The sequence below is a fragment of the Telmatherina bonti genome (genome assembly GCF_933228915.1).
Source record: "Telmatherina bonti genome assembly, chromosome: 7".
Lineage (NCBI taxonomy): Eukaryota > Metazoa > Chordata > Actinopteri > Atheriniformes > Telmatherinidae > Telmatherina > Telmatherina bonti.
In genome coordinates, this window is record NC_136625.1 from 35031258 (window position 1) to 35173698 (window position 142441).

Sequence of the window (142441 nt, forward strand, 5' to 3'; positions counted from 1 at the left end):
TACATGTTTAAAAAAAAAACTATGTAATTATGATTGTAGTTATTTTTTTAGTTAATTTATTTAGAAAATATTGAAACTCTTACATTCTCCACCTTTAAACCATAATTGGAACAAATGGTGAGCAGCTCTGGAAACCCCATTTGAGCTTTCATTAAATCCAGGTTTTTGAAGCCGTTGAGTAACTTCTGTTTTTACCCCCGGCTACATGTCATCTGTGGACCATCTCACTGCAAATAATGAATAATAAAAACTTTTTGGCTTGAGGGCAAACTGAGTTTATATGTGGATAAATAAGTCTGTCTACGAGGTTGACTAATTAAAAATGATGCTGTGCAAAAACCTTTTTTCTTCTGAGTAACTTACCAACACCAATGTGGTTTTTGCTTGTTCTTCATGAGCTTTGTTTTGGTTTAGTCTTTGTTAATGTACCAGAATTACACATCAGATCAGATCATATAAAACAGCTACATGAAAACAAGAAACTGGGTTAAAAGTCAGACTGGAATAAAACATGCAGATTGGAAGATTGTGATCTGATCCTGCTCATTTGGATCAAATTTCAGTCCAATCGAGATGAATGAGGTATCCTGGTTGTTGTTCCAATCTGTGGAGATTGGAAAATTAAATTAAATAAAAAATAAAATACAGTTTTTAAAGTTTCTACATATTCATATATCATTCAGGAAAAAATAGATCTTCATTCTTGGCCATTTTCCTTGAGTTCTTCTTTTTCCATCAAGCAGAAGCTTTGGCTTAACATGATGAAATGGTGTTGTTGTCTTTCACCAGTTTGACAACTTTCTTGGTGGCTTTATGAAGAGTTGATTCAGCAGAGTGCAGACTTGTCAGAGTTTTTACCAACAATAGGAACCAAGCATGCCCTCACTGCCCCAAACCACATCACTTTCTGCTTTTTACTCACTGACAAATCCCAGTTAATCTCAGGATGTCCGCTCCTGCAGCATCAGCATAAAGGCAACACACAAGTGCTAAAGTTTTTATTTCCAACAAACAAGTGAAGAAATTACCTGTGTTTATTTTTAAAAATGTTTATTGGTACTTTATTCAAAACAAGGATGACCAATACTAATTCACAGGCCATGTAGTTGTCTTATTGTGGCTATTTTTGGAACAGATGCTCCATCAGTTGTTTACTTTTACCGAACAAAACTCAGTTTTTATTATTTCCAACAAACAAGTGAAGAAATCACTAGTGTTTCCATTTAAAAATGTTTATTGGTACTTGATTAAAAACAAGGTTAAAGAATACTAATTCACAGGCCATGTAGTAGTCTTATTGTGTCTATTTTAGGAACAGCTGCTCCATCAGTTGTTTACTTTTACCGAACAGAACTCTAATTTCCTGAAACCTCAAACTCACCACCGTAATGTAACGGCATTCAAATCGTTACATGCTCGTTATCTACTCAGAGAAATTAAAACTAGAATAAATAAAAAGGGGTAAATTAAAGCATATCGTTATATAATGTAAATATAAACATCGCATCCACCGCGTGCTCAGATTGGTGCGCGCGGCGCGATGTCCCGGATGATGCTCGCACCGGAAGAGAAGGGCCAGCTCTCACCGCCATCTTGTGGCAGCATCCAGCGAGCTGGTCGCATCAAGCCTCGTAGAATCGGAGGTGAATCCCGTTGAAGGGGCGCCATCATGCCCGGACACCTGCAAGAAGGCTTCGGCTGCGTCGTAACCAACAGATTCGACCAGCTATTTGATGACGAGACCGACCCGTTTGAGATCCTGAAAGCTGCTGAAAACAAGAAGAAGGAGGGAGCCGCCGCTGGCTCCACCAAGACCGCGGCACAAGCCGCCAAGCAGCAAAAGAAGGAGTCACAGAAGGACAGAAAAAACCCGCTGCTGGACAAAAAGGAGGAGACCCAGGCGCCTGTTCCATTGAAGAAAGAAGGTAAAACATGTCGCCTTGTTTTGTGATGTATTTATTCCCTGCTTTCTGTCATGTGCAGCTTCTGTTAGCCGTTGCTTGGAGCCAGGAACAGCGTGAGGTCAACATGGACCCTGTCCTGCTCTTATTAGAGGACACACTGCTAGTGAGAGCTGGAAAAAAGGGGGTGTTTAATGCGGGAAGGGTTGGTTAAATGCGCAGGTGAGGCTCCCAGCAGTCCAGAGGAGGTGAAACTGGTGAGTGTGTCGCAGATGTGGTTTCCAGTAGCATCCCATGGAGGGTGCAGTGTTGGGTTACTGTCTGATGATGGTGATGCTGGTTCACTGGCTGCAGCTCTGCCAGCAGATGCAGGCTTTGCAAAGCAAATAGGAGAGATAGCCACGTGTGCAGGGCCGTATTAAAAGTGCACAGGGCCCTGGGCCCAGAGTGTTGCAGGGGCCCCCCCCTTCCCCACAAGTGAAAATTGTGAATGATACACTGGGAAACATTTCTGACATGTCTCAGCCAATGGTACCAGTAGCAATACACTGGAGACTGTGGTGTAACTATCTGGCTTTTATGTACATTTTGTTTCAATGTCCAAGCTGCTGGTGTTTACCCTACCTGGGCACCAAGTGGGCGTGGGCCCATAATGTCCATTGGATAATCCGGCCTTGGCCACGTGTGCAGGGAAATCTAAACAACTCCTCCAAGTAGATAAGTCTCATCTGAAAATTAGTTGGAAAAAAAACCCAGAAATGAATTGATAGAAAAAAAAGAGGAGTTTAGTCTGGTTTGATTGCAGTGACTAGGGCTGTGACGATACACTTTTGTCCCGATTTGATTCTATTTTTTTTTAATTTTTTTTGGGTGCCGATTCAATTTAAATTGCGATTCTCACCATTTTTTGATATTGGTGATTTTTGTAGAATAAAAACAAAATAAATGTATAAAACTTATTTATTTGCTCTTCATTTTTCTTGATTTCAATTAGGAAAAAAAACAACACAGTAGCCAGTCCATCATTCTGCTGCTATGATGCCCAAGAAGACACGTAAAAAGATTTTTTTTTTTTTTTTTAAAAACATGACAAAATTATTATTCTGGAATATTTTTATTTGTTTGAAATTTTTTTAAATTTTTTTTTAACAAAAAATCTATTTTAAAATTGTGAAGCCAAAAAAAATCCTGATTTTTCCACCCCTATCAGTGACTACAGGTGTGCTCATATGTATTCATCCCCTTTCAATAAAGAAAAGGCTGAATTTACAACAGTCACTTAAACAACTGAAGACTTAAAAAATGAACAATAACTAAAATTTGCTAAAATATAATTAGGTAAAATAAGACACTGTTTTTTCATTTAATTGAGTTGAAAGAAAAAAAAACAAACAAATGGACAAATTAGAGACTTTTCTGTTGAACAGTGGGACAAAATACCTGTCAACAGGTGCAGAAGTCTGACTGAGAGGAACAGAAAACACCTGACTGGAGCGGAAACATTAAAGGATTGTTCAACTAAATATTACTTTATGAGTGATGTAATATGGAATAAATTATCTTATTTGTTTGCTTTTTTAAAAAAAAAAAAAATATTTCTATTGAACCAGAATTTAAAAAAATGTGATTTTCATAAAATTTTTATTTATTATTACTTTAGTCAATTTCAGCTTATTTTACAAGCAGCTGTTTTTTTCCTTCTTTAATGAAAGGGAATGAATAAATATGAGCACAGCTATATATGCTGAATGTTATGTTAGCTTCTCTACATGGGTTTCTGCATGCATGTGGTTGCAACAGAAGTGTTGACATTTAAAAGGGCAGAGGGATTGACTTTTGCTTCCCTTGGCTTTCAGGCATCAGACGGGTGGGCAGAAGACCAGACCAGCAGGGCCAGTCTGGATCCCAACACCAGGGCGGGCAGGGGGAAGGTCGACCTGGAGACAAGAGGCCGGACCGGAGACCACCTCGCGAGCGCCGTTTTGAGAAACCTGCTGAGGATAAGCCTGAGGGAGGCGGAGAGTTCCCTGTAGAGAAGTGAGTTTCTGTGTTTTTCTAAAGAAGATCCGAGCTCAGAACCATCCAGTGGATCAATAAGTTTGTTCTGAGCAGCTTAAGAGAAGTCGAGTCATTGAAAAGCGTTAAAAACGCTGACTACTACAACATTTCCAGGTTATATTCTGGTAATTCACATAAATTAAGTCTAAATCGGATGTTATTGATTGAAGTTTTCTGTTGTTTTTCCCCGTCAGGCCTTCTGGAGACAGGCCCTCAAGAGGGCGTGGTGGCGGGCGGGGCGGGCGTGGTGGAAGAGGACGGGGCATGGGTCGAGACGGCTTCGACTCACGTGGGAAACGAGAATTTGACAGACACAGCGGCAACGACAAATCGTGAGTCAGACATTAAAGGACATGTCCGCCACTTTTAATAGCAGGGTTAATTATTTATTTATTAGGAACTATGGAGCTCCAGATAATAATAATCGTATTGCAGTAAGGGAATTGCATTTGCTGACAGAAAAACAGCATGTTTTTTTTTTTTTAATCTAAATTTGAACAAGATTGTTTGCTCCATTTTTATCAAGGAGTGATAATTATTATTATTGTTTAATTTATTTTCATATTCATTTTCCGAACCGCTTTGTCTGATTAAGGGTTGGGGGGAAGCTGGAGTCTATCCCAGTAATCACCGGGCGAGATGCAGGGTACATACTGGACGGGTTGTCACAGAGCCAACAGAGATTTAATCTGTGTACATGTGATAAATTATACTGGACTTTATTAAATGGACAGGCTGAACAGTGTGTGTTTAAAAAGGTCTGAGTTTACTAAATAGTGACATTTCACGTACTTATATTCCTGCTGTGTGTGAAACGGGATCATTTTCCTAAGGATGAATTATCAGGTTTAGTTTTTTAAAAAAAATGGAGGGTTGTTTGTTTTGTTTTTTTATCTTTCGGATTCACAGAAACGTCTTTTTTTTCTTTTTTTTTTTTTTTTTTCTTTTTTAAGAAAGGGGAACTTAGCTTTTTTATTTAGTAAAAAAAAAATCAACTTTTCTAAACATCAAAGTACGTCACAATTTCTTCTCTTCCTCGGGATGGAAAAGATCGTCCTGAAATATTAACATCAACTAAATGTGCTGCACAATTCCAGTGAAATAAACTAAATAATTGGAGGTAAAATTAATGTTTTTTTTTAAATATCCCTGAGGACCCTGAACTCTTTAATAAAAACTTGATGAATGAATATTTCTGAACCTCCACCAGCTGATGTAGGCAGGCTGTTTGTTTCCACGAGATGTTTCTGAAACAGCGGCTGTTTTCTTGTCCTCTGTAGGAAGGCAGAACAAATGATGTTGTGGGAAAAACTTTTTTATTTTTTTACACACTTGTTTGTTTTGGAGTCTCTAAATTTGCATGTTTTTTTGTTTTTTCATTGCAGCAACAATCCAAAAAGCGAGGAGAAGCGCAGCGGCAGTGGTTCACACAACTGGGGCAACTTGAAGGAGGAAGTGAGGTGAGTTTCAACACACACACACACACACATGTTGGTGTTGGACAATAAAAACACGTTTCTAGTGTATTTATTGACTTGTGCCGTCTCTGTTCTGCCTAGTCTTGGTTTTAAACATGTTTACTACTGTTTTAGCTTTCAGATAAGCAGCACAAATGTTATTGATAACGTTCAGAGCCGTTATGAGTCAGTGTTTGGAGATGCGCCGTATTATCTGCATGATATCGGCCGATATCAGCTGCATGTCGTTTTGGTTATCAGTCAAATGAGTTGAACGGTATCAGAATCACTTTATTCGCCATGTTTGTACAAACAAACAACGAATTTGACTGGTGGCGTTGGCCAAAAACCAGTATCCTGCATCTCTGTGAATGGCTGTGTCTTTGTTCCCAGTGAAGCCGAACCGACCCCTGCTCCTGAGACGACCCCGGAGGGAGAGGAAAACGCGCCCGCTGGCTCCGAGAACAAGTGAGGATCTGGTTGTTTCTGTCAGCATGTTTGTAATTCAGGTTGAATTGGATGCACAGCTGAGAAAACTCCTTGAATTTCCAGCACATGTAGCGAATCTGTGTCATGTTCTGCATGCATGTCTGCAGGCTTTGCTGCAAATAGGATAAACATTGTAAGTGATCCTTTGCTCTGAGGATTAGGGCGCATGCGTAGAGGTGAGAGGATTGGCGCTTTGAGGCGGAGGTTCCTATGTTGCTGTGTTGTGTTGCAGAGAGAATGAGGTGGAAGAAGTGAAAACTGAAGGTCCCAGAGAGATGACCCTGGACGAGTGGAAGGCCATGCAGGACAAGGAGCGCACCAAGGTGGAGTTCAACATCCGCAAGCCCAACGAGGGCACTGACAGCCAATGGAAGAAAGGATACGTGCTGCACAAGTCCAAGAGTGAAGATGTGAGTGGGGGGGGTTTGCCTTTAGGCTCAGGTCCTTGTTTGCCACTGGGAGACATGGTTAATGCAACATTTAGACATCTAAATGTAGGGAAGATAAGAGGTGTTAAGGTTTTCTAACCAGATGATGTTGGTGTGTCCAAGTTCCTGCTGTGTTGTTAATCAAACAAACTTGCGGTTTTTAGACTCTAGAGGCTTCTGACGGTAGCTTGGAAGGGAAAGGGTCAAAAAGAGCAGGAAGAAAGTTGGGATTTAAACCAGTTGCCACTCCCATCCGCAGGGGTGCAGCTTGGACAGTCAGCCTACATGTGTGCCACTTTAAGATTCTGTCTTTTTGTTGGTTTGTTTGGTTTCTAAAGACACACTACAGAACTTCTCCCATTTTCCCGTCACTCGCCTCCCATTGACGGCTAATTCTGCATCCATCTTTCATCCTACCAGACCCGTTAGCTCTCTCAAGACAGCAGAAGACGATCTTACGATGACTTTTGTCTCTTTCTTTTAATCTTCTTGCATTTCTTTGCTGAATCAGCGACGTTGTGTGTTTTCTATCACACCGTGAAGCGTCTCAGATGTAAACGTTGTATAGTGTCGGTTTCTCAGCCTCAGGACGTTGCTGGGAAGCAGCAGCTCTAGAAATGATAGATGTCACTGTGTCACTGAACACGTTGAGGACGTGGAGTTTTAAGGTAAAAAAAAGTTACGTAGAGCGTCTTTAAATCCTGAGGTCACCAGCTGGGGAGCATTGAAAACATGGTGAACTGTCTAAACAACCATTTGAACCTTCTCTACTAAAATCTCCTCTTTTTTTTTTTCTGCTTAGCTTTACCAGAGTTTCTGTTCAGACATAACGTTCACCGCCATCTGATGGGGGTGTACAGCCACAGCTGCATCGTCTCAAATTAATACTCATATTCATCTTTAACGTTTTTTTTTCTTTAAGCTCGTTTTTCTGGCTGATAGTTTTATCTTCATCCTTCACTACGACTCCAAAAATATTCAAACTGTCCTTGAGGTTGCAGAGATGCTCATTTAGCTATGGATGTACACCTCTAAAAATAAGCACAATGGTTGGAGCAGTAAAAGAGGAAGTGAAGGGAAATTTCTGTTTAGGTTTTTGTTTTAGACAGAAATGCTGCTGCTTTACATGACCTGGTTAAAGATTTGACACAGTTTGCTCAACTATGTCAAATTAAAACCCTGAACAGTAAGAAGTAATCAGGCTAAAACTTAAATCTTTTAACCAGCTTGTTTTGTTTTGTTTTGGCCGTTACAGTTTGAAGCTATTGATCACCTGAGGAAGTTTGATTGTACTGATGTGTACGCTGAGGAAGTTGTTGCTGTGGTAATGCCGACATGCTGCATGCAGATCATAATCATCTTTATATTTTAAGCCTGTAAATAGAAAAATAGTTTAAAGGCTTGGTTGTAAAAAGCTCACATCTGCAGGCGGTTTGTTTTTCTCAGCTGCTGGTTTGACACTAGAGCTAAAAATAACTGCAAATGTTTGTTTTATTTATTTATTATTGACTTGTGTCTGTTTCAGAGGCCTGTTGGAGCTTTGATCGACGCCGCAGAGACGGAAGCAGACTCTCACGCTCTGTACCACAAGGTGCTTTCATCTTCTAAAGTCCATGAGAACTTCCAGTGGGAGCATTGTTCTGTTAAACCATCTTTTATTAATCTGGAAGTCATCCAAAGCTGCTTCGCTTGATGAAAACGGTCTCGGGAAGATTAAGCTAGACTCGGATGCTTTCAGAGAATTTATTTATTGAATCGTTGGTCTCAACGTGTTTGGCAGGGCACCGCCGACGAATCCGCTGACCACCATTTCCGCAAACCAGCCAATGACATCACATCTCAGCTGGAGATCAACTTTGGAGACCTGGGCCGTCCTGGCCGCGGGCGTGGGGGCGCTCGCGGAGGCAGAGGGGGCCGCGGCGGGGGAGGCAACAGGACAGCACGCGGGGGAGGACGGTCTGAAAAGGTAAGAACAAAAAGCTTTTGTCGCTGCCAACAAAAGCTTGTGTGTTTCCTCACAAAAGATTTGACTCGCTGGCTGAACAGGCTGGAAAAGCTGCTGCTGAGATCACAGCTCACCGGCCAGAGGCTGCGGCACTCGCCTCATGACTCTCACGTCTCCACTCCCGTCTCGGACTGTTAAGTTGGCTTTAATCTACATGACCAGTTAGGAGATTAAAAGTACGGTTGCCGCTGAGGGTAAAACGTGTCCAACTTGGAGAAAGTTTTTACAAGCTGCTACTGATGTGCAGCGTTGGTGTTTTTATCGCTATTTGTAAACAGCGTGTGAGCAAGCAGACGCAAACCTCAGCTCATATTACAGATCCTGTCTCACCTCGCCACATCAATACTAAATTCAGCCTCTGTTACCTGGCAACCAGGCCAATTTACTCATCACGCCAAGCTAAATGGCTTGAGTGGATGAAATGAAAGATACTTTATTGAGCTTCTGGGAAGATGGTATTAGCACTGGCATGGAAACGTCTGGCTCCCCAGTCAAATTTGTTGCTATAAACTTAAGCAAGTAAAAGATTAAACCTTGAAAAGACGTGATGCAACTAATAACATGATCATTTTATCCTGTTTAAACTTATTAAAGACGACGCGTATTAACTTGTAAATATTGTAATAAAATGTTTCATTTGTTTATTAATTGGCCCAGATTTTTAAAAAATCCTTTGTAAACGTTGTGATTTGGGGAAAAGGAGGAAATGCACATATTTTCCATCCCAGTTTAACATGGAGACCCTGGTTGTATCTGCAGGACCAGGAAGCCAACAACCTGTGAAGCTTCTTTAGTTCTTAAAAAGAAAAGTTACATTGGTTTAACTAGTTGAATAAAACTTGTGGTGGAGAGTAAAGAAAGTTTAGGAGTTCTCCTGAAGTCAGGAGACCTCATTTTATTCCATGTTTTCCATAAAGAGTTGGAAACGAGTGCATGGACATCTGCTGAACACGTTTTGCTCAGCTTGGCGTTAGTGTCGACGTTTTAGCAAACGTTAGATTTTAGGAACACTTTGTGATGCGCCTCCTGGTTTTATTGTAGCTGGCGGCAGAGATGTGCATTTTAGTCACAAGCTTTCGCGTTGTCGTCGCTACCTTCAGCCCTCACATCATTCAGTCCACGTGCAGCTACTGGCGTCCACACGGAGCAAGCCCAAAATAAATGTTTGACACTGTACGAGCCTTTGTTTTGGTGGTTCCCAAACCTTTCATCTCCGACAGCAATGTCACGCCGCCCTCCCTTCCCCTACATGAAAGCAAAGAAACAAATATACGCATCACTAGTTAGTGGCTGGATGGTGTTACCATCCATTCTTCTGCTTTCATCCAAAACGTTTTAAACCAGGAATCTCTGCAAACTTGAACATAATAATGTTCACATAAAATATTATACAGTTATAACAGCAATAATAACCATAATAATGTTCACATAAAATATTATACGGTTATAACAGCAATAATAACCATAATAATGTTCACATAAAATATTATACAGTTATAACAGCAATAATAACATAATAATGTTCACATAAAATATTATACAGTTGTAACAGCAATAATAACATAATAATGTTCACATAAAATATTATACAGTTATAACAGCAATAATAACATAATAATGTTGACATAAAATATTATACAGTTATAACAGCAATAATAACATAATAATGTTCACATAAAATATTATACAGTTATAACAGCAATAATAACATAATAATGTTGACATAAAATATTATACAGTTGTAACAGCAATAATAACCATAATAATGTTCACATAAAATATTATACAGTTATAACAGCAATAATAACCATAATAATGTTCACATAAACAGGTTTGGTATCGGCAGAAATTCACATTTCAGATATCTGTATCGGATTGAAACTCCCAAAAGGTGGATCAGTGCTTCCCTGGTTATTCCTAGTAACCAACAGACTTTTCTTTGTGTTCAGGAAGAAAAGTCTCCAGGTGGTTTTGTTTGGCTTCATACTTCATCATATCCATAAAACACACTGTGGTCATTGATTATTACTGTTACTTGACTGTTACCTGGTCAAGCAGGAACACATGCGCTCCATCATATTCAAATTTTTTTTTTTTTTTTAATACTTAAGTCTCTCTTGTTGATTCATGGTCGTTTCACACCGCACTGGAATATGTCGAGCTTGATGGACAGGAAAACCCTGAGAGTTGATCAGATAATGGAAGAATTGCGTCTGCTAAACTGCTTTGGCTTCTCGTTTCTCATCGGGAGAAATTTGTTCTGAACCACCACAGAACTTTTTGTCCCGACAAGAAGCTTCGTCTGCAGCGGTGATGGATCACTGCAGGCGGCGACTTCTGCTTTTATGCACAATGAATCCTGTTATTTCATATTTAACGAGAATCTTTGTACGCGGCTGCCTCCGTGTGTTTTAATGCTACATGTTGTCAAATGTTTCACGTACATATCACCTCCTCAATCAGCTGTTCTACCAAAACAATCCGTTTTACCTGCAACAAGCTGCAACTTTCTGCTTCATGCATTTCCATGTTAACCCCGCCCACCTCAAATGACCGACCAATCACACGCGACTTCTCAGAGCCAAGCATTAAAAACATTCTGCCAGTCTGATGTGTCTTCACACACGTCCGTAAGAACAAAATGACGTCGTTTTCTTCTCTGGGGCTCCAGAAGATAAAAGTTCTTGCATCTCCTGGAGGATGCAGCAGGTTTTAGTTGTACTTTCTGTGGTTTAGTCTCGTACAGATACTTGAGTCATTCCTGACCCTCTTCCTGCTTGTCATGTGTTTCCTCCCCACAGGCGAGCGGAGCATCCGTCCCCAACGTGGATGACCCCGAAGCCTTCCCAGCCCTGGCCTAAAGGCTCCGTCTTTCACCACCGGCCCACCCATCTGCCCTTCCGGGCCCCTCCTCTACGAGGCTTGCATGCTTACCACATCTTAAAGTATATAAGAAAACAAAGAGAGAAAAAAAATAATGACAAAAAAAAGAGACTGTCATCCCGTACCACTCACAACACCCGAGGACTAAAATTTTATCTGTTTTAAAGAACAAAAGATGACAAAAAAGATGGAAAAAGGACCTCTTGTTACACTGAAGTTTTGTATTTAGGAACATAAAAGCAGGGATGTTATTTTCTCTTGTTTTTCAGAGATAATGCATACATCATGTTTTTGGGGTTTTATTTGTTTTGGGTTTTTTTTTCCTTTTTGTTTTTTGCTGCTTAAACTTCTACATTTCTGCAGTTTAGGTCGAAGTGTGTGCATCTCTTCCCCTTCAGGAGCTTCTGTGCTCCCCCATCCTCCCTCATGACTTCAGGTCTGTACCATGAGGTCATGAGGGAGGATGACGTTGTACTGGAGGCGGCTACTCCTCCTCCTTCCTCAGTAATACACTGATGGGGTAGCGCAACACTACATTAGACACTTGTACCAGATGTCAGACGTACAGCTTAAATTGCATTTAAAGTGTTGTTTTTTTTATGGTCCTAACCACCCATCCCCTTTTGTTGAGGCATAAATCAAGGATGGGTAACCAGCAAAGTGTTTTTTTTTCTGCTCGTTTTGCTGTGAAAGTTGATGCCTCTTATACAGTTTTTAATTTTTGGTGGACCAGTGGTTTAGTAACGCTTTGTATCCCCTGATCCAGATGTGCTACCTGTGTTTTCAGGGTATCCCAGGGCCCAGTGTATCTTTAGGCTGGTCCTCTTAGGTCACACAGACTGTGCTTTCTTGTACATTCAGGACCACTAAGCAGATTTTTTTTTCCATTTTGTTAATGATATATGCGTGTGCTTGTGTGTGCGATTGTAGCAAAAGCGTGAGACTGAATGTGTGGATTTGAGTTAGTTACTTAGATTTGAAGTATTCCTCTGCTTTGAACTTGCCGCTCTCGTGCCGCAGGTTCTTGCCTGAAGTAGTTCATACTGTCTTTTGAGAAGTGATTGTTTAAATGTAGTTGAGAACGATAGATGGACCATGGACATATCTCGCTTCGACAGGATCTGTCCTGTCTTTCAGATCTCTGAGCACTTGGTTTTATCTGCACCAGTCCTATGAAAATTGTTTCCCTTCCCCTGTAAAACCCATAATTTTTGCTGTTCTTTTTATTCTCAGTGCAGAAACATCGATGCATAATTTGTGTGAAAGAAACGTCAGCTGTCATTGTGGAACAATCACGAGCCACAGAATGTAATGTAAGCTAGTGGTGCTTTCAGCCACCTGTGTCAGCTTTTCCAGTGAGCTTTTTTTTTCTTTTATTAAAGGGTATGTTTGACATTTGGGTTAGAAGGGGTTTGGGGGGGGGTATGTTGAGGATATGGAGTGAATTATAAAGCTTTACATGTTATTTACCGAGGCTCGCTGGTGACACGCCAATACAGTCAGTTGGAGCAGCTATCTTGTAGGACTGTTTGAGCCACATGACAAAATTTTCTCTGCAAACGTCCCTGTTCTAATAAACTGCTCTAGAGGTGTTGGTTGTGTCCAATGACTGTTGAATTGCCTTTAATCCACGCATTTTTTATTTTTAAAGTGGCATGCCAATGTCTTGCTGGGTTTAGAGCATTTTACAGCTCATACATGGTGGACTTGATTTACAGTTACTGATGGGTTGACAGGCTAGAAGTTTGTGGGCTTAATTTAGTTCTAATGTATTTCAGGAGTATTTTTCTCACCCATGTAATACTAACCATCAGATGTAATCTAGAGGAACAGTTAAAAAACCCCTGAATGTGTCAACAAACCTTTTTTCAGTCACAAATGACTGTAATTGGTTTCCCTTTAGCTCGCTAGAAGCTTCACACTGTGGATATGTTTGGAAGATTTTAGGTTTTTTCTTTAAAGTAAACTTAACAGTGCTTTCATTATTTAAAAAAAAAAAAAAAAAACTTAATACAGTGTTTTTACAACTTGCGTTGAAAATCCATCTAATGATATCAGATGGTGTGCTAAAACTAGTTCAAATATGAAAAAAAAAAAAGATTAACCTTAAAGTAATTACAAAGGTCACCAATTCATGTAGTAAATGAGTTTGATGGGATTTACATGTTGCAAACCTCTTGTAAGGAGCAGAAATGTTAATTTGGGTGGAAAAATTAGAATCAATACGGTGGTTTTAAAACAAACGTGTTGAAATGACAAAGAAAAACCTTCCAAATTATATGGTAATCTCAGCTTCTTGTTGAATGAGCAATGCCTGAATAAGGTGGGTTACTGTTTCAGAACGAATGAAAAGTATACCTTTTTTAAATCTGAAAACATATTTCATTTTAAATGTGGCTAAATCGAAATGATAAATCACTAACATCAGTGGTAACATTGTGTAATGCGCTGTCTCAAATGGGGGGTTCTTCAAGGTATTCCAAGGGGTACGTGAAATATTTCTTAAAACAGATCTTTTTGTTTTCTTATAAAATATAAATGTAAAATTTTATTTATATAAATATAAATATATATATATATATTTATATATATATATATATAATATACAGACATACATATATATATTCCAATAAATGTAAGTGTACATTCATAAACTGAATTTAAGTTTAGACCATTTCATTCTGACATGACTTGAACCCCACTGTCACCTTGACAACGCAAACAATAGAGTTCTGATTGAAGCATACGGTAGAGATGTGTAAAACACAAATTTTAAAAGGCCACACACACACACAACGCTGTATTTTACAGAACCAAAAGTACTTTGCACTGGTGAGGGGGTAGTTGGCTGAAAAAATATTTTGCAAGGGGTACTGTCGAGGCCAGATTATCTTATGGGTGCGGGCCCAGGGGCCCTAACCCATGTGGGGCCCACTTAGGGCAAACACCAGCAGTTTGGACATGAAACAAAATGTACATAAAAGCCGCATAGTGTACGGTTACATGATGTGTTTTAATACGGAATTAATCATTCGGAATCAAATCATTTGGAATTTAATTTCATACGAGTTTACATGGAGATAATTCTGAATGAAGGTTTACATGAAACACGTCCTCAATTAATTCCTCTTTAGAGCGGCGGGTTCTGATTGGACAGTGTGCATGTGATGCATGACGTCTACCGGAAATAACGTTGGCTCCCTGCTTCATGTCTTTTAGTCGTAACTTGTAAAAACTACATAAGTACCAGTTTCACCGCTTTTTTTTTTTTATTTTTTTTTTATAATTGTGAAGTAGCAACTCAACACGAGCATACTACTTCACTTTTTGCAGCAACTAAGAAGAAGGAAGATAGACCAATGAACACGGGAGGCAAAACAACACGTGTCATCGGGACAGGACAAAGTAACGAGCATGCGCAGAACGACCAGGATTAACTTAGAGCGGAATTAAGTTTTACATGACAGAGGAATTAAATAGATCGGAATTAAAATGCGAATAAACCAGACACTTGCATCGGAATTAAGTTTAATTCCGAATAAAAGTTACCATTAGGAATTAAGTGTTCACATGGTCATTTTTCATCAGTTCAAAGCGGAATTAACTTTTATTTTTAATTAAACAGGAATTAAAACTCCCATGTAAACGCATGGATAGTTACACAACAGTGTCTAGTGTATTGCTATTGGTACCACTGGCTGAGAAATGTTATAAATGTATTTTTACAGTGTATCATTCACATTTTTCATAATGTTGCAGTGGGAAAGGGGGCCCCTGGAACACTCTGGGCCTTGGGCCCTGTGCCCTTTTAATCCGGCCCTGGGTACTGTGATGCAAAAAGCCTGAGAACTACTGGTGTAATGAAATGCTAGTTATTTTAGCTGGCTGTATGCCCCGCCTCCTATTCAGCGAGGCCCCGCCCCCAGCAACCAATCATTTCGTCGTGCGCATGCGCATGGAACACACATCTTCCTGTTAAAGCTGATGAGCGCTCCGTGAACGATGGCGGAGCTCCGTAAACATCGCGGTACGTCGGGTCGCAGCAGCCGGTCCGTTGCGGGATCACCCCCACCATCTGGAGACTCCTCCACCGTCTGGGTGAAGCTGTTAGCGGCGGCGTTTTACGGTGTCAGCTCGTTTCTCATCGTGGTCGTCAACAAAAGCGTCCTCACCAACTACAGGTAGAGTTCGTACAAAGTTCAAGCTCGTGCCAGATCATTGATACACCTGTTATTACTGATAAGGGGTTAATAATGAAGGACTTACAATCCATTCAGCAGGGATGTTTCACAGTTTGGAGGGGAAAAAAAACATCTCTTTGTTAATCTTTCCAGAAATTAAGTGAGATTTTCTTTTTAACATCACTTGCAAAAGATTCTTATTTGATTATATTTATTGAACTATTTTAAACTGCGTTTTATCCATCTAATCGTAATTTACATTTCATCACTTTTTTTTTTTTTTTTTTTGCTTAGTTTAAACATTTTTTTATTTGTAAAATAATATAATTAGGTGTTTATTATACATTGACTGACCGCTTTATTAGGGACACCAGGCAGGGCCGGATTAAAAGTGCTCAGGCCCCTGGGCCCAGAGTGTTCCAGGGGCCCCCTTCCCCACCACAACATTTTGAAAACGGTAAATGATACACTGGGAAAAGGACATTTCTAACATCTCTCAGCCAATGGTACCAATAGTAATACAGTAGACACTGTGATGTAACTATCTGGCTTTTATGTACATTTTGTTTCATGTCCAAACAGCTGGTGTACGCCCCACATGGGCCCCAAGTGGGCGTGGGCCCCTGAGCCTTTGCCCATAATGCCCATTGGATAATCTGACACCAGGTAGTACCTCGTTGGATCATCATGGTTGTTGGTGTCATTATTACACTGTCATAGATGCAACAAAGTGTTGAAAACATTACTGAGAGATTTAGCTCCATGTTGACATGAAGCATCACACAGTTTCTGCACATCATGATGAGAATCTCCCGTTCCACCACATCCCAAAGCTGCTCTGCTGGACTGAGATCTGGTGACTGTGGAGGCCGTTGGAGGACAGTGAACTCATCATCATGATGAAGAAGCAGCTGGAGATGATGTGAGCTTTGTGGCATGGTGCATTATTCAGCTACATAGGCACTAAGGGGTCCAGAGTGTGCCAGGAAAACATCCCCAGTCTCCGTTAGGCCCCCCAGCAGCCTCAACAACTGATATAATGCAACAAAATGACATGTTATAAAGTTAGTAAAGCTGTGATTATCTGACTTGTTTCCCACAGATTCCCATCGTCGACATGTGTCGGCATCGGCCAGGTAAGTGTCTGATTGAGCAGAAGATCCTTCCTGTTTTGCGTCTTCGCGGCGCCAGACTTTACCGCGCTTCTGTCGCTGCAGATGCTGGCCACCATTGTGGTTCTGAGGACGGGGAAAATGTTGGGCATTATCTCATTTCCAGGCCTGGATTCGACTATACCCGGCAAGGTAAGGAGACGATTATTTAGGATGAAGCTGCTCGCATGACAAAGCTGTTATTACATTGTAATAACTGGCCTGCTTTTCCAGATGTTTCCGCTGCCTCTGTTGTATGTCGGGAATCAAATATCGGGGCTGTTTGGGACGCAGCGTCTCAAGTGAGGGCTTGTTTCCTCTTATTATTACAGCGCATCATGCAAACCAGCGTGCATCTCCAAACACTTACCTCTCCTGTTTTCTCTCCATCCCAGCTTACCCATGTTCACTGTCCTGCGGAGGTTCAGTATTCTTCTCACCATGCTGTTTGAGGGCTTCCTGCTGAAGTAAGCGACATCCCGATTTGTTTACGTTTACCCCGCGTGCCGACGCTCACCGCAGCACATCTCCCCTCAGAAAGACGTTCTCTGCTTCCATCAAGATGACGGTGTTCACCATGATCTTTGGTGCTTTCATCGCTGCTAGGTGAGACACACACACACACCTCAGGCTTCATGTACGAGCATGGGTGTCATTATTTGACGTTGTGTGTTGTTTCTGTTTCCATAGCGCCGACTTGGCGTTTGATCTGGAAGGATATGTGTTCATAATGCTGAATAACGTCCTGACTGCAGCCAGTGGGGCTTACGTGAAGAAGAAGCTTGACTCCAAGGTGAGCGGAGCAGCAGATGAGGCACCGTGGCGGCTCTTTGACCAAACACACCTTGAGAATCGTGTGTGATGGCGTTTTTTCTTTTTTACAGGAGCTGGGAAAATATGGGCTTCTGTATTACAACGCTTTGATCATGATTTTCCCAACTCTGGTGTACGCTTACTACTCAGGAGACCTGCAGATGGTGAGTTTCCTGACACAGAGCCGGATGGATTATCTGGTGTCCAACAACTGTGGTTGGGACTGATGTGTGTGTATGTGTGTGTGTGTTTGGGGACAGGGTTGGGAGTACAACGGCTGGTCCGATCACCTGTTTGTTGTCCAGTTTGTCCTCTCCTGTGTCATGGGGTAAAGTAGATGCCGAACGTCGCATATGTTTAACGGAGAACTCGGTGCTGACGTCTGCTCCTGTGTGTCGTGCAGCTTTGTTCTAATGTACTCCATCATGCTGTGCACGCTGTGCAACTCAGCGCTCACCACCTCCATCATCGGCTGCATTAAGGTAAGACATGTCACGCTGGAGACTCTCTCTGGACTGGTGCACTTTGTGAAGACTGACGTACACAGTTTCTCTGCAACCCCTCCCCTACAGAATATCCTGGTCACTTACATCGGGATGGTGTTTGGTGGAGACTACATCTTCACCTGGACAAACTTTATAGGTCTGAACATCAGGTAGGATTGACTATCATGTGATGTGGTTGTATCTGGTTCTTAAAGGTGGAGTATGTAAGATTTTCAATATTTTCAAAATATAATAACTGATAAAATAACTACAATCATAATTAGATAGTTTTTTTAAACATGTAGGTTCCAGTCTGTCCATATTTGATGCGTTGTTAAATTACAAGTTTAATTAATGACAAATGACAAAAAGCACTTTTTTTTTTTTTTTACTGGTAGGCAAACATTGAAGAAGGGTCTTTGTCATTAATTAAACTTGTAATTTAATAACATATCAAATATGGACAGACTGGAACCTACATGTTTAAAAAAAACTAATTATGATTGTAGTTTGTTTTTTTTTAGTTATTTTACTTTGAAAATATTGAAAATCTTACATGCTCCACCTTTAATGCAGCTTCGCCTCAGATACCCCAGATGTTGCATCATCAGATAAATGCCGGCAGGTTCCCAGGTTGTGGAGAGATTTATGAACCTGGGAGTGGATTCTCACATGTCTATGTTTTACAGCATCGCTGGGAGCCTGGTGTACTCCTATATCACCTTCACACAGGAACATAAAAGTAAGCACAGTTCAAGTTACTTCAGTCCAAACACGACATCTGCATCTAGTTTGTGTGTTTCTGATAGTACCTTGAAATAATCCAGATGCAGCAAAGTGAGAAAAATCCTTTTTCACTTCTGGGTTTTAGTTGTTTGGCATAAAATCAGCTTCTTTCCAGGTTGTAAAATAAGGTAAAAACAAGCAAAGATAAACAACATGTGATGCGTCTTTACCTACTGAACAAAAAAAAAAAAAAAATAGCATCATAAGTGTAGAAAACACTACCGTAAGGATCCCCTTAAGAAGGGGAGGGAGGTAGGACAATAATTCTACCTGCTGGTACTCCTTTTCTCTCTCATTCCTTTGTGTTTTGTTTTGTAAACATTTATCATTTGTAAGAAAGAAAGCAGGAATTTAGATGTTTATCATTTTAACTTGATGAATTAATTCTAATCAGTGGGATCACCTGCAGCATTCAGGTGTTTTAACACAAATCCAAAGAGGAAAGACATCAGAAATCATCAAGTCAGCCTGGTTGGTCATTTCTGAACTATGCAGAGTTTATTGTTATACAGACAGAAAGATTGTTTACATATGGAAAATATTCTGGATAGATGCCGATATTCCCAGGAGTGGACATCCCAGAAACTGTTAAAAAAACAAACAAAAAAAAAATAAAAATAGCTACATGTCAGGTCTCTGGAGGCTTCAGTCAGCATGTTAAAGGCTAAAGATGGTGACAGAACAGAGAAAGTTGAGGTTTGTAAAGTTACAAGCTGAAGCTTCATCCTGGAAAACCAAACACAGTTATCTCATCCCAACTGTGAAGCACGGTGGTGGAGGGCTGATGGTGTGGGATGTCGATCATGAATAACTCCGTGTACTAAGAGTGTTGCAGAGTCACACGTGAGGCCACTGATGGGTAAAGCGTGGCTGACATGTGGTCCCAAACAGCCGCTAATCTGCCACACAAAGCGTTCAGCGTTCACACAAAGGCAAAAAGCAACACAATCATGTTTCTGGGAATTTTTATTTTTCTTTGGACGATTTTTTTCTTAACAAATGGCTGAAATGACAGAAAATAATAAATAGTGAAATGGGAAAACCAACGTTTACTTTTGTCAGTAAACACCCAAAACAAGTAGTAAACATTGCTCAGACAGGTTTATTTATTAATTTATCACTTAGTTAATTTTCTATCTGTTTTATTAATTATACCTGCGTTCAGTTAAAGAGACCGTATTCAGGGAATGATGTTAGAGCAGTTAAAGGGTTAAAAACCCTTTTAAAAGCTCCTCCTTTATAATGACAGAAATAAAAATGTCATACAGAAAATTATAACTTTGTTATTGCAGCTACCAGCTGCTGAATGAGGATTTCCACACTTTTGCATTTTGTCTTTATTTTAGGTAAATGTGACAACTGGGAACAACAACTTTATGAATGTTGTTGTTCATCTAAGGTCGGATTTATTGAGTTTTGAGACCCAATTTTTTAAAATGATGTTCTGATACATAAGTTTTTTTTCACTCTAAAATGTTTTTCATCACACTGAACAGAAAAGGAGTAACTGACGGAGCCTCATCCCGACTTTGGCGACAACCCTTCAGGAGACGAAGTCATTATGTACCGTGTACTTTCTGTGGTTTGTTTTACTCATTTTTATAATTATTTCTGTCTGTAATTATATTTTTCTAATCTATTAACTGATTTTAAAGGTTTATACAAGATGAATTGAAATGCTTTTTATTAAAGCACTGATTTTTTGTATCATAAATTTTCATTAGATTTAATACAAATAAAAATCCAAATGTTACTTTACTGTATCCAGTTTGTTCATTAAATACAACCAGTGTGACTCTATTCATGGTCAGTGTTGGAATATAATTCATTTTTATTTATGCCGTCATTTATACAGGAAAAGGGACATTTTCAAATGATAAAAATAAATAAAAACTATGGATCAACCTTATTTGAGACGAACACGACTCCTGGCGTACAAAGTGAACCATCAAAGCTTCAAGCTGAAAGTTTGCCGTACCACAACTCTTCTGTCAAACCGGAGTGTTTTAATGCTGGAAATCTCTTTAATGAGGAACATTTTGTTGTTATGAAGCACTCTAAACAAGTACAGATTTTTATTTTAAAGCAGAAGGCAGGCAGTACAAGCAGCAAACTGGTGGCTTTTCTGCAACAAACTTTCATATAGAGCAGGGTCACAGAGGTACTGCTAAGCTGCGAGAGGGAGTAATGGCTAATTTATTTATTCATTTCCTACATCCATTTCAGAAAGCAAACAGCTTCCCCCTCAGAAAAGAAAACGGGAATTTAAAGTAAAGCACATCCTACAAGGAAGACCAGAAAATACAGACATGAATCAACAGTTCTGACAAAAATGTACCAACTTCTCAGAGTAAGAAATCTATACAAACTTTACAAAAATCACAAACTTTCTGTCCAGTAAAAACAAAACTTTCAGCAATGCACCGACTATGAAAATTGAAAAATACATGACGAGTTATAATACAGGACATCACTGATGTCAGCTGCTTTCCTCAAACAACCCCCCCACCGTGGGTTTATTCATCATAATCCAACAAACAGCTGAGACAAAGACGTGGGGGGAGTGAAAAAAGGGGTTTTGCTGGGGAAGGGAGTGGAGGGGGGGGGGGGGGGGGGGTCACTCATCAATAACGATGAAAAACATACAATCAAAGTGCAGCTATGTGGAGCCAGTGACATCACCAGCCTTCTTCGCATCCGTACGACAACTCGCACACATACCCGTTAAATCCTCATGGCCTGAACAGCAACAGGCCATCATCAGATTCTTCTGGGTTTTTTTTGGTTAAAAAATATAAATATCTCTTGTGTAAAAAAATAACAAGTGATTTCTTTAAGTACAAATAGAAAAAAAAAAAAAAAGGAAATTCTTGGCAAAATTCTCAGTCTCAAAGTAAAGGAGGAGATGGTTGGAGGGCGTTTAGTAGGATATGTTGGAGATTTGGGTGAGCTTTGCAGACGAGGATGAGATGGAGGGGGGGGGGTCATCTGCGGTTTGGTTGCCGGTGGTCTTCAGGGGGTGAGTTTTGTTTTTTTTTTAAATTTTTTTTTTTTTTTAGCTCTCAAGTCAACAGATTCATCTTCCTCATCCTAAGTTCCACTTCCCCCTTAAGTCAGATGTTTCCACCTCAACTCAGTGTCTTGTAGTCGACATGACCGAACTGTGGAGCCTCAGTTGTCGTGTGTTCTGGATGGTTTCACCTCACTTTGGCCCAGCGGCTCTGCCTCTGTCCTGCACCTCTTGGCCGGTCTGTCGTGTGAGACTGCTGCTGCATTTTTGTGGTCTAGCAACGGCTCCAGAGAGCCGTTCAGGTCGTGGGGGGGTGCGCTGAGCTGGCCGCAGCCGTTGGAGCTGTCGGGACCCGAAGGAGAGGCGCCCATCGCTGGATGAGAGGGACCGTTGGACTGAACCCCCTCTGGTTTGACTGGATTTCCTGAAGGCAACTGAGAGCCGTCCGCAGGGTGGCTCGTGACGCCTGCCAAAGAAAAACAGAACATTTTAAAGAGGTGACAAACAGTGAACAAACTACAGAAATCTGGTGGCAGGTCAATACAACGTACACCTGCTTCTTAACGCAGCTAAACAGCCAATCACATGGCAGCATTTCAATGCATTTAGTCAGGGTTGCATTTCTGGCAGCAGTCACAACCATCTCCAGGGTTTCCAGAGAAGGTCAGAAAAAGAGAAAATCTTTGGCGATGTTCTGGTCCAGTTGCCTGGAGAGTGGACAGACTGGTTGGAGATGATAGAAAGGCAACAGGAAGTTGCCTTTCTATCTAAGTCTATCTAAGTCTGCAGAATACCAAGGTATTCTGCAGACCATCTCTTAACACACAAGACGTTTGTAGATGGGTTACAGCAGCAGAAGACCACACCCTGTACCACTCTGTCAGCTAAGAATAGGAAACTGAAACAAATAAGATTTGTGATGTTCATACTGTCATAAAAAGATCAGAATGCGTCACAAATCCTCCAAAAAAAGCTTTGAGTCGTGTTTGCCCAGTCTGGATGGAGCCTTAGCACCAACATGGTCTGGTTTAAACACCTCAGAGTCCTGCTGCTGACCATGTCCATCCCTTTCTGAGCACAGTGTAGCATCTTCTGATGGAAACTTCCGGCAGGATGATGCACCATGACACAAAGCTCACATCATCTCCACCATGACGATGAGTTCACTGTCCTCCAACAGCCTCCACAGTCACCAGATCTACATCCAGCAGAGCAGCTTTGGGACGTGGTGGAACGGGAGATTCTCATCATGATGTGCAGCAACTGTGTGATGCTTCATGTCAATGCTGAATCTATGCCACCAAGGATTAAGGCAGCTCTAAAGGGAACAGATTATTGACCGTATGTATAAAAAGATGGGCGGAGCCTCCGTGACGTCACCCATAGGTTTCTGAAGAGCTGAATTGAAGCTCGGTGGGCGGTTCCTACCATCACCATCTTGGCAGGGGCATGCGTGTTGTCTCACTCGGAGAATACAAATATGGGCAAAGAGGGGGGCTGTGAGCGTCATGGTGGATGATTGACATCAAGCGAACTCCGAGCTTTCTGTAGCTGATAGCTAACCAAGCTAACGGAGGTAAGTGGGCTAAAGCTAAGTCAAGTTAACCGGCTAAAAACCGCGGTTGTTCTACGTTCTTCTTACTTGAAGCAGGAGATTGGGTACCTGTCAATCAAAAGGACACGCCCCTAATGATGCCAAACTTCGAGATTAAATTACTTTTAAATGGGCGAGTTACACCCCCCCCCACAGTTGTCATGAAGGTAAACCTGACCTATTAAACCTCAAATGGATTTGTGTACCAGGCTGTAAACATGTTTATTTCTGATGTGAAGTTGGTCTTTTAACATGGGAGTCTATGGGGATTCGCTCTGTTTTGGAGCCCCTTGTGGATGAAGGGGGAACTGCAGTTTTATGCACTAAAAGGCTTCACTTTTAATCCACGGAGGCTGCAGCTTGAACCTGACTCCAGCGAGATGGACGTGCGAGTGGTCTGTAAGTGCATGCATCCATTTTGATGCTTTTGATCTCACCAGACTTAAATCTGATGTCGGCAGAAATATTTCACTATATAGTGGAAAAATATGATAATCAACATATTGTAGTGTTATGCTAAAAATACATTGTTCTTCTTGTATTTTTTTCCAACTTACTCCCCAGACTAAAAACCAATACAAGACATGACAAAGTATGTAGGTGTTACTGTATTTAGGGATCCATCTTTGTGTGTTTATGCAATGATTTGTAGTAACGGAGTAACTAGGTTTTCCAAGTCAGCAGCAGACAGCTTGTCTAAGTCTGAGCCAGGTGTGTTGCAGCAGGGACACTTGGAAAACCCTGGTGTAGATGCACAATCATGAGTCTTTCATATTACAATCTCACCGTTCTGACTGCTGCTATCCTCCTTCTCAGAGTGGCTGCCGCTGCTGCTGGAGGTGGTGGGAGGAGGTGATGCTGCTCGACTGGATGTCGCACTCTCAGTCTCATCCAGTAATCTATCCATGTAGTCCCTGATGGAAAAACAACACCACAAACACTCTTTACACACCTGTATGTCAGCAAGTCGGTTATTTCATCTAACAGTGACAGCAGATGAGTTTAATATCACATGATGTATGTTTTATACCAACATGTTGTGTATCAATACTAGGGGTGGGAAAATCCAATAGAAAATTCACAATTTTAAAATAAATTTTTTTGGTTTAAAAAAAAAAAAAAAAAAAGAAATCCAAAATTTTTTTTCCCAAATAAATAAAAATAATGCAATATAAAATTTTGGTCATTTTTATTGTTTTTATTGATCTTTTTACTTGCCTTCTTGGCCATTGTAGCAGCAGCATGATGATCTGGCTACTAAGTTGTTTTTTTCCTCATTGAAATCAAGAAAAATGATGAGGAAAAAAAAGTTTTTTACATTTTTTTTTTTTTTGTTTTTAATCTACAAAAATGAGCAATATCGAAGAATTGTGAGAATCGCAATTTAAAATCAAATCGGCACCCAAAAAAAAATGGGAATCGAATCGGGATGTAGGCATATCGTCTCCGCCCAAATATATACTGCATGTTCTTGTAAAGTAAACCTCATTTATTGGCAGTTTATCTTATAGGAGAAACTTCCATTATGAAGCCCAGTAGTGGAAGCTCCATGAACTGGTGTGCAGCTTTGGCCTGAAATGGGAACAGGTACTCGAGCTCCATAGCAACAAGCCTAAAACGGGCCAACTTAGCTTCTGTTTTTACCACTTCTTCTCCAAGCATGCACTTTCGGACACTAGATATCACTTTACCGGCACGAGGTGAAGATCTGCCTTCCAAATCTCAGCCAAACCTTACAAACCAAGTTGAAAGAGCGTTAGATCTGCCTGATGACCCCGCCTCCCTGGTGGAAACTCTCTACTGAACTTCTTCAGGAGACACTTGAGCCTCATGTAACACCGGGGCCACAGTGGTCGTCTAGATTTATCTCGTTCATCAGGCTCAGGAACGGTGGAAAACTCTGGCAGTGATAACAGATTCCATCTACACACAAGCAAATTCCACCGCGTTTCATCCATGTTTTCCATATTGCAGAAATCATCAGACCTCGCTGATGTCTGGATGGCTGCTGCAGAGTCATCCCAGCTGTCAGGAATCAGGAACCCGCTGACACGACTAAGCTGCTTTTTTCCTGATAAAAAAAACAAACCTTTTTTAACCCCATTTCTCCTGGTCTTGACATCATATCCGACTCTTCTGTGTCGTTCTTTGCCATGGTGGGTTTCTAATGAGCAAATTCAAACAAACAACACAGTGTACAACGACAGAGCCAGTCGCAGGGTCACTGTTACCAAGGATACGCAAGTCCGACCACAACCCTGCTAGTTTTATGTTTCCCTGCTTCAACGCGCCTTTTTAAACCTGAATAAGGAACTTAATAACATGTTGCATCTATTTAATTTCAATCAGGTGTGAACGGTTCATCCAGGTGGAAGGAGATACTGCTGCCGTTGCCAAGCACATCTGACACATAACTGATGACTGACACAACATTACACAAACTATTTTAGATCGTTATGGGGATATAAAATGAGCGATATCCTGATATGAGATTTTGGTCATATCGCCCAGCCCTAGTTCATCCTAGAAAAGAGAGGAGAACTTGGGAAGTTTCATTGTTTAATCCAGGATCTGAAGCTGGACTACGGCCGGTTCTGGACGGACTTTCGGACGTCCGTCGGACAGTTGGAGGATCTGCTTTAGCAGCTAGCTGCCCGCTTTAAGAAGCAGAGAAGACGCTTGGCCATGACGATACAAAGTTTCAATGAAATAGCAGCAAACGTGACGCCTGCACAGCTCACAACCGCTGATCTTTCTATCAACACACCTTCTCTGATTGGTCCATCATATTTCTGTCGGGTGCAAATATTAAGAAAAATCAACCTCAGTTTGAAAAAACAAAACTCTCACAAACGCTGGGCAGAATTTTGTCACTGATGTGACCGTTCCCATTGACTGATCCATTCCCACTGATCCGATAAAAAATAAGCCATGCAAATTATTCAGACGAAATATGAAGGCCTTTAGAAACACCGAAAGATTCATAAATACAATTACCCTCCAAATACACACAAGTTATTGCTGAGTCATTGACTTCCTCATGGTTGCTGGGTGTAAATTCATCCCTCACCATGAAATTCATTGTAACCCAATAAAACTTTGTGTGTTCTCAAGAGGGAAACAAGTTTTGCAGAAGTCTGAAAGAAAAATCTCCACTCATTTTCACATAGAGCCATTTTTCTTTCAAAGATTTGTATTTTTGGTTTCAAATAAGAAGACTTACGTGACACCAGGGTGGAGGTTGTATTTCCTTTTTCCGAGTCTGGTTTGCTGTGCAAAGAAATCATAACGCTCAGACTTCTTCCACATGTAATAAAAGGCCACACATTCCCCTACAGACCTAGTTCTCACCTGAAAGATTTAATTCAGCAGACATGAAATCAGCATTATTACCACTGGTCTGGAGAAGCAGTTTCAGCACAAAACCAGAAAATCACACTGAAATGATGACAAATCTTAAAATGATCTACAGACATTTAAACAAACGAAACAAAACGTGGAAACGCAGTTTTTCCCGTTTGAACTCTTTGAAACAAACATCAACTGACAGCTGTGGATGTAGAAATGTATTTCCTTCATTAAATGCTTTATTATAATAATAAAAGACGGACACTTCTCTCACCTTGTTGGCCTGTATTAAATGAAAATCTTTCCCGTAAGCTTTCAGTCCTTGTTCAAAATTTCTACATTCCTCTTCAGTCCACACAGAAATCTCCTCTGTTGAAGAGACGGGATGCGTTAATATTGCAAAATAAGCAATTCTACTGAGACATTCAACAACCGCTGTGGGCCATGTTTCACTCGGAGTGTGTGTGGAGTGGACTTGTCACTGTGCTACCACATCATCAAACAGAGAATACAGTCAATGTATCGTGTGTACTCTGACGTGTGAGCTAGAAAATGGCGACATTACAAACAGATTTGAGTGCAAACATTCCCAGCAGCGTTTTAAGCATCAACATGTGATTTTCTCACAGCAGACAGGCGGCACACTGCCCACCCATCCAGGAAACTCCTACACACATACGTGTTGTTGTTTCAGGAGCGCGGGAAGAAGCATGACGTGCTTGTTTCCAAACATTAACATGAACATTGTTTCCTCATAAATGACTCCAGTGAGGAGGAGGAGGAGGAGGAGGAGGAGGTTGTGATTGTTTAGAGCAGCGTCCTGCAGGTTTCCCAACTGCAACACCGCATTCAAGATAAAAATCATCTCCAACAGCTTGATGTTGAAATCTGCACATATCTGTAAATGACTCAGAACCAGGCGTGTTGCTGCAGGGTCACATCTATACCTGCAGGACACCGGCTGTTGGCTGCAGTCGGAGATCGCTGCCTTTTGGACCGAAGCAGGAGGAACTTCTCCAGCTTCACAGGAAAACAAGTGTTTCCACTAAGGGCTGCTCCATTATGGTAAAAATTATAATCACCATTATTTTTGACTGAAACTGAGATATTGATTATTCAATACGATTATCCATTATCTTTAACGACATGAATTTATTTAACATTAAACTGTGGCTTTTAAACAATGTCTTCAGGATTCCACAAATTTTAGAAAACAAACAAATAACATGAAGCTTTGTCTTAAATCATCAACGTACCAAAAATACAGTGAGAACGCGTGGGCGCCGTAACACGTATACAGACACGTTACCAGCAGCCAGATCATCCCTGGCCTGAAGATCTATAATATCACACAGTTTAATCTTTTTAAAGGTAACTCGTGCCTGAACTTTCATCTAACCTGCACTGCATCAGCAAGCTTACTTCGGACATTCAACAGAAATTGTGGGAAACAACTATTTCCACATCATTTCCAGTTTTGATTGAAAGTACTTGCCTGATAAACTGATCAATGTATTTCTGAATCAACATAAAAAGCACCAGCAGCTGATCAGTATCAGTAACATGATGAGTTTGAAAATAATTTAATGAAATCAGCTCTAATTCAGAGCTTTCAAAGACAGATTTAGACCATGAGGCTGATTCTAATTTACAATATTACATTATTACTTTATTGTAACTATTTAATTGACAAGGTACTGAGGTAATATGGATAAAATCATCCATGTAGGCGAGCCCTTTTTATGAACAAACAAGTACTTTCTAAAATCCAAACTACTCCTTCAATCTGGATGCAAACTTAACTCCAGTAAAACTAACATTTTCACCTTTACAAAAATTTCCACCTGTCATTTGTCAGCCTTCACCTTCACCCAACACACCAAACTTGTCACAAAAACCCCTTTCAGCCATCTAAAACCAGAACCCACCTCTGCTCCTCTTTCTCCACACCTTAAACTCTCATTCACGCCTTCATCAAACCCTCCTTTAATCTGCTATAGTGGCATCTTCTTGGCACCACCCTCAACTTCCTCCATACTCTTCAGTACATCCAGATTTCTGCTGCCTGCCATCCCACCTGCAGCCCTTCCTGAGACCACATCGGGTCTGTCCTGCAGAACCATGACCGCCTCCCGTTCCCACAATGCATCATGTGTAAAACCCTCTTACTCCTCTACAAAGCACTCAAAACCCCCCCTCCCAAACAGACATGCTCCTCCCTACAGCCCATCCTGTACCCTCTGCTGATGTCAACCTCTTGATGTCCAAACCTGGAGGGTACAGGATCTTCTCTGTTTCCAGCCCGATACATCTGAGACGCCACGGATCCATTCGGCTTCAAATCCCAACTCAAAACTCGCCTGTTTCGCTCTGCTCACGTTACAAAATCTACTTTTTATTTCAGCTTTGTGTTGTTATTAACTCATCTCATTATAGTCTAAATTTGCTTCTAAGTGTAAAGTTAGCAGGGGCGGGAAAATCATATTAAGAAAAAAAATCGGATATCGGAGTTTTTTTGCTTCACAATTTTAAAATAAATTTTTTGGTTAAATTAAATAAAAAAATTTTCTCTCTAAAAAATCCATTATATTTTTTTTGTCATTTTGATTGTTTTTATTGATTTTTTTTTTACTTGTCGTCTTCGGCATTTTAGCAGCAGAATGATGGTCTGGTTACTGTGTTGTTTTTATTAATTGAAATTTTTAAAAAAATGATGAGCAAAAGTAAGTTTTGTACATTTTTTTTGTTTTAATCTACAAAAATCAGCACTGAATTGGCACCCAAAACAATCAGCATTGAATCGGAACAAAAGCATATCGTCACAGCCCTAATATGTAACATTAAAAATGAGACGTGTGTCAATTACGAACCAGGTTACTTGAATAAATACCCTGCAACCTCTTTTTGTACCTCATTACATCATTGTAGGAGCAGCAAAACCTTAAAACCACAATTATTATGTATTAAACAAAAGCTTAACGAACATCTGAATTATAGAAACATACATATTAATATTTTTTGACTTGTTTGTTTGGTTGTACTGAAGACAACTTAAATGAATTACGCTGGAAAGTCAGCATGAAGGAACGATCCATCATCGTACACTAGAGCAAAAATGTGGGGAAAAAAAAGGTTTGTTTACCTCTGGCAGCTTTTACATTAAACCTCAGCCTTCTCAGAGCTTCCTCTGTGTCAAAGTCACATTTTACTAGTTCATACAACGCCTGCAGGGAGACACAAAGTCATTTTGATTATTCACATTAACAGAATTCATCATGCTGCGTGTGATTTTTATCAAGCTGCAGGAGCACTGACTTACCTGCTCATTGTCTTTGATATGGGATCCCTCTGGGATCGCATCCACTCCCTTTTCATCTCCCGTCCGCCTCGACGCCTCCGTCAAGAACTCCACAACTTTGCCCTCAGGAAGACATTCAGGGTTCCACAACAACTGGTCGTCATTTTCATAAACTACAGGACAGATAAAGGAAACGGAACAATAAGACAGAGAACTTTTATTCACTGGATCAGAGCTGGAGACGCGCTCTTGCCTTTCTCATTGTCTTTATATTTACACAGGCCCACAGGGGTCTCTGCCTGATACATGGAGCCCACCATAATCTCCTGTTGGGGGAAAGACAGCGTTAGTTCTGTGAAAGTCAACTTTTTATTTAAGGAGACCTTACAGACGGAACATGAACGGGTTCAGACAGCTGTGAATTTCTATTAAATCTGAGGAATTTGCCATAAATTGAGGTAAATTTGTGTTTGTCGCGTGAATGCACACACCTTTTTCCAGTCCTCTGACGGAACATAGTCCTCATCTTCATCTGACTCCTCCTCCACATCATTATTACCTAAAACAATGTGACCATTGGTAAAAGCATGGTTTAGAGAGTTAAACTAAAACAGTCATAAGAAGAGTAAATATTCAGAAAGCACATACTTTCAAAGTACTTGAGCTTTTGAGGGCGAATGAGCTCGGCTGTACCAAGTGACCTAACTGAGCGTGTGCGAACTTCAGACGTGGCCTGAGCTTCTCTCTCCTGTCCACATGACGTCTTAAAGTCTTCGCCCTGGAAACACACATGCAGAGGATACATGAAAAAAAAGGGGCCTGTGGGGGGCTTTGAGTTACAGTGGATCATGTAACGACTGAGACAACACCATGAATGTCTATTTTCCAGTTATAAGCATTAGTTTATGTTATGAAGTCAACGAAAACATTTACAGCAAGTCATTTATTCCTACTTCCATCAGACATTTAGATCATTCCCTTCATGTCTTATTTATATACTGCACTTGCTACTTTTACCCAGTTTTAACTAAAGATTGTCTAAAGTGAATGTTTTGTGCTGCTTTCATTCAAATCACACCAAAGCCAAGTTTTCAATGACAATTAACTTCATCTGATTCAATATATTTATATGGATTTTTTTTAAATTACTAAGAGCCTTTAATGTTTAAGACACTCAAAGTGAGAAAATGTGTTGCATCAGCCTTGTACAACCTCCCCCCACCACCACCACCACCGCACACACACACACACACACACACACACACACACACACACACACACACACACACACACACACACACACACACACACACACACACACTTTGCCAGAGTTTTGCATCAAAGCGGAGATAAGCTGTTTGTGCAGAGTGTAACGTGAGATTGGGGAAACAAAACCAACGGAAAACGTCAATTAAACGCTTTTTTCCCCCATGAAACATTCCTGCAGAATGTCTGAAATGTGCAAAGAGTTTAAATAAATCATCATGATGGAAACTCTGTAAACGCTGAAAGATTCACAGTAGGTGTTTTTTTCTATTCTTCTTTTGTGCTTGTTGTTTGAACAATAAGTTGCACCTTCAGAGGCGCCCTGTTGAACGATGAAATACCCTCCAAATGTGTTTACTACAGTAGTGAGTACCAGAATCATTTTAATTAATAATTTTATACATATTTTCAAAGTTTTAGGAACATTTCAGGTGCTTTTTTAAAAAAGTTTCACAAAAAGCTGCAGTAAAATCTGACATTTTATGTGACCCGCAATCACAAAAATAAATAAGTAAATGTGAAACCCTGGAGGGACGAGTTCTGGAGCCATCTGCATTTGTTTTTAGGAAGAAGGAAAAATGCATTCAAAGTCACTTTTTGAACATTTTTCAGCTTCAGATTGAGGTGATTCATTAGGATGAGAATGACCAAGCGGACGTTGCATTTACTCTGCTTCATCCGTGTTTAAAAGATTTAAAGATCACAGCGATATCAATGTCCCTGCACTTGTTTTGTGTTTTTACTTACTAGATTTCAGTCAATACTCCGGGGCTCCATAGGTATCAATATAGCAGTGCAAAACACACATACCTCACTTCTTTTCAGTTCACCAGTACTTCTGCTGCTTTCATCATTATCAAGGTCATCTTCCTCATCTTCTTCCTCATCATCCTCTTCCTCAGGTTCCTCCTCTTCTTCCTCCTCTTCTTCCTCCTCCTCAGTTGGCGATCTACCCCCATATCCATAAAGACTCAGCAGTTCATGTATGGGCATCTCACCCTCCTACCAAGAAAAAAAATTATTACGGTTTTAAAAAGATAATAGTTTGTCAGTAAATGAGTCCGAAAAACAAACATCTTTTCAATTAAACATTATTAAAATAGTTATTTATTATTATTATTATTATTATTATTATTATTATTATGAACCGATGGATAAAGCTAGTTGTTCTTGACAAAATAGAAAATACACAAGATCATAATTCTCGTCCAAATATTGTTTTATAATTTTCCTTCTTTTCTATTCAAAATTTAAGACTAAACTCATAACTAAGCTAAACAGTCTGCTGAGACATTGAAAATACACAAACACGTGTATACATTTAATATGAACAAAATGCCCGACACAAACCCGTGCAAGATCTTCAATCTCATTGGCATTCGTCTCATCAGCTGCTTCCAACATCTCCTCTTCTTCAAGGGTACGTTCATCATCAAAGTCATGAACAAGCATGTCAGCTGATGGATCGAAGTCATGGTCATCGGAACCTGCCGAACCTCCTAAAGACGCAACGCAAATAAACAGAGCTTTAGATTAGAAATGGTAAAAAATATTCAGCTACAGTTGTGCTCATATTTATTCATACCCTTTCATTAAAGAAGGAAAAAAAACAGCTGCCTGTAAATAAGCTGAAATTGACTAAAGTGAAAATTGATTAAAAAAAATTTTTTTTTATGAAAATCATTACATTATTTTCTAATTCTGGTTCAATACAAATATTTGTTTTAAAAAAAAAAAGAAACAAATAAGATCACTTATTACATCTTACATCACTCATAAATTAATATTTAGTTGAAGAATCCTTTAATGTTTCCGCTCCAGTCAGGTGTTTTCTGTTCCTCTCAGTCAGACTTCTGCACCTGTTGACAGGTATTTTGTCCCACTGTTCAACAGAAAAGTCTCTAATTTGTCCAGGATAAATTTGTTCGTTTGTTTTTTTTTTTCTTTCTTCAATTCAATTAAATGAAATACAGTGTTTTATACTACTAAATTATATTTTTGGCAAATTTTTATTTATTGTTCCTTTTTTAAGTCTCCAGTTATTTGAGTGACTGTTGTAAATTCAGCCTTTTCTTTAATTAAAGGGGATGGACACATATGAGCACAACTGTATATTTCTGAATATTACTCAGTTGTCACTTTTATTGTTTACTATCATTTTTACTAGTATTATGGTAGCCAAAGAACGACTAGTATATTTTATTCTGTTTTGTTTCAATAGTCTGGCTTAAAAAAAAAAAAAACAGCCCAAATTAATTCTTTATGATTATTTAATTGTAATTTGACATTTAACTTTAACCAAAAATATAAATAAGACAATTAAGGCTAGTTCAAATAATGAACTACTCAACTTTGGTGTCCTTTACAATGACATTACAGTCCTTCTGAACGTCAATTTAATTAACATACTTCAAACTTGTACCATTAACAATACAAAAGGGGGGAATTATAGTGTTACCTGGGCTCGAATTCCCGAGGGAGGGCTGCAAAATAGAAAAAAAAACAAACAAAAAAGTTTAGGTACGAGTTCAGATGCTAATATGTTCTCATAAATGAGCTCAGAGCCTGTCCATCGTTACGCAGTCCCTTTGTGTTCAGATTGTACCGCAGGGGGACGCAGCAGGTCGGGGGGGAAAAGCGCGCACGTCGCGCTGCGTTATCCGAGCAGAAACAAAGAATAGTGTTATCACTGGCAGACAGAAACTACAGTCTACCTATCACATATTAACAGTGTCAATATTTAGATGCTCACAACCTAAAATGTAGCCACAGTTCGACCAAAGAGCCGAGCCTTTGTTGAGAATTGTTTCTAAACTCGCTAACTTAAATGACAAGTTCTAGGCTAGTTAATCCCCCCCCCTTTAATTATTTCGCTAAAGCGGTCAAGTTTTACTTCATATAACAACCTGCAAATTATAACCATACAAACAGAACAGTCAGTCTCCAGCCTAGGAAAGTTTTTTTTTACACTGCTGAGTAAAATAATTAATAAGCGAAGCTAAGAAGTCTTAGTATTATTGCTTTAGCCGAGGGAGCTAACGCTGCTAACGCTAGCTAAATCCGAAGTTTACTAAAACATGCTTGAGTCAATAAATAGTGACTGTCTAGCAATTCAAACATGTGACATTTAATTTTGTGTGTGGGAGTTATAACACACAAACGATGTGCAGATCCGGCTAAACCAAGTATGCGATAGTATAAATCAAAATTTTCCGAATATTTATTTCACTTTCTTACCTCCGCCATGTTTGAAGCCTGCAGGGTGACGTCAGGGGTTAGCATCAGTACCCGTATGTAAAGCCCCGCCCACCTGCGGTATAAGTACTGCCACCGCTGAAAGGCTCAAGGGTGAAATAATGTTATGTGATATTATACTAAAGCAAATATTAGAGTTTAAATGTACTAATGAATTTAATTATTTCTAATTTATTTTAATCACATCTCTTATTATTGATCCAATCACAGTTTACTGTCAATCAATCAATCAAAACTTTATTTGTAGAGCACTTTCACACACCTCAAAGTAACCAAAGTGCTGTACAGGTGAAATAAAATAAGTCATCATTAAAAGCACTAAAATAAAGACAACAAAATAGTTAAAAAGACTAAATAAGACAGAAAAGACCTAGTGCTCCTGCTCTCCGGAGTTAAAAGTCAACATAAAAAGATGAGTTTTTAAAAGAGATTTAAAACCACTTAAAATCCCAGCAGACCTCACCAAAAGAGGGAGACCGTTCCAGAGTTTGGGGGCTACTGCAGAAAAGGCTCTGTCTCCACGAGTCAAGTCCTCGGGACTACTAGAAGCATCTGGTCTTCTGATCTAAGAGCTCTAATGGGACAATGATGTTGCAGTAGCTCAGAAAGGTACAGAGGAGCCAGACCATTTTGGACTAGCACAGTGTTTTTCAACCACTGTGCCATTAGAGATCATTAGGTGTGCCCTGGGAAATATCCAATTTCACCTGATTAGTCTAAAAAGCAGCTCTGTGTTAATCTAGGGCACAGGTGAAAGCTAATAAAATTCCTTTTTCTTGTGTTTATCTTATTTCTATTCAAGGCCACTTTGACAAGATGGACTTTATATTAATATATAGGCTTTTTTGAAGAAAAAAAATTGGTTTGTGGTGTTCCTTGTGAGTCTTCAGTGAAAAAATTTCAGTCGGATATGATTTTAAGCTCTTTGAAGAAAGCTTTATTATAGCACATGTAGCTTTCTCATGCTACAGTACATGGATTAAGATACTAACATTTTTTAAAATATCAATGTCTTGAACTGCAAACATGAGCATAAACAATATAGTAATATATACTAATATTCATTACAGCACAAAAGGGTAAAAGAAAAATATCTATTTTTACAGATAATGGAAGGTTAGTATTCAGTCCATTTGGCATTTGTTTAATAATTTATAAAGTGGACAAGAAGATTAATCCAGTTGCTAATTGAAACAAATAAAAATGACCATTGCTTGTCTCGTCAAAAAGCTTTGTTTTTCTTTATAGTTAGTAATATACAGCACATATAAAGAAGTTAACAGTGGAAAAAAATCAGATTTGTCCTTTATCCATGCATTTATTTCATTCAAAGTACACAGCATATATGTTTGCAACACAAAACAAAGACCTGTTCTTGAAGGAGTACGATGCAAAGGTGTCATTAGATGTGTCCCACAGACAGCGACTGCTGATTTGCATGCTCTGCCCATTGAGCTGACCAATGTGGATTATGACAACAATTTTATATCTGGGGATCATGAGTTCCTTCACGCGGCTTCTTATTATCTTGGAGAAAGAGTGAATAAATATCAATACGAATAAAGCAAGGATTCAAACAGATTAAAATTGCATTAGTTTATATTTACCGCACACAGGGTAAGAGTCATTTCTCGAGATCGTTGTACTTCATATTTCTCTTCTTGGAGGTGGTTGGTAAGTACATCCTTCAATATGTCTGAGGCAGCAGTGACAGGAAAGCGTTTATTAGGCCCTGGGATTCAAAGATAAGTAAATGATTCCACAATTAATAAAAGTGGCCTTTACTTATGAAACTTTCAAATTTGGAGTAAACATATACAGTTGTGCTCATATGTATTCATCCCCTTTCATTCAAGAAAAGGCTGAATTTACAACAGTCACTCAAATAACTGGAGACTTAAAAAAGGAACAATAGCTAAAAATTTGCAAAAAATATAATTTAGTAATATAAGACACTGTTTTTTCATTGAATTGAGTTGGAGAAAGAAAAAAAAAAAAACAATCAAACAAATGTGTCCTGGACAAATTAGAGCACTTTTCTGTTAAACAGCGGGACAAAATGCCTGTCAACAGATGCAGAAGTCTGACTGGGAGGAAAAGAAAACACCTGACTGGAGCGGAAACATTAAAGGATTGTTCAACTATATATTAGTTTATGAGTGATGTAATATGTAATAAATTATCTTATTTGTTTGCTTTAAAAAAAAAAAAAAAACTTGTATTGAACAAGAATTAGAAAATAAAGTAATGATTTTTATCTGCGATGGACTGGCGAGCTGTCCAGGGTGTACCCTGCCTGTCGCCCAAAGCCGGCTGGGATAGGCTCCAGCTTCCCCGCGACCCTGAATTGGAATAAGCGGTTCGGAAAATGAATGAATGAATGATTTTTATAAAATATTATTTATGATAATATTATAATAATATCTTATTTTTTTAATAAAATAATATTTTATAAAATATTATTATTACTTTAGTCAATTTCAGCTTATTTACAGGCAGCTGTTTTTTTTCCTTCATTAATGAAAGGGGATGAATAAATATGAGCACAACTGTACATATATATATATATATATATATATATATATATATATATATATATATATATATATATATATGTACATACATACATATATATATATATATATATATATATATATATATATATATATATATATATATATATATATATATATATATATATATATATATATACATATATTTATATATATATACATATATTTATATCAGTCAACATCTAGACTTGAGAGGAATTTATTTATACATTTATGAAAGAACTTATTGACACATTCATTATAAACTGGGCTTATGTGGATCATATAATTGATTTGTTTCATATGTTTTAATGTAAATGGGACTTGATCTGTAAAAGTGTTTTAAGATGACTGTGAAAACGTGTGAATCTGTGCAGGAGGAGTTTTTTTTGCACCCAGCTGGTAGGTATTCTCCAAAGTTGTAATTCTCTGAATGGTGTCCTCATGTTGTCCCAGGTCATCCATGTATGACACAGTACTCACAGAACTGAAGGGGGAAAACATAGTAAGACAAATAAAACGCTAGAGGGGAACAACCACAATGCTTTCGACTGATCTCTAAATAAATAACACCTTAAAAATGTCTGCAAAACAGCATGTTGAATAATCAGAAACCATCACAGATTAAACGTCAGTGCTGATAGTTGTGCTGTTTACTCACTCCTTTGTCCTCACAGTTTCTTTTCCTCTGGTTCCATCAGCAGGCAGCTTGCCTGTCTTCTTCTCTTTTTTGGGGAGTTTGTCTTTTATTTGATCAGACATCCCAGCATCTGTTCCCCCCCCCCCCCAGTTTACGGTGAACAACAATGCTGGTTTTGTTTTCTTTGAGGACAACTGAGGCGTTCACGTACCAACGTTGCTAACTTAATTTACACACGTTAGCTTGTAAATGCACAATTCTTTCAACGTTAATCAACAGTAAGCATCCCTGTCGAACATAAATTGGGTTTTGTTTTAATATATTTGTGCTTATATCGGTTTCAGTACCTCCTGAACTGCGTTTAACACACGAATCCAGCAGTTTGGCGTTGCTATGGCAACGGTTACTATGGTTATGCTTTTTGATAAGTACTTCCTGCCGACATGAGGTGCGTTCACTGACCTAAGATAAAATAAATCACTTTTACCGACAAATAATTGTGGTTTTAAGACCATCCGGTAGTTTGCCGATGTACGCTCAAATGCTTTCATTTTCACGAAGAACAGTGACGGAAATGTCACTCCCAAAAAGTGCTTACAAAGAAATTTCAACATTCTTTACAACCAGCTGATGTTCAAATGTCTTATTGGCCATTTTTTTGTTCATTTTCATGAATTAAGCTACTTATCTGCTGATGAAGACTGTGTGATGTGTGTAGATGTGATTATAAGTCATTCATTTTTTATATGTTCTAACCCTGGACACAGCAATCCGGGAATCCTTTTGAGATTTGTTTAGCAATAATCACAAGTTTGATACCAATATAATATCATATTGACTTCATACATGATGACAGAACTTTGACTTTTTTTTTTCCAAAAGCAACCTAATAACAAAAAAGCTATTTCTTGAGATCAGGCGGATATCAAAATTGAAAAGTATGTTTGTTTTAAACATAAAGTGACTACCACATCCTAGATATTGATCTTTAAAATATTCACTGCAAATTGAGAATAAATTTATATTTGTAGACATTAAAGCAGAATATTGTGTTAACTTTGCTCCTATTAAGTGTCTCAAAACATATATTTTTTTTTATAGCTTTTTCATAATAACTAAAGTAGTATGGTCTGACTTTATCATAGTTACATACCACACCTTTACATATCAACATTTTCTTTGGTCTCTAGGGAATCTGTAAACACCTTGTTGAATCTGAAGATTTAAATGTGGAGTATGTAAGATTTTCAATATTTTCAAAATAAATTAACTAATAAAATAACTACAATCATAATTAGAAAGTTTTTTGAACATGTAGGTTCCAGTCTGTCCATATTTGATGTATTATTAAATTACAAGTTAAATTAATGACAAAAAGTACTTTTTTTTTTTTACTGGTAGGCAAACATTTAAGAATGGTCTTTGTCATTAATTAAACTTGTAATTTAATAACACATCAAATATGGACAGACTTGAACCTACATGTTTAAAAAAAACTATCTAATTATGATTGTAGTTATTTTATTCGTTAGTTTATTTTGAAAATATTGAAACTCTTACATACTCTACCTTTAAGAAAAAAAAAAAAGTAGGAAAAGGTGAAAAAAGTGTCCAGAAAGTGTGCCTCAGAACAAATGAGTGAAATATACATTGTATTTTCTCCTCTTTATTACAAGTAAAACAAGAATTACATTATATAGATTTTTTTTCCCATATATTTACTTTCAAAATCTTTGGATGAGATATTTACAGGAAATGTTTGCATATTCTGATTCTAATGCAGTGAAAGTTACAACCAAAAAGTTGTTAAAAAAAAAAACGAACTTACAGAACACACCAGATATCAGTATCTTAGTGTACGTCCAAAAATAAGGCAAATAAATATACTGAAGCTTGCTAATAGAAAAAAAAGTGAATTTCTCTTCCTCAGCCGAAAGAGTCTTCTGTCTTTTTTAAAGTACTAAATTAAAAGGTTATTCCTGCACCCAAACTGTGAGCCAACACATTAAAACTTTCCATAAAACATGATGTTCAAACACATATGAACGTATTAAATGTGGCGTGGAGTGATGCGTCATTTCACAGATTAAACTCAGGTCGTGTTTTGTGTGCACGTCAAACACAGAGGGATGTAAAACACCTATAATCTTGCATGGAACAAGTATATTAATGACATGCCAAATTCAATGACAGTACACGTCTGAAGGTGCACTAACAGCAGAACAGGGAGCAGAGGCTGAAAGTGGAGCTACAAGGTCTCCTCTCCAATCATAGCACACTAACAACAACAAACGCATCATGACCTTAATAAAAATGGATAAATTGGTATTGCGCTGTTGAGAGAGGTGATGGATAAAATGAAGCTTCCATGCGGCACCATTTGGATTAATCAACAGGAACACTTTTTTTTTGTACACGAAAACCTGCATGTAAAACACCAGATGAGCAGAGCATTGTGTGCCGTTACAAAGAACCAAATGCAGATCATGAGTGCTGACATCAACAAACCGAGACACAATCACAGACACATCCATATGCCCAGAGAAATATTTAAAACATTGCTTTCTATGTACACTTTTTACATTTAAGATTTTAAATATTGCTATTAGAAAATGAAAAATATTGTGTAACAGGGTGGAAAAGGATGAAAATAAATCTAGGATTCGAATAGTACCGTCTGCATCACAGAGAGTTTTTCTTTACTCTGCATTGTCCCCATTTATCCTACTCAATACATCTTATCAAGAACATGGCCAAACAAGCTTGGCCAGATTTTTAAGCAGCATCAAAGGCAGAAATCATCAGCCGAGGTCCTTTCTGCATCTCTCGGCAAACTGAAAGGTCCTTTTCATCAACATATGGCACTCACATATCTGACTCTGTATGCGTCTCACATATTTAGGGTCTTTTAAATGAATAATTTCTGAATCAGATACCCAAACAGCTCCAATGAAAGTAGCAGCTCTTTTTCACCTAATTCACCTTCGTTTAATGCAACTATATGAACAAAACACCAGCAGAAGTGTCACTTTAGCACTTTAGCTTTAGACATTTTTCCTAAATCGAGAAACATTTCCAGAAAACCTGGAAAAATTATCTGTAAAACAACCAGAACTTCAGACTATAATTTGTATATTTGTTTTAAGCTTTGTTTATCAGACACAAGTTCAAGCAATTGATTCCTGGAGTCTTCAATGATCAGCTTCATTGTATTAATAAAGAATAAACAAGTTTATAATATGAGAAGCCTGAAAGACTGGAAAAGGCTGATATATGGGGGGGGGAAGAGAGAAAATTCAGCAGAAAATGAATTTCTAACTGGTGAGGGTGCCATGACTGGGTGTAAAAGGAGGATTCAAACAAGATTTTGTCTTTCAAGCAAGCTCTGCAATTCATCATATTTTTGTATTTTGCCAAACTCGTTCCCAGACTATTCAGTAAGTTAAAGAAAAATATTTATTGGTGCAAGATTGAAAAAAAACTTTGGTCTTTTAACATCGACAGTGCAAAATATTGCAAAAATATTCAGAAACTGCAAAAATCTCTGTGAGCAAAGGTCAAAGACAGATACCAATGGCAGATGCATTTGGCTTTTGAGCTCTCAGGTACACTGCATGTTGCCCTGATAAATATGGCCACAAAGCCTCAGTGCTACCTATGAAAACTAATGTTACTGGACAGTCTGCAGCTGCACAGTGTAAATTGAAACTGTATTACAGTAGGAAGAAGAGAACATAATATAATCTCATAATATAATCATACAGCCTCTGATCAGGTGAGTCAGACATCGGGTTTCATGTGTCCAAGAGGAGAAAAAAAATCCAGCCTTTTAGCAGAAAAAGGTGCAAAATCCAAAGTTTGTGATGATACAGGGGCGTAAAAACAGTATTTTGGAGACAGAGTTGATACCACTATGGAGATGCCTTTTCCTGGGAGGTAAGTGCTTTTTCCAGCAGAACTTATGACAGTGTGGTCTGTGAAGATGGTGGAAATTGGATTTGTGTCTGTTAAATAAAGGCTAAAAAGAAGTAAGACATTACATACTGGAACATTTCTAAGCTGTTATGGAAACAAGTTATATATGCAGATCTGAAGAGCAGTAATACACTGATTTACTAAGTCTGACCACTTTAACTGATTTACTGCTACTAATAGCAGTTTACTGCTGACATGATCGATTAACAGCTGAACACCGTTGTAGTGTTTAAGGCTGCGTGGGTTTGTATCTGCTGATCTGCTGAGCACAGAGAAAAACAATTTTTGCATATAAATTTATATGTGTAGAAAAACTATTTAGTTTCCTTCTCACATATTTTCATTTTTATTTTTTTTGTTTTTGATCGCTCCCATTATACTGTCCTATTTTTTTCAGTGCCTTTTATATGCTGGCCGATCATGATCGTGACTGATTTTTTGACATTTTCACATTAAACCCCAACATTTTACTCCGCATAAGCTCTTAATAGTTCTGGACTACAAGGACCCTCTGATTCAAAGTGCTGATCTTTTTAAATCCTTTTTTTAACTGCTGAGGTATAACATTTCAAAAGCTTTCTGAGCAAATCAGACACGCTTAAATAGTGGAAATTGTCATTTTAGGTGGCTGTATTAATCTAATATAGTCACATTACCAACAAATTATTAACATATAGCTGCAAATCAACCCAATACAGCGCTTTTTATCCTTTTCCCATCCTTTTCCAGTTCTTTTAGGATTGTTCTTTTATCATATGGTCTATTCACATTATTCCTGCATTTGCAGTGACAACCAGGTAGACAAAATAAACTTAAATAAGACTGGATCACTGTATGAAATCCACAATTAGTTTTTACAGCTTACAAGAACAAAGAATCAGTTTCTCAATATTTTACTCCACATAAGCTCTTAAGTGTTCCAAGTGCACAAAACTAATGATTTGTTTTCACTTGCATAAACTCAGCAGGAGTTAGTCTAGTGAATATGATGCTAAAACATTATCTTTTGTTCTTATTCTCAACCATTAAAATCAAGTGTGTCTCTAAAGACAAATTGTCAACATGGGACGAATTCAAAGTCTTCACAGTCAAAAGCCGCCGATTTCTTGGTTCGCGTCGCAACCAAGTCTGCTAATTATCCGCCAAATATTTCCCTGTGAGACAAAAAGGAAAGATGTCAGAGTTGTTGAACCCAAGCAGGTCTTCGCTTTGGATGTTCAAACTGACCTGCAGTGAATCTCTTTTTCACCAGCGATAACCGGTAGCCGGTCCCAACCAGGTGGATGTCGCACCCCGACAGGGTGCTCCCCTCGCTGGTGAACTGGACGGCCAGCTGGGAGGGTTTACAGGGACCCTCTACCATCTGGAACCGGCCCAGAAGAGCCCCTACTCCTGCACAACACAGACGTAGCCTACATGAGTTTGTGTGATAACATATTAATTTTGATAAATGATAAGGAACAATGGCGAAAACTTGCCTCCATTTTCAGACCTATGAGAGAGGCTTGAGATTTTCCACTGGATGGTTTGCTGCTCTGGATTCCTGAATGACAAAATAATCCCAGGTTACTGTCTGACCTATAGAAAGCTTAATTCTAGGGGTGTAATTCACAGGATCCCATCAATATCACACAGATTCAGAAGATAACTGATGTTTTCATGTTACAAGGCAGCCAGTGATGATATGAAACATGCTAATTTAAAAACAATACTGGTTCTTTTTCTTCTTTTTTTACACTGTAGACTGGTCTTATATCACAAACATGGGTTTGAATAGTATAAACAATGTTTTTTTTTAGGTTGTTTTGGGAGATGCCGAGTGGCAAAAATGGACAGAAATACAGAAAATTAAGCTGTAGCAAAAAGGAGCCATGTTGAGATAAAACTGTTGTGGCAGCGATTTACTGCGCTGCCCTATCCCAAAAAATGCTTTGGAGAAGCAGTCTCTTCTACCAGATGGTAGAAAGCGGTCTGAAAGTTGAGACCGGTATCTATAATCACACCTACATGCTCATTGTGTTACGCAGGAACTATGTTAGGAAGAGTTTCTGTTTTGTCATCATTCAGTTGTAAAACGTTTTCTGTCATCTGATGACAAGCATCATAAACACACCAAATGAGATCATTTACTGGACTGGAGGTCAGCAGAAACAGATATGCACAATTGTGAGTATTTCTTACAAATAGCAGATAAAACATCAAAATACAAGTTGATTTTCTTACTTTACGGTCATTATGGAAAGAAAAGCTCAGTGTTTCCTATTTTTGTCAGTTTCTAGTGGAGGAAGGAGGTTTTGCAGATGACCTGTGAGGTGATCTATCTATCTATCTATCTATCTATCTATCTATCTATCTATCTATCTATCTATCTATCTATCTATCTATCTATCTATCTATCTATCTATCTATCTATCTATCTATCTATTCATCCAATCCCATTCATCCATCCATTCATCCATCCATCCATCCATCCATCCATTCATCCATTCATCTATCCATCCATTCATCCATCCATCCATCCATCCAATCCCATCCATCCATCCATCCATCCATCCATCCATCCATCCATCCATTAATCCATCCAATCCCATCCATCCATTCATCCAATCCCATCCATCCATCCATCCATCCATCCATCCATCCATCCAATCCCATCCATCCATCCATCCATCCATCCATTCATCCATCCAATCCCATCCATCCATCCATTCATCCATCCAATCCCATCCATCCATCCATCCATCCATCCATCCAATCCCATCCATCCATCCAATCCCATCCATCCATCCATCCATTCATCCATCCATCCAATCCCATCCATCCATCCATCCATCCATCCAATCCCATCCACCCATCCATCCATCCATCCATCCATCCATCCATCCATCCAATCCCATCCATCCATTCATCCATCCATCCATCCATCCATCCATCCATCCATCCATCCATCCATTCATCCATCCAATCCCATCCATCCATTCATCCAATCCCATCCATCCATCCATCCAATCCCATCCACCCATCCATCCATCCATCCATCCAATCCCATCCATCCATCCATTCATCCATCCATCCATCCATCCCATCCATCCATCCATCCATCCATCCATCCATCCATCCATCCCATCCATCCATCTATTTATTATCTTTCCATATACATGACTTCAACTTCTAAACATAAGGAGTTTCTATCAGTTCTTACCAGGCAGCCGGCGGGATTATGGTCTGCAGTTTGGCTACACCTCCATCCACAGGAACCAAGAAGTGGATATTGTGAAGCGGGACTGGGGCAGCCATGGCCTCCATGTTGTATTTATAATCTATTCTTAGGTCTGTGTTGATGGCATCGCCTCTCCAGCTCACTGCCAGGTTCAGAGGAGTGGACTGAATCCCCTCAGCTGATACCTGGAGAGAAAAGACCAAGAACACAGTTTGATATAAAGGTGCAATAACAGAATAGATCATGGGTCCAAGTCCAGTCTTCGAGATCTACTACCCTGTAACTGCTCGATTCATCTCTTCTGCAACCCACCTGAATCTAATTAAAAGCTCATTACCAGGTCTCTGCAGCGCTTAATGATGTGCATGAGGGAATTTAGCATTTTTTCAGCAGGATTGCATATAAAAGTTGCAGGATGGTTGAGCTCAAGTGCAGGACTTAGGCAGCCTTGCAATGGTTGGTTTATCTAAGCTTAAACAAGTTATTTCATACCTGATATTTGATCATATCCACATTGTAGTAAGTCGCCTGAGGCTTCTGTTCAGCCACTTTCTTCAGATGGCTCATCAGGTTTGGCATGTTTACCCAGAACTCCTTGCTGTCTCCACCCTCTGTTATTGAATCACTAAAATCAACGTGACAAAGACACATTTCAGCTGAGTAAAGTCACCATAAAAACCCACCATGACCCCCAATGGAGTGATTCCTGGATGGCACATAAAGAAAAGGAACATGTGTTTGCAGATGTTCGCCTTACCAGCAGAGCAGCTGTGGGTTGGGGAGGACCTGCTCCAGTCGGTTATAGTTGCTGATGCTGAAGGTGAGGACAGGTTGTGTTGGGTGACTAGCAAAATGTCTGGTTATACCCGCAGGGAAGGAGAGCACCATCTCTCCTGTAATCTTCACCACACATCTGGAACATAACCAAACCATTAAATGTAGAAGTTTGTATTCACCCACTCTGGCTGTAAACATTAGCAACAATACTCTCACTGGCCACTGGATTATCTCCACCTGTCCACCTGCTTATTAACCTGCTCAGTACATTAGATTATGTAGACATATATGGTCAAGATGACTTGCTGAAGTTCAAACTGAGCATCAGATGTGTGCCTACTTGCTGGGGTCAGCGCCTTTAAAGTAGGCATTGATGGTTTCTGTGAAGGCAGCGGCGACTGGTAGGGTGTCCTGGGGCCCCATGGTGAGCGGACTGGGTCCTCTGGAGCATCCTTAAAAACACATTCAAAAAAGAGATGCCAATAAAACATCTACTGTGCATTAAAGGGATGTCCTTACACACAAAGCAAAAGGAAAAGGCCCAAAGAAAAGATGGATTTGAAACTGAGGCATCCATTATGAGTCTGGGCTCTAGGTGAGAATAACATGGGATGGGCTGCAAGTTTAAAGAAAAAAAAACACATATATGTGATTTTAGTCCATGCAGCAAAAGCACTACAGTAACACTTCGGCTCAACTCACCTTCAAAAGCTAAATAAAACCTGCCGTGGTCAAACCACACCAGAGGCTGCGGGGCCTCTGAGCAAGCAGAGACATGAGGAGAATCATGGAAAAGGACAAGACTGTGAGGTGAGGACAAGATGGCGAGCGACAGACAACATGTGGACTCAAACTGTGACAAAACAGTGGAGAAGAATACAGGAACATGCAGGTTTTCTACCTGTGGTGGGCATGTTCAGGTCCTTCCCTAAGGTTGGAGTGGATGCTGCGCTGTGTGAGGTAATGGAGGAGATGGAGGAAGAGCTCTCTGCACGGGCCAGGGGAGCGAAAGGCAGGGGGCTGCCCGAAACCGGCGGGCTGAACGGCCGATTCTGGAGAAAACAAGAACAGATATGCTAAGAGTGAAAAAACAAACAGGAAAAAACTTAAATGTGTTCCCAGTTTTACATCGTTTTAGGTAGAAGTCAGAACAAAACAGATGGAAAAGATGCAGAACTCTTCACGTCAGCCTACCAGGTCAGTGATTGGTTTCCCCGGGGGTAGTTTTGGTCGTGAAGATGGACGAGGAGGAGGGGGAGGAGGGACTGGGCTGCCTCGAGACTGAGGCGTGGCGGGACGAGCTGGAGACGAGGGGCCTGCAGGGCATGCGTCAAAATTAGTGGGACAATTTTTTACAAAGTGATTCTTGTTCTTTAAATTCTAATAAAATGTACTAAAACCTACATTTTATACTTCCACTGTCATAAAGTAATACTACTGCTTCTGACCCATTCTGACTTGGACATTCCTGGAGCTGTTGTTGCCCTGCAGCGTCCCGAGGAAAACCACACTTTACACCAATTTTTTCCATCAATTCATAGCAACATTTCACTTAATGGTGCTGCGTCACACACCAGCAGCCAGAATCAACAGGCTGGCTGTTTTTAACTTGTTCCTGTGGCTGATCCAGCAAAGAGATACCATAATCAGAGGAAGCAAGGAAATGACAGAGTCCATGTTGGAATGACTTTCACCGACAGGAGAGAGCTCAGAGAAGAGACAGGATGCATGACAGAGTTGAATTAGCCTTCATTAGGAGGCCTCAGTGAGAAAATCTGCCAAAGTTTGGTACAGGGGCTAAAAGGTTGTTACATGCTCCGTGAGGATTTTATTCTGGTTCTCGAGGACACAAGAATAAGAAAAAGTTTGGTTATATTCGGGCAGTTCGTACTCCATGAAATGTGCAATGAACATTTGACTTGGTTATTTCATTTTTAGGGGCTACACGGTGACATAGTGGTTAGCACTGTGGCCTCACAGCAAGAAGGTCACTGGTTTGTTCCTGGGCTGGGTCGAGGTTTGGACAGTGGCCTTTCTGTGTGGAGTTTGCATATTCTGCCCGTGTATGCGTGGGTTCTCTCTGGGCGCTCCAGCTTCCTCCCACCGTCCAAGGACATGCATGTTAAGGTTACTTGGTTACTCTAAATTGCCCCTAGGAGTGAATGGGAGTGGTTGTGTCTCTCTTTGTGGCCTTGCAATGGACTGGCAAGCTGTACCCTGGTGTACCCTGCCTTTCACCAAAAGTCTGCTGGGATAGACTCCAGTTTCCCTGCAACCCTTAATAGGACTAAATGGTTATGATAATAGATATTTCATATTTAACAAGAAACTTTGTCTATGGCAGGGCAGGTTTTGCATGTATCTTTATATGTTGTTTGTTGCGTACATTTTCATACTTTCTCACCATCTCGATCAGCTATTAATTAAAGCAAACCATTCAACCTCGTAAATACGGAAAGAACAACTTTCCACTTCAAGCATTTCTGCGGTAGCCACGCCCACCTCAAACATCCAATCAATCACACAATCCTTTGTCAGAGCCCCACAAAGAGAACGTTCTGCTTGTCTGTGTGTTTAGAACAAAGCCCCATGAACTCACAAACCAGGTCTGCAAGAACAAAATGACATCATTTTATTCTCTCGCAGCCTCAACGACAGGTAAGTAGAGGATTTTTGCTTCCCCTGGAGTATAACACAAACTGAACTGGCTGAGATTTGTGTTAATTTTTCTCACCGATAAATCACCAAGCATGTATATTTTTGTCCCATATGTTAAGCAGGGTTTTATCGTTTTGCACTCAGTACTTTTGTGAGCATCTGATTGGCTCAAATAACTGTCTGTAAAGTGCCCTGAGATGACATTGTTGTGAAGTGGCACTGTAAATAAAGCTGAATTAAACTGAACGTTTTTTTAAGGTATATTCATTCAGAAATTTCCTATAGAAATTTCTAAAAGGTTTGCTAACTTTAGGTTAAATTTTAACTGAGCCATCTCAACAGTAGATGTCAGCAAAACAGACATAAGTTTTATTCTGAAAAGCAATCCTTCTCTTGCACTGTAAAGTTTTGTGTGAGTTTTGTTTTTTTGTTACTGTGTCACTTTTTGCATTGTCTTTCTTCTTTTCTGCAAAGTAGAACAAACTAAAAGATGCTGCAGAGTATAAACACGGAAATTAAGATCACACTCCTCTGCATACACCCCAAGATGCCTTCATGAGTACAAAGAGAGCAGGGTACTCACTGCTGCCTGAGTGGGGCCCCGGGGAAGACATGATAGACCTGTAGGTGGTTGGAGGAAGAGGAGGTGGCGTCCCTCTGTAGCAGGGCGTCAGCTCTTTGGGAGAACCTGTGATGTCATCTCTCTGGTATGCCCCTTCTGGAGTCCTCTTACCTCCCACGCCCATCTGCACAAGAGGTGATGTGACTCCTGGCCGTGGAGACCGCCGCTCGGCTGGCAGAGGGGGAACTGGGCTGATGGGAGCAGGGGGGTAAGTGTACTCTGCAAACTGCAGCACCTCCTCATCAATTGCTTCCTCATCAAGGAACATTGGGGGTGAATCAGAGGGGAAGAAATCAGGGGGCAGGGGAGGCGCCGGCTCATCTGGAGGAGGCGGTCCAAGCACGATGGAAGGGGGTGAGTCAAGAGGTGTGAAGGGAGGAGGAGACCCGGGAGAAAACGGTGGAGGTGAAGGTGGGGGCTCGTTTGGTGGCGGACCGGGAGAGAGGCAAGGGGAAGAGGGTGTCGATGATGGCGTGTCTGGAGGCGGGGAGTCTGGTGGTGGTGGGGGGGCGGGTTCATCAGGCGGAGGAGGCCTGTCGTTCATGAAAGTGACCCATCTGGGTGACGCTGTGTCCTCACTCGTCTGCGGGCTGTCCATAGAGCCAAACACATCGTCCAAGTCGGGGGCCGGAGAGCTTCGGTAGGAAGCCGGAGAGAGAACGTTCAGGTAGATGGGGGCAGAACTTCGAGCTGCCCTCCCATTGGACAGGTCAACTGGAGGAAGATGAGTTGGACATCCAACATCAGAGCTGTCTTCAAATTGTACTTTATGGTTGAGTGACAGAGACATCTTTTAACAGAAAGGTACCTGCTGAGTCGGAGGGGTAACCATAACGACCGCGAGAAGGAATGTTTTTGGGAGGAAGTGGAGGAGGAGCTGCAACAGGAGGCAACAGTTTGGCAAAATGCAGATATTTACAAATATATATTACTAATAAAGACAATTTAAGGTTCAGTCATGTCGTCTCACCTCCTGTTGGGAAACTCCTGCTCAGCTGTGACTCTGACCGTGGTCTTGAGTCTCCCCACACATCACCAGGGACCACTGCCATTCAGAGAACAGAGTGAAAACAGAAACAGTGTAATGCCAGTACATCCAGAGTTTTCTTATATGTGAAGATGTGTGTTACCAGTAAAGGACAAACCATCGTATCGGGTATATCTGCTTTCTGACGGCAGCCCAAATAAGGCAGGAACTTTCTGCGGCAGGGAGTCACTGCAAAAGACATCCCATCATCAAAAACATGATAAAATAGCAGCTGTGGTCTCTGGTCCTCTTCGGATCTGGTACTGTCACGTGTCCTGGAGCATTTTAGTGCATTTTGGATGATTATTCATGTATTCCTGTTCACGAGAGGGCCCTCATTTATCCATTCTTACACACAGATCTGTGCATTTTTGGTGCATGACAAGATTTTCACATGTGTGAAGTTTACTGTTTTTGTACTTCTACTAAGGATTTATTTGTACTTTACTGAATTTATTTATAAAAATAAAAAAACAAAATTAAAAAAAAAATTATCTAAAAACATGTATATCAAAAAGTAAGACTGGAATAAAATAGAATGTAATTAAATATCAAATAAAAATAATAACAAAAAGATAAATGAAAGGACAAATAAAATAAAAACTAGAAAAAAGCACTCGGAGAGCGCAAACCTCCACCAAAACCTTGGTGCAGCTTATTGAAATTATGAAGTAAAGTTGTAATTTCATTATGGTATGATTGTTTTGGTGTGTAGAAAGCACAGCATAATCTTTTTATCACCACCATTCTACAGTGAATAAACCGCCTTATACATAAAGCATCTCTGGATATATCTCCTTCTAACAGAGGACACTGCAGCAGCCCATACTAGCAGCTAGCAGACGAGCAGTGATCTTTCCGATCTGATTATCAAATAAACTGTAAGAATGAAAAAATGAAGTTATATAAAATGCAGAGAGAGGAATGCTTTATTAAAGATTAAAAAGAGAAAGGAGGTGGGAAGTTGTATTGAGCAGACATTTTAGGTAAATGTCAATTGTGGAATTTGAACCCATAACTTCCAAAGTCCCATCCAGTTACCACTAGGCCACCTCCTATAACATGCATGTAGGAATGGGAAAATATAAAACTCTTCTATTGAGAAGCGGATTCATTCTATATAGGTGCACGTGGAGATATAGTGGAAAAATATTGAATATTTGACCATAATGCTGTGAATAACTAAAGATGGTTCAAAATTCTTTGCAGAAATAATTATTAAATATCATCTAATCATAGAATTATTCTGTTTGAATGTTGCATCGACCATTTGCCGCTAACTATTTAACTTTAGCTACTACAGAGACAGATCTGTTGATTAACTTAAAAGCACCATAGACTGAAGAGGACGCAGTTTTTTTCAATTTCTGGTCTTAGAGTGCCATCTAGTGATAATGTAAGGGAACATTTTTAATTACCGGTAGTTGGAAGATAGTATGCCAAAGTGTTGCAAAAAAGACAGCAAAGTCAGACCGTGATGTACTGGATACTGAAGATGATAAGTTCTTAGAGCATATTACATAAAAGAACTACAAATTGTTGCAAACTAAGAATTTCTTAATGAGTGGCAGCAGGAATGATTTAAAAACAGTTGTGGGACGGATCTACAATCAAGGTTTAAACACTCTCCTCTGGCCCACAGTCTTATTTAACCTCCAGGCCACTAACATTCAAATAAAAAATTTACCTTAGAATATGTGATTTTTGAAAAATTGTCACCTTGAATAAAACACTGTTTTGTTTTTGCACATTTTCTCCACATTGGTTTGGAACCATGTAGAATTTGTCTTATGCAGCACAGCTGAAGACAATAAAGTAAACAAAGACAATTGCAGTACTCTTTATGGCTTTTCTTTTTAGAATAATTTGCAAACGACACCAACTATGCTAATTTAGATAGTAATGAACAGACCCTGCTTGTTGAAGAACTCAGCTTGGAGCAATCATGTAACTTGACACAGTGTGAATGGAAGCAGCTTTAATAAAAAAAGTGAAGTTTCACCATGAATTTATGTAGAAGTTACTGGTTTCAAAGTAACACAAATCAGAGTTAAATGGAGAAATATTGCTATTGGCACATGGCTGTTGTGAGACCCTGCCACAGAGGTACAGACTGAAAGTAGTCAGTGTTTTATGGCTGCAATGGCTTCCGGACAATGGAAACTGGTGCAAACAGCAAGAGAATCTGCACGGCATGCTGGGAAGCTCCACCCACCAATGCCTAACAGGCTACTACTGAGCTGGCTTGATGTAACAGGGTTACCCCACTTTCTTTTTTAAATAAGTTGCAAAAGTCTTTGCTGATATTAACTATGCTGATGTTTACAACAGTAACAATTCTGCAATTAGTGCAATCATGCAACTTGACACAGTATGAATGAAAGCAGCTTCAATAAAACATGAAATATCACCATGAATTTATGGGTAACTTGTTGGTTACAACAAGCACACATGTAGGAACATCTCCATGTGTACATGGCTGTTATGAGAGACATCCACAAAGATATAGACAGAAGGTTATCAGTATTAATAGGACTGTCATGTACCAGACACTGGAAACTGGTGCAGACCTCTAAACCCTGATGAAGCACTTTGCAGCTCATTATGCAAAAACTGACCAATGGCTGAGCTGAATTTTTTTCAGTGTCCAATCTGCATTTGCTTTGAAGGCTTGTCAACCAATCACAAGTTATTTTTACAAAATACTAAATATCTCAAAAAAGTTTGCCATGACATAAGTCATAGCTTCATTCTCCTGAATGTACAGAAGAGATTACTGTTTGAATGGCTGAAGTGACACAAACAGTTAAAGAGGAGTTAAGTGCCGAAAGAGAAAAACAGGAAAACAATTGTGTGAATGCGATGAATTGCATTAACATCCACACAAACAGTGGAAAGATGTTACTGTGCCTTAATGTGGTCAAAACTACAAGTATAGCTTGTAACTGAGATATTTTCAAAATATATCATGATATCATTTTTTGGCAAAATCGCCCACTGGTTGACTGGATATGTCCTAAGTGTGTTTACTGCTGCCCACCCAGAGCACATGTTAGTCTCAGATGTGAACAGACCTTGGCATCTCAGAGGCAGGTGTTGGTGTCGGGGTGGAGTGCCTGGGTCTGGCGATTTCCTCACCTATAAGACACAACGGTATTCAGCTGCTGCTCTGCAGGACCTGATTGGTGGTAAACCAGTGGTCGGCAACTGGCAGGCCAATACTATCTGGCAGATTCTGTTTAACACAGTGCTGTTTACAGTGTGTGGAACACACACAGTTTACAAATAACATGTTTTACAATTTCTATTAGAATATAATGATGCATAATATTATATAATAAATAAATAAATAAGTACAAAGAATAAACAGCTTATAGTTGTGAAAAGGTCATTTGGTCAGTTGGTCAGAAGCATTTCAGACCCAGGCCAGATCTAGTGGCCGAACACTGCAGAAACCTTTTAAAATGAGCTTGTTGAGACTTTTGTACAGGTTTAAAAAAGAATTAATACTTACAGGACAAATTTCTTTTTATCTGCCCCTGTAAAAAAGGAACATAAACAAAACAATTAACAATAAAACAGATCATATAATGAAAATACTTATTGTTATCTCGACTCTTAAATATGGTGAGTGCTTTCAATTTTTATGCATATAAACAGATTATTTTTTAACACTTTTATTTTAAATGAGAGATTCAATCTTTGTTTATTGTTAATGTTTTAAAGAATTTTCTTACATTTTCCTTTTGATTTTTTGTCAAGTTTTAGAAAATATTTTCTTTACGCTGAAAAGTGATATTCATGTAATTTGTTTACATTTCTTAATCCATTTAATTTTTTTTATTTTACAAGAATATTTTAATAACTTGATTTATTTTATTTGTTCACATTTTTAAGAAATTTAATATCTTCAGTCTAAATATCACTCAACAAAGTTGGATTCTTCTTGATTCTTTTGCATCTTTTGAGACACTCAATTCGGTAAAATTAAACTTTTTACATATAAAAGCAGCTTTTCATAAGAAAAACTAATTTAGAAAATATATGAAACCTTCACACTCTCTATTATAAAACCTCAGTTGAATAAGACACACATGATCACACACTTATCATCACACCCACACAGAGAACATATAAAACCCCCACTCCTCCCTCCACTGATCACTGGTCAAGCCCAAACTTTGGCTTTTCTCTCTTTAACTGAAATATCAATATAAAAAAACATAGCTGGTGATAAAGATCTGAGGATCAACATCTGTCTCCAACCACCACTGTCCTTAATGTTTTAATACACTTGGCATGATTGGCTCATTAACAGGCTTACAGAGATCTTGATGAAGAGGTCAGTTAATCTGAATCAGGCGTGTTGGAGCAGGAAAACATCTAAAGCATGCAGGGCTGTGCTGCTGTTTTAAGATTCTTTCCTACAGTATAAAATCAGGTCAGCCAGCAGATTGGAAAGCTGTTTTTCCAGCTAGCAGCCAGCAGATGGTGTGAGAAACTTACCGGACTGCGTCTCTGAGACCAGCAAAAAGGAAGAGAGAACAGACCTGGGTCAGAGAGTGAGTGACAAATCAGTCAAATGGACACCAACTAAACCGGCACACTCTCACGTCTCTTTACTTGAACCGCAAAGCTTGAATAATGCAACATGAGCCATAACACCTCGGAGACTGTGTGCACAATACGAGCATCACTTACGATCCACACACACTGGTCAGTTGGAGCGAAAGCTCAGCTGAAACCAGATAAGTTGGAGCTGCTTTTGTGTTATGTTTACTTTGCATTATGTAACATTCATGCTTTGCTGGACAGGTTAAGTAAAGTTAGGTTTTCTTCTACATCAAAAGGAAACTACATGCAGAAAAATGGGATGGGGGGGGGGGGGGGGGTCACCAAAAGGACACAAAGTGAGCACATGCAGTCTGTCGTGGTTGTGCTATGTTTAAAAGTGCGTGTCAGGCTTACCGGACTTCTCTTCTGCAAAAAGAGGGCAGAGAAGTGAAAAAGACATGAAGGCTAAATAAATAAAGTAGGAAACATTTCGTGTTTTGTGTCCGGTCAGACCTCAGATCACTCACCAGTGAAGGAGAGAGCGCTAGACCTCCCACTGAGGCTTTTAGCTCATCCATGGATGGAGGGACACACCTGGCACTGTCTGACAGCAGTGGCTTGATCTTAATTTTGAATTTTTTCCTGCTGTCCTCGTCATCCTCCGAATCGCTGGATGAGAAAAAGTGCTTTTCTTTTGCGGCTGGTGGACATTGGTTAAGGTGGGGGGAGTGGAATAAGCATGTTATGTTATGCAGAAGATGGAAACTGATTCAACATCTGCAGGACTTAAAAGCAGATGGACGCTGGAGCAAAAAGAGTGAAACAAATGCTCAGTGTCTCTGCCTGCTGCGCCCCAGTTTTACGGTCCAGCTCCTGGTCTGTGTCAGCTACATCATCCTTCATGAAGAAGTCTCTGTAGTCCCAGGTCCATGTAAATCTAATTCAAACTCGTATCCACTGACACCTGCGGGGGCGATAACTTAAAATATCACTGAGCTGAGTGTCAGTAGTTAATGAGATGGGTGGTTTAGTAACAACTAGGCAGCAATCAAAATCTACCATGGCTCTGTCTGAATGCCCTGCTGCTCATTTCGCCTGTTTTTTTCTTTGCTACTGCTGGGGCACACACATGCGGGGACTATTGATTTGGCCTGCTTAATGCTGAGAAGCACTCAACCAGTGAGTCACTCAGCCAAACAGGTCAATAGTTTTGCAGGCGATGAGTCCCAAGACTGCTGCTTTTCCCTTTAGCTGAAAGGATATCATCTTCATCACCAGGCCGGAGGCTGAAGCCTTCCTCGTCCACATCAGGGGAGGCCTGCAAAAAAGGAAAAAAAAGACGTGACAGTCTTCTCTATCACGCTGCACACGCTTAACAGTTCTTTAGTAATGCATTTTAACGTAGATAAGATTTCCCATATGTTCTGCCTGAGATGTCGCAGATGTCTCACACAACACGTCCCTATCTGTCTAGTGTCAGGGTTCTATCAGTCACATGACAGTAGCACAGGGGAGGAGTATTTCATGACAGCTCGTTCATACAAACATGCAAACAAAAGAGGACGAGAAAGGCAAGGAAAAGGTTGTGGATGCTTACATATCTGTCCCAGTCAATCTCACCGTAGAAACCATTTGGAGCCCCATTGGCCTTTTTCTAGCATCAAAAATGAAAAAGAAATCATCATTTCTATCATTATCAATCATCCGTTGCGTTTATGAAGCCAGCTGAGGTTGAAAGCATTCACAGCGGTAACAGATAAGATGCATGCTTAAAGAAAAACAAAAGATCTTCACAAGGCTGCACAAGCTGTAAACCTAAACCGCCACCGAAAATGTGAGTATGTTAGGATGTCACAGCCAGAGATTAACACAGTGAACTGCACACGTGTACATCGCTAATGACTGTATCTACTGTATTACTACTTACTAGAATGATAATGTTTCTGTTAGGAATGGGAAATACTTTAACACTGTCTATGTCACATGATCATGGTAGCCTATGTCACATGATCATGGTAGCCAATATCACATGATCATGGTAGTCTATATCACATGATCATGGTAGTCTATATCACATGATCATGGTAGCCTATGTCACATGATCATGGTAGCCAATATCACATGATCATGGTAGCCTATGTCACATGGTCAATGTCACATGATCATGGTAGCTTACGTCACATGATCATGGTAGCCAATATCACATGATCATGGTAGTCTATATCACATGATCATGGTAGTCTATATCACATGATCATGGTAGCCTATGTCACATGATCATGGTAGCCAATATCACATGATCATGGTAGCCTATGTCACGTGATCATGGTAGCCAATATCACATGATCATGGTAGCCTATGTCACATGGTCAATGTCACATGATCATGGTAGCTTACGTCACATGATCATGGTAGCCTATGTCACATGATCATGGTAGCCAATATCACATGATCATGGTAGTCTATATCACATGATCATGTTAGCCTATGTCACGTGATCATGGTAGCCAATATCACATGATCATGTTAGCCTATGTCACGTGTTCATGGTAGCCAATATCACATGATCATGGTAGCCTATGTCACATGGTCAATGTCACATGATCATGGTAGCTTACGTCACATGATCATGGTAGCTTACGTCACATGATCATGGTAGCCTATGTCACATGATCATGTTAGCCTATGTCACGTGATCATGGTAGCCAATATCACATGATCATGGTAGCCTATGTCACATGATCAATGTCACATGATCATGGTAGCCTACGTCACATGATCATGGTAGCCTATGTCACATGATCATTGTAGCCTATGTCGTGTGATCATGGTTGCCTATGTCATATGATCATGGTAGCCTATGTCACATGATCATGTTAGCCTATGTCGTGTGATCATGGTAGCCTATGTCACATGATCATGTTAGCCTATGTCGTGTGATCATGGTAGCCTACGTCACATGATCATGGTAACCTATGTCACATGATCAATGTCAGATGATCATGGTAGCCTACATCACTTGATCATGGTAACATATGTCACATGATCAATGTCAGATGATCCTGGTAGCTTACATCACATGATCATAGCAGGCTATCAGATGGCATGATGTGACAGGGATGATGATGCTGTTAGCAATAATGATGTGTTGTGATATTTTACTGGCTTAATGCAGGTTATTCAGGGTATTTTTCTTTCAGTCTAAGAAAATTTAATAATTTTTCATATTAATTTTTATTCTAATAATTCTGTTACTATCTATTAAAATCTTTTTTTTTATTATTAGATTTACTTATTGCAATATTTTACTGATATTAACACACAATCAATTCATTTTTAAGGGGTGAAAAATGTCACTATTGGGATAAATATTGCTATATACTATGTACTAAGTATGTACTAAGTACTATGAATAAATGGGATGGTACAATTGGTTTAAAGTGCTGGTATAGCCCATCCAGGTATACATGTATTCCACTTGAGGTTTCCAAATCGCTCCTACACGCTATAATATACTTATACTTTCATATCTTTTTGTTGTTATTGGGGTTTTATGTTTGTTTGTCTGTTTTTTTGTTTTTTTTTGGAGGGGTGGGGGTTATCCTCGCATGTCATGCTTAGATTGTTTGCTAACATACAAGCTGCTTCAACCCAAATTTCTCAGTTTTTGATCAATAAAGTGTGTTTGTCTACACCACCAGTCAAACTTTGGATGGCATACTCTCACTTTTAATGGACAGGTGTGGCCAAACCTTTGACTACCAAAACATCTGTCTAAGACTACATCCACATAGGAAAATAACCGAAAATGTCCGATAGAGTTTTCCTTAAGGATGTTATTGTTTTCAGGAAACGACAGACCTGGTGAATGTCGTACATATGCCAGGCCTGTAGGTGACGCTGTAACTCCAACACGCAAATACACATAGAGCAGAAAATAAGACATGGAACATGCACATGAGCTCAGGATATAAACTAGTTACCAGATTACAGTTGGTGAAAGAGAGGACTCTAGCTGTGGGGAGGCGGCAATAAGGAATGTTTGTGAATGTATGTTATGTAATAAATCATTTGTGGCATCATGGCCTTGTGGATACATTCATGCATATGTGTCAACATTCAAGGCTGCTGCACTATGATGAAGAACTTAGTTTCCCTTCAACAACACTGTGTCCAGTCGACGACTTTGCACTGATCTCTTGAGTTTGCTTCTTTTTTTTTTTAATAGAAACAATATTGTCAATAAAACAATACATTTTTTGCCTAAGATGAAATAAATTGTAGGTTTAAATGTGCAAAGATAAAACTAACTGTGGTAGTCACTCCACTTTTGAGCATAGTGACCAAAATAAAAGTGTTTTCTGTTTGATTTTGGTCCTTTTATAAATAAATAGTGCAACAAGCACATATAAAAACACAAAAGAAGAAAAAGGAACTTGTCTATCTGCAGAACTGGTCTGAGCGTTCAGCTCTCTGTACTGCACTGAGCTTCCCACGCATCACCACCAACAAAACATTTTGTCCACGAATTTACATTCATAAAATTTGTAGCTTTACGGTATACTGGACACTCAGATCTAAAACCTCCTGAACAGCCTCTTACCTAAGCTGTCATAGTCATCAGTCCAAAACATACATTTATTTTCTTAGTTCATCTTATTGAAGTTTTTGTGATAAACTGCACAAAAAACTTTAAAAAAATAAAAAAAAAAACCTCTGGCAGCAACATATCTAGTAAGAGAGATCATCTGGTCCCATTACACAAACCAACATACAAAGAAGCTGGCAGAAAAAATAGAAGTAAAAAAGGAGAATTTTGTTTGGATTTGGGGTTTTTTTTGTACTAATTTTGCCGTAAAAGCCTTATGCTTTTATTTATACTGACAGGTTTTGACTTGTTTTACTTTTTTCATCCTCTTTCCATTCAACCATTTATTTGCTTTTGTTAGAAGTAACCATTTGCCAAAAATCTGCTTCTCTAATTTTGCAGCACAAGTAAAAGTAAAAGCTTTCTGCTTTTACGACAATGTATTTCTTCTATGTCCTCCATCACCTGATCGTAGTAGGCTACGTCTATGAAGAATTCTTGGTAGTTTCTGCAGTGAAGGCACAATGCTGTAATCCTCATTGTTGTAGCTATTGGTGGTTTGTACATGCAGTTTAAGGCAGAGGTGAGACTATGACATCATCGGTTCAGGAAAGATGTATATGGAATTAAAATGGTGTCATTTGATAAACTATTCACTTTGAACCGCAGAGGTACGCAATGAAGCAGGATTAGAGTAGAATCACGTTTAGTTCATTGAGTCTGGCTCATTAGAAAGTTCTGCTCCAGCAACGTGACTTAAATGGGTCCCTACTGAGTTACCATGGCAACTATTGTTGGTGAAGAAGTCAGGATAACTGTCCAGCTTACTAAAGTCTTGTTGCAAAGAACATTTTAATTCCTTCTGAAATAAATACCTTAATAAAGCAAAAGTAAATCATTTTGCAGCATGTTTAAGAAAAAATAGTCTAACTGCATTTAAAAGCACCCCAAGCAGCTTGCCATGATGCAAGACTGTTATATTTTACTTTTCATTCTGCCACATTCGTCATTGTCCACTCAAACTACTTTTGTTCAGAAATAATAGCTAAGATGTTACTTTAAAATAAAAACATTACTGTTTTAATTTAATTTAATTTAATTTAATGAAAGGATGGTTATTTTGCTCGATGCTTACTGGGTCCATGGGATTTATTTACATTACTTACTTATCAGTAAAATGGAAAGAGAGGATAAGGTTAGTTATGTGAAACAACTGAATATAATGAAATAACTTTAAAGATCAAAGATCAATCATTACTGGTGTCTTTTGTAATTTTACATAAAACCGGCTCAAGCCTGGGTCTACCAAGCCCAAAGCCTTGCCTTTAACCACTGCTGTAAAACTCCCACAGATACAACAAAAGAGGATTAGATTTAACTGCAGAAACTTGCATATCCAAAGCATCTGGATTTTTCTGCCTCTGTGGTTCAGTTAATGTGAGAAGTTGTCTCTGGTTTTGGTGATATTATGATTGATTCTTCATACAGATCCATCAGCAGCATTTGATCTGCTGATGATCAACTTTTCTCACCAACATAAAGCTAAATTCTGTTTTTGTCATAATGGTACCAGTAATAATTTTCTATCTGGACACCTGGTTGCAAAACTTTGAAGTGTAAGGCTTGAAACAGATGGGGAACATTTTAAGTATTTTAAGTGATCTTCAAGGCTTCGGTTCACTGCTGTAACAAGGCACCTACATGCTCAAAATCATTTTAATAAATGTGGGCAATAATTCTTTCCAATGAACCAACAATCATCTGAAATTGTCTTGGGAATCCCAATGGAGGCTGGTATCCCCAGTATAGTAAAGGCTGGCCTACAATGATCTTTGATCACCAGCAAAGTAGCAGCAAGGTTCCCAAAGTTACCAGCCAGTATATTATATCTGTAAAAACCAAATCAGATTACATAAGTGCAATTGAATGCTTTTAATTCTACATGTTTTTCTTTTTTAACTCATGTTGAGGTTCAACGTTTAACCACATAAATAGTTTTGAGGAATATTTGTCAGAGGCAGCTATTCACAATATGTCACGGTACATGCAGGGATATAAAGACTCAGACATCGCCCTGTGCAAACCCCCAACTACAAAATAATCCAACTTTAATAAACTTAGTTCCTGCCACCACCTGAATCTATTTCCTTTGATTGGTGCTTGTGTTTGCATGTGAAATCAAGTCTGAATGAGTGCAAGTCTGCAAGCCAAATCTGTTGTCAACATCCTCCCCAACCTTCTTTCTTTTCTTATAACCAGCCTCATTCTTTACACCATCCAACCCTTTACTTTGTTTATGCTTCTCTCCTCATTTAGCTGCACTTTGTTCAGGCAGGCAGGAACACACACCACAAATGATACCAATCATGCTGAAGGAAACATGCAGTCATGAATGTGGGATAGGTCATGGTATGGTGTTCATGGGAAATGGAAGCATTGCCAGGACAAATGGCAAACTGCCAAACTGACCAATAGGTTTTTGTTTATACCACCAAAAAGGATTTAAACCCACATCTGACAGGTTGACAGGAGTTCATTTAGAGTTCAGATCACAGAACTGGCATTCTGTTAAACAGCATCAAGAAATAAAAATGACTTACACTTCTTTTCTTTCCACTTCCACTTCCTTCTTTGTCAGGTGAGCTCCTGTTTGAAATATAAAGGACACAGAAAGGTTAAGTAGAGCTATACAGGATTAGTTAGCCTAATTTTCCCAAAACTGGAACCATTAAGCAAAAGTATGGATATTAAATAGATTTTTGTGTGAGTGCGAACTCACGTCGCATCTGTGTCCTTGTCTTTCTTTCGTAAGCCCAGGGCTTTCCTGGTTCGGTTTTTCAGTCCTAGCACAGAGAATAAAGGAGACAAAGCCTTATTTACAGCTTTGGAGCTGAGTGTAAAGTCAACAGCCCGGTCTCTAAATGCACTTTACAGCAAATAACACAAAAGAGTTAGGATGTAATAACCTGTGGGTGAACATTTCCTAGAGGATGAAGGGAAAATACATTAACTCCAATATCCTTATTTAAATGAACGTATCGATTTGGTACAATCTCTCGGCCATCTGGAGAAAGCCTCCACATAAATTGAGGTTGGGCTGAAGTAATTCCCCAAAGTGTCCCATCCTGTACTACATAAAATGGAAAAGAGACAAAAGCTAAGTTTGATCAATCTGCCCACTTCATTAGAGAGATTCGAGACAATGCCGTTCGCCAAACTGAACGCAACCACCCTGCAACTGTTTGGAAGCTGAAATGTGGACGACAAAGAGAGCAAAAAACAACAAGAGGATGCAATTCAACGTGCAAAACACCTAAAGATTCCCTGCATTGGTGAATATTGGTGGATGAAATTTCAGGAAACAACTTTATCAGTCTGTTTATATTTTGGTGAGGGTCTTGGCTGCAGACTGGAGAAGGAGGCGGGGCTGGATATTGGACGGGGCTGGATGTCCAACCCCACCTCCTTAACATTTTGATTGGATCATGTTTCTTCTTCCCTCTAAATGGCCATTGCGAACCCTAACCCTAACCACGCCCATTTGACATCCAACTCCACCCAATATCCAGGCCCGCCCCATTCTCCAGGCTGCAGCCGAGGTAGGGTGGCCAGATGTCACACTTTGTGCGGGATTGTGTCGCATTTCTATTAGTTTTCACACGTCCCACAAAACGGGGCCTTGTCTCGCATTGTTAAGACCAGTCTTCACTTTTGTGAAGGAAAAAAACAAAACAAACAGACAAACAAAACAAAACTGACTTTTACTAATTGTGTGGCAAAAGATTTGACGGCTGACACATCACACCGCCTGCTGAGTTACACTCATGTCAATCAAACTAGGAGGCGGGACTTAATGCACATCTAGGATGAACCGGTGCAGCCACAAATGAAAATAAATAAATAAATAAATACACCGATTGATCATGGAGGACAGGGAGATGACCGCAGTAAAGAAGAAAAGAAAGTGTTATTACAACAAAGACTTGGAATGCATATATTCCGAGGTTAAACCTGTTCGAGGAGACTGTGAGAGGGGTTTGTCAAAGTAATTTTTCCATCTCACACGGCGGGGAATGTGACGTGAAACGGCACAAAAAATCCGAGTCACAAAAAACATGCTACTCAGATGGAGGCTTTATGATCACAGATTTGTTATGTTTGGATAGTAATTTCATTATCACAGAGCAGAATAGAAAGTTTATTTTTTAAAACTTTGTCACCGCAGAGTGGAACCTCACATTGTCCCACATTTTCAGTCTTTGTCCCACATTTGGTGAGAGAAGATCTGGTCACCCTAGCTGAGGGTTATTGATATTTTGTGCTGTTACTGATTAAACGTTTGTGAAACCATTCATTTAATATCTAAAACACAACTAAAAGACAAATTCAACACCCGACATTGGCTCCAGGATCTCTGAAACTGCCATATTACACACCTGCACAATGCCAAAGTCAATTTGAGAAGACAGATTTTTCATGAAAGAATAAACTTTCACAACCTATAAGGCACCTGTGTCAAACTCCAGTCCTCGAGGGCCGGTATCCCAAAGGTTTTTGTTGTCTCCATGCTCCAACACACCTGACCAAAACTTAAAAACAGGTTGACAAGAAGCTGCTGGATGCATTTGATTTGAATCAGCTGCGTTGGTAGAGGGAAACAACAAAAACCTACCAGCCCTCGAGGACTGGAGTTTGACACCCCTGAAGGTCTTGTTTTTAAAAAGTCTTCTAAACCAAAAGTTTTCCATAAAGCGCATGATGCATTCAAACTGTCCTGGAATTCTGAGCGCTCGAGAGTAGGCAAGGTCATTATCAGCTGGTTGCCGTTCCAGCTGCACCAGATCACAAAAATGTTATGATTCCATAATAGCCAATTTGTGAGCGTCTGTCAATGTCGTATAAAAGAGAAAAATCATAAACAGCAACTTGCTCCTGTTTACATCAGAAACTTAACAGACACAAAATATGTAATGAAGAATTTTAGTAAATCGAACAATGGGCTATAAGCAGTAGATGGCACTGCCTTCTTGAAATCCAGGAATGTTGGGGGAATCCTCTGTAACTTATCAATTCATATCTTTGAATTTCGAGATTGCTTCATCAAAATTTCTCAGAGCACAACTGGAAAGCACAATTAAAACTGCTGTAAACTTTATTTTTTAGCCTTTTCATAATTTAAACTTCAAAAAGGTTCAAAGGATTTCAACCTGTAATTTGGAGATCTAGATTTTTTTTTTCCAATTGAAATTGAAAGATAGTTAGAATAAATGGTAATCATGAAAATGTTAGATGAACAACACAACACACTGCTAGAGGTGCAAAATGTTCATATTTACCTATTCAATCAATAACTCAACAGTATCAATCTTAATTAAAAATCCTGATTACATACCGTATTGTCTTTTGTAAGATGTAAAACAACCTACTATTTTTTGCTTTTTTCTAATGAGTTTTCTTTCAAATTATGTGAACATTTTATTCACCAATATGCAAAATGTAGAACATTTTTGTGTGTGTGTCAAAGCTCAGGGTTAAGCTCAGCAATAGGATGAGATATTAATTGCCTTTTGTTTTTGTTTTTTCTATTGATGGAAGTAATTGTGTAACATCAGAACGAATAATTTCCTTTCAATGACTCCTGAACTAAATTAAATCATATCATGATATAATTTGTGATATTAGTACACATCGAAACAAAACTATTTAATCAAATTTGTAAATTTACATCTCTTGCTTCTTGCTAATGACGACAATGCTTAGTTAAAGCTTGAGATGTTTAAATGTAAAGATTTCAAAATACTGGCAGAAATTAAAGCTAAATGCTAATGATGATTATGCTATCAAAGTTTTAAACATTGTAATTTAGCAAACATGAGCTACTTGCTAACAATGACAATGCTGTGTTAATACTTCAGACATTTAAATGTAAAAAAAATTCAAATTCACTGGCAGAACTTAAAGCTAAATGCTAACTATGCTACCAAAGCTTTAACCATTAGCATGTACGTTTAGCAAACATGCTAACAGCAAGCAGGATAACATCTATAACAATATTTATGTCTGTGTTTGCATTTTATCTCCTAACATAGTGAAGATAGTACAGAATTAAATATTTGATAAAGAGTCAAGGAGGCCCTAAAGTTGTCAAGACCATGAATGACTGAACAAAAATATTCTTTTAATGAGTTTTTTTTTTTCAACAAAACTTAGTTCTTTTCTCATGAGCATGTCATGTTAAATGTCCTGGTGCTAGCTTAGATAAGGATTTAAAAAGAACAACCATTTGGCTTTAATAATTAACTAATAAATCATTACCACATATCTTTGTTACACCTGTTCATGACAGTTGTGTGTGGTGTTGTAAATAAATATTGTGGAAAAAAGGGGTGCTTTGCTTTAGAAATAATATGTGAAGAAAGTTGTGACTATATGAAGTAAAAAATACTTTTATTAATCGCAGCTTCATTATACAATTGACGGATTAGCATTGCAGAGTTTTAAAAGGGAAGTCTCATTTCCGTAAACAAGCACACATGTGATGGACAGTTGGTTTTGTGACCAGATTTTCTCGCCAGAAAACTGCTCAGGCAGTTTTATTTGTTCTCATATGTTCAAAACAGAAAGCTTGGCTTTTTTACGTTTAGAAAGTATAGAAGTAGAGAGGATTACAAATCTGATTATTTGAAAATTACATGATTTTGTACACACTGGTGCTAAATACACTTGAAAAGAAACATCATTTCACTGAAGGTAATTTCACAACACAGTGATGAAAAAACAAAGTGTGTTCAGTGAGAGGCTTCTTCAGGTCCGATGCAAGACTGAAAGATACAGAAGATCATTCCTGCCAGCAGCCATCAGCCTCTGGAACAAGACCTCCTCAAATTAATTATTATTATATACTACAGTATTGAATTTCCCTTTGGGGATTAAAAAAGTATTTTTCATTTCATTTCATTTAACTTGCTGGATTGCTCATCATATCATGGTGCTTTTACCGTTTTCCAACGCTATTTCATGAACCTTCTCGCCAGACTATGTCTGTGTCATGTAATCTGAATGAGATGGATTAAAATAAAAGACTCAGTCTTATCACTGATACATAACACGTGCTAAGAACAAGGAGTCTCATCATGTTGGCTGACTGAACTGTGATGAATATCAGTCTGTGCAGGACAGTTGTTTTTGTAACCCACTTACAAAGTTAGCCTGAGGAAAGCCTCATTAAACAGAGGTTTTATAGTAATTAATAATATTAGCTGTAAATACTGTTGAGTCAAAGTCTTTTTCATATTAATTTACTCCATTTCAGTTGCAAAAAATACATTTTACAGTGCTGCTAATCATTTTTCTGTGCTTATTGTATTATAACTTATTAATATGCAGACTTACAGACGTTTAATGAAATTTATTCTTGTCCATCTAAAACGATGAAATTATGGTCCACTTTGCAATTTGTTGCTTCAGACTTTGTGCTGCAGCTTGCATGTTGGTTAAAAGATCATTCTTTATCTGCCTTGCATGGCCTTCATGAGCGAGTACTCACTGAGAAGGTCGTTTTCCCAAACTTAGAGAACTAAAAGGTGCTGCTTTAAAAATGAAATTAAACTAGGAGTAGTTCCAGCAGCCCTGTTATTTCAGATAATGCAAGGTAGAGCTGAATCTGATCTTTGTGGGAGATTTTTTAAATACAGATAATGGTTTATTTAGAGAAAGAAAATTAGGATAATAACTCAAGATTTACAAGTACTTTTTGGCTGCATCTGCAACCAGATTGGTTGCCACAACACACAATACCTTGAACTTAAGCCACTCATTCTGGTTGCTCCTGGGGAGGTTCTTTCTTTTTGTATAACCTGTTTTAGTGCTTTTCATATTATAACTGTTTTTATTTGTTTCCTTTTAGTGGTCTCCTGTTGTACAGAGTCACCGCCGCCTGCCTTTTGATCAGGTATAATTTTAGACTAGATTGGATTTTAATGATTTTCTTGCATGTGGTTTTAGTATTTTATCCATTTTTTATTATGGTTGTTTGTGGGGTTTTTTTTTTTGTCTTTTTTTTGTCAGTCTGGGATTTAGGAGACAATAAACATTTTAATCTGTCAATCAGTCCTGTCTTGCTTGGCCTGCGGAAGTGCTCTGTCCAGGGGTGTCCTTATAGGGGAAGCTTAAGGGGGCCACAGCCCCTCTACTCCCCCCTCACATGTTACACAAGCATACAAATAAATGCTAAAGATATTTTAACTACATGCAAATTTGTATCATAAAGAGTGATGTACAGGACAACTTGAGAGCTCTTAAAACTCCACATGTGCTATAGATTTTAGTTTTGTTTTCACAAATAAGATGCACACTGTCCCTCATGGTTGGTCTTGATTACTACTGATACCATATTACTCTGATACTTTGAGGTCAAGACCGAAGGTAGTAATTTTAAAACATGCGCTTGAAAATATTCATACACTTTTCAGTCAGGCTAACATGTTTACATGTATTTTAAAAGTCTGGTTTTCATCCAACACAATAATCTGATTTTCTTAGTTAAATCATGTTTGCATGCTAACACACAAACAAGGAATGCAATGTACAAAGAGGAGAGGGTATCATGATCCTCATTGCATCATTATGAGTTTTTTTTTTTATAGGAAATTTAACATTTTCAGATAAAGCTCTTCTGTTCAAGTAGAGCTGATGCTTCCTTCTCACATTTCATTAAAGGTCTCTTTCCTCAGTAGCTCAAATCTGTGATTAAGAGATCTTGTAGTAAATGTCACAGGCCCATCTGTTACTGCTTCAGTATTAGTGTCCTGCTGTTTCTGTTCATTCCTTTACCAAACTCTTACATATCTGTGCTGGTTGTTCGCTGTTCATATAGTTTGTCAAAGTGATTGTACTGAAACATTGTGTTAGCAGCTAGCAAATACACCCATTCCCACTGATCTTTCATAACAGCGAGATATCAGTCATCCATTATGATCATGTTGACCGTATCAGATGATAAGCCTTCTTACCCACCCTCATGAATCTCAGTAACAGGAAATCAGAAAATGCAGTGTGCACTTTAAGCCAGAGAAGGACACCCAATCTCAAGAAGTTTTCTAGTTTCTGCAAGTTGATGTCCAAACAACGCTGGAATAATCTGTAGCCAAAAGCTGCCTTGAAAGAAGGAAATTGGTCTAAAAGCTAACACCATGCTCTGGAAAATGGTCAGCAATGATATTAAGCATGAGGTGGATGATGATACAGTGATGTACAGCAATGTTTCTCCGTCCCAGTCCTCCGGACCTGCTGCACTGCAAGGGTAAAAGACAGTTCTACCCGTCTCCTGCGTCAGTTAATGTAATTTAATCGGTTTTCAAGCGGTTTAACCATCCATCACTTGACCAAGAAAAAGGAGCAATACCACTGGAAATTGTGGGAGCAGTGTTGAGTTGTAGAGTTGACACACAACGAGTGAAAGAAACAAACCAGAGAAGAAGAGGAGAAGAAGAAGAAGAAGAAGAAGAAGAAGAAGAAGAAGAAGAGAAACCAGCCCTTACCTCTAAAAGATGCACCATGAGTTCTGCACCAAGACTAAAAAAACCACTGGTGTATGAAATACGACTGACTTTATGTACAGTATGACAGCTTTTCTCACCACCTAGTCAAAAAACACGATGCCACCTTGAATTAACTAAGCAAATAGCTACAGGTCTCCCATTGGAAAATTCCTGTTTGGGGGATTATCTTTCCACTAGCAACAAGTTATTTAACCTCAGCTGAGGCAATGAGTAGATTCTCATTTCTTAAACCACATGTGGAAAGCCACTTGAACTGGCTGTGGAAAACATGTTGAGGAAAACTTTTGCCATTTTCTCCGTCACACACCCACTATCGACGGCTAATTTGGCATCCATTTTGCATCCTACCTGAACTGTTAGCTCTTTCCAGCCAGCAGAAGAAAATGAATAGTAAAAAATAGTATTTCACTTTTTAGTGGATACTTCTTTCCCCATGACGGAAACAACACATTGAGATTTATTCATGTTCCAGCTGATTAAATAAAGCTGTTTCTGGACATCAAATGTGTGTGAAATATAAAGAAAAACGCTATATGACTCTTGTTTTGTTCCTTCTGTCTTTTTCTCTTCTTACGTTTCTTTGCTGAAACAACAACGTTGCTCAAGACAGTCAGTGTGTTTTCTAGTGTGAAGCGAAACTATGCTGCAACGTAATGTAATGTCTGGGATGTAAAAGTTGTACTGTGCAGCAGCTCCAGAAATTTAACATGATAGATGTCACTGTGTCATGCAACATGTCTGAAACGCACAGTTTTACGGTCAGAAAGTTACGTAAAGCGTCTTCAAAAAGGGTCACACACAAAATAACAGAGGTGTCCTAACAACCGCGCCTACTTGTAATTAAAAGCAAGGATATTCTTGGCCTTAAACTTAATTTATACTCCTATTATGTACATAGATGCATAATATTGGCCATAATTTTGTCCATTCATAGTTTATGCTGCCATAGTTGTTGAGCAATGCATCAACTAGACGTTTGTTTCAGACAATAGCAAACATGGGAAATACGGAGATTGTGATAATATACATAAAAAAGACACATAAAAAAAGGCAGCACAGTAGATAATGTCGGTCTGTGTAGCCTTTAATTACATCTCGTTTTCTCTTTTTTTCGTTCGTTTCACTGGTTGCCTAAATGTAATGTACCAATGCCCCCACCGTTTCCTGTGTTACTGTTTTGTTTGCTACATCTGGGTACACAGCTGCAAACTCCCTGAAAACGTGTAGACATTCGCATTTAAAGGATAAAAAGCACAGATAGAAGGCTCCATCTATATGCGTGTGTGTGTTTAGCATAGGACTGACTGAATGATATGACCTTTAATTATTATTATTGCAATAAGTTTTGGTTTCATCACAACACACCATCCATATCGTTGGTTATGTATACTGTAACCCCAGATTGTATGAATTCAATTCAATTCAATTCAACTTTATTTATATAGCGTCAAATCATGGCAATGCCATCTCAAGACGCTTTACAGACAGAGGGGAAAACATAATGAAGGCCAATTCATAATAGCCTATATAAGGAAACCAACAGATTGAGTTGAGTCCAACTCAATCTCCCATCCTGAGCAAGCACACTGGCAACAGTGGGAAGGAAAAAACTCCCTTTTAACAGGAAGGAAACCTCCGGCAGAACCCGGCTCAAGGACAGGCAGCCATCTGCCTCTGCTGTGTGGGGGGAAGAGGACAGAAAGACAACAGACAACAGGAACTGCTACTCCCGGCCAGGGAGACCTGCTGAGACAGGAGACATACATGTTAATGATGCAACACTGTTATGAGTATAGGTGCAGCCCTTTAAGGTGGGTTTATCAGTCGTGGGCCCTTTCTCGGCCTCAAGTATAAATCGGACTGACCCCTATAATCAGCTCCCAAATTTTCTTCAGTGAAGCATCAAGTCCTTCATCAAGACTAAAGATAACCTCCACCAGTGCCTGGTTTGCCAGACTTGCTACATCTTTCACAGCAAGTGCGAGGCTTGTCTCGGTCCTCACCACGCCGGGTTAGCTCTGACTCCTCCAGCTATCTGCTCCTTCTGCAAGATGGTCCCCTTGGAGGAGAAGCAGTGCCAATGATGAGGTCAAAGCCACTGAGTACCTGCTGGAGAAGTCCCTCGCCGGTTTACTGTGTCATGCTGGCCACCACAACCCCGTTTGGCCCCGCTTCCCAGCCATCAGTCCCGATCAGCCGCTGAGCCTGGAAAACTGAGGGCACCAGTCTCCACCTACATCCTGATTACCAAGGTGGAGGGGTTTTATGAGCATGATTTCCCTCCGGTCCCTCCCCTGGAGCTGAGTCTTTCAGCGGTTTTTGGTGTAATAGGTGCACGGCTTGCTGGACGGTGGCCCTGCCCACCCACGCCCAAAGATCAACTGCTTCTCGGACCTCTCCTACTCGTGTGCCAGCCGTGGCGAACAATAACGCACTGCTGGCTTACGGCATTACCAAGATGGTGGAAGAACTTGACAACCTTGCTGACAGCCAGCGCCATCCTGAACCTGTGTGCAGCCACATTCAAGTCGTGCCGTATGCACACAGGTGAGTTCCACCAACACAACCAATAAAGTACATATCAGAAAATATTTAGCGTCAGTCATGTAAAATCAGACAAAAACATCAGCATTTTTAAGTGCTGCTGGGGCAGAAACACTTGCTCTTTAACTGAGGAAGAGGGGATACAGGAAGAAGGCTTGTCCTACAACACTGAGCACGTCCATGTCAGATGAACCAGTTGAACAAAACAAATCTCGTCAACATTGTAGTAACTTCTGACGCATATTATAGTTTAAAAATCACATTCAGCTCCCATTTCTTAATGTTCCCAAACTAGCTAGTTGCGTACTCCATGTCTTCCCGTTTCTTTGTGCTCTCTAAACAACAATGCAGGGGAAGTTTTCTGGATGAACTGGGAGGTGTGACGTTTGCCTGCTGTGAGTGCAAGAAGCCCAAAAAAAAACACATATAGATGCTTAAAACACTGCTGCTGTAACTACTATTACTCTATCTTCGGATATGCAAAGTAGCTTGACGTATTGCCCACCCTTAGAGCAAAGACGAAGCTCAGGCTATAACTGGCAGCTGTAAATCCCAGTTCTTAGGATGTCCAGATAAGCTTTCAACCGAATATAAAATATGATGAAGACTTAATATTTCCATATTAATACAGAGTAGTTGTTTTATATAATAGAGGAAAAGGAGGCAGAACCTTTAGCTATCAGACTCCTCTTTTGTGCAACAAGGTCCTAGTTTGGGTTCAAGTGGCAGCTACATCTTGTCACCTGGTCCAGGTAAACCTGGACTTCTCCATTAGCTATGCTGCTATTAGCCTCAGCTGCTAAACTGCCCCTTTCTGAGTCAGGTTCTGCAGGAGGAACTGCTAAAAAAAAAAGTTCTTGCTACCCAGTGCCCCCATACTTTCTTATAAGAAGTGAATAAAAATTTCACATGCTTCATCCTAACATCAAATACACTGATGCTGAGTTGCTCACTATAAATAATCTGAATTAAAGTAGAATCTCGAATGAAGACAAACTGTATTTGATTGGATTGAAAACTGAACATTGTCTTGAGATACTTTTGCAGTGAATCAGTCACTTATCTTTTTAACTGCGTGTCTAAACTAATCATATTTTCCTTTAGGTTTATACTCCCATTTCTGAAGAAAATTTCACCAGAAATTACGATCCTTCCATCACAACGGTTTAAAATATAACCAATTCCTCTTACTGTACACCGTTACAGGGAACAGAGCTCACATGGAGCCCCATTTGGCATGTAAATAACAGTGAATGCCACTAACTTCATCTGCACTGTATAATAGTGATGAATGCAAAGCTATTAAAGGCAATATTGAGTTTTCCACATCTAAATTGATCGTGCATCTCCTCATGCTTGTTAACACTAGCATAGCAGGCTGACTGCAGGCCTGTAGCTAATGATAGCTACCCTCCATGACATTATGAAGAACCTACACATGCATATATGGTTATATCCACCGTGTAATTCCTCAGTCGTGGTTTATAATGTCTCTCACATCATATGGCTTCCAACTTTGGCTCAAAACCCTCGTGTGACACAGAAACCAAATGCTTCAGCAGCAGAGTTCTTACTGACAGCAGCTTCTTGGTTGGATCACTCCATCTATTCTCATTTCTATGAATTAGATTAGATAAAAGAGCTATGATGTGATCATGAACACACCACAGAGACATACATAGTCATATGTTAAAACAGCATGACACATCCTGCCAGTTTTCTCCTCAATATACTTCACACACCTTTCCAATCACCAATCATGCCCTTCTTTTAACCTGTCACGGTACGCTGGTCATGCATATATGGCTCAGTTGTTCTACACACCATGACAGGTCACATCACTGGCTGTAGCTGTAATGACCCAGCAGGACTCAAAGGGCAGAAGGAGGACGCAGAGCCACGAGACGAAGCAATGCACAGATTTACCTTGCATCATGGTTGCAGATTTTCATCCTACGTTGCCACTCTGGTACGCGTGTAGGTAGGAAATGGTAAGATCCAGCTGGTCAAAAGACGCTTGGGCAGGGCATAGCTAATTCTGCACAGCTCCCCCCCACTCCCACCCACCCCCCCCATGAAGCACGATGTTGATCTCCTCCAGTCCCCGAGGGTCCCAGCTCTTGGACACCCGCAAAGGGAGGCCGGGGTGCGGGGAGAGAGCCGGAAGGCAGCAGGAACGGTGCAGGACGAGAAGAGACACCAAATGAATATGCTGCGGATTGGTTGGGGGGGAGGGAGTGTGTGTGTGTGTGTGTGTGTGTGTGTGTGAGTGTGTGTGTGTGTGTGTGTGTGTGTGTGTCAGAGGGGATGGGGAGGGGAGGGGGTCCTCTCTGCTAGGCCCCAAACGCCTGAGCAGCACCGACACACGCCATCTCTGAGAGGGAGGGATGCTGAGGAAAGGCTGAGGAAGGAGAGAGAGAGGGAGAAAAAACAAGCACTTCAGAAAGATAGAAGGGCAGAGAGAGGCATAGAAAGAATGGGAGAGACAGCAGAGGAGGGAGGGAGGAAGTAGGAGGCTTGATGATGTCACATCTGCGCTCAGCCAATCCCTGTCGCCATGGTCACGTGGCTGCTGTCCTCTAATGGCTTAGCACCTCGCCTCGCCTTGAGCAGACAGTCAGCTGCATGCATACTGTACAAGATTCATGCAAACAAAATAAGATTTAAGGCATTTTAGTCTTTAAGGTTTGTGCACTTGCCCTTGAACATGCAACAGATGCAAAAAAAAAAAAAGAGCTAAGTGGTGCATGCTGTGTGCAGGATGAAGAGCATGTGTTTTAGTTTTCTACGACTGAAATCAGTCCAGGGACAAGAGGAGATGGTAGAAGTGAAAACACTCTTTGTCTTTCTTTAATTGCATTGGATGAAAGAGGAAACTGGATTAAAAACAGTGCAGACATATGAAGAAGTGACACGGTAGCGCTATGTAACTTTCTAACCTTAAAGGTGCGGTGCGTAACAAGAGCAAAGTAAAACCTTTTCATACCATAAGAACTGTGTTTCTGTTGGTTTTTAATCACTATGGTAATGCAAATGGCAGATTTTAGTTGGTGCCCTTGAGTTTGATACTGAGTAGCAGGTTGTTCATGAATCCGTTACTTGGTGTTTATGAGTCTAATGGCGGAGGGGAAGAAGCTGTCCTTATGGCGGGAAATTCTGGTCCGGATGGACAGTATCCTTCTTCCTGAGGGAGAGGGACGAACAGAACATGTCCATGGTGAGAAGGGTCAGCTGTGAAGTGACCTGCTCGCCCCTAGGTCCTAGAGACACACCGGTCCCGTGGAGATGTGAGCCTGCAGCCTATCACCTACTTTGTAGCATGCACAATGTGCTGCAGTCTGGATACCACACGCTGACAATGACCCCCAGCTGAAGCCTGGAGAATGAAGCAGGGCTGGATATTGGGCGGAATTGGATGTCAAATGGGCGTGGTTAGACTGGCAATGGGTGTTAGGGGTTAGGGTTAGGGTTAACAATGGCCAATGGCCAATCAAAAGTTGAGGGGACGGGGTTAGACATCCAGCCCCGTCCAATATCCAGCCCCGCCTCATTCTCCAGTCTGCAGAAAAGACCCTCTCCATGGTGAGGGAAGAGGTGAGGATGCACTCCATGATGGTCGTGCAGAACCCTACTAGCATCTTGATGGGCAGCTTGAGTTTCCTGCCGCAGGAAGAACAGCCTTTGCTGGTCCTTCTTGCTGATGGTCAGCTCCCATTTGAGGTCCTGGTTGATGGTGGTGCACAAGAGATGTGCAGTTTTGTGGTTACCTGTAGAGCAGTCGTAGCTGCACATCAGGCCAGTAGATCCACTTGCAGATGAAAACATTTTAATGTCTGGAAGAGTTTTGTCCACTGGTGGCCACCATCCATTTACAACCGTGGTTGGTATTTGGAGTTATTTTTATGCTAAAAGTTACCGCTAAAGGTCAGTAATTCTTACACGCTAGCCCAGTGGTATCTAGCTCGGGTCCTTAAGTGCCATAATCCTGCAGGTTTTCCATGCATCCCTGCTCCAACACACCTGATTCAAACTAATCAGTCATTCAGCAGAACTTCATAGGCCACTGGAGCCATTCAATGTAAGCCAGCCATGTTGGAGCAGGGGTGCATGGAAAACCAGCAGGACAGCGGTCCTCGAGAACCGACTTTGGACACCCCTGCACTGGATATTATGTAATATGTAAGTCTGACTCACTTTGCTTCATTACATGCACTCCTGGACTCTGGGACATTGCGTCCCAAGGCTGAGAAGTCATACTTTACAACTTCTGCTTTTGGGAAATTAAAATCAAATCAAACTTTAATTATAAAGCAATTTTAATGCAACCATTTACACAAATGCTTTACATAGTAAAAACAATTTCTGAGTGTTAAAATAAATAAAGCTTTGACACACCAGAGTAAATGACATACCAATTTAAAACATGGACGTCATCATAATCTTAAGTTTCTGTCTGGTTTCAGCAGTTTCATGTAGTTCTTGACCGTTCTGAACAATTTTAAGCAGTTTCTATCTGGTTTCAGAAGTTTTGAGTAGTTTCTGACTGCATTGACTAGTTTTGAAAGTTTGAAGCCAGTTTCAGTAGTTTCTATCTGGTTTCAGCAGTTTAATGACTGGCTACCCCCTCTCGCTAACATCAAGACTCCTCTCGCCAGGCGGTGAGTGGACTATGGGGGTCATGCTGGGGAGCCAGCTCCAATTTCCCAAGGAGAAATTGGTACAGTGGTACAAAAAAATTGTCCTGCTGGTGGAACTCACTGTCCCGTGGGAGGAGGGTATGGAGGCCGTTACTGAGTGCAGATTGTAGGGAAGCTGGCTGGAAAGCCATATCATGCCATCTCAAAGTGGGATGTAGAGGCTTCATTGGGTCCTCAGTTGTCCGCCTGCTTCATGATTTGGGATGCACATGAGCAGGGTGTTGGAAAGCCATCAAAGACCTGGCAGAGGAGGCAGAGAAGGACAGCTTCTGGCTGTGGCTAAGGAAGAGGTATAGGGACTGGAGGCCCAACACCTAGGGCATCAGCTGGGGGTGACAAGGAGAGATCTCTGCCATTGCTCTGCCACCAGGACATGTTGAAGACACACGACAGAACTAATTCGATAGCTAATTCGGCATCTATCTAGCATCCTACCTGACCTATTAGCTCTCTCCAGCCAACAAAAGACGATCTTACGATGACTCTTTCTCTTTCTTATTGATTTACAGTGATGTTTCACTGATAGAAAGTCAAGCAGAGCCACCAGATTTCATAGGAGTCAAAGGTTTAGGGTTTAGGTTTAATTGGTCAGCCACCTGTGTTAAAAATAAACTCTACAATATTAAATACTGATTAAGTTAGAGGACTAGGCTCAGCTGGAAAAAAGAAAACATCTCTTTTAATGCAAAAGTAAACTTCTCAGAAAAGTAAAGAAATGGTCTGAGCCCAATATTTATTTATTTATTTATTTATTTCAGGGTCACAACTTACTTTTTGTTTTTCAAATTTTCAAGTTAATTTTCACATAAAAATTATTTAGAATCTTTGAGAATTCAGCTTTTTTTCAATAGTAATCACAAGATAAGCAAATTTTTGTCAAGATCATAAAATAACGCCAGTGAACTTGAGAATAAGTATTAAGCATTAATTGTATCTTTTTATTCCATACATTAGTCAGGCTTTATAATAGCAAGTTAAAACATTTATAGTTTTCCTGAACTTTGCTGAGAATATATTTGTTTCTTCATGTTTGCATCGGTAAGCTAGTCTGTCGTGGATATTATGTCATACACCTTCTACCAGAGAATGCCACTCATGAGAAACCAAGACCAGAAAGACTTGATGAATTTCTAGAGTGCAAACAAAACAATAGATATTGTAACAAAACAGGAGTATTTTGATCATTTTGAGATCTTGGTTGAAAAAAAACAGCAGTGTTACAGTAGATGGTGTGTAAGGCTCCTGAACCAAGCATCGCGTGTCCAGGTTTAGAAAAATTCTGTCATTTCACCACTGTTGGCACTATGATCCTACATCGGGTGAGTTTGGTTCCTACACGTGTTCAACCACCTTCTCGCATATCACAGCGAGCATTCATCTGAACCTTGTTTTCCATCCAGGAGCATCATGTGACGACTGTGTTTTGCTTTATGGCAACTTGTCAAAAGCCAGTATCTGGATGTGAACACACCAGCAGCTTTGAACATGTGACCAGGCTGATTTAGCAGAGAAGGTCAAGAGAACAGTGTTGTTGAAGGTGAGGAGAAGAAAGTGTGAATGTGACAGAGCAAGAGATAAGACAAGAGTCAGCAATAGACTGACTTTTACCGGCTGGAGAGAGCTCAGAGAAAAAGCAGAATCAAGACAAACAAGACTGTTCATGTGGCTGCAAGAACTAGAAAATTTGTTTGGTCTCGGGGTTCTGTGTTTGTGTACAATGAACCATTGACTTATTTGGTCTTTAGCTTTATACCTGACAAACTTCCTCCTCGGCAGGTTGTCCACCAACAGTGTCTGTGTCCTGGTGTCACCACCTTGATCAGTTGTTTGTTAAAAGTATCCATTCAACCTGGTATTAGCAAAAATGCAGAAGCGACAAATATCTACTTCACGCTTTTCTATGTTAACCCCGCTGTGATGGCCTGCCATCTTAGTTTTGTTTGTGTTAGGTGTGATTAGGAGAGAATGTGCTGCACCTGCAGAGGTGGGAGTGGCTTAATTTATAAAGCCTGCTTTTGCCAGAATTACTCCCCATTTTTCCTCTGGATGGGCAGCATTTGTCTACCCATCGCTGTAATTACGATTTGTTAAGTTTTGGGTTGCATTTTTGTACAACTTTGCACACACAGTTACGCAACCATTCACAACATTTCACTGCTTAGATTTTACACACTCAGACCCCATTATGAGTTTGTTTTTGATTAAGTTCTGCAAATGAAGTGAATGGGAATAACTCCTCTTATATTTGACTCCCTCTTTTGTTACTACTGTGAGCCAAGTTGGTAACAAGTGGGGGCTCGTCCGGGATAATCCTTGGAAATGAAACCCCTTTCAGTATTCTTGTTGTTGGTCTGCTATGAGGCTGTTGCTGTTGGTAGAGATCCACAGACAGCGTTTGGTGGGATTAGCTTTCGCAATAGGATTTAGAGTGGTCTGAGTGACTGGACTGCCTTTTTTTGTTTTAGTTTGTTATTTTTGCACCGCGCTCAGAGCAGTTGTCTCAGGTACATTTCCATAACTGTGGATGAGTCACCAGTTTCTGGTTACTTAGCCTAGTCATCAGGCTTTGTGTTTAAAACACCAACCGCATTTGCAAAGACTAGGGTTGAGTTTATGTAGTAAGCGTTTGGGGTAGGCAGATAGCGAGGGGAAAGTTTGCTCCCACAATGTAGGGTTGGTAACACCCACCCATCTCAAATGTCTGTACAATAATGCTCGGAGTCCCACAAGCAGAAAGTTCTGCTCAGCTGATGCATCTAGAACAAAATATACCCTACTTGCACATGAGAACAAATTGACATCATGGTATCACGAACAAGAGAAAAGTTCCTCTCACAGAGTTTGTGACAGACCTTAGCAGCCATCAGGAAGCACCAAAATGCAATAATCTGACAAAGTTTAGTGCCGCTGCTTTCAAAGGAAACGTTTTCCTGAGCTTCCATACTTTGACATCAGTATTTCAGATTTTGATTTAATGATTTTGTTAAACAGACAGCAGATCAAATTAATAGACATCTTTTCTGTCTGAAGCAACAGATTTTTTTGTGTTTAATTTCCTAACATACTCCTGTAATATAATTGTCTGTAGCCATGTTTTCTCTAACTCATGGGTGAACAATACGTCGATCGCGATCTACCAGTTGATCACCAAGGTACTATTGGTAGATCACATGACAATAAGATTTGATCCATTCTTTTCAAAACGATCCTTTTTACCTGCAACAGAAAAAACGTAGTTGTAGTAAGTGCATGCTTCACACTTTTCTGTGTTAACGACGGCCACCTTAAATGTTCAACCAATTGCACGATACGTCTCGGAGCCTCGCAAAAAAAGTTCTGCCAGCCCGATGTGTCGAGAAATATCTTTAAACACGTCCGTATGTAACAAGCTTTAGGTCACTGTCGGTAACCGTGCTAGCCAGTTAGTTACCTCCAATTTTTCGCTTTTCAATTCAGTGCAAATCATGTGTGAACTCAGGTAATGTAAAAAAAACAATGTACATGGTTAATTATGTTTTGTTGTGCAACATGTGTGGTTATGCAACATACATCAACATAAGCTGTAAAAATCCTCAATATATTTCTCAATAAATATATGGGTAGATAAATTTGACTGGTCATTACATTAGTAGCTCGCAGGCTGAAAAAGTGTGAGCACCCCTGCTCTAACTGTAGTCCTTCATGTGTTTTAAACTCTTTTTAGATTTGTTCTTAATTGAAAACACTTGAAATAGGCATACCTCCTTCAGGTTAAAGTGGGCTAAGAAACACACTATGTTGACTGACAAAGACACAATTAGCATGGAAAAGCCCACTAGCAAAGTAGCGCTGAAGCAAAACACAAATTAGAAATTAGTAACTACATAAAGATAAATCAAGGAGCTTTTTCAAGAGGACTGAACTGAATTTCAGCAACACAATATGAGACATTATGTGTTCTGAATAGTACAGATGACAGGGGCACAAAGATTAAATCAAGCTAATTGCATCCCGTGGGATTTAGGGGCTGAAGATGAGAAAGAATTCCCAGAGGAATCGACACAAGAGCTTTGTGCTGGTCAGATATCAGAAAATGAAATTTAAAGAGGGCACTTGAACAGCAAATAATTTGGTCAAACAGGCTGCAGACGGATATTAGAGGAAAAAGAGGGTGGAAAAAGGAAAGACTGTGAGCAGCTTCAAGGTTGTTGCTATTGTTCAGACTGTGTCCCGCCGGAGAACAACAGCACATCAGCCACAGCTCACTGTCAGCCACAATCATTACATGGGTTCACACTGGGAGGGGCACCTTTCGTTTTAGCTCAGAGGGAAGAGGCGGTGGCTCAGGACTAACATTACTACATGACACGTGCACAAGAGAGAGCAGAAGTTTGAGTATTCGGCTGATTTAATGGCCCTGCAAAAGACATTCACAGCAGAGTGACTCATAGAGCAAAGACATGCAGGATGAGGCAGTTTAGAGGGCATGTGGCGTGCATTTGTGTCATGGGCAGAGGCGTTTCTGCTGCAGAGGTCATGTAATTTTAAAGCAGGCAAAACATCTCTAATGACTCCCTGTGCTTCTCCTCTGTTGTTTAGTGTGTCAGTGATGAGAGAAAATCACCCAACTCAGATGATTTATGTAGAAAATCTCACACTGTTTGCTTTACTCCTACAAATATGAGCATCAGTGCACATGTAGATAAGAAAATAAATCACATCTCAAGGCCTAAAAATGTTAAAAGATTCCGAATAAACAGCTCAACATATCAGTGTAATCTCTTTTCCTTGACTCAGGTTTATTTGTAGTTGCTGTTGCTACCCTGGGCATCCTGGAGTAACCGCTAATGAGCTTACCTAACAGGAGGCCACGGGGTGTTCCCGTATGCTTTCCTCCTTATGTAAGACGTCAGGGTTCAGAGGTTATACCAGCTGGGATTAGAGGGCATGAGGAACGGGACGTTACTACTGTCAGCAGTGCATACAACAGTGTGAACAAGGCCGATTACAAACTGTGACTGCAGCTTAGATGACTGTAACTCCCTCACACGGAGGCTCATCCTGCATGAGGTTAAAGTGGAAATGTAGAAATACAGACACAAATATGAGAAACCGGAAAGACTACGTCTGTTTGAACGAAATAAAAAAAATGCAAGATGTGCCTGCAGATCTCTTCCAGATGGGTTAGTCTCCCATGCAGGAGACAAACAGATTATATCCAGAGCAGTAACACTGTGGTGTGTGATGCCTGCCCTCTCACAGAGGTCTAGCTGCAGGAAGCTGTGACAGGATTACCATCAGCTGCAAATCCTTTCTTGTCTGTTTGGCTCAATAACGCCACCTACTGATGAAAATAGTCAAATCTTCTAGTTTTTTAATGGTCATGTAAATAATCAACAGATCTGCATCATTATTAATGTCATACTAGATAAAAAAAAAAAACAACTACTTTATAATGAAAGTCTTGATTTTGAAGCATACCAATACATTGTGTGTGTGTATATCTATAATTAAAAATGTTTTGCCTGCTTTAACATGACGCGACCTGTGCAGCTGAAATGCCTCCACCCACAACACAAATGCAACATCACGCTTTACTAAATGAGTAATTTTGCATCAGCCAGATGGTTCCCAGTCTTTATTAGCTGAAGAACTGGTATGCCTTTGCATGGTGTGCAATGTGCCTTTAAAATGTTGCAGGACATCTGCAAACCTAGCTGCTGTAAATGAAATGTAAAGGGGCCAGAATGGTTGAATATTCATAAGGGTGGCTTTCAGCATCAGCATCCTGAGTGTTTAGTGTGTGTGTGTGTGTGTGTGTCACAAAGTTTGAAAGCTACCAACTCACGAGTGTTTAGAAGGATGGATGAAGGAGTGGGGTGAGCTTGGTTGTGGTCAAATTTTCTGTTGACTGCATATCGTGCATCACATATTTCGTAGTAAGTCTGTTCAGTCTGTATGACGTTTTTTTTCATTAGTTGGATCTGATTTTAGAACTGTGGATGGAAAGAATAAACATATCGTTGCTGATACAGAAGTATTCTGGAGCATTACTGGAACAGGCATCTGGCAGAGAACCCAGAGTTTAGCCGACAGCGGCTCTCAGACAAAGTTACCCTTTGCCACAACGTGAATGACGTTCTTGAGAAAAAGAGAAAAGCTGTTTAAGTCCTCATCAGAAATTTTCTCTGTGGAAGGATGGCTGTGAAGAAGGAAGGGAAACAGAGAGACAAGGCTGACGTATGCCACATGACACAAGAACTGGACTGCAAGTCAATGGAAACAGGTGTGGTGGAGGGATGAATCCTCCCCAGAGTCAACATAACTGAAGCAGTGTGGCATCTTCTGGACAGAAAACAGGACAAAAGGCAGAAACATCCAAAGATCTTTGGCAAGTCCTTCAAGAAGCCTGGAGAACTATTCCTGAAGACTACGTGATCCTTTAATACTGTATGTATCGTATTTGGTACATGCAGTTTATTATAAAAAACTGGGTTCAAACTCCTGCTGTGCACAATCTGATACTGGTCTTCTGCCCCCTGGTGGATGCCTTTTATACTACAATAAATTTCACATCCCACATAACCTGTGTGTGTGTGTGTGTGTGTGTGTGTGTGTGTGTGTGTGTGTGTGTATACAGTTGTGTATTCATCCCCTTTCATTAAAGAAAAGGCTGAATTTACAACAGTCATTCAAATAACTGGAGACTTAAAAAAGGAACAATAACTAAAAATTTGCAAAAATATAATTTAGTAATATAAGACACTGTTTTTTCATTTAATTGGGTTGAAGAAAGAAAAACAAACAAACTGGTCCTGGACAAATTAGAGACTTTTCTGTTGAACAGTGGGACAAAATACCTGTCAACAGGTGCAGAGGTCTGAATGAGAGGTATGAAAACACCTGACTGGAGCGGAAACATTAAAGGATTGTTCAACTAAATATTAGTGTATGACTGATGTAATATGTAATAAATTATCCTATTTATTTCCTTTTTTTTTTTTTTAAATTCTATTGAACCAGAATTAGAAAATAATGTAATGTTTTCATAAAATTTTTATTTATTTTTACTTTAGTCAATTTCAGCTTATTTTACAGGCAGCTGTTTTTTTCCTTCTTTAATGAAAATGGATGAATAAATATGAGCACAACTGTACATACATCATATATTGAGGTTAATTGACAAAATGTCCAAAGCAGCTGCTGTTTGCAATAAACAAATCAAACAAGAACCATTTAAATATCTCAAGACAACAAAGACCATAAGTGGTTTGTTTAAATTCAACAGAAAAAGTCACTTTCAATGGCCGCTGCTGTCTCAAAATGATTCAACCCCCTACATAGAAATCCTCATAAGCAATGTAATGACAAGAAATATTGTATGGAAGGATTAGTGCACTTATTTTCATTTGCCAAGATAGAAATGATTGAGGCTTGTCCCATGACTTTTACGCCGTACATGAAGGGAGGAAACTCTCTTTCAGCTGATAGTAGGCCTTTTTTTGTCTTCTTGCTGATAAACCTGGTCTAACAGCAGCATTTGCACACATTACCACATGGTTTTAATCCATTACAACTATTCAGTTGTCAGCACAATGTTTTGCTCTCTGCCAACAGAAGAGGCTGTCTGTGCCCTTGTGAGATCGCCGCCGTTCATCCTCTCAGTATCACAGCAACATGACTCCTCAGGGAGGACAGCAGCGTCGGTCATGCTGCTGCTGCCGGCCACAGGGAGCTGCTGTAACCTTGCCAGAGCTCCGTCGGCTCTCCTGGTGGTGCTTGGTCAGTCATGACAGACCAGTTTTAGTCGGAAGGTGCTTTGCCACCATCATGGCTACTGATTGATAATATGAACACATTTATTGTGTGTCTTTTCTTTATGGATCCTCTACTGCACAACAGTTTCTTTTCTTTGAATGTAGCCTAACAGGACATTTGTTTTGCTCCTATAGATGTGAAGTATTTCCTTAATTTGGCTTTTGTTTTTTTATTTTGTTGCACTTTAACTTTGATTTAAAATGGATTTGACTTTCAACGTAACGGTGGAATAGATGCATACGAAATATGACTCATTTGTGTTTTGATGTTTATTGAAACTGAGTAGATATGAGCTATGAGAGTTTGGCCTGATTGTTTAACAAACAGCCATCTTTGTCCTGGCATACATGGACTTGAAGAGGATTCTAGATATTCACCAAAGTAGGCAAGGCAAGTTTATTTGTACAGCACCTTTCATGTACAAAACAATTCAAAGTGCTTTACATGAAATATTAAAAGCATTACAGATAGTGTAAAAGAAAAAAAAAAAAAAGCAGAAAAGACAAGACAAATAGCAAAGTCACAATAAAATCATAAAGCATATGAAAATAATTAAAAGCAGAATTAATTAAAAGTTGCTCTGCAGATTTCATGCAAAGGCGCATCAGAAAATAAATGTTTTAACCTGCATGTAAAAGCGTTTAACCTCCAACGACAGTTTGTTCCACTTGTTTGCAGCGTAAGAGCTAAATGCTGCTTCTCCATGTTTGGTCTGGACTCTGGTCTGGACTAGTTGACCCGAGTCTTTGGATCGAAGAGCTCTGCTTGGTTTATATTCTCTGAACGTATCACAGATGTACTCTGGTCCCAAACCATTCTGGGATTTATCAACAAACAATCTACTAAATATTCACCAGAAAAGACTGGATGCAGTATGTTGGAGTCCTCAACATATTTTCTTAATAAATTGTAATGATATAAACACAGTTTTTATGACTTGGATTAATAAGTAGGCCCAGAAACATGTGGACAGTAAAACCATTTGGATGATGTGGGCTCTGCTAGCCTCCACACTGGGTGTGACATTAAATGACTGAGATGTAATTAAAATCTACACTATGATGCTTTTAAGAATTGTAATGTGAAACCTCCTCAGTTCGGGGGCTTAAACGTGACTGGACGGTAAGTTTTACAGTAAATATTATTTATTTTCAATATTTTGTTGCAAATCCTTTGCAGACATGATTGCCAGAAGTCTGGAAGCCCTGAGCATCACCAGACGTTGGGTTTCCCTCTTTGTTATACTTTTCCCAGCCTTCACTTGCTGCCTGTTTGTGGACCTTTCAGCCCACCCCAATGGGAGGATATCTTATAACTGACTCGTAATTTTCCACTTATTTGCTTTGAAAAGCTCTTGGTTTGCTTTCACAGTATGATTTGGGTAACTGTCCATCTGCACTATGATGTGATGTCCAGTCAGAAAGTAAATCCCTGTAACATTTCATCCTCCTACTTCTGTCATCAGTAGACTCAGAGCAGCTGGAAGCCGTGCACAGCCAAGCCATCAAACTGCCTCCACCATGTTTGCAGGAGAGGTCTTCTGCACAGGGCCGGATTAAAAGTGCACAGGCCCCTGGGCCCAGAGTGTCCCACGGGCCCCCCTTCCCCAGCACACCATTTTAAAAATTGTGAATGATACACTGAAACGACATTTCTAACATCTCTCAACCAGTGGTACCAATAGCAAGACACTCGACACTGTGGTGTAACTATCTGGCTTTTATGTACATTTTAATTCATGTCTAAACTCCTGTTGTATGGGCTATATGGGCCCCACTAGTCTCCGAATGGACTCCAAGAGGGTGTGGGCCCCTGGGCCCATGCCCATTATGCCCATCCAGCCTTGCTTTTGGATTAAATATAAACAGCCCATATTGATTAGATAACTGCGTCTTGAATATGTTTCAGTAAACAACTAAAGTCCAAATATAAATGGGCCTGAATGTATAATCAGCATGGTTATGGTGAACTGGAATGATGCAGATTGTAATTGGATTTGAGTGCATCTTTAAAAAGAAGCCTTGAGATGACTGTAATCATTTAAGTAAAGGTTTTTTTTTTTTGCTTTCATAGGTGCTCCTGATGATTGTCAGCTGGTGGTTGACTGGTTTTTCCTGTTGGACCGAACATCTCATGCTGTTGTTTTCTATCTGGTGTAGCCTTGTTGTTTTTCTCTCCAGTGTTTTTTCTCTCCTGTTTATCGCCCATGATATGTAAATTCAGCAACAGACCAATTTTACCATAAAGGGTGGTACTTAACTATTGATTTTGGTGGGGCAAATATATTTCCCATGCTTTATCATGATCAAACTGTTTTGTATTAAATTATAATCAAAGGAAATCTACTGTATTATTTTCTGATCTTTCAGATTAAAGTTGGTCTGTGTCTCAGCTTGTCTTTAGTGGAGAGAAAACTATTTTAGGTTTCTTCACAACTGGAACATTTATTTTAGTTGGAGACGGTTTGTTTGAACTCTTGCTGTAGAAGTAGAGGCCCAGCTGGCAGCTGACAGGAGACACAGCTCCCTGCTGTGGCCCCAGCAGGTGGACCTGACCGGAGCCAAGTTCACGCCTGAAAGCTCCAACTCACCGTCTCAGCAGGGCAGCACAGTGAGGAAGAGGATGTTTCTTCAGATCCTTCGTCTTTAGTTTGCATAGAAGTTGATGCCGAATGCTGGAATGGGAAATGTGAGTCAGGAGGAGGAGGAGAAATGAAGATGGAGACTCCGTATGCTGTGCTGGAACGAGACAGGCTCTCACCGTGAATCTCTTTTCATTTATTGGGTAATTTCATGAAAGAAATCAATCTTTCAAAGATACAAAGAGCAATAATTAACCCTTTGATGCCTGTTGTCACAAATTTGCAACAAACCTCTTCTGGCCTTTGTTGTTGTTGTTTTATTTTTTGTTTATAAAACTGGTACTTGCTTCCACTTGGATGAATGTATGTATATTTACATTAATTATTCATTATTTATCTTCATTCATTTTTAAAGGAATTTTTCTGTATTTTTAAGTCACTTTATGTTCACAAATGTAGGACAAACTTAAAGATACATACGAATTGGCCAAAGTCAATTTTTTTTTGTTGTTGTTGTTGTTGTTTTTTTTTTTTTTTGCTTTTTTTTTTGTTGTTGTTGTTTTGTTTTGTTCTTGCTATTACCATGAAATAATCGAGGAACAATACAGAGCTAAAATACATAAAAGACAAGTTTCTAAACTGTTAGGGAGAAATTTGATTGACTAACGAATCCCCCCTCCCCTCCACCTCTCTCTCTCTCTCAAATAAATTTATCTAAAAAAAAAAAAAAGGAAATGAATGGAATGGAAAATGTCCAATCACTTAAGCTTATCTAATTCAAAATAGCATCAAATAAGTGTATTTCTTCTTTTGTTTTATTTTTCTAATGACATAATCTATATTGTGTGTATTTTGCAAGACATTACAAACAACATTGGGACTGGAATCTTTAAACACTGCGATGTTGCCTTTGCATCTCACTGAACTTAAACTTTTCATTCACAAGGTCATGGGTGTCATGTGTTCCTTCCCTGATTTGCTGGCACTCATCAGTGGAAACTATCCACCTGTGGCTTCCTAATTGCCCCTGCTGTTCTCATCAGCTTCATTCAATTCACCTGGTTTTCATGTCTCACAACCTACTTAAACTCCCTCCAGTCTCTGCCCCTCTGCCAGATTATCAGCAGATTCATGTCTAGTTGTGTTCCAGCATTCTACAGACCGGCTCCAGTTGAGCCTTGTCTTTCGTCTTGGATAAGTACTTTGCCATAATCTTTACCTTCTGCCTCCATCTTCACCCGGTCTCTGGAGCCTGGACTCAAACAGCTGATCAGTCACCTGGATTGATCCTCTGCTCAGTCTCATCTCACACTCCTTATTCACAAATAAACTGGTTATTGTTTACAGCTCCTTGTGTGTGTGGCTGAATTTCCGGGTCCTCACAGTAATTCATTACAATGGGGATGCTGGAGTCTCTCAGCAACCATTGGGCGAGAGGCAGGAGAAACTCTGGACACCAGTCCATCACAGGACCAACGCAGAGAGACAAAAAACCATTCACACTCACATTCACTCCTATTAAAGTAACCAGTTAACCTAATATGTCTTTTGATGGTGGGAGGAAGTCGGAGTACCTGGAGAACACCCACATATACTGTATCTCCCCAGGGTAGGGCGGGTGGCTGTTCATCTCTCAAACTCGCAGTATCTTAGCTCTTCCTAGGACTGCGCTCTTCTGGATGGAGATGTCTGATGTTTCACCAGGTATCTGTTGGAGCCACTTCTCCAGCGTGGGGGACACGGCCCCCAGTGCTCTGATCACTATGGGTACTACTGTTGCTTTCACCCTCCAGGCCTTCTCCAGTTCTTCCTTGGTACGTCTCCAGTTTTGGAGACGTCATTGGGGATGGATACATCGATCACTACAGCTTTCCTCTGCTGCTTATCTATCATCACTATGTCCGGTTGGTTGGCCACCACCATTTTATCTGTCTGGATCTGGAAGTCCCAGAGGATCTTAGCTCTCTCATTCTCCACCACCTTAGGGGAGATTCCCACTGGGACTCGGGGATCTCCAGTCTATATTCTGCACAGATGTTCCTGTACACTATGCCAGCTACTTAGTTATGGTGCTCCATGTGTTCTTTGCCTCCCAGTATCTTGTACCCTGCTGTGAGGTGCTGGATTGTTTCAGGGACTCCTTTGCATAGTCTGCACCATGGGATCCTACCTGGCATGGTAGATCTGGGCCTCGATTGCTCTGGTGCTCAGGGCCTGCTCCCGTGCTGCCATGATTATTGCCTCTGTGCCGTCCTTCAGTCCAGCCCTCTCCGGCCACTGATTGGACATGTTTATATCGGCCACTTCTGTGATCTGCCGGTAGTACATCCCATACAGGGGGCTTTTCCTCCCATGATGGTTCTTCCATCTCGTGTTCCTCCAGGTTTCGTTGTCTGAGACATTCACCAAGTGCTTCATCCCTTGGTGCCCTCTTCCTGATGTATTCGTGGAGCTTGGATGTTTCATCTAGGATAGTGGCCTTGATGCTCACCAGTCCCCAGGCCCCTTCTTTGTGCTTAGTGTATAGTTGCTGGACACTGGACTTAGGACGACACTGGAGGCTAATAAGTGTGTGTGTGTGTATATGTATATGTATGTGTGTGTATATATATATATATATATATATATATATATATATATATATATATATATATATATATATATATATACATATATATATATAAAAACAACCTTTCCTACTGTATGCCATCATTGTTCAATATGCCACCTCTTGCAGAAAGGGAACAGCTGAATGGACAATGGGCTTCTCTGTACTAAGCTTCTTGTCTTTCATTCACACACTACATAGCTGCAAATTAATCAGAGTATTTCTGCAGATGATGGGGCTCAGAGTTGTATTGGAATACAGTGTGAAGAGAAATGGTGAGAGTACAGTCCCTTGTGGTGCTCCTGTGTTGCTGACCTCCATCTCAGACACACAACCTTTCAGTCTGTTTGTTAGGTACTCATAAATCCAGGTGTTTGTTGAGGTTTTGGCCTGTAATTTCTTGATCTTCTCGTGTAACAGAGCAAAATGGTTCTGTTTTAAAGCACTTGAGAAATCAAAGAACATAATCCTCAAACTGCTGCTTGGTTGGTGCTCTCTGAAGCAGGAAGATGATGGCTCTTTCAACAACAATAACATTACAATAAGCAAAATGTGAAAGGAGACAGACAGGCTAGAGGAGGAGGCGGAGGAGGTGTCAGAAGACAGCTAAGCTAAAGGTAAAGGTGGAGGAGGTGTCAGGAGACGGACAGGCTAGAGGAGGAGGCAGATGAAGTATCACGGTACAGACAGGAGGAGGTGTCAGGAGACAAATAAGCTAAAAGTAAAGGCAGAGGAGGCTGCGTTACATTTTAATTCCTCCACGTTTTAGTAGTTTTTGGAAGTTCTGCAGACTTTTAATGCAAATATGGTCAATTATTTGTCCTGACATATCAGCAAAACTTCTTGTCAAACTAAGCAGCTTGATTTTATTTCTTTCTTTTTTTTTATTAAATCACATTATCTTTACTTGTTGTCAGCTTGTGTCAAACAGGAACACAAGACAACCTCAGATGACATTAAAAATGCTTGTAACAGAATCAGCTTAGATAAAAACATTGCTCTGTGTTAAATCCTTCAGCTTCTCCTGAAGTAATTCCATCTCTCTGCTTTTAACAAATCCCCCTTTTATAAGCTATTATAAACATATAAGTCTTCTCTACAAGCACCACCAACTGCTTGGAGAAACTACAGATGAATGAAAAAAAAAAAACTTACACTATTATGGGGTTTTTTTTTATGGTGAACTTCTTTTTAAAAAAAAAAAAAAAAGGCACAAACAGACAAGTCTTTCAGGCTTTCAGAAAAAGAGAAACACAGATGTCTTTATGAGACAAAAATCCCTCAATTCTTGGCCTCCAGCACCTGTTTTTTTTTTATGGAGAGGATGATAAAGAGACATTAAGCCTTCACAGCAGTGTCATGACCATCACTCGAGGTCACAAGCATTTTTTTTTTTACACCAGCTGAACCAGTGGTTTGCACAAAGAATCACTGTAATACTACATCACTCTTGTGACTTGATGAAATTATCAAAAATGGAAAAACCTACTAGAAATTGCCTTCTCAATATCTGCCAGTAGGTGGCACAGCAGCTCCATTGACACACATTAACAGCAAGTCATCAAGTCAAAATGACTTCACAATGAACAAAAAACAGCTGGAGCTGCTCTATATTTTCTTAACACGGTTAAGAAATTCGTCCAAAAGCGCTCATGTGGCTGGATTTTTGCATGCAGTAGTGATCCATGGTGATGGATGATGCCAAACATCATGACAGACCCCACAAGCCAATGGAAGCTGTGGCAGCGTTGCAGGCAGCCCTGGTGCTGAGGATCAGGAGGTGGCAGTGTTATACACCGCTGAATCAACCAATTGTCTCTGGGCAGAAAAGGCTCAGTACTGAGAAATGCCATGGGAAGAAAAGGAGCAAAAAGGATGATGTAATCCTTTAAAGGGACATTCACAAAAACTAAGTGTCTATGACACTGAACATGGCTTTGAGGAAAGTGAAATCACCACAAGACTTGAAAATGATTGATAAAAGTTTGGAAAAACTGTCACACTGTCACTGGCACCCTTTACGTTTAATATTTAATATTTTTAATTGCTTCACATTTTGTATAATTTGGGTCAAAAACATAACAGAAATCTCATTAATCCACATTTATTTTAGTAAATAGCGAAAAAAAGCTGAAAAAATGTAATTATATTAAAAGAATAAAACCTACCTTGTTGCCATGAGCTGCTTTTTCTCTGTATAATAAGACACGATTTGTTTTCAGCTGCCTAATCATCAAGGTGAAGACAAGAAACGGCCAGAAATCAGCAGTTTGTAATATTGTTAAAAGGTTTAACCATCATAAAACTTTAAGGACACTTCAGGGACATGATGATAAGAAGGAATTTAATGAGTGGAGTCTGCAGATGATGGAGAAAACTATAGCAATAAAATAAAAATAATTTGATATGTAAAGCGCTTCAGGCAGCTCTGGGTTGGTAGTTTAACACTTTTTATGAAATCAAAACATTAAAAAATAATACAAGAGGGAAAAAGAAGTCATAGATTAGTCACAGGTCACAGTCTGGGTTCCTGGGTTTGTGTTGGATACGTAGAGAAACGCTCATTAGAGGAAAAAAAAGCCCTATATGTCTGTAGTAGAGCACAGTAGAGGTTGCATCATGATGTGGGGTTGGGTGGTGAAGATATTAAATCTCTTTTACATTGAAAACTAACATTTTGTTTAATATAAACTTTTAGTAATGATCAATTATCAATTTATCTTTACTGTTTTTAGATGCTTTTAGTTGGTTTTACTTGGGTTTAATTTGTTATTTCCATTTAACTGAGAAGCACTCCGGTTGCTCTATAAATAAATACAATAATGTTTTGTTTTTTTTAAACAAATTGTCTCTTATTACTAAGGGTGGCAGTGGCTCAGGAGGTAAAACCAGTTGTCCTCTAGCCTGTAGGTTGGGGGTTTGAGTCACCCAGCCCTGAGGGGGGAACACCAGCTTGTGTTCCCAGTACTTTCAAAACTCAACATATCTGGACAACAAAGGCTGCAGGAGATGTATATTCAGCAGGAATTCAAGCTTTTGTGATTGTTGTCCTGAAAATTAGAGTAATGAGCTTTACGTCCTGTGTTATGTTTACCCACCACCACAGCCTCCATACGAAGCACCGGGGGTAGAACAATGATGGTTTCTAACATATCCTAAAGCCACTGTCTCAGTCCTGCAGCTTACAGCTCTCTACCTTTCGTCTACGGCAAAAACATATCAAGACACAGCTTTAAATTATTTTCTTAAATGTACATTTTACATGATAAATGTACATTTTAAATGACTTTCGAATTAATTAAACATTTAATCTGTATTTAACTGAGACTTTTAAGTTGACTTTTTGTGAAATAAAGTCAGTGGGATTTGGACAGTATTTGAAAGAACTAAACAAGACTACAAGAGTTATTTCAATCAACAAAGGTGTATATGGAAAATTAGTTAAGTGAGATAATGTTTTTACGAATGACCTAAAGCCGTCTGTGCTGATAAATTTTAACTTTGTTACTTGCAACATTGGTAAAAACTAAAGCGGTTTAGTGCAACAGGTTTCCATGCAAATTTGTTGTAAACTCAACTAATCCTGGATTACAGCGCTGGATAAGAACAGAACATCACCAAGGTTTGCCAGAGTCCACGTCAGAAAGTTGAGTTTGAGGTGATTATCTTGGATTTTTTTAAAGGTCCGACAGGGTTAAGCACACTTCCAACGGCACAGAAAACATGTGTAGACCAGCCAGAAATGAGTCCTCGGTTTACTCATGTTAAGTCCTCATTAGACCAGTGGTTCTCAAACTGGGGGTCAGGGCCCACATGTGGGTCTCGACATAATTTCAGGGAGTCACCAAATAACTATAAAACAAAAAAATGTAGCTTACATTCATGAAAATAAATAGTGATTTAACATGGGCTGTCAACATTAACCCATTAAAGCTGTAAAATTCAAACCTCAATGTTTTGTTTTTTTTAACATGTTGATCCATTTATAACAAAGTTATTACAATACTATATTAAAGATCTGAAATCTTTTACATTATTTCGGTCTGAGAAGTTGATTTGGGCATGTAGGTGTGTATTAGGTGTGGCTTTTTGTGTGTATTATCATTTCTATTGAAATTATTCAATGACGATAGTCGCTTTGGATAAAAGCATCTGCTAAATGGCTGTAAAATAGAATAGAATAGAATAGAATAGAATAGAATAGAAGAATATTTACCTCCACCAGGGAGGTTAACTTTCTGCCTTCATTCATCTGTCTTTTCATAAGCAACTCTGTGGGGCATTTTCTGTGAATAAGTCTTGTCCTAACATAGATTCTATTACATTTTGGGAACGAAGAAATCTCGAAGAAATTGTGGACACGATAATTTAAAAAAAATCTTTTTCAACTCAAGATAGAAAAATGTTAATTTAAACATTACTAATAGACAACATTAACATCCAAATATCCAAATGGAAAATATATGAGAGGAAGGTCATACCTCTTGTATAGTTTATAATAATCCTTCTTTACGTTGAGTAATATAGATATTGAAATAATATATAGGACTATTTTGGGGGGTTGTAGATCAAAATGTGTGGAATATTGATATTTCATATACACTTTTTGGTGACATGATATGGGGGGCCCAAGCAGGTGCTTGGTTCACATATGCCTTAGGCTTTAAATGGACCAAACAATCTAAGCATATATTGATAAGTATGAAAGAAGCCTTAAAATCCAATCCTGACTGCTTTTTCAGTGAAGTTTCTTTGTATCTGCTGTGAGAAACCAATGAAAAGAACACCTAGAAGTTGGCACAAACTAGTGGAAAAGAGTAAAAGAGAAGGCCAAGCGAGGAGTCTCGGCTTACAGCCAGCCGTCGAGTCAAACCAGGATAGCAGCGGCCCAGTAAGGCCATGAGCTTCAGGCTGCAAAAGTCACGAGAACCAGACCGTTGGCTGAGAGACCCGTGAGGACCACCAGCTGGCAGAGCCCTGGGCAGACTTTAAAACAGATGGTATTGGAGTTATGGGACATTCACTCTTAAGCTTATTCATTATTTTACAGTTAAACTACAATCATAGAGCAAAGACCCTGAAAATCTCATGTTTCCATGTGTCTACTGGCTCACTGTTTGTTGATGAAAGGATTCATTTGTAATAAAACCTTGTGATTTTTATCAGTGAAAAATAATAACACTTGAATCTTTTGAAAAAAAAAAAACTGTATGAAGAGGAAAAAAAGAGGTTTCACTTGTCTGTACACAAACTGGAGATTTGTGTTTTTGCTAAAACTTTATTTAACTGTATTTCAATATTTTTTCTATTTATTTTTTAATATTATTGAACAAGCAGCTTATCTTTTATCAAATTTCCTAAATCTTACGTGGACTCATTATAGCACCTGACTAATGATCACAACCTACTCATATTAGGTGCCATGTGTAGTGTAAGCAAACAATAATCCTTTAGAGAAAACAGCTATTATATAATATACCTTATTTTTTTGTAAAGTATTTTGAATAAAAAAAATGTCTGTAATAGAGACTTTAATTACAGAGGTTTATGTTGTGCGTTATGAGCACAATCAAGCACCCAACCTGCCGTGTTTGCATATGACCTCAGCTCCAACGCCTTAGGCTAAACAGAAACACCATCCATTAAAAGGAGTGGTTAACCAGCTCTCTCCCAAATTACAGTGACTCCGGGTTCCCATTTTACTGATGTAGCGGTTGTGTGGCTCCCCGTCTCATGTTACTCACTGTTCTGCTGAAACTTACTCACGCAGGCAACCCTTCCCTTGTCAAAAACAAAAGTGAGGAAGCCGTTTTTTGGCAACTTAACAGGCACAAAAATTAAATCTGCAACGTGTTTTTCAGAGAATATCCTCACAATCTACAAAAAAATTCCACTTTTATCTGTGAAAATATTCAACTTAAATATACCGTGATGTTTCTCAGGCTGAGGTTTTAACCACATCCTTTTGACAAATGAAGGTGGAACATTTGACCACTTTGGCCAAGAGGGCCGTTGCACAACAACATTTCCGGGGGACGTCTGAATGCCAGACAGGTCGTTGCTCTCGCTCTTGCAGCCCGATTGCTACTGTGGTGGAGCATCCAGATAACACCCTGGTTTTACAGACGACCTGTTTTTAACCTATTGGTACGCCTCCTGTCTTCGCCTCGCTCCATCTTTCTAAGTCCAGATTGATCCAGACAACATTAACTCAACACTTTGCACTCAGACTCCTACACAGCAGCCTCCTCAGAGATTTCTACCCTCTCTTAATGCTGATCTTTGACCACTTTGGCTAAAGATAAGTTAACCTCTGCCACCATGCTGTGAAGACCCTGACATGGTGTGCTTTAAATCCACACGTGCACTTTTCTGTTCCTGAAGAAGTAGGAGTTAGTCTTTATATTTTTTTATTCCCCCGTTTACTGAAAGCTCATAAAGACTTTGAGTTAAAGAGATTTGTGTGAAGTGTGAATGGCTGCTGCTTCCCCTCTTTCTCCCACCCATTTGCCAACACCAGTGAAGGGATTTTCCTTCCCACCATCTCTGGCTGGAACACTATTTCCGGATTGTGTTGTTCATTTACTTTAGTTTGCAGAACACTGAGGAATGAGAGGCCATGGAAAAATGAGAGTGGCAATGTGGCTAAAGCGGTAGGGAAAGACAGAGAAAGAAAGGGAGGTGTGTGTGTGTGTGTGTGTGTGTGTGTGTGTGTGTGTGTGTGCTGGATAGAAGGCAAGACAGAGCTGAATTTTCAGAGACAAGCCCGCAAGCAACAGCCTTACAAAAATAGCACAAGGAAGAATCTCTGTGGGTAACATAAATTTGCGCATGATGAGTGTAATCAAACCGAGAAGGGTTAGACATGCAACATAAACTATCTTTGTGATGTTAAGGATTCCTCCGTCACAAATGGTCGTTTGCCTCTCAGCCTGCCTGGTTGCAGGTCTCCTTTGTTTATCTGACTGTCTCTGCTTCACACTGAACGTCTTATTACGCTACAACATCTCTGCAGTTGGAGCCCAGGCACAGACAATATTTGACCTGATTACCTTTTGACATTTAAAGCAATGACAAAAAAAGAAACCCTCTACCAGGCATTATTGTTAAAGTGATCATGTGAGCCTTAAAGGCCTTAGACCTTCACAACACTAGATGACCAAACAGGATTGCATCTATTTGTGGAGCTTATCTTTGTCTTCACCCAAAGGAGAAGGGCACAATGGTGACAAAAAGTATAAATAAGCCAGCTTATAAGATGCCAAATTTAACTGTATTTATTTATGCTAAAGAAGTCATTCTTATTTTTTCACTAACATGAAACAAACGTGAAACCTTCTCAATCTTTAGGTGATGACATAAATGCAGGGACTCAATATTTCAAATTCCTATTTTTATCAAGAAAAAAATGGAGAGTTTTACATGTGAGGGATTCAAAACACTTGTGACAAGAAACACTAAAACAGTTTAATAATGTTCTTTGTGGGAGCTTTTCCAAAGTTCAAAATGAGACTATTGTACAGCGACACCTTGTGAAGCTGCGTGAGGCTTTGAGCTAACATGAACATGCTAATAATAGCAGCATGGTCAAGTTTTATATCATATATAATGCTTTACATAAATACCATTTTAGTGTTTTGGTACTGTTAGTTTAAAGATAAAATCATTACTCAAGATTATAGAAAAGTAATTTGTCTTACTTCTGGTAACTTTGAGTTAAAGTATAACAGGTTTCTTGCTTGTTAACGCAAATAAGTGTTTACTGGGGAAACACTCAGGTTGGGTTACACTGTTGTTGTTGTTTTTTTTTTAAAAAAGGCCTTAATAAATCTACATTGTCCTCATTCATAAAAGACAGAGTAATTAAAGATGAATATTGGAGCTTTAAGACTATGCTAACATTGGTAGCTTGCTAATGTTTCATCACTGTCCTGTTTGCATTTGTCATTGCCAAGCGGCAGCCTCTAGCAGTTAAAAGTGAAGCCTATGCAGAAGTACCAAAAACTGCAGTCCCCCCTTCATCCACTAGGGGTTCCAAAACAGAGTGAATCCGCATAGATTCCCATGTTAAAAAGACCAACTTCACAGCAAAAATAAGCCTGTTCACAGCCTCAAACTCCAGTTTCGATACAATTTAATCTCAAAATTTGGCATAATTAGGGGTCTGTCATTTTTTTAATATAAAAACAAATAAAATAAATAACAAATAAATTGATTGATTGATAAATTGATTGATCCAATATCCCACTTCAAGAAAAAAGGAATGAAGAACTATTGCAGTTTTTAGCCGGTTAACAACGTGATTTAGCTTTAGCTGAATTACCTCTGTTAGCTGGTTAGCTCCTGTTAGCTCCGGTTAGCTCTTAGCTACAGGCAGGTTGGAGTTTGATAGATGTCAGTCATCCACCCCACGCTCACAATCCCCCTCTCAGCTACCACCTCTTGCCTACCGTGGTACTTTCTGGGAGAGATGACAGTGTGACACTGCCAAGATGGCGATGGTAGGAACCGCCCACCGAGCTTCAATTCAGCTCTTCAGAAACTAACTGGTGATGTCACGGAGGCTCCGCCCATCTTTTATGTACAGTCTATGGTCATTGCAGAGTTTTGGCAATTTCTCTCTTGTTACACAAAATGATTACTGCCATGGTAAATTAATTTGTGCTATAGTACTTCTGAGTTACTGTGAAAAGTGAGGGGTGTCTTCAAGGCCGGATTATCCAATGGGCATTATGAGCACAGGCCCAGGGGCTCATTCCCATCGGGGGTCCATGTGGGCCCCATGTAGGGCATACATCAGCAGTTTGGAAATGAAACAAAATGTGCATAAAAGCCAAATAGTTTCCATCACAGTGTCTTGTGTATTAATATTGGTACCACTGAGAGATGTTAGATAAATCATTGGAAGACTCTGGGCCCAGGGGCCTGTGCACCTTTAATCCGGCCCTGGGTGTCTTGCATACTAACCCTACTTGTGTGTTTACAAAACCAAGAGGCAAAATCGCAGTTGCCATTCATGAGATTGTAACAATCTTCTGTAAATCATTGGTACGTGACAAACAAATATGCATTTTACTCAGTCTCTGTTACCATTGTTAAACATCACTGGGAAGCTAATTCTTGAGAGTGGATTACATGTACCATTCTAGGCTACAATTATGACTGTAGCTTGAATAAACACTTTTTTCTGACCAGTTGTCAATGCACTTTATCTTTGAAGCCATACACTCTAGTAACAGATGATACCACAACAAAAATGTTCATAGTACAAGAGCAAGGATCCAATAGATCCAGTAAAGGTAGCCCAGTATAACCATTTGTCCACTACAAGTCTTTTATTCATAAAACACATGTAATTAAAAAATGGAAGGATTTAACAGGGTTAACAAATAAATTTGACTTATTTGTAAGTGAATCAGTAATTAAATCAGTATTGGTTGTGATGCTTAATGACATGATGCTAACACTGTGCTAATATATAGCCTTTTTCTTTGCATTTTACTTTTCTCTGCAATGTTAGTTACAAAAATGAACTTACGCAACAAAATTAGTACCGTCAGATACTAACTTGTCTGAATTATTTTGAAAAGTATAGATGGGTTTCTTGTGAGCTCACTTTATTAGATATGAGCACTAGTTAAGAAGGTTAGCTAATTGTTAATTGCTCACACTGAAACTTTTATTTCATGCATTTTATCAACTTTATTTTTGCATTTTTTCTTTCTACTTAATTTCTTTTTAAAGTTTGTTCTTAATGATTCATGCACCCCATGTAATGTTTTGATTTGTTTTGGACATGTTATACAGACAAACTTACTTTGCCTTGACAGTCATAGCATTATAAAAACTTGATAAATGTAGATGATCCTCAATTGTTTGTTCTTGAATCAATATTTAAAATATCATTGATTTAATTTTGTTTCTGTTATTCCTGTTTGACAATATTAATAACATGGTGGAAGAACTGGTTCTGCTAGGATGAAAATGTTTATGGTAAATCATATTTTACATTAATCCATGATAATAGATTTATCAATAGAAACAACATGGTCTAAACCTCCAGTGCGACCAGTTAAAGCCAAATTAAGCTAATTGTCAGATTACTAAGTAAATAATTGCATAAACTAATCAATGCAAATTACTGATAATGTATTAAAGTTTTAAAAAAATTTAAAAAAAAATCTGCTTCCAGGTGAATCTTCAAATGCACCAAATGTCTCTTTACTTGTTTGAAACAATTGTGTTATGACAAGTAATGTGATTACAGTATTGTATTTTGAAAACTGCAGATTCTTTGCTACCTCTGGGATTCACAGGACTTCAAACCACCATTTTACTGGCCGGGATCCATAGCCTTGTTCTGCTCTTTGCAAAGAACTGTGACCAGATTTGGAATTTTGAAAGATTATCATTTATCCTTTTAGTAAATTGGTAAAGTTGATTTTCCAATGATCCCTGTTTAGAAGCTCGGCTCTGCCAAAAAAAAAGGGGGAAAAAACGTCAGACTTAGCGCTGCTTTTTGCACTGTGTTCTGCACATGAGACATGCTTTTTTTTTTAACCATATAATCAGTCCAACACCTGTCACGTTTCAGAGCAAAATCTTCAGCTGAACTAAAAGCACCAACATCACTGTACTCCTTGATGTACACCTGAAACCCTAAAATTGTTCATAAAGAGATTAGTTTGAAAAAGAATTACTCATTTGTTGGGAAACACAAAGTACATATATGCAGGGGCGGCTATAGAAAATTCATCTTGGGGGAAGCAGGCAGGGAAAAGGGTGACACATGTTAATGTATCCTATTTAGAACAAAGGGTCTTGATTGTAGAAATAATGAACTGCTTATTACACCTCAACTGGATATCTGATGTAAAAATTAAAGGAAAACTTAAAATGAAACTAGCCACTTATATGATGTTATCAACAACTGTTAATTTAAAATAATCCCACATTGTATGGCTTTTATCATTGTGCCGACTCTTATATTCCATTGATAAGGAAAAACCTTGGAAAAAGCCAAATAGGAAGTTTTATCAGTGTTTCTACAGAATTATTGGCTATTATTAAGTTTGCGTCGTAATCTGATGGTTTTATTACTTTACATTGTCTTCCAACAATATAACATTTTCCATACTAATATTATCACTAGTAAAGGCCCCTGGCAACACAATGCTGTATAAATGCTGTATAAATTTATAATAGAACAACTTTAACTTAGGAGAAGTGGTTAGAGAAGTGGGCTTGGGTCCGAAGAACCCGGATTGAAACCTCCTGATTTGCTGGCAGCAGAGGTGAACCGCCATGGGCCTGTGAGCACTGTCCATGGAAAAATACCATCCCACTGCTCTCTAGTATAATCCACAAGAGGAGGATCAAATGCAGTATAATTTCATAATTGTGATTAATAAATATCATTGTTGCATGCTGCATTCACATGCACTTGGACATTTTAGTTTTACCCAGGTAACGTTTAGTTCTTACTGAATATTCGTTGGCATGTGTCTATTCTTGGGGTCACACAGGTTTTAGTGGTGTGTCATGGCTACCTTTAGATAATAGTAGTTATTAGTTATAAAAATAGTTATTATAAATAGTAATATAATAGTAATAAAACCCCAAATAGTTATTAGATAACTCAGAAGTTACACCTCTGCCCCTCCCTTGTATATGAGGACATTGGATTGCTGTTCTCTAACAAGGAGCTTAACGGCAAAAATCACGGCAGGTGTGTGATCCTTGTATTGACCAATAAATGTCCTGGTTCAATTAGAGCTGGTGTTTAAACAGTTGTCCTCATCATGCTGTTCACATTTTGACATCATGAGACCAAGACGACACCTAACAATGGAACAACAGTCCCTTGCCATTGCGATGCTTCAAACAGGACGTTCTCAGACAGAAGTGGCCACTGAGCTTGGAGTGTCACAGAGTGTCATCAGCAGGTTGCAACAGAGATATGGAGAGACTGGAAGAGTCACAGAAAGGCCTAGAAGTGGACGTCCTTTGGCCACATCCCGTGCTGATGACCGCTACATTGTGAACACTGCCCTGAGAAACCGGATGATGAATGCCACTCAACTCCAGGCACGTTTAAGAGAGGTGAGAGGCACCCAAGTGTCACGTCAGACCATTCCAAACCGTTTCCATCAGCGTGGTCTGCGTGCTAGACGACCTGCACGGGTACCTGACCACACCACCAGGCACAGGCATCATCGTCTTGCATGGGCCAGGGAGCATTTACGCTGGACGAGGAACCAGTGGGCCTCAGTGCTGTTCTCTGATGAAAGTCGATTCACACTGAGCAGAAATGATGGCCGGCAACGATGTTGGAGACGTCAGGGAGAGCGCTATGCATCAGCCACTGTTGTCACCAGGCGAGCTTTTGGTGGTGGCGGTGTTACAGTGTGGGCAGGGGTGTCCACTTGGTACAGAACTGCCCTACACTTTGTGAATGGTACAGCGACAAGCCCATCCTACCTGAATAACATCATTAATCCAGTGATTGTGCCCCTACATGAACAGCACAGGCCTAATTTCATCTTCATGGACGACAATGCTCCTGCTCATCGAGGCCGCATCATCAGGGAACGGCTGTTGGAGACTGGTGTACCTCAAATGGAATGGCCTGCACTCTCTCCAGACCTGAATCCCATTGAAAACCTGTGGGATCAGCTGAGCCGTCGTGTAGAGGCTCGAGACCCTGCACCCCAGAACCTCAATGACCTGAGGGCTGCCCTTCAAGAAGAGTGGGATGCCATGCCTCAGCAGGCAATAAGTTGCCTTGTGAACAGCATGAGACGTCGTCGTCAAGCTGTAATTGATGCTCAAGGGCACATGACGAGATGTTGAGACGTTCAAATTTTTTGTTGTGGTGTAACTACCATTGTTGTTACCTTTTGTGTTGAATGAATTTTTTGGGATGAGGAAATCAGTAGTGCATCCTTCTACTTAAATGTCTTCCTTTTATGATATTATATCACTGTAGCATGAACATATTGCATTTTCCATAAATTTCACCTGAAAGCTAAATATCCCTAACTTTTTGTGAGTAGTGTATATATAGATACAGCGTTTCTTTAGTATTTATTATTTTACTAACACTGTGAACCTTGATACATTCTTTAATTCTATTCAATTGTAGTCATTCCAGTTTAAAATTAACTTCAGTTTTATTCTACAACAGAAAAAGAAGATATTTCCTTCTCAGGTCACTGGAACCTACACAGGCGTACAGTAATTTTTCATGTCACCATGACAATTTCAGCTTGTCAAGTCAACACATTTTACATAAGAGTCATCTGTTGCACAGAATCTCTTGTCTTGAGATTGCCACAAAAAAAGGCAACAAATGCAGGTGTAAAGAGGAAAGATGGCATTAATTTAGGTTAAATGTTATGACAACAAATGTAATCAGTATTTTGGAACAAGCAGTGTAGGCACAAGCTGTATTAAAAATGTAAATTAGTCTAGTGTGTGTGTGTGTGTGTGTGTGTGTGTGTGTGTGTGTGTGTGTGTGTGTGTGTGTGGGATGATTTTTTTATGTGTCATGACTCACCCAGAGGATATTCATACTATTGTGGGGAGACTGAGATAAAATAATAAAGCGGAGCGCGGTGACTCCTGATAATTTCATCTGAATTTATTCACTGCTTTGATGTCAGAGAATGTTTTGTTCTTTTGCCACTATTTCCTCAACTGAGGGAAATATTTTGACTAAATCAAAAAGACAAGAAAGAGATTGACACGGAGAGTGTGATAATATTTCTTTTTTTTATTGTTATTAATTCCAAACAGACCTACTTTCATGCATTGTGATCTCTTTTGGAAAATCCGATCCGGTTAGGTAAAGTCAAACAGATAATGACATTAGTAACTCTGGGACAAGCATACAAACCTTTATCCTTAAAAGGCCAAGTTAAATCCCAATGTATGACGCAGAAAATAGGTTAACTCGCCTTCCTTGTGGCTCAAGGTTGTGTCATTTACTCAGGTCAGTGATGCTGCTCCTGCTTGTGCCGGGGTTTTGTAATCCTAGATTCTCCTGTCTTGTTCTCTCATTGTTACGGTGCCCTATTTAGTGTTAAAATAACTTCTTTAATCCGATACCACTTACATGGTTTGTGTGGCTGATGATGAGAGTTTTAGTGCCTGTGTGTGGGCAACAAGGGAGCATGGGGGGGGTTGACTTGCGTGCAGGACAGGGGTGGTTTGTTTTGTCAGCAAAATGTCAATCTGTCTTTGCAAGGTTATCCCATATGATCTCCCTAAATACACTGGGCTTGGTTGTCCATCTGGATGGCAGTTGAGAGCTCACACACACACACACACACACACACACACACACACACACACACACACACTCCCCTCCCCATTAACACCCACCAGTGTAGGCCCATGTCTGGAGGTCTTGGCTTTCTACCTCCCACTGAGAGGATATGAAAAGGCCGACAAAGCTTTCCATTCTCTTCTCTTACTGTCAGATTTTTGGATCAATGTAATCCTCAGATGGCTGGAACACGTGTACAGCGGTTTGGTTGCTCCCTAACAACTAACTTGACAACGAAACAATGCACTGCTCCTTTAATTTAAAAAAAAAAAAAAAAAAAAAAAAAAAGGAAGAGTCTGGAAAAGAGCTGAACTCTTGACAAAATCCCAGCCTCACCCCCCTGAAAAGTCCAGAAAAACCCGATCGGTTCCCAGTCCGAGCTGCCTTCGGCTCCCCAAAGCTATTCAGCGTGTGCAAATGAAAGATGTGTGATGGAACGGTGCGAGCCTTCGGGCACAGCAGCCCTTTGGACAAGTTTGGCACCCACACCGACAACTGTGGGCCAAAACTCATGTTGCGTGCTAACTCTCTTCCCTCCTCCCCCCTGCTATCCCGCTCTGCAATTATATGCTACACTCCCACCCAAACATGCAAGAATAGGCCTTCTCAGTCAACAGACAAACCGAGTCATTCTGTCCTCAAACCATGACATCATGACCATTTGACTTCAGCATGAAATTCAAGCTTAATTTAACTTTGTCAGGGAAAAAAAATGTGGTGTGCGTTACACAGCAAGAGTGCTGCTGTGGTGTGAACGGTAATCTTATGCAATTCTGGGAAGGCAAAGCTAATTTATTCTCTGGACTTTCAACCTCGTGAGGAAGATGTAATTCAAGCCAGTCACTGTCCTTAAGGAAAATTTCTTGCATGAAACAGAAAAATATGGGCATTTTAAATTCATAAGTACAGTATTTTATAATAACCTGGACGCTGCATAAACTTAAAACTGTGAAATTATAAAAATCCCAAGTGATAAATTGTTGGAAAGGATTCAACAGAATAATTTTCTTTAAGTTTCACAGCTTTAAAATACCTCCAATAAATCAATCAAGCTGCCGACAGCCATTGTTGTGAAGCACACCTCATTTTAAAAATCTGCCTCGCAACAGAGTCCTGTCCTCTGCTCTGGTAGGGCTTCTTAATAGTCTGCTAGCGCTTGCATGCGCATGTATATATGACAGAACCAATGGCACCTCAGCCCAGCTTAGCCCTAGCAACACAGAAGGCTGGTGGGCTTCAGCGCAGCCCCTGCTTGTTCTCCCACACGCTCATAAATAACTATACAGATTCTCTGCCCTGGCCAGGGGGAGAAAAGAAGAGAAAAGAGCCATTTAGACAGCTCCTCTCCTCTCATGCTATCCAAGTGACCTTTCCGATGGGTCAAACAGTCCAACTACAACTCTCCTTACTCTGACCCCCCCCCCCCCCCCCCCCCCCATCCTACCTCACTTTCCTGCCCTTGCTGGAAATGTCGTGAATAAACCCAAACGTGGCGTTGTGGAAAGAAGCCACTTAGCAGACTTGGGTCATTGTGAAGGAGTTTTTTTAAGACCTGGAAGGCACAAGGCCTCATAAGCTCCCAGTCCCAGCGCATGTGAGATGGTGCCGGGGGGGGGTCAGAGTTGAAGGTCTCAGTTTGGGAGGAGGGGGATAAATTCTGTGGCATGGACGACAATGGCTGCAATCCTCACTGACAATGATGCCATTGTGGGCTACGGGTTGCTCAGTGTGTCCTGGAGCTGTGCCTAATAGAGTTATAGTGCTGATGTGTAGCCGAGGAGTCCTTTTATTTAAGCAGGGGAGGACTTGCCCAAGAGCTTGCGAGAGTGAAGTCCCCGGATTCTCAATTTTGCGTTGCATGAGAGCCTGGGATTGAATGGGTGCATTTGTGAGCGTGTGTGAGAAAGAAAGAGAGAGGTTCCTCGCTTAACTTCGGTGAGCTTCCAGCCATGAATCCTTTTCTGGCTGACACATGACTCCTCACTTTAAAGACTTACAGTTGACGAGAAGCACTACATAGATTCTGCTGATTTCAGCGTGCAGGTGGGCTGACAACACCATGACTTGGCTATTTTAACCTCACTTGAACAGCGTCTCATGTACAACACAGTCATTGTCTTTAGAACAACTTGCAGTTTATAATCTAATTGTCTGTTTCTGCATCATATTATTAAAAAGTCATTTCATTAGTGTTTAAGTTGTATTTTAATGTGGAAAAAAAAGAAATCCATACATCTTAGTTAAATGCTAAATGCTAACATCCACACATGAACAGGGAGAACATATGAACTCAAAGTTGTCTTTTTGTAGAAATATTTATTTTAAAATATCATTTCATTGCAAAAAAAAACAAAAAACTTTGTGCTGTACTACAGGATAAATGCTCACAAGACAAAACTCATAATACTTTAAGAAAAAGAGACAAATGCTCACAAATTGTTGTGTAATCTGTATTGACACCTAAAAAATGGCTGTGTTCAAACATACAAATACAATGAAATGAAAACAAAAAATACTTTATTAATCCCCAAAGGGAAATTCAATCATAGATAATAATAGATATAATGTGTGATAATATAATATAATATAATATAATATAATATAATATAATATAATATAATATAATATAATATAATATAATATAATATAATATAATATAATATAATATAATATAATATAATATAATATAGGGCTGCACGGTGGCGCAGTGGTTAGCACTGTGGCCTCACAGCAAGAAGGTCACTGGTTCAATCCTTGGCTGGTTTGGTCAGTGGCCTTTCTGTGTGGAGTTTGCATGTTCTCCTCGTGTATGCGTGGGTTCTCTCCGGGTACTCCGGCTTCCTCCCACCATCCAAAAGACATGCATGATAGGTTAATTGGTCACTCTAAATTGTCCCTAGGAGTGAGTGTGGTTGTTTGTCTCTCTGTGTGTGGCCCTGCGATGGACTGGCGAGCTGTCCAGGGTGTACCCTGCCTGTCGCCCAAAGCTGGCTTCCCCGCAACCCTGAATTGGAATAAGCAGTTCGGAAAATGAATGAATAATATAATATAATAATAGATGTTAATGATGGTTTAATGATGAAAATAGATGGTGCTTGTAGACTAGGTTGGCGTTACTCCTCCCATGTCACACTGTATTCATCACATATCACACATCACACCTATGGTTTTGAGTATTCCCAGTCAGAGCAACACTCAAAACACCAGTCAAGGAGATGTGATCCTACTCAAGGCCGTTGTGAAATGACTTGTGCGACATGTAACACAATGTTGAGTTGATTTTTGAAAAATAAAAGATTTTCAAATAACGAGTTAGCATTTGTCTTGTGAGCATTTTTCTGCACACACAGGGCTCAGTTGGTAAATATTAGCATAGCTGGCTGTTTACATAGATAGTTAGCTTATAGATCACAGATGGATGGACCGGCAGACAACTGTAAAGTTCAGTGTTACGGCTGCGGGACGTGATTCAACCAGACAAACAAAGGAACAACGAATATAAAAAGAAACACAGAAATAAATTTGTTCAATACATGAAATTTTCAACATTTAGGCTCCTGAGCTCATGCAAACTCACAAACTCTTTTTCTGTATGATATCCTTTAAAAAATACAGTATAGAAGTCAATGCGTTGTAAAAGCATAGAAACTACACAAACATGCTCTGACTAGGATTCAAACCAAGAACCTTCTTCCTGTGAAGCGACACACATGCTGTTTATTGTTTGTTTGTATAACTATAATATAATTTTTCATCACTAAAAATAATACTTATTGTGCATTCACATCAGGATAGTCCGCTAGACTCGGTACAATTAGGGACTCAGCTCAGTTGTTGGGATCTGTATCCATTCAGACCGAGATCGTGTTCATGCTGCACTTTGGTCAACGCGCCAAACCATTAGAATAATATACCCCCATTCCCACCACAGGTGGCGCTGCGCTGGTATTTAGCAAAACAGAGGAAAAGACCGGCGCGAAGACGAAAACTCGAGTTAAACATGGAGCATGAAACTACGGCTGTTTCGGGTTTTTTATTGCAAGTATACTGCAGAAATACATCAATGGACGCAGTATGAACAACAGACGAGGCAGAGGACTCTTAACTCTGTCGTTCTTTATTTACCCACAATTCAATGCTACGCCAAATGCAGAAAGTGACTTATTTTGTTTTGTAGTCTGCTTCCTGTATTTAATCTGCTAGAAACGAGCCGACACCTGCGTTTGTAGGCGGACCCAATCCTGTTCTTTGGTCCAAATCAGAATTTGTTTGGCGCTTTCACATTTCCCCAAGCGGACTTTCTGAGTAATTTGAATCAAAAAAGGTGATGTGAATGTGCCCTTATTTGCAGCACAGTGGTAACTGGTAACTTTACAGAAACACATGGTTCCCAGTCTGAAAAATAAAGCCAATGCAGAAGAGCCTTAAACCTGCATTTTATCTGACGACCAGCAGGGGGAACCTTTTCATTCATTCATTATCCTAACCACTTAATTCAGGGTCGCAGGGAAGCTGGAGCCTATCCCAGCAGGCTTTTGGTGAAAGGCAGGGTACATCCTGGACAGCTCAGGGCCACAAATAGACAAACAACCACTCACACTCACTCCTAAGGGGCAATTTAGCTGATTTAGCCATCTAACCTAACCTGCAAGTCTTTGGACAGTGGGAGGAAGCCGGAGTACCCAGAGAGAACCCACGAATACACAGGGAGAACATGCAAACTCCACACAGAAAGGCCACTGCCTAAACCTTGCTCCAGCCAAGGATCAAACCAACGACCTTCTTGCTCTAAGGCCACAGTGCTAACCACTATGCGTTTATGTTTAAAAGCTGTTTTACTGATTGCAATTTCTTTAATTTTGCGCCTGACAAATGACTCACAATTTACTTTTAAACAAAATTACAATAAACCCTTACTGATTCAAATATTCTGTTAAAAAAAAGTTGGACTTTTCTTTGACTTTTCATGCGATGTGACATCCCAGTAAATGTTTTCCTCGTGGCTTTACAGTCTCAACCAGTCATTTTGCATCTTTTTACCATGTTCTTTTGTAAACTGTGCAACTATTAGAGGAAAATAAAATAAAATGGAACAACAGAACAGAGCCTACTGTTTCCACAATTCTCAGTCAGCTCAGGCTCTTACTTGTGCGGTGGGGTCTCAAAAGGCCAAGGTGGGAAAAAAATGCTTGAGGCCTCAAAATGTAGCTCCACAAATGAATGAATTGCATTATATTGGCTGTGTCTGCCTACCCTGAATGGTCTATGATGGTAACTACTTAAGTCACGGGTGTGGTGTCCTCAGATTCACAGATCTATCTTTTGCACATCACTCAGCAAAAAACCCAAGGCTAAAAGAGTCAAGTGACAACTTAAAGCTTCAGAACAGCGGTGCATAAATCAGCGGCTGTCGTCAAAGTGGTTAAATCCATTTTTTCGTTTATAATCTCTGGTTGCAGCTCGACCGCTGAGAAAACACACACACACACACACACACAAAAAACATGCAACAGAAAAACACACTCATGCATATGTTTTGCTTGTGCTGCTTATAGTCCAGGCCTTTAGGTGGGGGAAGCCTCTGATTCCACGGGATCATTATCCTCAACATAACTCAGACACTCAGCTGGTGGACTTTACGGGGTGACATGCCACGAGTACCTCAGTTGTCACCTCTGCTAGTGAGATTAAGCTCTGTCAGAATGGAGTGGCAGATGATGAGTGGTGGGTATGACCACTGGGTGCTAATTCAGAGGACAGAGCTGCAGAAGGATGGGAGGGGGGGGGGGGGGGGGGGGGGGGGCTAACCCTAAAGAAGACACAAGCACGCAGACAGACACCAAAGCGCTAGGAGGAATGGTATGTCAGTTTTGCTGATGTCTATAGTAACGGTAGCCTCCAATTTGACATTCCCTCCATCAAACATTGGTTTCTGCTTTTCTTTTTTTCCTCTCCCTCTTTTTGGCTCCTCTGTGACCTCCTTAAAAGAACAAGCTATGTTTCCCAGGGCCCAGCTATTTGAAGCTCATAGTTTTGGTCATCCGAGGTTTTCTGTTCCAACTCAAGCCGTTCAGACACTGTCCCCACTTACATTTCCACAATGGCAGGGTCCTGGGGTCCAGACCATAGCCGCCCTATGCTCTGCCCGCAGTTGAGTTGCCTCTGGCAGCACTGCTGCATGCTTTGTGTGCTGGTTCTGGCTGCTGATCAGGGAAACCCCACAGTCTCTCCATGGTGAATGTCGAACGTCCTGCCAAGACCATTATGTATCCCTTCAATGGCCGTGAATAGTTGCACACTACAGTACAGAGGATTTGAGAGACGTGCAATTCGCTCAAGGATACAATGCAAGACCATGACACAGATTCTGACTTTTGGTGAACTAAACAAACCTCTGAAATGATTTCTCTGTATTGTGTCTGCGAGCCTTTTTCTGACCGGCGACAACAAAACAAAACAAGATAAAAAATAAAAATAAAAAAAAAAGTGTCCTACTTTGCAGAAGACGGAAAATATGAAAACAACTGATGAACGTGGGTCTTTGACGCCGTTAATGAGCTAAGCCTGAAGAGGCATTATTCCAAAAGGCATGTCAAATCGGTTGTTCTGACGTACTGTGGCCGCATAAATGACAGCAGGAGGCTTATCACATACACATTTAACACTTTTAAATAAGGGGATTAATGCTTGTTCTATATTTCCAACACAGGGTTCACATACCACACGCTGAACCACACTGATCTAATAAGCTCTACAACACCAAATAATTCATGCGAGGCAATCTGCTGAACTCTAGACACAACTTCCCAGAAAAATGCCCAAACTAGAAATAAATCTACCCACTTTTCCCACCATTTGCTGTTTATAATGGCCCTTCCCAGAGCGGTGTCAAAAATGTAAATCCTAGAATTAGAGTTCAGCTGTTGTCTGCGTTTAACACAGAGAAACATCTGTCTGTTTTTTCAAGCTGGTGCCGACTATCCCAGCACCAACACACTGCGCTGGCATATTGTGGCAGTGGATATCAAGATGAGTCACATCAACTAGCTGGCAGCTGGTAGGCTTGCAGTATCAGCCTATCCTGTTAATCTTACGATTAGCCTTCACTGATCCCATCAGGACTGCCTGGATCTGGGGTGCAGAGCCTAAAGGTTTATCCAGCAAGCCGGCCCTCTCTCACGCTGACCATCGCACGCACACAACGCTGAAGGTGATCTCACAAAAAAATTAATAATAATAATAATAATAATAATAATCATAATAATAATGATGATGATAATAATAATAATAATAATAATAATAATAATAATAATAACAACAATAATAATAATAATCATAATAATAATGATGATGATAATAATAATAATAATAATAATAATAATAATAATAATAATAATAATAATAATAATAATAAATAAATACCAAAAATATTTCTGCTTCCAATGGAAGGAGATTTTCTTAAAATCTTTTAAAATGAGTTGCATGAGCTACAAAAATGCCACAGATTAGACAGTTTGACAGACGCAGGATTGTGTGGTTTTTTTGTTTTTTTTCTATGTACCAAGGAGGTGATTCACAAACCTTGGCATATCTCAGCATGATGCGGAGCGTGGGTTTAAAAAACTGACGAAACTGCACAACAGATGGAGAAAAGAAGAAGAGACGAACCTAAAAACTATCTATGGGAGATGTGAAGACTTTAACCCTTTATCAGCCACTCATTGAAAAACTACATTTTCAACAACACAAAAGATTGTTTTTATAATATTGGAGGCTATTACAAGACATTAAAAGCAAAATGTTTTATTCTGAAATAAAAGCTATACAGTAGCTAGTGGTCAGTAATAAGGTCAGATTAAATGCTGAAGCCAGATCTAATTGAAGTAGCTGCAATGCAACCTGATGCTCAACGACTGGAGTGGAGAACTCAGCGTGGTTCTATGATTTCATAGACTAGCATCCAGTGATATTATGTATGTCCAATGTAGTGATTAAATATGATCACTATTTGTCTAATAAAAGGTTAATAAATAAGGGGAAAAAGTCCAATAAACACCTAGCAGAGGACATCATCTGTTGTTCACTGAAGCCTCATGGCCTCAATGGAACAAGAAGAAGAAGCGTAGAAAAGCCAGAGGTCTGCAAAAGCACATTTAACTTTATTTTATAGCAGCAATTTGCAACAAAGTCATCATTTTTAAACACGTTTTACTCTAATTCACTGTAGTCAGATTAAAATCCCATTAAGTCCATTATCTACATATATATATAACAAATGTTTCTCTTCTAGCACCAAGTATAGTTGTCCATATTTTTGCCCAGAATGACTTGTATCAGGTTGTTAATCATACTTTATTGATCATGATTCCACGATTTTTTTATTTTTTTTTATATGATTGACAATCATCACAGCTGCACTATAATCACAATTATCATGCATTCATATATTCCCCAATCTATGCTTTTCCATTCAGCTTTTCCCATCTGAAAGGGTCACCTTACACATTTATCTGGACTCAGAGACCACTTGTGTCCCCCTCGAGGCTGCAGCGTAGGGGAGCAGGACTTGAACCACTGACCTTCAGGTCACCAACTCTACCACCTGAGCCACTGCCACGCCAATTTCCCAAAGCTATTAACTCTCCGGATAGGTCTTCAGGTTTTAATTAAGGCTGTGTAAATAATGCATTATGCAAGAGATTAAACTGTGGAATTATTATGTTTTAATGCATTAATGCATAAATAACAAACTTATCGCTTGTTAAAATTTAAAATGTGGCATTCTTGTTAAATAATACAACCAAATCTGTTAAAAATAACTTTATCCTCCATATGTATGAGGATTATAATACTTTTCAAGCATTTCATTGAGAATTTTTTTTTATCAAACAATGTCTAGAAATAAAGTTTTTCTGGGATAGTTTTCATTCTGCTGTGGTGTAATTGCAAAATTTTCCAGCTACACAAAGGCAAAAGTTTTGGATTTTCTTTACTTGTAGAAACATCAAGAACAATGAAAACTAAAAGTGTTGAGATTATTTCTGTTTTTACCCCTCATCTGATAAATCATTGCATATTTCCCTGTTTTTCTTGCAATATGCAAAAAGATAAGAGTTTGATGGAGACATTTTCAGAGGATATGCTCTGTAAAACCCCCAAAACAAGGCACTCATCACTGCTGCCGCTAACATAACCACAGACCCCAGTGGAGCTCACTTTCTACACAGTGCTGCTAGTGAAATGTAAAACACAGGGTGGACACAGAAGTTAAAGGGGGCAAATTCTGTGCTCCTTTGACAGCAGCAGGGGTGTGTGTGGAGAGGTGGGAGTAGAGTAGAGACGGAGGAGGGGAGGGCGGGGGTGTTTGGGTGGCAGCCAAGTGACATGCCATGACATGCTCTGAGGCAGACGTATGAAGACGTGGAAGGCATAAGATATCATACATCACTTCCAAATACACGCAGACACGTGAGCATGTTTATCCAGTGTTATACATGTCAGACGATGGCTCCAGGGCATGACAAGAAACCTGTCTCTTCCTGCATTCGGGAGGCTTCACAACATTCAGATGCAAAATGGATTTATCAATTGGTTTTCTTTATTTAAAAAGAAAGTTTTAATAAACTCAGTTTGTGTTCGATGCGTCCCATCGTATTTGAGGCATGGCTATGCTCCTTTCTGACAATAAACTCAATCATGGCAGTCTAAGCAGTTCTTGAGCTCTGACTGGACACCAGTGGGAGCGGTGGGGGGTGAGGGGAGCAGGAATGCTGGAGGCAATTGCCTCCCCTAACTCTCTATGCTGGGGTCAAAAGGGAGTTGGTCATAAACGCCTGGACACCAACAGAGTCAGACCTCTGACCAAACAGGCCTTGTTTCGCTCTCTGCAGCCACTAATGTCAGCTGGTGGATGAGGCCTCGGCTGTTTAAATTTACAGCACAATGTCATTCTGTGTCATGACACAAAGCCTGTATTCATCCAACATGAACACATAACAAGACAGTAATGGAGCATTTTTAGCATATGAGGCAAAGGAGATTAAATAAAAGATCTCATCTCGACATAATCCGTTTTCTAAAGTCTGACACTCGCTACGGATTGTCGTTGGTGACACACCTGCAATCATTTCTTCAACAAGATGACTTCATCATGTGTCACAATTCATAGCAATAATTATGAGTGGCGACAGCCCAGATGCCATTTTTACTGCTGAACGTGTCTGACAAGCCCAACAAGAAGATAATACACCCTTGGCAACATGGAAGGCTATTCTTTTGCTTCTCAGACAAAAGGTCAAATGTTCAACCAGGTTTAAGACTCTTTAAATCTGATTAAACCTGCAGATTTGTGTCATTTTAATTAAAATCCCACCTGTAAATTAGGATTTTTATTTAAATATATATATAAATCATGGTTGTTAGGGGGAAGAGTACATGGGTTAATTATTTTCATTTAAAGATTTCAACAGTTTTTTGCTTTTTCCATTCATGTCCTGCAAGGCGTTTTCAGCCGCTCCAGCTAAGAGACCTGAATGAAAAGGTCTGGAATGTACCATTACAACATAGGGGGGTTAACGTTGTCATGCACTCTAAATATCCAACATACTAAGTTACTATATGAAAAAACGCGATATTATTTTCATTTTTAAGTGTTATATTTTGAAAGTAAATATATATAATGAAACAGAGGACGTGTATTTGTTCGTAGCAGGGATTCAGCTGGAGATACACCCCCGCTTCCTGACATCGGCAGGTTGGTTCATGCTAATGTGGTGTCGCTAGCAGCCCTTTAAAGTCGCTCCACTTCCGAGATGAAGCAGAGGAGAGTCGCCATCTGACAGCAGTCGGGAGCCACCAAACCGTGTCTCCGACACTACGAAAAGAAGCAAACAGTTAGTCAGGCTATGTTAACACAACATATTTGGATTCTAGGATCTTTATGGACTCGGAATATCCGGAATTTTATTCATGTCCAGCTCTATATAGGACGTGGCGCCTGCACTAAAGCAGCATAGATCCGTTTTTTTTTCCGCCTTATTTTTCCTTTTGCAGCATTTTCTTTTAGACAAAAAACTGCAACCTGGACTCCTTTTCTAAAACAGGAATGGTTTATCCTCCTGAAGGTGTATTCTACATCGAAATGGATCAAGCACCACCAGGTAAGTTAGGGTTAAAAGCAGCCATTATCTGAACTGCGGCTATCGGAGAGTGTTCATTTCTTTCCTTTGTGCTCTTTTTTTCTTTGCTTTATCGTTTTATGTTGTTGAGAAAGTTGACAAAAGGGGTTTGGGCAGCGTTTTTTTATGGCCAGCTCCTTGGTGCTGCGCTCCCCCAGTGGCATTGCCCAGGCATGCATAGCGCAATTCACTTGCCAATTACGTAATACCTTTCTGCGGCTCAGGCGCAGTGGCTCGCCTCCTTTTCTTTTGTCCCAGCTACATATGACAAACTTGGACACCTCCGCAGTTTTAGCATCTGCTTTGTGGCAGGTTTTTCTTGCAGATGCATGTGGAAAGGGGTGCATTTTGCAGGGAACCGAGGCTGGATGCGGGTGCGTAAATGTGCGCCGCATCAAACGACCGCTTTGTTCTCCTCTGCAGCCAGCCGTGCTCAATTTGTGCGCGATCCCCCCTGGAAGTAGGCTACGGGCAAGGAGACGAGACAGCTCGTCTCATGACTCAACTCCGGCAAAACTCCCCAAGAAGCTCCTTTCTCTATTTGCATTTGTCACTTGACTTGCTGCGTTATTACATCGTTGTTAAGTGGACTTTATAGTTGAATCCTGTTAGAATCCATTTATTGCAGCCAAGTTAAAGTAAGTAATCTTAAGGTATCTGAATTAGATTAATTATTTCAAGTGTGCAATTTTACCAACAGTTAATTACGCGTAAAATAGTGTAGAAAAACTTGGAGTGCATGTTGCTGACATGCCATGAGCACAATAAGAAACGGTGTATTGTTCCTGGAAGGGCTGCATTTGAAAGAAAAGCTCTTTCCTGAGTGTAGTGTAAAGACTTAACTCGTCTATTCAGACTGTTAGTTGTTATATTAGACTATTTGGTTGTTAAATGATGTGGTTTTTCATGATAAATCTGTGGATTGTTGTTGGCAGTAAACTGGAGAGTTTTCCCCTCTGCTGCACCTGCCTTATGTTTATTTTAAAGTCAGGAAAAGAGGGGAGCGGATGGTGGGAGACAGCCACATTTTCTCCTCTCTGAGGGTGCTCTTGTATTCTCCCCTAACTGCCTCATGAAAGGCACTTTTGTCCTGCAGTGAAATATATCGCCCTTCACCTCCTCTTGATGCGGTTTGCCCTCTTTTTTTTCCTCCTTCTTCTTCTCATTTTTAAGGAAACGCTTAGCCAGAAGGAGAGATTTTTCTTTCCCTAGCTCTTTTAAGTTGATGGAAAACTTATGATCTGTAAGCTTGCAGTGATTATAGAATAGGAGGGGAGGTCCAAGAAGCTCAAAGTATCATTTCAGCCCTTTTTTTTTTTTATCTATGTCATGCAATTCAGAACAGCGCCAAAGGCGATCATTAAAAACTGGACTTTGCAAAAGAAACAGGGCGTTGAAAGCCAAGACTTTCTGAGTTATTAATATAAATCCACAAATGAGGGCTGCATTCCCCCTGTCACTGCTGACCACACTCATGATTTGCATGATTTGGCAATTTGACATGTCTTGGAAACATGCCTGGACTTGCCCTCAGATCTTCCATCATGCAAGGGTGTCTCAGTGTGCATTAGTGAGGATATTCAAGTGGTCATGCTGTGACAGACATAAGCCTCGCAGATTCCTCTCCAAATGTTTTATATTTATTAATTTTTCTGTCTCTTTTTGTGCGTAGCTCTGCCTCCCAGGTCAACTAAACCAGTGATGTCCACAATGAACAACAACTGCCTTTCTCCCCCTGTGTATCCGTTACAGGATGCTGAATGGTATTGGGGAGATATAACTAGGTAAATGAGCTTAAAGCTCAGTTATTCTCACAAAATCTATGTTTGGATTGTTTTTGATTATGGCAATGAGAACCAACAACTGAATCCCCACAGGGACGAGGTTAATGAGAAGCTTCGGGACTCGCCTGACGGCTCTTTTCTGGTGCGTGACGCATCCACAAAGCTGCAAGGAGACTTTACACTGACATTAAGGTAAGCTGAAGAAAAGGAGTGTAATCCCTCCAAACAAAGCATCACCAAGCCTCACGCTACATTTTAGACTAATCTAATTGTGTGACTGTGGCAGGAAAGACGGGTTAAACAAGCTGATCAAAATTTACCACCGTGACGGGAAGTACGGCTTCTCGGACCCTCTCACGTTCACATCGGTGGTGGAGCTGATTTGGTACTATCAGCAGCATTCGTTGGTGGAGTACAACGCCACACTGGATCTGATGCTCACGCATCCCGTGTCCCGCTTCCAGCAGGTTAGCGTCGTTATGCAGTCTTCCCAGGAGGAGATGAAGTAACATGTTGAAGAAGCGATTCAGGTGACAAAGTGGAAAATTTTTCCCCCTTCAGGTGAAAGAAGACAGCGTTGATGTGGCTGGGAGGAAGCTGAAAGAAGTCCACAATCAGTACCAAGAGAAGTCAAAGGAGTTTGATCGTCTTTACGAAGCCTTCACAAAGACCTCGCAGGTTTAAGAGCCATCTTTTAGAGTTTCTACTCACAAACTCTCCCTTGCTTCTCTGAGAAGGTCCCTGACAAGATGTGTTCTCTGACGCAGGAGATCCAGATGAAGCGCACAGCAATCGAGGCCTTTAATGAGACGATGCTGATCTTCGAGGAGCAGTGTCGTGAGCAGGAGCGTTACGGAGAGGAGTTTGAGAGGAACAGTCTTTCCGATGCCGACACAGAGTTGGAGAGGTGCTTACTGATGCAATGCTCCAAAACTAAAAGCGTCGACTCGTTCGGCTCCTTTCGTTCAAACCTCGCCGTGTCTCTTTTTTTTCTTTTTGCCCCCTCAGCTTTCTGATCAATTATGAGAAGCTGAAGTGTCGTCTCGGCGAGATCTACGACAGCAAAATCCACCTGGAGGAGGACTTGAGAACACAAGTGGAGGACTACAGGGAGACGGACAGGAAGATGAACAGCTTGCGACCAGACCTCATCCAGCTACGCAACATCAGAGACCAGTACCTCAAGTAAGTAGGTCATCCAAGCTGTCATTTACAGTCGATCTTCCGTTTATAACTCCTGCATCCTGAACTCCTTCTCTCCTCTCCTTGCAGCTGGCTTAATCACAAAGGTGTGCGGCAGAAACGTATAAACGACTGGCTGGGGATACACAGCGACAGCCTCGACGAGTACGTCTGCGACAAATTCTTGGCGCTAAAACACGGGATAATTAGAAGCAGAAATGATTCAATGCTGCTTGTTTTTTCTTTCAGCACGTACGTGTTGAAGGGAGACGAGAAGAACTTGCCACATCACGATGAGACGAGCTGGTTTGTCGGCGAGCTGAGTCGGTCGCAAGCGGAGGAGATGCTCCAAGGCAAATCGCCTGGAACGTTCCTGATCCGCGAGAGCAGCAAGCAGGGATGCTACGCCTGCTCCGTTGTGTAAGTGCACGCCAACGTTCGGGGGAATGCAACGCGTAAAGCGGCTGACTGACGCTGACTGATGCATCTTCATTCCTTTGCAGAGTGAATGAAGAGGTCAAGCACTGCATGATCTACAGCACGCCGCTCGGATACGGCTTTGCCGAGCCTTACGACGCGCACTGCTCGCTGAAAGACCTCGTGCTGCACTACCGCCTGCACTCCTTAGCGCAACACAACGACGCCTTGGATGTCCGGCTGTCGCACCCAGTACACGCCAAAGCCGTAGCCACCGCCGCTGCTTCTCAGCGCACAGAGGAGCACAAACTCTTACAGACTCCAAAACACATGTCGGGACTCCCGCCTGCAGCTCCAGAGATGTAACCCCCCCACTGAGAAGAGGCAGCGGAAAGAGGACGTGTTTGCTGTATGCTGCGAGAACGTCTGCATCAAAGGTGCATTGTGTAAAATGTTGCACTACAGTGATTCTATCGGTTTCGTGGACGGGAAGAAGTGGGACCGGAACTTGAATGTCAGCTTGACTGTTTAAGCTTTCCAGCTAAATTTTACACTTTCACGTAGTGCTGTTTGTTGAAAAGCACCCCCCCCCCCCCCCCCCCCCCCCCAAACACACACATACACCCCTGTGGATCCCCCTGTTATTTCTGTTGGAGAAGCTAAAAATCTGTTTCCCCACATGAAAAGTTAGTCTGTTTTTACAAATCTGACCAATATGTTGTCTATATTTGGTCGCTTCTGCAGATATACGAGGAGGGGAGGGAGGAAGAGGAGAGAAAAATGGTGCTGTTAACATGGCCGATTAGATTATATCAGTTTAATGGGCCAAACCATTTTTTTTGAGGGAGGGGGGGTTGATAAAAATGCCACGTGTGAATATGTTAAAAGTTGTGCCGCATCTCAACCATCTGCCCCTTTCTTAACAGACGTTCATATACAGTGGATAATTATGTAGCATTAACATACTGTAGAAAAACCATCGTAAAAGCATATTCAATGTTATACCCATTGACCAAAGCACTTAATTGTGAGCAAAACTACATCCCTGTTTAGTGTGGTGATTGCATTTGGGCAAGGGTAGGCCAAATTTATGTACACCTGCTGATGTGCTGATCAAAACATAATCTGAAGTACTGTATGTTATATTCTGTTACTCAAAGAAATATAAGCTTTTTGTATTCTATATATATTTTTTCTATAAACATGCCACAAGATGAAAGCTTGAAGAAAGTGCAATCCAACAGTATTTCTATTGTTGCAATGTGTGACGATAATGACGGCGGGGTTGGCGAAGGGGTGGAGAAGGTGAAGCCGCTACGCGAGGTTGAGGTTTGAACACGAAAATGCACTCCCCCCCCCCCACGGTGGTGTCGGTATGATGTGGCCTCCGATGTTTGTGTGAACTGCCAGAGGCCCGAAAGTATCCTGCCTCCATTTACTTGAACTGTGGCATTGCTCGAGCTATGAATGTTTTTTCGTGACATGCAGCCTACATAGCTTCAGAGGAAAGGAATCCACGTTGAACTTGGCACATTTTTCAACTTTGAGGACAATAGACACTTTGTATAGAGAGAGATACCGTTTAATGTATTTCTGACGTTGGTTTGTGGAAGGAGGTTGGTGAAGCCTCTTGAAAAGTATGACTCCACTGGAGGACTGAGGAAACTCCTTGGGTGAAGCTGAGCAATGTGAGATCCTGACCTTTTTCATGCTGAAAGACAATAAACTGAAGAGAGTTTTGTCAACTCATGCAGTCACTTGTCTCTTTTTTTTTTAAAAAAAAAATATTATTAAATCCTTCTTTATAGAATAACAAAGAAAAAGTCCAAAAAAAAAAAAAAAGACGAGTTAAACCGTCTGGCTGCAGTGGAGCCGCTGTGGTTTGATGAGCTTATCTTTGGGTCAGCACAGATAGAAGGCGAGCGAGGGCACCAGAGGACACGCTGTCGACAGATGGAGGAAAAGGAAGTGATAAAGACAATGGCAGGATATGTGCAGGCTCTTTCCATACTCAGTCAGAATGACCGACCGCCGCTAAGTCACCAGTAAAATATGCATCGGACCTACGTCAGTTCAGAAAAACAGCCGCCTTCTTTAGATGTTCCCCTGAAAGGAATGCAGCCCGACTTTTGCCACTTGCTAGCTTAATTACATCGCTTTTTTTTTTCTTTAAATCAAGCAGTTAACTAATTATTACTAATAAACTGCTCCAAATCCACAGACACGTGTGAATATTTCAAACACAGATGATCACGATGACCCCGAATGGCCTGAACTTCGGGCCTCCGTGACTACAGCAACAGGTGGCCTCTTTCAACCATCACATAAGGACTGTGTTAGATGAGGATTAATGAGGTGCAGAAGGCAGGGATGTACTAGAGAGAGAAAGAGCCTAAGTTCCAGGCCACGGATTACTCCCTGTTACCTGTGTCAGCTTGGAGGGCTCTACTGGGATTGACCATATGCACTGTAGGTAGATACAAAGAACTAAATGTACCAGAGCTGAGTCACTCTGGATGCGTGATTCAAAGAACAGAGACAGAGTGGGTAGAGGAATGTGTGGGGTAGACAGGCAGGAGTTACTCAGAAAGGGCTCCGTCTCCAGGTTTAACTATTATGAGCTACTTTCACAAAGTTGGCGAAAGATGTTTTTTGGAGGCTTAAATGTCTACGCTTTAACAAGATGCTTACTTTAGCAGGGTCCAACCACTATCATACATCTTAAGCCAGTACAGTGGGATACTTCAACAATTACCCAGTACATACAAAGCTAGTTTCACCGATGTCAGTACCCATAGTGATACTTTTTAATAACTGAGTTGGAAGCATCAGAAAATTACTGTCTGAAATGACAAATCCAAAATAAATGAAGTATATCTGCACAACTACAAGGACTGTAACTATGACCTTGGTCTCTACACACAACTTCGGTATGTGAGATTACCACAGAATTATCAGAATCAAGATGTGTGTTACTGTATCAGAGTACATTCACCTGGAACACAGTAGAAAATGTAAATGTTATCTCTTCCGAAAGGAAAACTGCACTGATGTCAGTGAAAACCAGGAGACAGCAGCCCAGTTTATCTAAGAATGAGTAATGTCCAATGAGGAACTGTGCAAAAGTAGAAACTAAAAGTGAGGCTGAGCTGACTGACTCATGTTTTAATAGAGGTGTTAAGCAGGTATGTTAATGATGAACACATCTATCAGCTGTCAGAGTCAGGAGAATCCAGCAATGGACCCCAAAGTCACCTTAGAAACACCTTGAGGATCCAGAAAGTAGGAAAGCCCAACATAGTATATGATAGGAATGGAGAATATTTCACTGTAAAACCTCCTCCATCTCCATGGAAACCAGCAGGACCTTCATGATTCATTGCAAACAAGGGCAGCGCAACAGGAGACACATTAGCAGAGATTTTTTAGGTGGATGGAAATTTTGGACCAGGGAACAGCTAAATTAAGACATGATTACTTATTTTATGAAGTGTTTTTGCCACTGTTTAGCTGCTAGCTGGGAGAGTTTTCATCCTGCAGTGATGAAATAAGACAACTATGTAATCACGAGAGTTTCTGCTTTCTCGTGACTCCTCGTTTGAGTCGAGAAATTAGCAGAAGGACATAGCTGTTTTGTTACATTCCCATTTGATTGCTAGGGGTTTGAATTCTAATAAATTCATGTGGCAATGCTAGGTAGAGTCTTTTAGCTTAGTTTTTCCCAGTCAGTTTAGGATATGTAAAGGTCTTATCATAATTAATGCTTTCTCAGTTGGTTAAAAAAGTAAATGACCAGTTGCCCTTTGGTTATTAACTAATCAAAAATATGAATCCAACTTTATTTATGTATTAGAACTAAAAAAAAAAAAATCACATAGGACCATGGAGCTGCACAAAATCCAAATTAAAATCAGACATAACATAACATATGACATGAAGCACAAGATAACACAAAATAATAAATACGTCAACATCTCAAGAGGTGTCAGATGACAAGGAGAAAAGATGGGCCTTAAAGGGACACTGAAGACCTGTTAGCATGATAATATTTACGCTCAAAATACACAGCAGCAAAATAAAAACAACCTTCTTGTATGGAAAACACAAATTAAACAATAAATGTGCATTCCAGGCCTCGAGTGGGTAGTAAAATTTTACAACCACAGGCATGGTCTTCACAAGGACTCAGTTATGCTCCCTTACGTATGTAAATTTCTTGGTGGAGCCGAGGTGTTGAGAGGATCTGGTTTGGTGGCCTCAGGATTGGGTCTCTACTTTTTGCAGATGACGTGGTCCTGTTGGCTTCATCTTGCAATGATCTCCAGCTCTCGCTTGAGCAATTCGCAGCAGAGTGGGAAGCGGCTCGCATGAGAATCACCACCTCCAAATCTGAGACCATGGTCCTCAGCAGGAAAAGGCTGGAGTGCCCTCTCCGAGTCGGGGAGTCAGGTCCTGCCTCAAGTGGAGGAGTTTAATTAAATGTCTTGTTCACGAGTGAGGGAAGGATGGAGCGTGAAATCGACAGCCGGGTTGGTACGACATCTGCAGTAATGCAGACTCTGCGCCGGTCTGTCGTGATGAAGAATGAACTGAGCCAGAAGGCGAAGCTCTTGATTTACCAGTCAATCAACGTTCCTACCCTCACCTATGGTCATGAGCTGTGGGTTGTGACCGAAAAAACGAGATCTCGTATGCCGGTGGCTGAAAAGAGTTTCCTCCGCAGGGTGGCCGGGCTCTCCCTTAGAGATAGGGTGAGGAGCTCGGTCATCCGGGAGGAGATCAGAGTAGAGCCGCTGCTCCTCCACATCGAGAGGAAGCAGTTGAGGTGGCTCGGACATCTGGTCAGGATGCCTCCTGGACCTCCCTGGTGAGGTGTTCCGGGCATGTCCCTGCTGGAGGAGATCAAGTACATCCTGGAAGGATTACAGGCGGTCCTCGGGTTACGTGGTTCTCGACTTTTGTCATTTCGACTTTACAACGTGCATTAAATAAATGTAAATGAAAAAAAAAACAACGCAAGTTTTGAAGTTACAAGGGTCCATGCAAACTCTTACGATGTGTGACACGGAGGCTGAGATGATGCCTCAGTGTGTATTTTAATTGCCTGTACTGCTTTTCTATTAATATTATATATAATACATGTATTTAGATAGTTATTTAGTGATCAAGGGGGCAATATGGGGTGTTTAAGGATAAAAATATGATTTACATGGAATTTCGGGTTACATTGCAGCAGTAGGAACAGAAATCATTCGTAAACCAAGGATCACATGTATATCTCTCGGCTGCCCTGAAAACACCTGGTCCTTTTCCTTTCCCGTTAAGCACAGTTTCCTGTAATGGAGAGACAAATATGACTTATGTCATTTATATCTAACAATACTAGGTAGTAAGGGGGTCAAATAAAGCAAACGGAGCACAAAGAGCAGGAAAAAACTTGCACAAAATACAGATTAGCCTTTGTGTTATTAGTCCATTTCATTTGAACTGCAAGAGCTGAAGACTGTTTATCTTTATGTTTGAAGCACTACCATACTTTATGGTATGATCATCTAAATAAAACGCAACATGTCTGGTTTCCCTACAGGGCTAAAAAATGGCTATGCAATAACTTCTTTCATGATTGTTGCATTTTTTTTTTTTTTACTTCTCCTGAGGCAGTTTTAAAGGTGGAAACATAGTGAAGTGAAATGAGGATGACATTGGCACATGAAGAAATAGCAGTAAACACTAAGAGTGGGATTCAGGTTGGTACATAGAAGGTTGCATGTATTGCTAGAACATAGCTCTGTTTGGCTGGAAAAGACCTTCAGAAAGATTTAGCAGACCGGAATGGTTGTTTGATGTGAATGTGACCTCTGTGTGGAGTTTGCGTGTTCTCCCAGTGTATGCGTGGGTTCTCCCCGGATACTCTGGCTGCCTCCCACTATCCAAAGACATGCATGTTAGGTTTATTGGTTACTAATAATCACTTTTGTCCCTAGGAGTGAGTGTGAGTGTGAATCGTTGTTTGTCTGTCTATGTAGGCCCTACAATGGACTAGCGACCTGTTCAGGCAGTACTGTGCCTCTCGCCCAATGATTGTTGGGATAGGCTCCTTCCCCATGACCCTAACTGGACTAAGAAGTTATGAAAATAAACCCATGAATGAGTGTATAATTAAGAATGATGTCAGAAACAATTAAAAACAGACTGTTCATAAGCTTCTCTCTCTCTGGAAAGTAAAGAAAGGTATTAAATTAATTTAAACATTTCACAAAAAGCTTGTTTCTCAAATTCTTTCAGGACTCTAGGGGTATACACAGCTAAATCCATATCATATGTCAATATAGAGTGATGGTTTCCAACAACTTGTTGAATCCATGCCACCAAGAAATAAAGTTTGGAGAGGAAAGGAAATCCGACCTGGTACTAATAAGGTGTAGGTACCTAATAAAGTGTCAGAGATCAGCAAGCCTAAACACATTTCATGAATCACAAAGGCCTCTGTATGAAACTGGAAGGGTTATCCTCCAAAAATCCAGCAAGACATCAAAAGAGCGGTGACCAACAACCATCCCGAACAAGAAGCCGTTGGCAGAACATATGGCTGGAAATCCCTCATGCAATTACCAAAACACTCTTATGACTACAAAAAGGATTTACAAGCACTGATATTTGCCAAAAGGTGTGTTACTATGTACAGACTGTAAAAGCTTCCAAAACTTTTCTGCCCTTTAACTTCCTTAGATGGAAATAAAGTCTTTGGTCCTGAATATAAGTCTTTCTTTGAAATCCAGTCACCTCACTTTTCTATTTGCTGTAACAGGATTTCTAACCAAGTGTTGCATTCCTTTGAATATAAAACGGAAGCCTGAAAAGGTCATGTTGGCGCTTTCCTACATTTCTTCACTTGGAGCACAGTCCCACCTGGCAAGGTCTCCAAGCTATTCACCACAGTGCCACTTCCTTTAACGCCAACACTCCTAAATCTATGTAAAACCCAGCCCCCCACATATTTTTTCTTGTTTGTTTTTGTTGTCTTACTCATTTATACTCTGTGTTTCTCTCCTTTCTTTCCTTTCTATTTCATTGTCAGAACACCTCAGCCATACAACTGCCTCGTTTAAATTCATCTCACTTTGCTTTATAGTTCTCGATTTAAATGAGTCCTGACTGGGTGAGAGGGGGGTGGCAGGACGAATTACCTTTGGAGTCACGCCTAAAACACACACACACACATACACACACACACGGCTAAACTGTCTCCCAGGCTTTCAGAAAAATAGGTTTTCGCTTTCAGTTTGGAGCAGCCAATCCCATCTCTCCTCCCCTCTGTCTCCGTCCGTTTCCACAGCTTCACGCTACTCGACCAACCAATCACAGCCCGAGTATGTGCTGAGCTTCAGCCAATCAGCGACCAGTTGCTATGTTGGAGGCAGAATCGATAAGGGAAGGTTTTTGGGTTTTTTTCCCCCAACCTTACTATTTTTTTTTAACTAGCTCACGTTATAGCTGGCTTATAGGCTGAGGGCAAGAGATCCTGTTGCTTCCCGAGTGGCGAGCAGGCTACAAACTGAACCGTTAAACACACCAAAGCCACATTTTGTTTGGTACCAGTACATGTAAAAGTTTTCTGTATGCTGTTCTTGTATCAGCTCGAGCTGTTGAGGTCAAAGAGAATAAAGCTTTACAACCGATTACAAACAGATGCAAAGTAAAGACATTGATGACAACAAGGTTATGTTTTATATACAAGATTATATCATTTATATGTTCACCCACTTAAACTTTTTTTTTTTTTGACTGCCAATGGAAAGAAAAATCTGACAGAAATGGTTAACAGCATCAGTGTTAGTCAATACTTTAATACTCTTCAAAAACAGACAAGGATTAAACTAATCTTCCAAGAAAATATTAATCCATATATTTCCCTGCTGATCCAGTCATGCCAAGCCATTAGATACATTTTTTTTTTAAAATCACTTATAAAGATTATTCTCTGATTAATCAGTTATGAATGATACAGGCACTGATCATATGAGCAATTTTTCATTAACATATTCATTTACAAACCCAAGCCGTTTGTTTAATTGCATCTCTGTGTTACCTCTGGTGACAGCGATCTAACTAACGAGCTCAGGTCGAACTGAAACAGGAGGTGCCACTGAGCCAATGTAATACTGCTTGTTGACAAATCATTTAGGAGAATTACCAAACCAGATCTACAACTAAATCAGATTTACAGGTACCAGCTTAGGTATGGATTGGAGATGATCCCGGCTCTTTAAAACAGAAAGAGCTGGATACCACCACCGCCAGTGTAGATAATTTCCTCTGAAGTCAGTAGTACATGTGTTGTGGTGTTTCTAAAGGGGGAGTTATACTAAATCCTTACTGATTTTTTTAACTGTATCAAATGAAGCACCTTAGCTTCCCTCGAGCTCTGAGGACAATCTCATTGTGAGAGTGGAGCTCTCACATAGATTAAAAAAAGAACCAGCTGGCGCGTGGACAGGAAACTAATGTGGCACAGAAATGAAGGACAAAGCTTTAGAGTTCAAATCAGAAACACCTTGATCTGAAAGCGCATGCCGTTTGTGGACGTTGACTGATGAGGTCAGCCAAAATAGGATTGGGAAGCTCTCCTTTCCGCTAACAGTAAACCTAGCATACTTAAAGAGGGAATTGTGACTATAAAACACTGAAACCTCACAACTGAACACGAATTTTTACAGTACAGTTCATGTCAGTGTCACAGAAAGGTTCCCACCGCAGAATTAACATTTGTTTAATTTAATCTTGAAAGATTTTAATGCAGTCAAAAAAGTATGAACTCTACCTACTCCCTTATGAACCCTTAATCTGTCAGTTTCATCTTAAAATATTTTCTTTTTCTGGTCAAAGCAACGTCTAGCACTGATGAAAAACTCAAACATACCCTGCACTTAAAACAGAACAGTAATTATGGCGAGCACTTTCCATAGGATGACCCTCACACTATTTACTTTGTCTCCCACTAACATGGGAAGTTCTGGGAACGCAGCGAACACTCACCACAATGGAGAGACATAATGATCAGAGAAAATATTATGTTCATGACCAGTGCATGAAGATTGCCTATGGGGGGGTTGACAGAATTAAGCCAAGATTACCCATTTCCCTTTGACAAAAAGAGGCAGAGAATATTTTTCACTATAAGAAGTATGTGTCATCAAATTTCACCTCCTCACTTACTTATTAAAACCTCAAAACCTGTCCTACAAGGGATGCCACCCAATGTAGCAAACACTTTCTCGGAACAAATTAAACACATAGAGCAAAAACACAATGCATATACTGGTTTTAGCAGAGGTCTTTTTTCTGTCACAGAGTGTTGAAAATCAAAAATCCCAGCCTGACTAAAATACCCATCAGTTGTCATGCTAAACTTGATGAGAACATGTATGTAACATGTACCATCTGTGTACTGAAAAGCGGTTGCAGTCATGCTTCAGTTAAACACTAATGAGGCCCTTGAATTGCTAAACAGCACTGATCACCTCATGACTGCTAAAAATAAGTAATGTGATTAACACATAACTTAAGCTCGCGTGGAAACCGACAGTAATCATGCCAGAAAAAAGGAGGACATAAAGGGGGGGAGGGTGAGTTTTAGAGGTTTTTTTTTTTCATTTTTGGTTCGTTTTGTTTATGTATTGTAACAGTTAAGGTTGCAGATGAGCTCGTTCATTCAAGACAGAACAATGGTGGAATATGTTGTAAGAGTTTTGGCACACCAACTTTATTTCTAAATTAAACAAACCAAAAAGACTCAAAAATAATAAAAGAAGCACTGAGTAATACTAACTTACAACTCCATATAAACCGTGTCCAGTAAGTTTAATTGTTAGTGAGATAATTGCCATGGAGTAAGCCCTGCTGTGAAACCTGACATACTGGAAGTTTGAAAGTGCAGTGCAACAGAAGGGTAAAACTCAATGATGGGTGTTGCTAGAAGAGTGGCCAGATTGGTGCACACTGCACTTGAGTTTTTATTGGCCACCGTTGGTGCCACCAGATATTCTCTCATGTACCACTAGTCGTCTGGTTATGCACTTTGAAAAGCTTGCAACACCGGTTGAGTGACAGATGTTACATGACTTGTATTTCCAGTGTGACTGGTGATATCTGTGGACGTTGAGGGTTTGTAAGTTCAGGATAAGTAATCACCAGACAGGTATAAAAGGCACAGGCAGAACTAGAATCCTGTGACTAATAACAGGTTTCCAACATGATATTTAAACTAATTTTGACTTGACTGAAACAGACTTGCAATGATATGGTCAAACAGTGGGCTGCTGTTGTAAGCTTGGTGTCCTCATCGAGCAAGGCTACAGGCAACACTGGAAAACAGCTATGTCTAAAATTACCACTGTGCTGGGGGGGGTGAAAATTTTCTTAGATACCATAATTTACATTTTAGCTCTCTGTGGTTTGTTGTTTGTGTTCATGCCTACAGACAATACCGCTACCTGCCGTTGAGTTTTATAACGGCACCCTTAAAACGGTGACGTCATACTGTAAGTTCAACAAAAGAATTGAGGATATAACAGTAAATAAATAAATAAATAAAAAGTCTTGGTTTGGTTTAATAAAATTAAAATACTTTTAAGAAGTACAAACATTAATTAAAATGACTGGAAATGTATTATAAAACGTATCTTGGATCAGTTAGTCACGACTGGCGAGTCAGATCAAAGCAATCGATCCAGAGCAGCTGGATTGACACTTTTGCAGGCTGACGGAAGTTCTTTGCATCCTCATAGGTAAGTGCATGGGTTATTTCCATATGAAAACGAGTAAATGTGGCTTTTTTTCTTTGTCATGCCTACTATTTTCAGTGAGCGGATGCTTTTAAGTGTTATTGTTTGAACAGTGCGCATGTGTCATGTCGTTTAATATGATGTCAGAATCTAGTGTGGGGTTGTATAATGGCTAGCATGCATTGCTAACAGTGGAGACAGGTTTGTTTTTATTCATATATGCAACCTTTAGATGGTAACTAGCATACGTTTGGATGTCCCAGTGTGTTTGATTATTGGAGAAAGAATAAGGACAACTGTTACATGTTTATCTCCAGGTATTTGCTAATAAAAACCTAAAAATGTGAGGTTGTCTAGCAGCTGACAAGATTACATGTTTCTTTTAGAAATGCTGAGACTCATTAGAGAGGAGTGATATCAGTCTCCATGGTAACACAGACTCGGGAAAGTTGCCATGTCCTCCATATCCATGTCGACATCCATAATCTGTGGTGGTGATGCTGCAGCTGCCATGGCAACGGTGGCGTGTGACCAAGCTCTGCTGGCCTCAGACCGCTACGCCAGACTCATCCTGGCCCAAATGAACAAGATGCGGCTACGCACAGACTTCTGCGACGTGGGGCTCAAGGTCGGAGACCGGGTCTTCAGGGTCCACCGATTAGTGCTGGCTGCCAGCAGCCCATACTTCTCTGCCTTGTTCTCAGGTGGGATGAGGGAGGCGGATAAGGATGAGGTGCAGATCATGGGAGTTGAAACTGAAGTTTTTGAGATTTTACTGGACTTCATATACACAGGTCGGAGTCGACTCTAAGATCCCCTACATTATGCTCCTTAAAATCACTATAGTTGGGTAAGGTGTTCTTGATGGAAACGTGTCTCTTTGTTTTTTGTTTCCTCATTCAGGAGCAATCAGCATAACTGTTGAAAATGTTCAGGAACTGATGGTTGCAGCAGACATGCTGCAGCTGAACGAGGTGGTGTCTCTGTGTGGGGAGTTTCTTAAAGGTCAAATGGACTCGTCCAACTGTGTCGGTATCTTTCAGTTCCTGGAGCAGATTGCCTGCCTGGAAATGTTGGAATATACTGAGAACTACATTCATGTTCACTTCCTGGAGGTATGTCAAGTCAGAGCTACAAGTCTATTACTTCCTAAAGAAAAACAATGTTATTCATGTTGCTCAAGGTGTTTTAATCATCTGATGATTTTAAGGGTTAAATTGAGTACAGACTCCTTTCTTCCTTTAGGTGTGCGCCACTGATGAGTTTAGAGTTCTGTCAAAGGATCAGTTGGTCAGGCTTCTGAGAAGTGAGGAGCTGAGGATTGAGGATGAATATCAGGTATTTACTGCTGCTATGGATTGGGTTCTCCAAGATGTGGCAAAGAGGAAAAAACATGTCGTGGAGGTGTTGGAGGCAGTCCGCTTCCCTCTGCTTTCCCCACAGAGACTGTTTAAGTACATAGAAGGTGAGGAAGGTGTAAAGAAAAAAAAAAAAAAAAAAAACCATTCGAAAAAATTAGTTTTGAGTCTTTTAAAGTGGTATTACATTTTCTAATATATAGGTTTTAGTTTTTGTTGTTAAACCCTTAATAACTACATTTATTTATTGATAATCTTATACACACACAAACAAACACAGGTGTATGTATATATACATACATATATATATATATATATATATATATATATATATATATATTAGATATATATATATTAGATTTCTTCTGTTCTTCTTTTTATGTGTTGTAAAATATGTTTAGATTTATTGTACTTGTGAAAGTTTGTGTCTGTTTTTTTTTTTTTTTGTCATGTTTTGTCGTGTTTTGCAACTCACTGTAGCTGCAGTTTGAAGCTAAAAATCCAGTCACAATTTCTCTGTCCGTAGGCATTACTGACTTCAGCCTGCGGGTGGCGCTGCAGACTCTGCTAAAAGAATACACAGAGGTCACAAAATCTCCCAAAGAAAACAAGGTGTACAGTCAGCTCCAACCAGCCAAGATGAGGCCGAGAAGAAAAGCCAGAAAGTACCTCTATGCTATAGGTTCTGTGTCACACACACACACACATCTTACATAAATAATAGTAAAAATCTGCAGGATTGTTCATCAAAAGTGAGAAGTGAAACACAGACTTCATGAAACTGAAGGTGGACTTCTCTCATTTCCTCATGACAGGAGGCTACACGCGGCTGCAGGGCGGTCGCTGGAGCGACAGCAGGGCGCTGAGCTGTGTAGAGCGCTTCGACACCTTTAACCAGTACTGGACGACTGTGTCGTCCTTGCATCAGGCCCGCAGCGGACTGGGAGTTGCAGTCTTGGAGGGCATGATCTACGTGGTTGGAGGTGGGAAAGCTATGTCGAAACTCTGTGTTATCAGAAAACTGAAGAAACTCACTATGTTTTTATCATTTTTAGGGGAGAAAGACTCGATGATTTTTGACTGCACAGAGAGATACGACCCGGTCACCAAGCAGTGGGCGGCTGTGGCGTCGCTGAATTTTCCTCGCTGTGGAGTCGGTCTCTGCCCCTGTCACGGCGCCCTGTATGCACTTGGTAAAAACCAAGCCTGCACTGCACTTACACTTGAGTAAAATACTCAAGCATGCATTTAGGGCTACACAATGTGTTGGAAATGTTCCTTTACATGCAATAAAAACATCACAAAGACATTTACACTTGGACTACTACAGGTTCGTTAATGAGGGCTGCATTCCATTTAGCTCAGGGGCATCAAACCCAAACGTACAGTAGGCCAACATTTAAAATTGGACAAACTTGTGGGCCAACATTGATATTTATTGAAAAAATCTTCTAAATATGACAACGAACCTCATTTAACCTTCTGCGGCCAAATGACGTGTGATCAGCTACTGTGTTTCCGCTCAGGCTCTCACTTCAAAATGCTTGTTTGTTTTTTTTTTTTCTGGGCTCACAAACTTTCATCGTCCACTTTTTCACAAACTCTCTCTGATTGAAGGGGCAGGGTGTTTTTACCATCTCTAATGCAGTAGCTTCAAGTTGCTATGACTACTGCCTACAGAGAAGAAGGTCCTGGTCTGATTGACGCACCAAACCACCACCGGGTTTGTAAAATTGCAGCACATGGGCATTCTAATAAAGGCGGTCCAGCTCTAGTAGTCGTTTAGTATTGCCTCGTGGGCCAAAATTGGCTCGCAGGCCAGAGTTTGACGCCTGTGATTTAGATGGATCTCTACTCTTGTGCATGTTTTACAGCTAAGTAACATGCACTGTTGTAGAAATGGGATGCACCCCTCCTAAATACCCCTGAGATTTCCTAAAACTCTGCCCGTCCAAACCAAAGTCACACAAGTTTTTTTGTTGGCCCGCCTTGAGCTTTCATTCCAGCAGCATTCGCTGTGGCGTCGTTTCAATAAGCGTCTGCAATGTCCCAACATTATTCCCTTCTGGAGTTACATTCGGTTTCTCCAGCAGCTTGTACTGATTATTGAAGTACTGTGCAAAGCTTTCTCTGGCTCATCCTAAGGATTCTCCGTCGAATCAAGTCTGGACTATGTGGAGCCCAATCCATGTCCAAAGCTATGACTTGTTCCCTGAACCACTCTTTTACAATCTGAACCCAGGAATCCTGGTGTTGTCATCTTTGAATAAACCCGCGCCATCATGGAAGATGGAATAACCTGCTCATTTAGTATATTCAGGTATCAGCTGACCTCATTAATTAGACACATAATGTAGCTGAACATAGACCTGACCAACTGCAGCAAACCAGATCCTAGACTGCCCTCTAAGACTTGTACAGTATTCATTAGACATGATGGCTGCATCACTTTATCTGCCTTCCGTCTACCCCTGATGCCCCCCATCAGGGTAAATCTGGACTCATCAGATCACATGACCTTCTTCCGGCTCCAGAGTCCAGTCTTTTTGCTTCTGAGCAACCTGAAACCGTTTTCTCTGGTTATCCTCACTAGTTAGTGGTTTTCTTATGGCGACAAGTAGTTCAGTCCCTTCAGTTCCCTGCATATTGATAAAAAAAATGTTCTTACCTTCACAAGTAAACATAGTCAGGAGTTCTTCTGGTGTTTTTCTTCCATCTGACTTCACCAAAAGCTTGAGTGATCACCGATCACCGTCATTCTGAATTTTTTTTCTCAACCACAATTCTTGCTGGAAGACGATGGTTTCCCAGTATCATTCCAGTTATTAACCTTCAACACACTGCCGGCGCATGAATGCGCTGAAATCCAGTAACACAGTTCACTGTTGGTGAACCTGCAGGGTCACATTTAGAAGACATAGATGTGTCTGAAGGGGAACTGTTTGAGTTATTCTGAAACGAAGAGATCGTCGCTCTGCTCGTCCGAGAGATTGATCGGAATGAAGACCAAGTAAAAGATGCCGAGGGGGGCGGAGCAGGACGATGGAGTCGTGTTGGTAGAATAAACTCCTGATCTTCACCAGTAAAAAGTTCCAAAGAAAAACTGTAAATACATATATATTTTTTTTCCCCAAGAAATATATGCAAAAGACAATGGAAAAAAAGACACTGAAGATATTTTTTCATTTTTTTATTACAACAATAAACAAGAAAGATTTGTGCCTTTGAAACAGGTAGGCATGATTTTTTTTTCTGTTTGTGGAAAAAAACGTCTTTTTTTATGCAGTGATGAAGGTTAATAATGCGTTGGACAGTACTTAACCCAGTTTTAGTAGTTTTCTGTAGATCATGGTCTTACAAGAGCAGCAATCCAGCAGATTTTCTGTGTATTCCTGCTCCAACACAAACAAAACGGCTCTAACAATCAAGTCCTGCACAATGAGTCAGGAGCGTTGAAGCAGGGATACATGGAAAACCTGCTGGGCTGCAGCTCTCGCAGGACCTGATTGGGTAACCCTGCCTTAGATATTTCCTCTGCTTGTAGCCAGTGATTTGACCCTTCTTAAACAGACAGACTTTTCCACAACCACAGGAAGTGTCTTCCTGCATGGTTGTTTAATGAAAAGGAAGCAACTCATTGAATCGTTTGGAGCTTCTTCTTTTTTTACCAGCAGAAACCTGATCATTCATGTAGTAATTATCCTACCTAGCTAAATCCAGGTGGTGACTTTCTTTTGGGCCTAGCAGTGTGCATGCACTTTTTTTTCTTTTTTTTTTTAACATTTTAAGAGTCAAATAAAGACTTGCTAAATGGTGAATGGGGGTTCCATTCCTAGCAGAAGAAGATCTGCTTTTATGCGTGTTTTACAGCTGGGACATAGTTGCAGAAGTGGAATGCAGCCCTCGTTTTACACCTCAGATTAGTTCAATTATGTGCAGAAAGATGTTAAGGGATGACATTGGCTCAGGTGGTAAAGTGGCTTATCTTGTGACGTGACGGTCTGCGGTTTGAGTCCTGCTCCCTTACGCTGCTGCAGTCCTGGTTGCATCAGGAAGGACATCTGCAGAGGCGGCAATTCCTGGTCCAGAAAGTAAAAGTAGTAAAAGTAAAAGGCAGCCGTTCCGACCAGTCGCCAAACCAGCTGAATTTAATTGAGCAGAGTTTATTTACCAGGTAAAACGAGCCTGTTAGTGAAAACACCTGTTCTAAATGTACAGGTAGATCCAAAAACATGGCAGGACTTTTACTTTCTGGACCAGGAATTGTCCCCTCTGGGCATCTGGTGCCAAAAAGTTCAACTGTGCCCTTTGTGGCGACTCCTTCAGAGCGACAAGCCGAAAGGGAAACAACTTGTCCAGAAACATCTCTCATTTTCTTTATGAAGTTGTTTAATTTATATAAAATAATTCTAACTGAGAAAATCATCAAAACTATCCGATGCAACAGGTTGGCCCCCTGCAGAGTAATACTTTGTGATTTAATAAGAATGAATAACTCCTAACCTGCATTTTAGTGATACTGAGAAGTTAAATGTCTTGTGATTGTAGGAGGTTGGATTGGCTCAGAGATTGGGAAGACCATGGAGCGCTACGACCCGGAGGAGAACAAGTGGGAGGTCATCGGCAGCATGGCCGTTCCCCGATATTACTTTGGCTGCTGTGAGCTTCAAGGTGTGTTTGACTACTTTTTACGCTGTAAATATTTCCATCTCTTTCTTTCATCTTTCCTTTTCTCTCTCCAGGTTTCATTTATGTGATTGGAGGCATCAGCGATGAAGGGATGGAGCTGCGCTCAGCGGAGGTATATGATCCCATCTCCCGCCGATGGAGCGCCCTGCCCGTGATGGTTACACGTCGCGCTTATGTGGGCGTGGCCTGCCTAAATAACTGTATATATGCTGTTGGAGGCTGGAATGAGGCACTGGGAGCACTGGAGACGGTGGAAAAGTACTGCCCTGAGGAGGTAAAAGTGCCCTGACTCTGTCTTAATATGTGTAACATCCACAGCTGGACCTTTTCCTCACACATGTAAACGTCTTCCTGCAGGAGAAATGGGTGGAGGTGGCCCCGATGTCAACCGCACGAGCAGGCGTGTCTGTGTCAGCGGTCAACGGGCTGCTGTACGCCGTCGGCGGAAGGGCCGCCAGCAGGGACTTCTCAGCGCCTGTGACGGTGGATTCCGTGGAGATCTACGACCCTCACCTGGACACGTGGACGGAAGTCGGCAACATGATCACCAGCCGCTGCGACGGCGGGCTGGCCGTGCTCTGACACACAGGAAACAGGCTGAAACTGCCAACGTCTGTTTCTGCACCTGAATCGTCCCCAAAAACTGTGAAAGAAAAAGTTGCACCTTAAGAAACACGCAGGAAATGTGTTTCTGCCTCAAACGGACGTCACCTTGTTAGCAAAGTTATTTATAGCTGGATGTCTCACCTCTGTGGCGGTCACAAGCATTTCTCATCGTATAAACACACAAACAGCGGAAGCACAGCGACGACTGGAAAGTGCCAAAAAAAAAAGCTAACTTTGCTGTTTTGACTCATCAGATTCATGATTTTCAGTTCACTGAGACATTTTACTTGAATATGAAAAGAGAGAAATCTCTTATTTTTTATTACATATTTAGAGTTTCTGGTGAAAATATCCTGACTGAAGGGATAACTTGTGATAATTAAATGCTGCATGTTTACAATACTTTGTGTGCTTATACCTCCAATGAAATGAAAAATAAGGCTTTTCATGTTTCACTTCCCAATCAAATATGACACACTGTACATTCTGACCCCACACCGTGAACCATTTGGAAAAGATTTTTATCTAAGAATGGTAAATAAAATGATGTCTTATAACTTCTCACTGTTTTCTAAATGGAAAGTTGTATATCTTGATGATATGAGACAGCTAGCAAATATAAAAGTTAAATGTACATTGACAATTTTTAAAGGATTAAAAGGTTAAAACCTAAATGTAAAGTGATCAGACGTGAATCGCCTTCTGTAACTTCATTAAGACTTAAGTCAATCAAAAAAAAGCCCCAGTATTTCCTTATTTAATAAATAATTACCATTTTGTGTTTCTGGTTGTCTTCACAGTTTGACGCTTTCCATTTACTGAGTTGTGGCCAGAAAAGAAACTTCACAAGCGATATCTCGCTGAGTTGTGGGTCGTTTGCTTGTATCCCTTCACATGGATGTTGCATGCCCAAGTTCCCGGGGAATGAAGTGGTGGTCAAACAAACTAAAAAGGCTAATGTGCAAAGGAGGCCGTGAGATCTTGCGAGTGTTTTCAATATTTAGATGTAGCTACACACACTGGAGACTGTTAAAGGTGGAGTAATACAATAAAGATATAAAGGTGCAATGTGTAAGAATTACTGACATCTAGTGGTAAACATGGGCATAGAAATGACTTCAAAAGCCAAGCACAGCTAAATGGACAGACAGACATAAATGTTTATATCTGCGATTAGATCCAGTTTCTTCAGCTACAGATATGACGGCACTACGGCAACTACTTCAAAATGGCTATTGGCTTTTTCTATGTACATTTTAAGGTGTTGTCCAAAACGAGGCTCTAACATCTATCAAACAAAGCTAGTTCTGCAGCTTTATAGCTCAGAGGATTCTCATATTGTATGGAGTTGTTTATCCGGAGTAAAAACAGTAGCACAAATATGGCAGCTGCCATGTATGCTAACCATAGACTGTATATAAAAAGATGGGCGGAGCCTCAGTGACGTCACCAATAGGTTTTTGAAGAGCTGAATTGAAGCTCGGTCGACAGTTCCTACCACCGCCATCTTGACAGGGGCATGCATGTCATCTCGCCCCGAAAATACAACTATGGGCAAAGAGGTGGAGCTGAGACAGGGGCTGTAGGAGTCATGGTGGATGATTGACATCGAGCGAACTCCAAGCTGCCTGTAGCTCTGAGCTAACTGAGCTAACCCGGAAATACAGGACCTAGCCAGTTAATGGAGGTAAGCTTGCAAAAGCCAAAACCGCAGATATTCTGCGTCCTTCTTACTTGAAGCGGGGAGATCGGGTACTTGTCAATCAAAAGGACACGCCCCCAAATATGCCAAATTTTTAGATTAAATTACTTTTAAATGGGCGAGTTAAAAAAATTCACTCCCCCCACAGTTGTCATGAAGGTAAACCTGACCTATCAAACCTAAAATGGATTTTTGAACCAGGCTGTAAACATGTTTATTTCTGCTGTAAACAGGTTTATTTCTGCTGTTAACATGTTTATTTCTGCTGTAAACATGTTTATTTCTGCTGTAAACATGTTTATTTCTGCTGTAAACATGTTTATTTCTGCTGTGAAGTTGGTCTTTTTAACATGCTCTGTTTTGCAGCCCCTAGTGGATGAAGGGGGAACTGCAGTTTCATGCACTTCCGCATAGGCTTTTCTTTTAACCACCGAAGGCTCCGTCCATCTTTCATATATGGTCTATGGTTAAGATTAGGAAGCATTGTCTTTGATTGTCTTTTTCTATTTTCCTGATGCATTTAAGAAAGGACACAATGTAAAAAAAAAAAAAAAAGGTTCTTTAAGTTCATTACCAGAGCCAGGTAAAATATTGATGACTCCTTTTGGAATGCCAGCAAACTTCAGAGCAGTCAGTGGAGTAACCTGTAAAGATCAGAAATAATGCTTAAAACAAAGCTCTCCCGGTCGATGCTCTACTGAACAAAATCAAGACAACATGATAAGGGGGTATGAATGATTTCATGTTGTTGTTTATAACATATGCTGATGCTCACCTGAGCAGGTTTTCTTTTTCTTTTTTTTAAAGATATATTATTGAATGATTCCTTCTGATTTAATTGGGGTTTATTCTGGATTTCATAACTAAAATATGACAGTGCCTTACCTTACAACATCCATGGAGGCAGCTCCAGACTTAAAGAAGTCTGTGGTGTCCTCAATGGCTGGTACATTGCTTAAAATGCCCTTCCAGATGTTCTTTTGCATAAAAAAGGGAGAAAAATGTCACCTTTCATCAGTTCAACTTGCTTTCATTCAGTTATTTGTTTTTAGTCGGGAAAAAAACCTTTAACTTACCTTAATTTCCTCTGCTAGCTTCTTTTCATCATCGGTCAGCTCTACACTGGAGCTTTCTCCAGCAGAGAAATACTTGGCGGCAGGGATCATCTTTCTATCCTCAAACTGCAGGTTCTTCACCAGGATCTATCCATTAAAAGGAAACAGAGTAAATAGATAAATACAGACACATGACAAAAAAGTTGCGCTGACACATCTGTATTTAAAAAGTCTGCTTTGTTTGCATAACCCATCAGCTGTACTACAATCCTCAGTGTAATGGCAGGCAAATAAAGCTCAGCCACAGTTGTTCAGCTCCACTTGTGTACTTTGGATATTTCTTAAGTAATAAGACAAACTGCAGAGAAACTCAGCCTTCCCGTCAGCTCCATACAGAACCAACCCATTCTTTGTGATGATGCTATAGGTTGGGAAGCGCCCTCAATTTCCATAGGCTGACCTGCCGGTGCAGACACCCCCCCCCCCCCCCCCCCCCCCCCCCCCCGCAACATGGACGAGCCATAAAGAGTCACAGACTGAGAAAAGACAGAGAAAAGCATTGAAAGACATGTATCTTGTGTTCCCATGAACAAATACATGCTGATATTTATAGAAAAAAAATTGTGATTTTTCATAGAACATTTACAGCTTGATCACGTTTAGATCAAGTGGCAAACTCTTACACACTACAACAGTTCCAATCTCTTCTGCAGATATGTACCGTCCATCTTCACTTGTTGCAGATTTACTGAAGACTAAACTATCTTCCTGGTTGTTACAGACAAATAATCCCACTGTCTTGTTGATTAATGAAGCAATTTTCTATTTTTGCTTTAAATAACCAATAAAGAATTACTGTACATATAATTAAATCTCATTTAATGATTTTAAATAATTCAAAATGTTTGAACAAAGCTTTGAATGTCAATTTTATCTATTACTTTATTCATCTATTTATTCTATGTCTTTATTAGACATTATTAATGTTTATGTCTTTTATCTAATTCAGCCATCAATTAAAATCCATTCAAATTTTTAAAAAAAAAAAAAAAAAAAGTTTTTGGGGCAGCATTTAAAATGCAATTAATTAATTACAAAATTATTCAGATGAATCCTTTAATTAAAAGACATTACTGAGTTAACCAAGTTAACCTGGGAAACCAACAGCTTGACACTGAAAAGTACAAGCTATTCTTCTGTCTGGGAGGTGCAGCAAAGTGAACTTTTATCTGTGTGATTTATGCTAATTGTTCAGCCATCTTCAACAGCTTTTTGGGGGTTTTTTTGCAGCATTTCCTCCCAGACATGGGAATTTGTGCTAAAAGGAATGCTGCAATGGTTCAGTGAAAACTACACAGAGCTTCAAGCTGCTGTCTTACAGTCAAACTCTCACTCTGGAGTTGGATTTATTCTGAATGCCCTCGTAGCTCGCTCCTTCTTCTGTCTGGGGAATTCGAGGCGCCTTTCCATCAGCAATGAGCTGCACTGATTCCACCTTCACAGAAAGTAACAGCTCAGTTTGTGTGAGTGAAGTTCATAAAATGTTCTGCTGAAAACTGCTGCTGGTTTACCACAGCTTTGATGCCCTCTGGGAAGAGGAAGCGGTTGTACAGCGTGTCCACGGTGTCGTTTGGCTCAACGGCACATTCTCTCTGCAGGAGAATGGGCCCAGAGTCCAGTTCATCATCAGCCCAGAAGACAGTGAAGCCAGCTTTTTGATCACCATGGATCAGGGTCCCTATAACATATAAGGTGAAATAAATTCAAAATGATGCGGTACATGGATCATAACTATGGACTGTGTATGAAGACGCTCAAAAATAAATCAGACTAATTAAGACTGAAAGTTACAAGCTGTCTAGAATAGATTCTTATCAAGCAAATTAATGTTAAGATTTTTGTTTACTTTTTTCAAAACTCAAAAAATATATTAAAAAATAACAACCAAATACCTTGATATTTCACTATTTCATGTTGCAAAACATCCAGTCAGTTACCCAACTAAGTTACTCTTCACCGCGTTTGTCAGGTATTTTTTTTCCTGAACATTATGCAACCGTTTCAGCACTTTGCTGCCATTGACCTGACTTGTGCGATGGTGATATCACATTCATAATGAGCATGTAGTTAAAAGAAAAAAGTGATATTGTTCGGTATTTCTGCTTGGTGATCTTCCTAAAGCGAGCAGCCTGACTGAATGCAGAATAGCTGAAAGACTGAAGATAATGAAGAAGGAAAGCTGCCGAGAGACATGAAAAGGAAACATAAACAACAGCTGCACTGAACATCTGTCATTGCCTTAACACTTCATTTTACTCTATTACAAAGCAGTTGATGTGCACTTTTTTTTCCCTGCAGAGCAATATTAAAGCACAAAGAAGGGAAACAAGTAAGATGTTTCTCACGACGCCCCAATGTGGCAAGAAAATGCTTTAATATGAGGAAGACTGAGTACCCCCAACTTAGACCTGCATGAAGTTAGGCACACATCCTCAATAAAACTTTATGAAAATAGACTTAATACTGTTTGTGCTGCTTCACTTTTTGAAAATCTGACATCCGAGTACAAATCAAACACAGCATAAACCACAGGCAACCACTGTACTTTCTTCTTCTTTGTGCTTTTAATCCATAAAGACCCGACGCATGAAAAATGTTGAGATAACAATGTTGTTTTTTTTTTAGGAATGATTATATTTATTACCATGTGATATGTCAAAGTTTTTATTGTGTAGTCTTCTGCTTTCGGGTATCCATTAAGGGGCAGAAGACAGTAAGGCTGGGCAATTAATCGTATTTTAATCTCAGTACGATCTGGGTTTTCAACGATGATAAAAATAAAAGTGTGTGATTATTTTTCTCTCTGCAGTTTCCTCTCCTGCTGTCTTCAGCTGCTAATCGAGCGTCTCTGGCGTTGCAGCGCTGTGCTGTAAACTCCTCCCACAGCCGCTTTGCTTTCATTCAGACACTGTTGCCAACTTGGAGACTTTCTCGCTAAATCTGGAGACTTTTTTGTTAAAAGCAACAAATCTAGCAGCTTTTACTGGAGTTATTAGAGACTTTTCTGGTGTTTTGGCGACTGACTTGAAGGCACATATTGTTCTGCAGTTACTGTAAGGAAGGAGCAGCGGGAGCCTCTCCCGTCCTAAAGCACTCCCAGGCGGCCAGTCTCAGTCGGCTCCGGCTGCAGGTCAATGTAGAATAACTGCAGTAGGTTGTGGAAGTTCACCTAAACATAGTTTATACCATTGTCAGTGACAACTGACTGAATTATTTTCCTATACAGAGTTCGGCCAGTTAAACACTGTAATATCCCTCCGTTACGGGGCGTTACCATAGCAACGCGTTAACCAGCTAGTTCAGATCAGGCGTCTTTTAACAGGTGAATGAGAGAAACGCGCTGCAGCCTGACAGCGGTTGTTTGGTATAAAACGTACATCAAGGCCAACATAAAATAGTTCCTATATAAGCGGTAAAAGCAGATTAAACAACTTGGAACCGTGCATTAGACGGTTATAATGCACAACATGGAGTCGAGAACACCACGACGCGCAGCGTTGTTTATAAATACTGGATAATTGTGGTAAATAATCGAGATCTCAATTTCAGTCAAAATAATCGTGATTATAATTTTTGTCATAATTGAGCAGCTCTAGAAGACAGATATCTGAATGTGTTCTACAGAATTTTTGACCAAAGATTTTACCATAAAGTGAAGTCAAATGTCTCAGAAACTGTACGTATCTAAAAGTCATGCTGGGTTCTCGTGGGTTAAGGTGTTACTCATCCCAGCTATCAACCTATCAACCCTCTCACTTCACACACAGAGTTCTTTGTCCTTTCAGAGACACTGTAGTGAAAATGGTGGCATAAATTTGGCTCTTTCTGTGTGAATAAAAACATCAACTGAGAATTTAAAAAGTAATTAGATACCAATAAAAACACACTTTTTAATTACATATTAAATGTTCTTGACACTGGGCTTAGCTAAACAATCTAAGGTGTTTTGGTGCTAGCATTGTAGCCCTTTAGCAGGCTAGCATTGTAATGATAACAGGAGCTGAGAGATAGGAAGGGTGGAGAACAGACAAGCCAGGGGAAAGATAAGAAAAGGCCAGTATAGGGAGGCCGGCATCAAACATAACTTAACCATCAGAGAGAATTGAGGCTCTTGGCACTTACAACCTATACGGTGGATCAGAAAAATATTCTGCTACATCCAGTTTAGCTGTGAGCTAAACTTCAGCTACAGGCCACATCCTCCCAACTCCACCCCCCCTTACCAGTTGATGGCAGAGGCTCCTCTGTGAAGAGGCAGGATGGAGGGGTGGTAGATGATGGAGCCATGCTTGGGGTGGTCGATGATATTCATGGGGATGAACTGGGAACAGAAGAGCATGACATTCAGCTCGGCATCCACGGCTTTATATGCGTCCACCACCTCCAGGATGGGCTTCCCCTTGACTCGCCACCTTGGAAACTTGAAAACGGGAGTCCCGTCTTTCTCCGCAGCCACCGCTTCGAGGAGAGAAATAATGTTCAGAGATGTA

The 142441-nt window shown here is 40.2% G+C and overlaps 7 protein-coding genes across 9 annotated transcripts; 4 read left to right on the forward strand and 3 right to left on the reverse strand.

Annotated features, from left to right (window-relative positions):
- The first annotated feature begins 1580 nt into the window (after nucleotides 1–1580).
- On the forward strand, nucleotides 1581–12805 carry serbp1b (SERPINE1 mRNA binding protein 1b). The gene is made up of 9 exons (XM_079243651.1): nucleotides 1581–1925; nucleotides 3758–3938; nucleotides 4154–4291; nucleotides 5345–5419; nucleotides 5810–5884; nucleotides 6138–6315; nucleotides 7859–7924; nucleotides 8114–8299; nucleotides 11140–12805. The coding sequence occupies exons 1-9, from the start codon at nucleotides 1670–1672 to the stop codon at nucleotides 11197–11199; spliced, it is 1215 nt and encodes a 404-aa protein (XP_079099777.1). The 5' UTR covers nucleotides 1581–1669; the 3' UTR covers nucleotides 11200–12805.
- Nucleotides 12806–15212: 2407 nt separating this feature from the next.
- LOC306758563 (solute carrier family 35 member D2-like protein) lies at nucleotides 15213–18673 on the forward strand (the record flags this gene model as incomplete). The annotated part of the gene is made up of 12 exons (XM_079243890.1): nucleotides 15213–15402; nucleotides 16505–16538; nucleotides 16620–16706; nucleotides 16788–16855; nucleotides 16949–17020; nucleotides 17091–17159; nucleotides 17244–17346; nucleotides 17438–17530; nucleotides 17627–17694; nucleotides 17770–17848; nucleotides 17939–18021; nucleotides 18541–18673. The coding sequence occupies exons 1-12, from the start codon at nucleotides 15224–15226 to the stop codon at nucleotides 18671–18673; spliced, it is 1068 nt and encodes a 355-aa protein (XP_079100016.1). The 5' UTR covers nucleotides 15213–15223.
- Nucleotides 18674–20444: 1771 nt separating this feature from the next.
- On the reverse strand, nucleotides 20445–34401 carry mier1b (mesoderm induction early response 1b, transcriptional regulator). Of its 3 annotated transcripts, none has more exons than XM_079243333.1 (13): nucleotides 34391–34401; nucleotides 33612–33636; nucleotides 32504–32652; nucleotides 31964–32155; nucleotides 30536–30665; nucleotides 30379–30446; nucleotides 30141–30213; nucleotides 29909–30060; nucleotides 29732–29813; nucleotides 26864–26958; nucleotides 26465–26511; nucleotides 24028–24155; nucleotides 20445–22113 (listed from the first exon to the last, which is right to left on the reverse strand). In XM_079243333.1, exons 1-13 carry the CDS (start codon nucleotides 34397–34399, stop codon nucleotides 21809–21811), a joined length of 1455 nt encoding a protein of 484 aa, XP_079099459.1. In that variant the 5' UTR covers nucleotides 34400–34401; the 3' UTR covers nucleotides 20445–21808. The 3 variants fall into 3 exon arrangements, with proteins under 3 accessions (XP_079099459.1, XP_079099457.1, XP_079099458.1); XM_079243331.1 differs by having other exon boundaries at nucleotides 26465–26592; XM_079243332.1 differs by lacking the exon at nucleotides 34391–34401 and having other exon boundaries at nucleotides 26465–26592; nucleotides 33612–34034.
- A 1330-nt stretch (nucleotides 34402–35731) lies between these two features.
- LOC306758564 (dynein light chain Tctex-type 5-A-like) lies at nucleotides 35732–37722 on the reverse strand (the record flags this gene model as incomplete). The annotated part of the gene is made up of 4 exons (XM_079243891.1): nucleotides 35732–35935; nucleotides 36016–36140; nucleotides 37356–37447; nucleotides 37622–37722. 4 exons carry the CDS (start codon nucleotides 37720–37722, stop codon nucleotides 35732–35734), a joined length of 522 nt encoding a protein of 173 aa, XP_079100017.1.
- A 4984-nt stretch (nucleotides 37723–42706) lies between these two features.
- On the reverse strand, nucleotides 42707–67923 carry sgip1b (SH3GL interacting endocytic adaptor 1b; the record flags this gene model as incomplete). The annotated part of the gene is made up of 25 exons (XM_079243892.1): nucleotides 42707–42729; nucleotides 42803–42967; nucleotides 43054–43118; nucleotides 44778–44980; nucleotides 45288–45420; nucleotides 45553–45708; nucleotides 45913–46024; nucleotides 46275–46331; nucleotides 46474–46624; nucleotides 46767–46888; nucleotides 48814–49566; nucleotides 49661–49729; nucleotides 49823–49897; nucleotides 49998–50068; nucleotides 52954–53017; nucleotides 53394–53418; nucleotides 54386–54397; nucleotides 54848–54859; nucleotides 54961–55133; nucleotides 55667–55751; nucleotides 56031–56087; nucleotides 61622–61667; nucleotides 61801–61864; nucleotides 63792–63853; nucleotides 67865–67923. 25 exons carry the CDS (start codon nucleotides 67921–67923, stop codon nucleotides 42707–42709), a joined length of 2814 nt encoding a protein of 937 aa, XP_079100018.1.
- A 46036-nt stretch (nucleotides 67924–113959) lies between these two features.
- On the forward strand, nucleotides 113960–119432 carry LOC306758761 (phosphatidylinositol 3-kinase regulatory subunit gamma-like). The gene is made up of 10 exons (XM_079244147.1): nucleotides 113960–114296; nucleotides 115987–116098; nucleotides 116192–116290; nucleotides 116385–116565; nucleotides 116660–116776; nucleotides 116866–117005; nucleotides 117107–117283; nucleotides 117371–117445; nucleotides 117530–117700; nucleotides 117784–119432. The coding sequence occupies exons 1-10, from the start codon at nucleotides 114242–114244 to the stop codon at nucleotides 118061–118063; spliced, it is 1407 nt and encodes a 468-aa protein (XP_079100273.1). The 5' UTR covers nucleotides 113960–114241; the 3' UTR covers nucleotides 118064–119432.
- A 9002-nt stretch (nucleotides 119433–128434) lies between these two features.
- Nucleotides 128435–135870, forward strand: ipp (intracisternal A particle-promoted polypeptide). Its single transcript, XM_079243502.1, has 10 exons — nucleotides 128435–128484; nucleotides 128868–129275; nucleotides 129385–129596; nucleotides 129727–129946; nucleotides 130366–130521; nucleotides 130655–130822; nucleotides 130895–131032; nucleotides 134388–134510; nucleotides 134582–134802; nucleotides 134886–135870. Exons 2-10 carry the CDS (start codon nucleotides 128936–128938, stop codon nucleotides 135108–135110), a joined length of 1803 nt encoding a protein of 600 aa, XP_079099628.1. The 5' UTR covers nucleotides 128435–128484; nucleotides 128868–128935; the 3' UTR covers nucleotides 135111–135870.
- The last annotated feature ends 6571 nt before the right edge of the window (nucleotides 135871–142441 follow it).

What these genes read in the sequence shown, in the direction of transcription:
- serbp1b (XM_079243651.1), top strand. Translation starts at nt 1,670, where the DNA reads ATGCCCGGACACCTGCAAGAAGGCTTCGGCTGCGTCGTAACCAACAGA. An exon ending in TGTTCCATTGAAGAAAGAAG is followed by an intron (nt 1,926 to 3,757) that starts GTAAAACATGTC and finishes CTTGGCTTTCAG; the next exon opens with GCATCAGACGGGTGGGCAGA. An exon ending in AACTTGAAGGAGGAAGTGAG is followed by an intron (nt 5,420 to 5,809) that starts GTGAGTTTCAAC and finishes CTTTGTTCCCAG; the next exon opens with TGAAGCCGAACCGACCCCTG.
- mier1b (XM_079243331.1), bottom strand. An exon ending in CCTCGGGAATTCGAGCCCAG is followed by an intron (nt 32,653 to 33,611) that starts GTAACACTATAA and finishes TTGCGTCTTTAG; the next exon opens with GAGGTTCGGCAGGTTCCGAT. An exon ending in GGATAGCAGCAGTCAGAACG is followed by an intron (nt 22,114 to 24,027) that starts GTGAGATTGTAA and finishes TTTCTTTGGCAG; the next exon opens with GCGTCACGAGCCACCCTGCG.
- LOC306758761 (XM_079244147.1), top strand. Translation starts at nt 114,242, where the DNA reads ATGGTTTATCCTCCTGAAGGTGTATTCTACATCGAAATGGATCAAGCA. An exon ending in CCTTCACAAAGACCTCGCAG is followed by an intron (nt 116,777 to 116,865) that starts GTTTAAGAGCCA and finishes TCTCTGACGCAG; the next exon opens with GAGATCCAGATGAAGCGCAC. An exon ending in GCCGACACAGAGTTGGAGAG is followed by an intron (nt 117,006 to 117,106) that starts GTGCTTACTGAT and finishes TTGCCCCCTCAG; the next exon opens with CTTTCTGATCAATTATGAGA.
- ipp (XM_079243502.1), top strand. Translation starts at nt 128,936, where the DNA reads ATGTCCTCCATATCCATGTCGACATCCATAATCTGTGGTGGTGATGCT. An exon ending in TTCATGTTCACTTCCTGGAG is followed by an intron (nt 129,597 to 129,726) that starts GTATGTCAAGTC and finishes TTCTTCCTTTAG; the next exon opens with GTGTGCGCCACTGATGAGTT. An exon ending in AAAAGTACTGCCCTGAGGAG is followed by an intron (nt 134,803 to 134,885) that starts GTAAAAGTGCCC and finishes GTCTTCCTGCAG; the next exon opens with GAGAAATGGGTGGAGGTGGC.